At 39.3% G+C, this 143,371-nt stretch overlaps 6 protein-coding genes across 15 annotated transcripts; 5 read left to right on the plus strand and 1 right to left on the minus strand.

The window, feature by feature from the left end:
* Positions 1-9,419: 9,419 nt before the first annotated feature.
* Positions 9,420-16,761, plus strand: DNAAF4 (dynein axonemal assembly factor 4; the record flags this gene model as incomplete). Its single annotated transcript, XM_080626707.1, has 9 exons — positions 9,420-9,542; positions 10,045-10,192; positions 10,594-10,727; positions 11,734-11,974; positions 12,734-12,879; positions 13,526-13,635; positions 14,184-14,337; positions 15,226-15,331; positions 16,652-16,761. The coding sequence occupies 9 exons, from the start codon at positions 9,420-9,422 to the stop codon at positions 16,759-16,761; spliced, it is 1,272 nt and encodes a 423-aa protein (XP_080482833.1).
* A 4,059-nt stretch (positions 16,762-20,820) lies between these two features.
* CCPG1 (cell cycle progression 1) lies at positions 20,821-45,956 on the plus strand. Of its 5 annotated transcripts, none has more exons than XM_080626009.1 (10): positions 20,821-21,054; positions 25,606-25,677; positions 29,518-29,632; positions 30,589-30,668; positions 30,859-31,066; positions 32,080-32,175; positions 36,694-36,948; positions 39,660-39,781; positions 41,476-42,884; positions 44,869-45,956. In XM_080626009.1, exons 2-10 carry the CDS (start codon positions 25,618-25,620, stop codon positions 45,047-45,049), a joined length of 2,526 nt encoding a protein of 841 aa, XP_080482135.1. In that variant the 5' UTR covers positions 20,821-21,054; positions 25,606-25,617; the 3' UTR covers positions 45,050-45,956. The 5 variants fall into 5 exon arrangements, with proteins under 5 accessions (XP_080482135.1, XP_080482133.1, XP_080482132.1 ...); XM_080626007.1 differs by having other exon boundaries at positions 20,824-20,958; XM_080626006.1 differs by having other exon boundaries at positions 20,912-21,278.
* Positions 44,866-91,434, plus strand: RAB27A (RAB27A, member RAS oncogene family). Of its 6 annotated transcripts, none has more exons than XM_080626014.1 (7): positions 54,184-54,218; positions 56,939-57,072; positions 82,503-82,675; positions 84,331-84,416; positions 85,155-85,258; positions 85,999-86,122; positions 88,608-91,434. In XM_080626014.1, the coding sequence occupies exons 3-7, from the start codon at positions 82,523-82,525 to the stop codon at positions 88,804-88,806; spliced, it is 666 nt and encodes a 221-aa protein (XP_080482140.1). In that variant the 5' UTR covers positions 54,184-54,218; positions 56,939-57,072; positions 82,503-82,522; the 3' UTR covers positions 88,807-91,434. The 6 variants fall into 6 exon arrangements, with proteins under 6 accessions (XP_080482141.1, XP_080482140.1, XP_080482139.1 ...); XM_080626013.1 differs by lacking the exon at positions 54,184-54,218 and adding an exon at positions 54,882-56,318; XM_080626015.1 differs by lacking the exons at positions 54,184-54,218; positions 56,939-57,072 and adding an exon at positions 44,866-44,957.
* Positions 45,612-54,135, minus strand: PIGB (phosphatidylinositol glycan anchor biosynthesis class B; the record flags this gene model as incomplete). The annotated part of the gene is made up of 12 exons (XM_080626012.1): positions 45,612-46,106; positions 46,654-46,834; positions 47,566-47,776; positions 49,336-49,400; positions 50,651-50,862; positions 51,290-51,341; positions 51,742-51,882; positions 52,474-52,604; positions 52,788-52,892; positions 53,498-53,615; positions 53,787-53,922; positions 53,988-54,135. 12 exons carry the CDS (start codon positions 54,133-54,135, stop codon positions 45,975-45,977), a joined length of 1,632 nt encoding a protein of 543 aa, XP_080482138.1. The 3' UTR covers positions 45,612-45,974.
* Positions 54,398-54,578, plus strand: LOC308225288 (protein PIGBOS1-like). Its single transcript, XM_080626020.1, has one exon. It carries the CDS (start codon positions 54,410-54,412, stop codon positions 54,572-54,574), a length of 165 nt encoding a protein of 54 aa, XP_080482146.1. The 5' UTR covers positions 54,398-54,409; the 3' UTR covers positions 54,575-54,578.
* A 2,494-nt stretch (positions 91,435-93,928) lies between the features above and the next one.
* Positions 93,929-103,004, plus strand: RSL24D1 (ribosomal L24 domain containing 1). Its single transcript, XM_080626019.1, has 6 exons — positions 93,929-95,047; positions 97,087-97,200; positions 99,674-99,746; positions 100,526-100,589; positions 101,081-101,166; positions 102,619-103,004. Exons 1-6 carry the CDS (start codon positions 94,967-94,969, stop codon positions 102,690-102,692), a joined length of 492 nt encoding a protein of 163 aa, XP_080482145.1. The 5' UTR covers positions 93,929-94,966; the 3' UTR covers positions 102,693-103,004.
* The last annotated feature ends 40,367 nt before the right edge of the window (positions 103,005-143,371 follow it).

A 143,371-nucleotide genomic window follows, 5' to 3' on the forward strand; every position in this document is an offset into this window, starting at 1 on the left:
AATTGGTGGTAGCGGTTGAAATACCTGCTGTGAAGATTTGGTTACAAATTGGGTACTTCACTTTCTGCAGACAATCAGTTGTGTTTAATTGCTGTCATCTTACCTGTTTTCATTTATAAACTTCCATCTCAGCTTTTGTACTCTTAGTTTTGTTCGTGCAAATGTTTTATACAGGAGGGATTTTTTTGTTTTGTTTCTGATTAAACTGCAAAATATAACTGACAACTGATCATAAGTAGGATGTGCATTGACAGTTTTATCGAAGGCAAAAATGCTTGCATGAATAGCCCCTAATTTGCTAGTGTTAATGTGTTAACTAACACTGGCATTTAGTGCTCTGTTTTAACAGTACTATGTTTGCAAGTACTCATTAAATTTTGCTTTTGGTAGGTGAATGTCCATTATGGATGTTCTCGCTATCCTTTCTTTGAGGAGATGCCATGGAGGAATGTGCAGTATTAACAGTTTTTGGTTTGGGGTAAATACAGAGATCTTCACATCTGCTTTTTCCTATTTTTGAAGTAACATAGTATTCAAAAACTGATGACTTCATGCTTAGTAACATAAGGAAACCTGCTAACTCTCTAATACAAAGGCATTTATATTTCCATGAAAAATCAATTGTTTCTCTGACTTCTCAGCAAATGCTTGCTGAAGACTCTTGCTAGGTCTTGCAGTATTTGGAAATAGTTACAAAATATGATGATTACATGGGAAAAAGAACACATCAAGTTTATGAAGTCCAGTGCTTTAAATATAGAGAATACCAAAACTAGGGTTGCATATGTAACCTTAATTAATTTCTCTTAAGCACATACATTAGGATACAGTCTGTGCATCTGTCACAGTTGTGCAGTCATGCATTTCTCTCATCCTTTCTTGTTGATAGTTCTACTCTCTGCCTCAGTGCTGCCTGAGAATTGTGAATGAGCTAGTGCAGGGAAAGCCAAACTCATCTTTAAGGACTTTCAGCTAGTGCCTGCTCAGTCGTCCTGAGCTTACACAGTCCACTTGACATAAAGGAGCATGCAAGGCAATGGAGTGTGCTCAGCACAGGCTCTGCATTAAAAGATAATGTGGCCAGCAAAGTAAAACTGAATTCCTGCCACTGCCTCAGCCAGTCTTGCAGTGAGGTGGTGAGGAAAAATAAAGCTTTTGCATTAGGTGAGTTTACCTTGTGTCAGGAGCAGGTAATCAGAGGTTTAGCTTCTTTGTTAAACTTCATATTCTACTGACAAGTATGAATGGCACTAGAACTTTATGTGTGATACTAACAATTATATTTTAATATGGGTAATTTAATCTTATTCTTGATCTCAACCCCCTTTTTTTTTTCATGTGGGGAAACATCTAGCCTTGAAGATTTCAGCCTTCGCAGTGTGATACAGTTGCGTATGCAACTGAAAATCAATGTTTCTGTAGAGATAAGTGTTGTTTTAACTTAATAAAAGGTGGCACTGTAATAACAGACTCTGCTTGTAATACCCCTGTGCTGGAAACTCTTAAACAGTCAGCAGTTAAATCATATGTCAGGCATTACAGGTATTAGTCATGTTCCTTAATGTGATAAATTGTTCAGGTTTGCGGTGATGAGTGATGTAGGAGCCTCTGTAGAATAGAGTCATCTGTATAAAGAGGGAGGTTTTATGGTAAGCTATGCTAATGAATGAAGAGTGAGGCCTGTTTTCTAGTTCATCCTTGTGTTTGATTTTTAAATGGGCTCTACTGTCATAGTTTCTTAGAAGATACTATGCAGATCCATGTAACTGTCATTGTTTTACTTTAAAAGTGAAAAGTTTTATATACTTTTTTACCAGAGAAATGCAGATTTCCCTCCTTTTTTGTCTTGCCTCTCATTAGGAAAAAGGCAATAATGTCTCAAGTGTAAACGACAGAATTCATACCTTGAGGATTTCCTGTATAGAGATGTAAAGAAAGCGTAAGGCAGACCCAGGGTTCCTGCTTTCATCACCATTTGCTTTATTTAGTACAGAAACTAAATTTTGTTGTTAGAGGTGGGATATTTAAAAACAAACAACAAAAAAACAACAAGCATCTACAAGCAACAATCTAACCTCTGTTAGGTTTATTCTTCAGTAGCTTTCCTAATGACTGACTGACTGTTAGAATTTACTTTTTGTACCTACAGTAGATATTAAACCAAGCCTTGTTTAGATAGATTTGTTCCTCTGGGACTCAATTTAATCTCTGCTAAAAATTGCAGTCTGAAGAGAGTGGAGCTGGTTTAGACCTACAGCAATGTAAATGAAATAAAAACATTGCACTCAGTAAAAATTCAACACAAGCTCCAATGATGCTGTTGTTACCCAGGCGTGCTGTTCGCAATACCTTCCCCTCTCCCACACCCCATTCCCATTGTGGGAAGGTGTTTGGAGCATTTGTTCTCAGAAGTCCAGTTAATGTTTTAACATTTTGGAGCAGACATTGTATTTAAAATAACCATGTATTTCTTAACCTCTTCCTGAACCCTACACAAAGTTAGGCAAGTGTTTTCTGTGGTAGGTAGCAAGGCATTGGAATTTAAATGTGAAGTTCTGACAAAATCAACTGGAATAGCATCTTAAAAGGCCTTAAATTGTGTATTTGTGAAACTTACTTATTCTAACAGTTTATTTCAGGTTTTCTGAACTGGTACTATGTTGGGTTTGTAACCCAGTAAATTTTCTGTGTTTATTAACCTGTAAATACAAGGCATTAGCAAATGCCAGTTATACAAAATAAAAACAAATGAAAAACAAACCCAAACTTGTTACTACACTGATGACAGAGATATGACTGATCGGGATCTCTGAAAGTCATCCAGCCAATACGCTTGCCCTGTTGATGTGTGCTTGGCATACCTGGACTCTGTCTAGAGAGAGGATTATACTTTGTTTCTCTCTGCATGTATTTACTAGTAGTAGTTCAAGTATGCACAGGAAAAACAACAATCATGTTTTGTTAATAAGGTACTAGGAAAATGTCAGCTGGTTAGAATTAGAAAATAGTTATAGAAGGGTGGGTGGGAGGGAGGGTGGATTAGAATAGGTGAGGTTTTTTGTAATACTCTACATGAAACAATTTGTATTGAACTATCATGTGCTTCTTTCATTACTGGTGATTTAGACTGTACTGGTGCTGCACACCAAAAATACTGCAAAGATTTTGTAAATCTTACAAACCTTAAAATTTTTATGGGAAATGCCTGTGTCCTTTTGAACAGCTCCTTATGGTCAGAAATGAGCCCATATTGCCCAAAATGGTCTCCCCTCCCTCAGGCTGAAATGAATAGATACAAACTGTCCTCAAAACATAGTTTGTTGTTTTTTTTTTTTTGCCAGAAACTAATTTTAAATGAGAAAATATGTAATTTGCTCTTTAAAATACTTGTTTTATTGTTGCCAGGGTAAGTGACAGTACTGTGTATAGGCTAGAGGGTAGATGTCAAAAATCCTGTTTCTGGCTGTTTTACCAATCCCTTCTACAACTTGAGCCAAGCAGGTTGGTTGGTTGTGCCTCAACTTCTGCCTTCAGAAGATTGGACTAATGCTTACTTGCCAAGGTTGTTCAGAGGACTAGTTTTGTTTGAGATCTTCAGATGAAAGAGACTAAAGTAATGAAGTTACTATTTAAAACAAAAACATATTTTTTGGGGCTGCTTTTAGAAATACAGATATTGTGACCTTAAAGTTTTTCATCTAAGAACCAGTTTTGTAATCACATTTTTCAGGCTTAACTTCTAGCACGTGAGAACTAACGGTCACTGGAACTGCATGCCCACATCAAGAACGTTTCAAAGTGTTTGCAGTTTGGGGCCTATGATATTTGCAAGTGAAATGCTTTGTATGGTTTGAGATTTTTACAAAATCAATGGTGTTCAAATGTAGCACCTTTTAAACATTTGTCTTTATTCCCACTTAATACAATAACACATCTACATTAAATAGATCCCTTTCATTTTATAAATAAACATTGCCTGGCAGTAAGAGTATTGGTGTAACATTTTCAAATAAGGAAGTCATGCTTTTATCATGTTGTATGTGACTTAAATGACTGTTTCATATTAAAACTAATCTTTCCTTATGTACTGCTTAAATATACCTGTTTTAGGATATCAGTTCAGTACTTTTTATACAATCTTGAATGTGTTCCACATTGGTGACATGTATTTTTGCAACAACTTTTTTGTTTCAATTTTAAATTAGAGCATGTCTGAAGTAATACATGCATTAGTGCTGTGGTGTGTGGCAAAGTTAATGTATGTAATTCAAATTGGAAAAAAGTTTCCAGACTTTGTCCAACATTAACCCTGTGGCTAGGGATTAAATTACTATGTAATACAAATTATTTCATATCATGATGTGTTTTAAGCTACTCTATGAAGTATGTGAAACATTATTGTTTATGGATTGGTAGCTGGTGTGGTATCTTGCATAGAATGAGGTATGATAGATGGTAGCAATTCATGATAATTAAACTGACTGCCTTTCAGAACACGCAGCACTTACGTGCATTGTCATCTTGTTGCCACAACTGTTAGTATGAGTTTCGTATTATTATCCTCTGACAAATGGGTGAACATCTGGTCATACGCTCATGGGTGTGAAAATTCTGTTCTAACACTCTTTACTTGGTTTACAAAACATGCCATTTTTTATCTATTGGATGTGATTAAATGTATGCAGGAGGATGTAGAACTGGATGCATTTTAAAGTTATTCTGCAGTTTTGTCTGAAGCTTTCTATATTAGAATAGACTTCCTTAAAATTGGAAAATTAAGTGTACTTAGCAGAACTCTTGAGGCAATATAACAATCCTACACTACATCTTGAGTTATGCACATTCACTTCTTTGTGTGGAACTCCTGATTTCTTGTGGGCTTAAGTTTTATATGGAAATAAAGGGTCCCATTAGTGCCCTAGTGTTGTGTGTCATCAGTTCTGAGGTGTTGGATTCTAAATGGTGTTCAGCCCCTTAGAGGTGCTGCCTGTGGCTTAAAGTATTCAATATCGCCCTTAGCTTCCAGGTTCAGAAATGGCTTATCCCGGCATCACAGGAAATACCTATTTTTGTATTGTTTGCCATACATGATTCATTTTCCTTCTCGTGTTCAAACAAACTGTCTGAACCCCACCTTTTTACTAAAAGGTCTGTGCACTGTAATTCAGGAATTGCTGTATTTGAGACAGTTTGGGACTGGAGTCATGAGAGATGTTGTGTCTTTTCCTAGGCACTCATCTTCTGAACTTCCATATAGAATCATAAAGTAGTTTAAGGAGGGCAAGCTTTTCATAGATTCTTTTATTTTGTTGTTGTTCGTTTCTTGATAGTTTTTTGTTTTGTTTTTTTTCTGAAATGTGAAATAATACAGAGTTGTTGAGGGATTTTTACTTAAAAGACAGTTTCTCCTCCAGGCTTTTGTATATGGCCTTCAGAGCAGATACTGTGTTCTTTAGGGCCTTTTGACTTGGAATTGTTTGTCCATATTCTCCTTTCAGTGTTAAAGATGAGTTGAAAAAGGCAAGTTACCAATCTACTGCCATCCAAACAATGCGAAGTATAAGCTGATTAAGACTGTTGACATTTAATTATTTTTTTTTTTTTTGGTAATAATGATGTGATACCTTCTAGAAGAACATGTATCAGAATCTGATTCAAGCATTCTTGGATAATGTATATGGTACATTTTGTCCAACACTGTATGTAACTTCGTTGCTTTCTGTTGTCTATTTTCAGTTTCTTTTAAAATAAAAGTAATTTTTGTGGGGAAGTTGCCTGTTGATTTTTATGAAGGTGATGTAGGCCCTTAGTGCCACAGTTTAGTGGTGGACTTGGCAGTCTGAGGGTATGTTGGGACTTGATCTTAAAGGTCTTTTCCAACCTAGTTGATTGTATTAACTCATAATATTTTGCCTGTGAGAATGCATTTGGATTAGGCATAATCCTGCAAGGCACAGTATGAGGTTGTATTGCTCGGAAAAGACAGCTCCTGCCTCTCTTTGTGAGGTTTGCTGTTCTGTAAAGTCATTAATCTGAAGTAACTTCAAAGGAGATTAGAATAGGTCTTGCACTATGAGCCCCATTTCCTTCTTACAGAATGGGAGGGAAGGCTTAGGCACCATTTGGCTGAATATATCATTTTAGAGCTCTCTGCACTTGGGATGAGATTATACAAAGAATTATTTATTTTAATCTAAAAAATTATTATTATGGTATTCCTGCTTGTTGGAATGACAGAACTAACTCATACCAAATCAGCAACTCATACAGGTGGTTCCAAGCTACACATGCAGAACGGCTCATTTGAAAACATAGTATCTGATAAAATAATCCTGTTCCTCTTAAAAAAACATGGGGAGATGAAAGAAATGAGAATTTAGAAAGGATGTGAAGGGGTAAAGATTATTAAATTAAGAAAATTTAAACTATTTAAAGGATTTTTTCCCCCATACATTAAAGCCTCTGAAGTCATTAGAAGTGTAATAACCCCTGGAAGAGATCTATGTCTGTATTGGCAACTGGAAGGTCAGAGTATTAGTAATATTACTAAGATTTGACTGGAGTATACATTTCCATCCTTCATAGAACAGGACATGGGAATTTAATAAAAAAGCTTTCCAGAGAAAAAAAAATGCCTTTTTTTCACAACAGTTTCTTGCACCTTTGACTCATAACTTAGTGCAAACAGAAGAAAGATCCTGCATGGACCTTTCTCTTGATTTACTTGGCAAAAATAGCATAGTGAGAGATGACTTATTTGTCCGAGTAAGCTAGCAATGTGGAATGAGTATGACATAGGTGGTGCTTCTGTGGATACGCATCACCACAAGACTTTTAAGGTAGATCCAAGACCTTGCTCAGTCCCTTTTGTGTCCTTTAGCGGCAAAATCTGCCACTTTGACTTAGAAATGTGTCAGTGACATTTAGTGTCTTCTGTGGGGGAAATGCATGGCTTTGCACTGGTGACCTAGCTTTTAAGTAAACAGACTTTTTTGTTAATGTATTGGACCTATTTTGTGTAACTTGAGAACAGCAAATACAGGTAATCATATCTATGTCTTGGCTTGTGAAGTGTGTATACATAGTATGGTATTTTTGGCAGGAATAAATAATAAGCTGCTACATTTCAATATATTCTCTGTGGCTAAACTAAAAATAACTCCTGGATGACCAAGGCAGAAGACCAGCGCTCAAGAAGTCCAAGACTTACTGCCCATGCATGAACTCTCCAAAACTGAAGAATGCATCCTGGATGACTACAGCTGCATTCTGGAGTGGTAGGAGATTTTGAGTTACTATTGCATTATAACCATTCTAGCCAATGCTGCTATTAGAACACCCTGATCTAAAACAAAACACTTATCCCCTCCAATCCCAACTCTTCCATTACTTCATGTAGGAAGCAGGCAAATAATAGGATGTTGGTGACTGTGTGCAGCTGTGGCCTCTCTGGTTTCAATATAGTAGAACTGGGAAAGCTTTGAAGGTCAGTGAAGAAGATAAAGCTATGTAAAAGAAATGTAAGGCAAGGGGCCTTCTAGGAAAACATCTCTTTGAGTGAAGAAAGGTCTGTAAGAAACCTGAATGGCACTGAAGGGATGTTGAGAACTTGCTTGTTTCATCCCTGTCTGCATTTGCCTGAAATTTGTCTTGCAATACAAAACAACTAAGTGATAATAAATGTAGGTAGCACAAGGCAGGTTTAAAACAAACAGGAGGAGGTTTCTTCTCACAGCAAGACTCTTCCATCAGCTTTTATCTTTTTTTCTCTTACAGTTTCTTAGACTGATAGCAGTCTGCTTATGGAGACGCCCTGGTTTAGGTCTGGGTTCAGAGCTGTAAGTGCCAGAGGTCTCACCTGCATCTGACAGCAAGGCTCCTTTTTCCATGGTGCATGTCCTAACCTAAGTCTGAAAAGATGTAACTTGCAAGGTTTAAAAAGTCACATGTGCCAAAAATACCTTCAGTTAAATCTCTTCCCTCTTACACTTTTGAATGGTCTTTGAATGAGGAATTTAATTCAGTTCTCAGATACCAGTCCATACAAGCATTCACCCACATTATACTGATGTGGGTGAGTGAGGGAGAAGAACAACCCAGAAATTATATCAGTTACGATGGATTTCTTGCTCTGAAAAAAGTTTTAAACCTCTGTGATAAATATTTTTATATATATATATATACACACGACTTCACCACCACCATTTGAACATTGCTTTGGAATATAGATAGTAGAACATAAAAATTAAATCTTCAGTGATACACATCAAAAGTTAATGTGTGCAATGTTAAACTCAGCTTTTCTTGGTCATATTTTGAAAGAATTAAAAGGGGAGAACTTGACTTTTTGATTCTGGATGATTTTTTTTCCCCAAATAGTTGTAAGTAATTTATACTTCTGAGGAGCTTAAGCCATACCTGAATGTTTACCCAAATGCGTTTGGTTTGCCTTTCAACCCATACTCTCCAGACGCAGTTGCTTTCCATGTACTAGACTTTATTTTGGCAGATACAGTGTTACTGATTGTTTGAGAGGGGGTTGAGCAACAACGCGCAAATTATCTCCTGAGTGTTTGGCAAAGAGAGCAAAATAGACAATATTGGGAGGCAATAGCACGGAGCTGCCGAGTACTTTAGAGGACATCTGGGAGTTTCAGTGTATTGATAAATCAGTCCTCAGCTTTTAATAGCTTTTACCAGGAATTCTCAAGCTCGTAACAGTTTGTCTCTTTATGGACGCGCATTTGGATCGTAAGAGCTGCATTCCTTCCTACTCCGCTGAGGTGCGAGTGATGAAAACCAGACCAGTGCCTTCCGTTCGCGGTGTTCGGGTAAGTAGCGGGCCGGTGCCTGCAGTGGGGTTTCTGTCAGCCAATCTCGCCATGTTTCAGAAGTCCCAACGACCGTGCTCTGAGCTTCCTGCTGCCCCGTCCAGTCCCGGGAATGGTGCTTGCTGTTTTGAACCGTGCTCGGGACTCGCAGGGAAGAGCCCTTGCTGCCCATCACGAGCGCCCTGGCTGAGCGCCTGGCTCTGTACAGGCGGGGTGGGAGCCGCGGCTGCCCTGCGCTTCCACCATTAGCAGCTGGGCTGGCAGCGGCGGGCGCTCTTCGGTGGGGCTGCTCGTACACCCGGGCGCCCGCGGCACCGCCGGGCCGGCGTGGTGCGGGTCGCGGTATGGCCGCCGTGTTCCTAGGCAGCAGCGGGGAATGGAACCGTGGGGCCCCGGAGACCCCGCGAGGACCGCGGTGCCCCAGCAAAGACCCGGCCAGGAACTGCTCCGGCCCACGGCAACTCCACCCTTGGCTCGGCCGGCGCCTTCCGGGGCAGCGCTGAGGGACCCGGAAGTGCTCTTGGCGAGCATCGGTAGCTCTGTCTCCCCTAGCAACGGCGGCGGGGCGCCCGTAGCAACAGGGCCGCCATGCCGGTGTGGCTGCGGGAGTACAGCTGGCGGCAGACCGGCTCCGTCGTGTACCTCTCTCTGCCCTTGCGCGGCGTTCGGGTCACCCCCGCCAACATCTTCTGCACTGAGCAGTACCTGAAGGTGGGGCGGCCTCGTTCCTCTCACGGGCCTTCTGTCGTGAAGCATTGCTGCTTGAGATGTGTTGCGCCTGTGGGCCTGTGCCTTGGTGTAACTTCATAGCACTGTTAAAAAGAACACGCATAATACATCACGGCAGAGCTGTCAAATTTATAATCTTTTATAATTGTTAATCTATAATCTCTTTTTTGCTGCAGACTGTTAAATATCTTTCCTACTAGATAGAATGGCTTTACCCCTCACTGATTGTGCTTCTCTGTACTACTGCTACTCAGTAGGCGCCAGCTGCCTTTTCTCTCATAAATGGCCAGAAGAACCAATTTTTTCAGTCTCCCTTACCTGATCTAATAAAATGTGTAACCTCCGTACTGGATACTAAGCAAAATAGTTGTGCCAATAGCATGTGTTTCTTGAGGTTTACTGTATGCTTATACTCAGTATTTTGAATATGTGGGGTTTAATTAAAAATTGTAAATATCAGTACAAATTAATTATACTTTTATAGGTAAGCATCCCTCCCTTTTTATTTGAAGCCATTTTATACGCTCCTATTGATGAAACAAACAGCACAGCAAAGATTGGAGATGGCATCATTTTCTTCACTTTGTATAAAAAAGAAGAGGCCATGTGGGATTCCCTGACTATAGAAAATGGTAAGTTCTCTACTGTGAACAGTAGATTGTGTGTAAGAAACCTAAACTGTGCCAAGACTTTGCGAACCATAATAAGCAATGTGAACTTCAGCTGCTAGATATCTGCTAAGTTAAACCTTGTTGTTCATTGTAAAAAATAGAAAGTATGTGAAAATAGAAAAAGAACATCCTCTGGGTCTAGTGTGCACAAAACAAAACAGTGTTTCTTGTAAAACTTACATTTTACATGTACGTGAATCTTAGTTTTTCATTTTTAGAGATAGAGAGTGCTTTGTGGAATTTGAACCAGGTTGTGTTTTCCCAGACAAGGCAGCAAAAGGAATTCTGGGTTTATGAACATGGTGCATAACATTAGAACTTAAGGCCTAAATTATTGGAATAGTTTTTATTTGTTTTTTAAGATAACAAGGAGAAACTGCAGTATCTAAGAGAGAATGCTGTTCTAAAAGCCCATGAAAAGGCAAAAGAGGAAACAGAAGCAAAAAAAGTTAAAAAACAGGAACACAAAAAGTATGCTTTGGAGGCCACAATGAAGGTAAGCTTAGAAGGGAATCTGCAAGATTCATCCATGTAACCATTTATCAAGTGATCTGGCGGCTGCTTGGTTAGTTAAAAAAGATGAGAAGCACTCATTTTTATTACAGTGGTGGTGAACTTTGTTATTTCTTTGTACTTAAAACATAGGTATTAGCAAATATGAAAATTATACAGAAAAAAAATACTTAGAAGTTGTAATTTTCCCTTAGTAATACTAATGAAAACTTTTGGTGAGGAGCTCAGATTTTTGTCAGTTGAAGGAGACTGCAGTCATGAGGCAAAATTGTAATCTTTTGTGGCCTTTTCATAAGCACAAGTGTTAAGTCATTTAGTACTGTCAAAAATACTGGTTATTTTTCTTAATCTTGGTTATTCATTGTTACGTTTTATACCAGACTTGCTGTTCATTGCCTTTGGTGTTGTGTGTCTTTAACGTTCTGTGTTTATGTGCATTTTAAGGTACAGTCTTCAAAATTTCAATGTACATAAAAAGCCTGATCACTTCAGTTGTGTTTAAAAGGGTCTTTTTAAAGTATACAATGAAATTTTAACATTGCATATGCAATTTGGACCAAAATGAACTGCAGTTAGGGACTTTCTTAGTAGCAGTGTTGTACCTATTCTATCTATGTAGTAATTTCAGATAGGAGAAAAAAGAAATAGTGTATTAAAATCAAACCATATATTTTACGTTTTGCATATTGCAGACAGGTGCCTTGGATTATGGCTAGGATTTTCCCTGTTTACAAGTAAAACTTGTTTCTGAATGTTTTTGGGTCATACCTTAGTAGTGGTAGTAACAGTTAAGAGATACAACTTCTAAAAACTAATCAGAGGTCTTTACTCTCCCAGTCACTATGAGTGGCTTCCATAACTCTGCTTGTACAATCACATCAATGATGACACTGTGCTCAGGATATGGAACTGGGAAAGTAATGGTAACTTTTACTTGGTCATCATATTATTAGCAGATGTTACATATCTCAGGTTTATCATTCAAACAGCTAGAAGAAGCAGAAAGAAAAAGAATTGAAGATCTGAAAGAAAAGGAGAGACAGAAGGTCACAAAGGAGTTGGAGTTATGGAAAAAACAGCAAGAAGATGCTGAGAAACAAAAGAGGGTACAAAAAGGAGGGAAACTACATCAAGAAGTAGAGCAACTAAAGGAGAGGAAAAAGGAAAAAGTGGACGAAACTAGGATTCTTAATGAAGGAACTTATGAAACCAGACTCAAACCTACTAAAGGTTGTCATGCTGAAGTGTATTTTATTGTTCTTTACAGTGTGGGTATAACTATATTCCTAGATGTTTCTAATTCATCATTTATCTTTGTCTCCACCATACTGATCTAATTCTCTTAGTTTGCAGTTATTTTGGTGTCTTCATTTTCAGGTAATTTATTGAGCTAAAGCATGTGAGTTCTTAGCTCTTGTTTAAGCCTTTGGAAATACAAGGGCAGGTTTTCTTCTAAGCTTTAGAAAAGTAAACCAGAAAACCTTTCTTACAGTGTAATGCAGGCTTTTGGAGGGTGGAATTCATGTTACCAAAAGTAACCTAATTGCTGGTTTTCAAAGAAACATGCAATCTCCTTTCACTCTCTCTATCCCACGACTTGGCCCCACAGAGACCCATTTCAGGGAGCTAAACCAACAGAAAGTATTTAATTTTTGGTTGTTTTGTTTGTTTTGGTAAGGTTAGTTTTAGCTCTTGCAGTTGCCCTGTCAGAGACTCATGCAAGTGCCAGAGATAGTGGTGTAAGAGGAATTCAAGTTCGTTTGTGACAAACAGCATAGCCAGTAAATAGACGGCATTACATAGCAAGAACATACTTTTTTTTTTTAACCTTCTTTTCAAAAGAGCAAGTCTAAACCTTTCTCAAGCTAATAGAAGTTTTGTTCTAATGCTCAGAATTTCCGAATTAGGTGTACTTTGGACTTTGGAAGAAAACAAGAGAAACCTCTTTTGCTCCAATTTTCATTTCCAGTACTACAATTCTTTTCACAGGTCATGGTTCCTGTAGTATGTTTTCAGAAAACTTAAAGGAGGAACAGTTACCAGCTCCTCGATCTGCTGCTACAATTAAAATCAATTTTACATCACGAGTTTTCCCTACAGCTCTGCGAGAATCCCGTGTTGCAGAAGAAGAGGAGGTAAGGATTGCTCTCTGGTTTAGTACAATGCTTCTACCGTCCTCCAAGGTGAATTATTTACCATGTGCTCAGCAAGTTGACAAAGATGGTACATGTGCCAATATTCTTATCTTCCAAGGAAGATTGTATTATTTAAATTGAGATTTAAAGAAACACTTTTATATAAGAAGTATTTTCACTAAGCATGTGATTGTGCCGATTAATAAATAGCATGTTCCCTTTTCTGGGAGGGGAAAAAAACCCAACACAGGAGTGTTAATTTAATTCCTTGAAGTACAGCATTTGAAATATCTATATATATATACTTATATTTAAGATTCTTCAAGTTCTATCTTCTTAAAAAAACCTCACTGTTAGCTCTTCTGTGCTCTATTGAGTGAACACGAGTCATCTTGGAGCTCCAAAACAAGCAAGCAACAAAAATGTATCAGTGATGCAGTAATGTTGCTTCTTACATGGTAATAAAATATTTGGGGAAAATTGGAAGTTTTTTTTCACATCTGACATTATAAAATATTTCTCCCTGTCCAAATTATGTGGCCAATAGAATTCTTTTGATAAGAGTGAGTTAAGAGATGAAAGCAAAATTCTTTTTTGGACCTGAATTTTGCTTCAGAAGTACTACTTGCACATTGTATATTTACAGTGGCTACGTAAACAAGCAGAAGCTCGAAGAACAGTAAGTGCTGATTTGTCTGAGCTGGAAGATTTAGAAGAAGAGGAGAAGAATCCAGATTGGTTAAAGGACAAAGGAAAGTAAGTTAGATTTGAAGATATATTTAAATGAGTAACATAGTCTATGTCTGTTACTTAGTTTTGATATTTTCTATTTATTCTAGTCACAGGTGGTGAATGTCTGCATAGTAGAGAATTTATTGACAGCTTATGGGGTTTGAATCTGATAAAGTCATGAGATGCAATTGCTGCAGCTCATGATAGACAAAATCATTGTGAACACACGGTGCATATTTTTGGTTTGATGTGCAAGGTCTGACAATCAGATACATGGCTTTCAGGATTAGTCCTGCCTCTGCCTAGATGTGTCTGCCTCTTACTGGTCTTACTGTTCTTCCATTGCTCCTAAGAAATTACTATTTGTGTATCTATATGCTATATTGTCAGCATCACATGTGACTGAACTGCAGCTATGTTGTTCTCAGAAAAGGCTATAAATGGCCATTTCCAAGGGAAAAGCAACTAAAACGTCAAATTTTTGAAAATGAATTGGAACAATAAGTGGGTATTTCTTTTGTGATTTATCACCTTGTTTAAAGTCTATGTTTCATTTTTTGTTTTATACTTAGCAAAATGTTTGCAATGGGAAACTATCTTGCAGCTGTAAATGCCTATAACCTTGCAGTAAGGCTAAACAATAAGCTTCCCCTGCTATACCTGAATCGTGCTGCCTGCCACCTTAAACTGAGAAATCTCCATAAAGCTATTGAAGATTCCTCTAAGGTAAAAATATGCAGGTTCTCAGACTGCCATCTTATACGTGGTTGTGATTTATTACTGCAATGATTGTGTTTCAAACCCCCAAACCATGCTTCCAAACACTTGGGAAGAATGGCCTATGTTGACTCAATACATGTTTCTTTACAAGTAAAATATTTTAGGAATATATACACTTGGAAAAAAAAAAAAAACAACAAAAAACCAAAACAAAAGAAACTATAGAGAGAGATCTCACTTGTGTTATGTTGTGGTGTTCTTCATTTTGTGGAAAGAAAATAAAAAAGGTGGTGGTGATGAGGAGGATAACTTAAAAGAAAAAAACCCCAAACAAACCAGCCATTTTTAAAGAAGGGCTGCATTATCTTGATATTTTAGCAGCCATTATTTGTGCAATGAGAAAGGAGTGATCTTAAGTGGCACCTGAATAGTTTGGAGACAGTTTTCCTAGAATTATTATTTTTTTAAGTTATTATTTTTTTAACTAAGTTTGAACTTCTTGAGGCTTGAAACTTGAGTTTTTTCCTAGGAACTGCTACTACTACCAAAAAAAAGGCAGCTTTTCTAGGGCTGCCTTTTTTTTTTTTCTGAGTATATAATATCATGTATGACAATAGAATACATTATTTGACTGTAATAAATGTTTAAGACAGTATTCGTCAGTTTTTAGCCATGGCAATGAAACTATATTTAGCAAACTGCGGGGTAACAGATACAAATCTTAATGACTAGATTCACAAGCCATGTAGTTAAATTTGAATAGTTATTTTCTATTTGAATAGTTATTATGTTACTGTATAATCATAGTAATTGAGAGGAGTGTGTGTAAATGAGAAAAAAACAAACTGAGGCAAAATCTCCCTCTAAATATTTTGTGTGTTTTCGTTTGTAAAGGCACTAGAACTGTTGACACCACCTGTTCCTGATAATGAGAATGCTCGAGTAAAAGCATATGTGAGACGTGGAACAGCGTTTTGTCAGCTGGAATTATATACTGAAGGTAAGACCTCGGTTTTGTGTAAACATGCATGTGAATTTATAGTGACACATAAGTAATTCTGTTTAGCTCAGTGAGACTGCTCACACCTTTATTTTTTTCAGGAGAGTCGTTAAAGGCGGCCTGTACAAAGTAGGTCTCTTCATTACGAACCTTTATAACACATTCCTTCTTTTTTTAATTTATTTAAAAATATTTACTGGCTAATTGCAGTTCCACTTCAAACATCTTAACAGTTTTGAGAAAATTGATTGTACTCCTAATTTGAGGTGTACAAACTAGTTTTTGCATTGAGGAGTTTAGTGGGTTATGTATCCTCTGTTTGGTCTCTTGGGTCAGTCTTTCTGTGCATAATGGCCAACTAATGACCATAGCAGCTTGGCGGCTGTAGAAAGTATTAGTGAAGAATGAATGATAGGTTGGTGATGAGATATTTGCACTGGGAGGCAGTGAAATGTAGGATGCAAACTGATACGAAACTAGGTTGCAGCAATTTTGCTATTCATGAAGCCATGGTTTATTGGTTTTGAGATTTTATTTACAGTATTTCTAACTATAGAACAAAGTAACCTAAAATAACCTGACATATTTCTAAAATATTTGCTTGAGAAGTGCTTAGTAACATACCTCGCTAAAAATATGCATGGAACCCGTGCTGGTCAGCAAAATGTTTCATCAAGTATGTGTGATTTGTGTGAAAATACCTGAATTAAGTGTATCTACTGAGCTCTCTAAGAATATCAGTTTAATTTTGTAAGGCAAAAAGTTAGAAAAATTGGAAGTTGATAGAAAGTAGAAGGTGAAGAATATTTCAAATGTCAGGAGTGAAATACTAACCTTTTCCCATTGATTACTTTTTTCACCCTATGAATCACTTTGTCATTCCCTTACAGCTTCATTTGCACTTGGAAACCTGTATTTTACTTCCTGTACTTAAGGTTTGCTTTACCCCCGCCCAAGCTCTAATATTCACAGTTCATGTCTTTTATTTCTTGTTTTCATGCACTTTCCATCTGTCTTTCATTTTTTCACTCTTCTGCAGAAGACTTTTGAACACTCCCCTCATGCCCATGTGTATATGTATATATGTGAATGAAGAGGCACTGTTTTCGTGTTTCTGTACCTGAAAATGTTTACGTAGTAGAGTGTTTCTACTAAAATGTTCTGCAAAATAATATAAATAAAATATAAATTTATTTACTGACAAAAGTTAAACCTAGTGTCATTTCTGCATGTAACTGGGGAGCACTTATTTCTGGTTAACTGCTAAAGAAGATGCTCTTGTGTTATTGATTGACATTCTTATTACTGTGTCTGTATTAGGTCTCCAGGATTATGAAGCAGCTCTCAAGATTGATCCTAAAAATAGAACTATAGAAAAAGATGCTGAGAAGATTCGACACCTGATTCAAGGAACAACACCAGATTCTTAATTTAAAAAACAAAAAAGGTACTTTTTGGCAGAGGTGCCTTTTAAGGGCATCAGAAGGAATCTTAATTCTCTTAATATGTTGTTAACTAGACATTTTTCTGTTTCATCCAGAACACCTACAGAATTGGTAAAAGATTGGATATATGAATTACTGTTTTTTTGAAAGTATAGTATTGTAACAAATACTATTATATATATATTTGATATCATTTTGGTACAAAGTTGACATAATTTGGCTTTCTGTGAAATATTGGTGGGTTGAATATTAAAACATGCTTTTGGTACTTGATTTAAAGTTACTCATAACTAAATGAAATATTTGTCTGTATCCATTGAATCTAGACTGTGAGTTTTGAAACAACTTCAGTAGCTCTGTATAGTCAGCACCTTTTAACTTGTTATCTTTCTATTCTCCACCAAAGCTGAAACGGTTGTGTGTTTTATGGTTGTGGTTATCTGCTTTCCTCTTTTCTTATTGTTCATAGTGTTTGACACATCTGAAACTAAGACAGTGAATTTAGATATTCTGGAATCTAATTTGGCAAACCTCTACCTGTAAGCATAGAGGTAGATTTTATGTAGTGCAGAACGTCCTTTTTAACATTAAGTAATATACATTGAATATTTTCAGACTATTTGGAAAAATTTGTTTGGACTGACCAAACAAGGTAAGTGGAACAATTATAAACCTGTGGCATTCTATTATAGTGTATCAGTAAATTAATCCTGTGATAAATTTTTTTATCAATGACTATGACTGACTTCTTCCATCCTGCTACAGTTAGTAACCTTATGGTGCAGCTGTAAAGAATATTCTGAATAAAACCATTGTTATTTGCATGAGAATATATATTTTTCTTGAGCTATTATTTTAATCTGTATTCTGTTGACACTGGCCCGTATCTCAGGAATACTGGAGTGATTAAAGGTTCTCAAAAATGGGACCATCCTGGTGAGGTTACAAGTGCTGTAAAATGACGCAAAATGTAACACTGTGCTTTAAAGTCCTGCACTTGTTCTGGACAGTGGAACAATGTAATACAGAATTGTATTGTGTGTATATATGTGTACATATTTGTTAGCATTTGTATTACTGTGACAACCTGAAACACTGGGCTTGAGTGGTTCTGTTTTGTTAGGCATTCTATCCTAATTGTGACCATTTCAACTACACTCTTTCAGTAGCTGTTCTAGCAGACTTGTGAATTTTCCACATCATCCTGTTTTGGCTCCAGAGCCTATTAGGACAATCTGTATGCATCTGTATAGGCCAGTTGTATTGTAGTGGTTTGTTACAGCTACTCAAGGCTGTTTTTTTCCTGTAGGTAGGCAACTTTTTCTATTGCTATGAAATAGAAACAGTGCCCTCTTTAAAGGTTAGGGAAGCAAATGTGCTTGGTGGCATGAACAGTATCTGCCTGTTTCATCTGATTGCATTGGGATTGATGGGTGTTAAACTTATGACTTCAGTACTTGAGCTGATGATGTGTACACCATGTCGAAGTCATGCTTTCTTTTGGTATTAGTGTCCTGAGATGTAGAAATGTGGAGACTGACTTTAAGTTTTGAAAACAGAAAATACTGTAATTAAAACAAACCTTCAGGTCAATGACTCTTGTACTTAACTCTTTCTAAAAATTGGAGTTCCACATTTATGATACCAGTTTTGTAAGTTTTATTTTTGTGGGTTTAGGTCAGATGGAAAGATGGGCTACATCCTTTTTGATACATCTTATTCAACCCACATGCTAGTTGTGGCTGAGATTGAGTTAATTTTCTTTACAGTAGCTGGTATGAGACTGTGCTTCAGAGCTGTGCTGAAAACAGTGCTGATAACAGGGGTGTTTTGGTTACTGTTGAGCAGTGCTTACACAGTGTCAAGGCCTTTCCTGCTTCTCACCCCACCAGTGAGTAGGTTGGGGGTGCACAAGAAGCTGGGAGGAGGGGGACTTAGGGGATCCTGACTGACCCAGGGGATATCCCAAACTGTATGGCATCATGCCCAGCATACAAAGCTGGGAGAAAAAGGAAGGGGGGAAGAGATGTTCAGGGTGATGATGTTTGTTGTTCCAAGTAACCATCAGGTATGGTATGCTGAAGCCCTGCTTTCCTGGAGATGACTGAACACTTGCCTGCTTATGGGAAGTGGTGAATGAATTCCTTATTTTGTTTTGCTTGTGTGCACAGCTTTTGCTTTACCTGTTAAATTGTCTTTATCTCAACCCATGAGTTTTCTCACTTTTACTGTTCTGATTCTCACCCCCATCCCATTGGGAGTGAGTGGCTCTGTGGGTCTGAGTTGCCAGCTGGGGTTAACCCATGACAACCTGGCAAAACCTAAATAAATCAGATACTGACAGTTATTCCTAGAATGATTGAAAGAAGATTTGTTTTCTTAAAGCTACGTGTCTAAGTGTATGACAAAAAGGTGGAGATCCATTTTTAGAGTACACTGGAAATGGGGATAATCATAAACCCTACTTCTGTCAATGGCAGTGTTTAAGTATCTTGAAATGACCCGTAAGTAAGGGTTTGGAAAAGGTTTGATCCACCAGATCCACTGCAGGGTACCACCATAGGTGGCACTACATTCACTTGCAGTTGTTTTAAACAGTAAAACCTGAGGTGTTCTAAGAGAACCATTGGTCATGTTTCAGGCTCCAGCACACATCAAAACACCATGAGGAGACTGGTTTTGCTCAGTGCTCGGACTTGATGGAAGTTTTTTGGCAGAAGTCATCTATTTGTCTCCATAAGGAGATGGATCTCAATTCACCCTTTCAAATAACATGGCAAAGCATTTCAAATTTGTTAAGTGTTTGTGGTCAGAGCAAACATTGCTCAAGAAGTATATCGAAATACATTCATGGGGAAGAGTTGAGGAACTGACTTTTGACCTTATTTAGTAAACTGTGGACAGTGATAACTGGACTCATGTTGACAAGGAAATGGATTAAAAATTAGAATTTGCATCCATTTCTGTGCTCGTGGTAACTTTAAGCTTAGGAAATATCTGAATATATGTGGCAGAAATAATTAGTATGGGTAATAAAAGCATTAATAAGAGTAGGAGTATAGTGAGATGTTGTGGGTGCTTTATTTTGGGTTTGACTCCTCTTTTTCTAACATACAGAAATATGTATGCTAAAATACAGCCTTAAGAAAAATCTCAATGACTGTACTTCCTTGCCTTAGTTTCGCTGTGCAAGCCATTCAAACCCTGCTGTTGCACAGAGGTGCCATGAAATCTTTTTTCCTGTGTTCCTCAGTCACAGGAGAGATGGAGAAAACATTTCAGTTGGGGTAAAACACTGGTAAGAAATTGTACTTTTCCTTTACTTTGTTATGAGGCTTGTTTTTGTCTCCTGTTCATTTTTTGCTCCAGCACTGCCTGGGGTTGTCTCTGGCCGTTGGATGTACTCTGTGTGTTGTCCCCCAGGGGCAAGGACAGCTTCTCATGAGCAGCGCAGGGTGCAGGCGTCCTATTCCAAGCCTGAGCTGGTGGGCCACTCTCCAAATCAGTTAATTCACAGGCCTCCTCAGGTGCATGGCTGGAAGGATCAAGTATTCCTAGTCCATATGCTGCACTTGGGTTTTTTTCTGTCTGTGCCGGCGGTGTTGTGCCCTGAGAGGATGTTCTTTCTTGGGGCGGTTTTGTTTGTTTTCTTTCCCTTAGCACCAGCGCTATCCGCACGTAAGGGAGCGTGTTCCTTCATAGCCGGGTGTCGGCCGGGGTTACCCTGTGACCACACCTGACACGCTCCCGCGCTGCAGGCCCCTCTGAGCCCTCTCCCCCGGACAAACAATGGCCCCGCAGGTCCGCCTTGCTGCCCCGCTCCTCGCGGGCTCCCTCCTTCCCTCCGCGGACCCGCCACGCCGGTCCTGTCCCTGGCTCAGCCCAGCTCGGCCGGGCTCAGTGCCACTGTGCGGGGCCGCAGGGGCGGCACGGCGTTGCCATAGCAGCGGGAGCCGCAGTGCCCGGCGGGGCGGGCCGCTCGCCGCGGTGCACACCGGTCGCTGTAGTTGTGACGGCCCGCGAGCCGTTGGGCGGCGGCGGGGCGCGGACTACGCTCGCCAGGGTGCTGAGGCGCCGCCGCGCGCAGGCGCCGTCCCGCGCGGGCCGGGTGCTGTTTTTGACGGCGTCACTGGCGGCCGCGGCCCCTCGTCTGTGCCGGGCCCCGCTCGGCGCCGCGCTCAGGTAGGCGGCGGCGCGGCGGGACCCGACCGGCCCAGCGGTGGGCTGCGGCCGCCCGGCCCGGCCCGGCCTGGCTTGGCGTCGGTGCGCGGCGGACCGGTGTGTGGAGGGGCTGCCTGGAGCGGGGCAAAGCTCGGGAGTGCTGGGATCGGGGCTGGGACAGCCGGTGTTGGTCGCGGGGAACAAGTAACCGGGCGCTGTGGAGCGGCCGAACGAGCTCCGCGAGGGGCGTTCAGCACCGCGCCGGCCCTGGCCCTGAGCGCTGGCATTTGCCAACTTCCTTCGCTTCCGTCATCTGTCTCTGTGCCTCCGGCTGATGCAAGGTGTTGTGTTTCATAAACCTTGTTACTGTTGCTTTAACTACTCCGGCACCGCGCCGCTTTCCGTCTCAGGTGTGACGCAGTAACACCTGTGCGAGGGAAGTAACGGTGAGAAGGGGCTGGCTGCCCGGCTTTGAGGCGGGTTGGCTTTAGAAGTCACATTTGCTGGAGATCACAGCAAGGAAATAGTCTTTATGGGTTGCTAAATATGGTCGTGGAGGAGAAAAATGTTACTTTGGGAAGAAATTATATTGCTCAGTAGAAATAAAAACTTGCATAAAAACCCCAAAGTATAGTACCACTATAACATGTTTATTTCTGCTGTGCAACAAAGAAGCCACTGTAGGAGAGAACTGAGTTTTTACTTGGAATGACAGCACGGCAAGCTCTAGAGAACACTGATTCCTATCACTGCCTTGTTATTCATCTTTGTCAGTGCTCACTGAAATTGTTTTAGTCTAGGAAATCCTCTACTAAGATGGAAGAACTTAGGGATTTGTTTAGACTGGAATGGTTATTCTTTCTGCAACTGGTATTTATTCTGCTTCAGAATAGATAAGCAGGATGTGGTATCTCATATTTATTTTTATATAGATATATGGGATAACATTATCAACAGTCCATATGGCTGTAAGCTTTTACATCTCATGCTTCTGGTTTGCATTTCACTGAGGTTAGGAAAGTAGCTCTGATTCCCTGCTCCCTCCCCCCACTACATAAAGGTCGAACTCTGAATGTAATGGATATTTATTTTGCCTATAGAAATGTAAGAGGCCATGTCACTGACAGTGTGGGACATTCATGGGCCTAGGATCAGCTTTGCAGTTCAAACTGGGGTATAGAAGTTGAACTGTCACTTTCTTTTGAAAAATAGAGGTAATGAAGGTATCCAGTGAGGAGCCAAACCAGTGGAGCTGTGTGTATAGGGGGTGGGAGGTTTTTTTTGTATTTCAATCTTTCCTTCTGGCTTGGCCTGATGCACGGGAGATGTGAAATACCCTATTGTATCCTCCACTTATCCCTGCTGTTGTTGGACTACAACCCATTAGGATCATCTGGATTTGTTAGGAAGTTTGCAGGTTTGTGTCTTATTGATTCCTGCCCAAGGCTTTATTTTTAAAGACAGTGCCAATGTATCCAGCACCTTTGGCTGACGGGAGAAGCACACAGGGTCTTAGTTGGTCTTTGTCATCTGGTGGTGGCGAATACAAGCTGGTGAAGATTTTGTTCTGAGCTCAGTTTAGTCACTGGGTTCAGATTAGTCTTCTGTATTTTGTTTTACTTAAGGGATTGGATGTGACCTCAGCTTTAGTTCTGGCTCTGTGTGTGTTATTAATCTTTTGCAGAAATAAGCTGTTTAGCTGATGATTGAAATTTAGGAACACTGTACCTAGGTGGTTTTTTTTTTTTTTTTATTAAAGCCTTTTAGTCTGTTTAACCCTTTTATAGCAAATTATTTCTAATTAAAAAAATGCTCGGCTTTTGGTAACTGTTTTACACATGTATATTTGCTGAATGTGCTTACAGGAATGTAGTGACCCTGTAGTTGCCCTGGAGTTGGATAGCACAGATGCTGTGCTATCTGTCAATAAATTTGGTAAATTTAGCAGTTCTCAATGTTTTTGTAATTATTCTTTTTTTATTGCATTCTTGATATGAAAAACTTTTCTATTTTGCAGATTGATCATCTGTATAAAGTTAGATATGCAGTATTAGTGTGACATTCTGGTTGAATAAAAGATAAGTGACTTTTGAGGCAATTTATGAAGGCCAGCAAGTAATGGAAAATTATCATTGTTTGTGTGTTCCTCTGGGGTTTTTAAATTTTTTTTCATTATGCTGATGCCTACATAGTGAGGTCCTGAAGCTTTTGTTTGGGAAGGGAAGACGAATGTTTAATGCTTCATGAAGCCTGAGGTCAAGGTTGTGTATTGAGTAGAATTGGTTTTAATGATGCTAGGTTACTTGTCTGTCTGTCAGTCTGTGATCTGGATGGAGAAGGAGAACACGATAGCATTTATGTTGAGTTAGCCAAGGCCTATGATGAAATGCTGAGTTAGCTGGCGGAAGACTGACAGTGCAATCTCCAGCACAGGGTCTGCTGGTAAAACTTGCCCTTCCAAAATTTGTAAATGCAGTTGTATCAACAGATTCATTTATTTATTTTCTGTTAAAGGATTTGCATTATGTGACTTCATTGTTTTTCGTCTAGCACTGAGATGCACCAAAACTGGATTTGCCATGTTATGAAGCCACAGCCTGAATTTCTTCCTCAGTGGAGATCAGACTCACTAGTAAGGGCTAGGGGGCTGCCTGTTCTATGTTTGCCCCAGACTGCATTTTCTGTGGTTATGCAGAAAGCTTGTTTTTCAGTGACAGTAAATTTGCTGCTCTTATGATCGCTGTGTTCACTGAACTGTAGAATAATTCAATGGGCATGTTTTTATACCAAAGAGAATTCTGCAAAGCTGATTTTAGATCAGCAGTGCAGTTTTGGCAATATAGCCAGACATGTTTCTGATAGGTAGCAAATGCTGGTGCTGGCTGTTACCTTCCTCTGAAAGGAATGCTGCTGCTGAACACCTAGTCAAATGCAACATCATTTGATGACAGCAAGCAGATGTTATCGTCTCATGGGAGCTCTGGAATGCAGTCTTTGCCGTTTGGGCACTTGTTATTTTGAAGATTGAAGAAGTATGATTAAAAAAAAAAAAAGATTATTGAACACAATATGTTTTTTAAAAAACCTCAAATAACCCGAAGCAAAGCGCCACCCCTCTCCTGGTGTTCCCTAGCTGAGATTCGAGGAAAAGCACTAATGAAGAAAGAAAAAGATCTAAAGGAAAATGACAACCAAATTCAAAGTAGCCCTTTATAATGAATGGAAATGTAGTTTCTCTGATATTGGTACCTATGTTGATTATTAGTGAATATTTTTGCTTTATAAACTGTTATGATTGTCATTTGCCTTTTTTACAGAGGAGCTCCAAATATATTAGTTGAAGTTGATGGGGAAAAAGTGTCATGTTAGAAAAACATACAGTTAAGTACCATAATGTAAAGACATGAGACAAATATTTACTGTGTTTTGTAGGAAACCTAAATGGAATTGGAAGTTTTATATTTTGTCGTGCAGGTTTCTAGCCACATCAGCATATGTAGATGTTCTTATCCAAGGCTTGTGTATGTTTTCTGTGTTAACAAACAAGATTGATAATGAAGTAGAGCGTACATAAATTTAAACAAATAGGTGCTTTTCTCTGTGCCCTCACTAGAAGTAAGCTGGTGTGGGAAATAAAGCAGATGTCTGAAGGTCCCAGAACAATCTGTTTTGTCAACATAATCATCATTTTATAGAATCTTTAATGAACCATGATTTCTTTTGCTGTTTTGTGACATAGGATGTATAGCATAGCACACAATGGATTGGAAATTGTTCTACTTTTCAGAATTTCTTTTTTCCCAAGATAAATCCATAGTAAATTTTATTTAACAATTCAATATATTTAAATTTTAATTATAGGAAATGCATTAAGTTTCTTTTTAAAGTCTTTCTGTTATTTAAGAACTTTAAAAAATAATCAGAACATGTAACAATAGTGAATACTCTGTATTCCTGGTACAGGAGAAAAGAATAAACAAGCAGCTGCAGCCATACAGCTCTCTTCTGAAAGTAACCAGCCAAGTCATCCAGTAGTATTGTAACAAGTGAAATTGGTTCTTCATTATTTTTTGTTCTGTTTTTGTACTCCCAAGGTACTCTCTGAATTTCCTTGAGAATCAATAACTGTGTTTGAGAATACTTGAAAGGAGTGAAAGAAACATAAAACATTGTTTTGCTGGTAGTTGAAGAGAATTGGTTCCAAAAATCCTATTTTGTGTCTTCTCAAAAAACTCCAGTATGGTTTTCTTGACTAAGCTGTAGTTTTTGTGCACATAACAGTTCAGAATAACTGCACCTGCTGAAACGTGTCTTCAACAATGATGCTACAGACACATTTTAAATTTGATTGTAGATTTTTTTTTTTTTTTGCTAGCCTTGTGTTTGTGTGTGGTTTCAGCTAGTCTAAGAGCTATTTTGGCTGGCCAGAATAGGCATGTACCTAGCAAAGCCATTTGCTTCAAATATAAAAAATGTAATAGGAAACATGTACAAAAGAATATATTTTTCTTTCTAACGTTTTTCTTTTTCAATTCCAGAGTAACAGTTTGTGAATCAGTGTGGTTCTGCTGTAATGTCATGATTTGGGTTCTTCTGTTTTCTCTTTTTTCCTTGAGAGCAGTGAAATTCTATGTGTTGCATGTTGAAAGAATCTACTTTTACTTGCAGTGTGCTTTGAAAATGTCTGAAAATTCGAGTGACAGTGATTCATCTTGTGGCTGGACTGTCATCAACCATGAGGTACTCAATTTCAAATTAATAAGTTCTGTCAGTTTAAGACTAGCCATATGCAGTAAAATATTTCAACTATATAGGTTTTACATATCGAGAGAGTATAGAAGAGAGGTTTATAAATAAGAAAGCTACTGTTCAGAAATGTGCATCCTTTACTATAGCTGCTGTAAATTGTGTTATTGAAAAGAATTTTCTTCTACAAAGGTTTTACTTTAAAGAATTGATAGAATTTTAGTGAGATGATCTCCTCTGTTTCATCTTTCCTGAAAACGTTGTTCTGTGTAGCTTGTCTGTTGCTGCTAATATATTTCTTCTTTTCCATCCACCCTACCCACCCCCCAAAAAAACCAAAAGTATTGGGAATAGTGGGCAGGAAAAATATCTTGTGCAGAAGGGAACTGATTCCATGGCTTCTTCAAGTCTTTTCTACCACTGAGGTATCTAGTCCTAGCTTCAACAGGTGCTGTTTAGGAGCAGGCCTCTGTCCTTACATTCTGTCTGTCCTATTAGTTAAAAATAGGATAAAGACAAGTTTATGCACAAGGGCTAGAATATTAGAAGGCAGCATTTTGAAGGCTCATGTGAGTGCTATAGTTTGCACATAACGAGCTGCTTTTGTTCGTGACTGCAACGGTCTCTGTCGTTTAAGTTGAGCGTCTGAGGTCAGGAGGCTGAGGACTGGCATAAAGACATCTGTGAGATGTGCTGCCTCTAATCTTTTGTATTGCCTCAGTCTGCTTGCAGAATGCATATGCAGTCTGGAGAAAGATGCACACAGACCTACTGGGTCTTACTTGCATGATTTCAAGCACTTTCGTATGTGTGGAATGCTGTTCTGCATTGAGGAGGAAAGATATGGGGAGTTTAGAGGGTCTGGGGTCTCCAGAAATAAATGGCATTGCAAAGACTGGTCGGCAATCCCTTAGAGAAGGTTATGTTACAGAGAGTATGTAATTATGTATTCCATACCCACAATACTGGTTTTCCCAGGCTTTCTTGCCTCAGGTGGAGTCTGGCGGAAGCTACAGTGAGTGAAGGAATGCCAACATTTCATTAGATTTATTGAGAAATTAAGGTGGTGGAAGGGCAGGGCAACTCTCCTCACACCTGTACTGTAAGGTCAGGAATGAGCCCTCTCAGAGCTTCAAACGCTGATTACTGAGGATTTGCCATACTTATGCTTGAAGGGTCTTGAAAACTGTAACAGCCTGAAAGGCTCAGAGGTGCTAAGAGATTTTTTTTTTAAGAAAGACTGAGTTTTGAAGTGACTTTTTGTGTTTTCCAGGGACTCACAGCAGCTTTTCACACAAGTTCTGTGCAATTCATGCAATTCATGTAGTTCTGGGTTTCCTTGACCCTGTTGTGCAGGCAGGAGAGCGCAAGGCATAAAATATGTAGAAATAACCTGGATGTTGGCACCTTGTGGAGGAGGAATTGATATGGCAGTGCAGGACTGAGCTAGTGGCAGCAGCTAAGGGAATGTTTTGGAGTTTTTTTTCCCCATTGGGCAAACTATCACTGGAGAGATATCTTTCATAATGAAATATACAAAAGCAATCTGATTACTGTGTAAAGAAGTTGTGATGGTAGATTGTGTGACAGCAAGTGGAAAGAGCGAGCAGGCTCTGTGAAAGGCAAAAATCTGTTCTTGGTTCAAAATTCTTGTCTTTTTAAGACCTGTTCAGTTCATGTGTGGAGCTCTGTCAAATTTGTATGGCTTCAGTTGTGTTTCTGTCCGTCTTTTGAGCTCTGCCATAGCTTCATTTATTAGGCGTACTTCTATAAAGTCACTGTTGTTTCTGTATAGCCCTAATTTAATTTGAGTGTTTGTGTTTCCTACCTTCTGAAGTTTGACTAGCTGTATAAAGTGACAATGGCTTTATTAAAACAAAAGTAACTTTTAATTCCTAGTAGAATAAAGCTTGAAACAAGAGGAAAAAAGTGAACAATTAAAGGTCTGTTGGGATGGGCTCTGTTGTTGCATAGATGTCTACAGGCGAAGTGTGTGAATCTGATGGTGGTCTCTAAGTTTGCATTGTACAGATTAAATCAATACAGCCCATGGAGTCTAGAGAGCAGTAATTCTTCTGCTAAGATCAACACTTCTATTTGATGAAATGACTTGCTGTCTTGACTTTACTCACTGTATTGATTGTAAAGGTGTCTTCAACAATTTGCTCAGGTGTTGACCCTTGAAGTTAGATAAAATTAATGTTTTATGTTACTTTTCCCTAGCAGTGAGCAAGTCAGGCTGAAGTGGCTCAGGAGCTCTTAGTGTGGACCTCCAATATACTTTTCCCCTGTAGTCCTGAGGATTTTTGCATCTCTACAGATCTGGGCTGAGGTGTGGGTGTAGTAAAAATTTTTTTTTTTCCTTTTTTTTTCCTTTCCTTTTTTTTTCCTTTCCTTTTTTTTCCTTTCCTTTTTTTTCCTTTCCTTTTTTTTCCTTTCCTTTTTTTTCCTTTCCTTTTTTTTCCTTTCCTTTTTTTTCCTTTCCTTTTTTTTCCTTTCCTTTTTTTTTCCTTTCCTTTTTTTTCCTTTCCTTTTTTATTCCTTTCCTTTTTTTTCCCTTTCCTTTTTTTTTCCTTTTTTTTTTTCCTTTTTTTCCCCCTTTTTTTTTTTCTTTTAAGTATTTAGCATTTAGTATTTAACTTCGCGTTTTCTTTCCTGAGATCTCAGTCAGATTTTAATAGGTTACTTATAATTGAGTGGCGAATTTCTGCGGAACATTTGCAATTAAAATTGTAATACATAGTCAAAAGATACAAAGTGTATTTCAGATTGCTAAAGGAGTTAGCTTTTGAAGCCTTTTAAAAAGGCTTTAATGTGGTTGTAGAATATATCTTATGTAGCTTTTTGAGGTATCTGTTCTTCCTCAAGTACAGTCTCCTCTTAAAATCATATGTGTTTGCTTGAGTCCTGAAACTGATCTGGAAGTATTACTACTGCTGTAATTTCACACCTGCTGTGGCAAAAATAACTCCCTCTGTTTACAAAAACAGCTCTAGTTATTTATGGATCAGAGTGACTTTGTATTTTTCAGTTACATTTTGCATGTTTGTACTTTTCTACTAACCTTACTTGTGTTCCATCAGTTCTTCTAAACAAAAATTACAATATGAAAATTAAATATTTAGATTTGCCAACCATACTGGTTACCTTTAGGACCCTGCAGTCTTCAAGCATTGTGTATTTTCAGTGCCTGTTTTGCTCTGGGGTTGTTGCTGGCTGGCAGCTGACTAATAGCTGTGGCTCCTTTCTGGATTAAAGACAGAAATCCAATTTAGAGATTCTATAAATGTTTGTTTTCCTGGTGTCAGAGATGTCCTGTTAAAAAAGCCATTCAAATTTGCCAACAGGAATTGAGACGATTTTCCTGGTGGTTGTACTTAGTAGAGTACATGGTGGCACTCTTGGAAGTTCCATTTTGGGGAGGGTGTATGTGTTTGCATACAATACATGGACATGTGTGCAAGAATTAGATCCCATATTCAAAATATCCCATTTCTCTAAATTCTATTTAATAAGTAGATCTAATAAAGCTACTGGGAAATAGTTATTTAAAATACTCAGCATAGTTGTTAACTGATGGCTAATTTTCCTTATTTCCCCCCCCCCCCCATTGTCCTTCTCTGCCTTTTTTCAGTCATGGTCATAACACACCAACAGTTGTTTCCCTCTAGCTGATTACTTGATATTTCTCTTGTTTTCTTTGCTTAAAGTCTTCAATTTTAAAGGATATTACTCTTCTGGTTTTATTATTAGAGTTCTGTTTTCTTTGTAACCCTTTCCTTCTGCTTTACTGATGGAAATTTGTGATGTTCATTTAAAACTCTTCAACTCCAGGGTTCTGACGTAGAGACAGTGACTTCAGAAAGTGGAAGCACAAATGATAACCATGAGTTTGTTTCAGAAGAATACGTTTCTTTGCAAGAAGAGGAGCAACCAATTGATTTGCAAGGTAAGATATAAAAGAGGAGTAGTTCCAAAATACAGGTAAGTATCTGTTGTAGCATTGGCACAAAATTGGTATTTTTAATAGGGTTTGTAGGCCTCTGTCAAGAGTGCTTGCTTCATCAGAGGTGTGGAAAATAATCAGTCATCAGCTCTATAAAAGTATTTTTTTCTTGAAATAGATGAAATTAGTAGAATTAGTCTTTCATTTTGTCAATACTTTAGATGTGTTATAGAACAGTATGCACTGGTGTTGCTGGAAGATAGTTTATAGAACTGCTGTTGATAGAAGAGATATTCCTTAATAATATCATAGATCAAATAAGAGTAATTTGGAAGGAGCCATCAATGATTCTACACCTAAAAAAATGTGCTATGTTAGCGTTTATCGAGTTGGAAGTCTAAGTCTGGTGCATATTAATAAAGTGAAAATCCTTCCACTTTAATTACTAAATTTGATACTAAATTTTTTAATGTTGGCATGAGAACACAGACGTGACAGGTTCAGTGTGCAGTTGACTAAATTTGAGCTGGGCCGTGTTTCCAGATTCATAATCTTTCTTTGTACAAATAGGACTAGACAATCAAACTCCAGTGACTGTCCGGAAAATATTTTTATTATCCTAGCATATGGATGTACTGTGGTGTCGCTTAGAGTACAGTGTTGGTTTTTACCTAACTCTGCATTTCATTTAGAGGTTACTTGCATTATGATCAGTATGAGCATTTGAATTCAAGTATTCTCCAAACCGCTGTATTGTGTAATGACAAATTGGACTCTAATTTTTGTTAGAGAGTTATTAAAAGTGAGATTTAGTGTATTTGTAGAAAAAACTTCCCTCATATGACCAGATAATAGAAATCTGCCACAATTGTACACATTTTTATATTATATAGGAGTGGGCATAATTTGTGGTCACTGGTTTTAATCCCATGTTTGTTTGTTTTTTCCTCTTCATATAGCTCAGTGCAGCAATGATGAAGAGATACCAGTGGTAGATAATACTCTTTCTGCTTTTGAGGAAACTCAAATAGTTCCAGAGGTAAATTGCATTATGTTGTCAAAAGCTTCTGTAAGCCCCATGTGACAATACCAAGCAATGTTTTGGAGGCATTAAAATAAAGATACAGATTTTCCTTTTTTTTTTTTTAAACCATTGAGAATTCGTGCTATTTTTCAAGATTATTTTGTTGTATGTATCTGAGTATTTTTTACATTGCCCATTTCCCTAGGGAAATAAAGAAAAAATCCCTGATGATGGCTCTGGCATTGGAACTATTAGTGATGATTCTGACATTGTTACACTTGAAGCTCCAAAATCAGAAGAAACTCAAAGTCAGGAGGAAGCTCCAGCTGATGGTGAAGAAGCTCGAAGTTCAGAGGATTTTAACATGGGTTCCTCCTCTAGCAGTCAGTATGCATTTTCCCATCTAGAAACTGGTAAGGACAATAAATTACTAAGCAACTGTGTGCAAAAATGTCACCAGGAAAAAACCAAACCAAACCAAAGCAGTCTTTGCTTAGGGAACCTTCTCTGTGTGGAGAGGCGAAAAGATAATCAGTCTTGTTGAGTACATGTCCAAGTATTTGCAGTGTCTAGAAGAACTTTAGTTACCCTAAATCTGAACCTTTGTCCAAAGGTATGTCTGCAGCCTGTTTATTTGAAAGCATTCTCTCCTGATAAGTGCTTGCTATTTTAAAGTAAATTGCTAGCATATTTTTGAGAATTAAAATTACTTTTAGTTCATAGAGTAATTGTAGGTTTTCTCTTGGCAATTTTAAAGGCTTTTACAGAGCTGACATAAATAACTAGCAGCTGAGAGAGAACTGACTTTTGGGGCCATGAGGACTAATAGCAGCATGACTACAAAAACCTTTTCTTACCTTCATAGCTACGAAGAGTGTATATATATTTTTTAAGATTCTCACAGTACTTGGCAGAAATATACAATGCATTGTGTTCAGGAGGAAGGATAAGAATATTTGGCCAATTAAACCCAAGAAAAAACCCAACAAACCCAAACAAAAATACTTACTCTTGTGTTACCCTTCTCTAGTTCTCTAATCTTCCTTTTTAATTCTGTTTTGCTGCTTATTTTTAATCTTTTCTGTTCTCTTTATTCTCTATAATACTTTTATGTTAGTGATTTTTGGTTTTCAAAGTGAGTTTATTACAAGAGCAGGACTTTTCTTAAAATACTGTTTTATTTTAGAAGTAGAATAGAACATTGTTAAACGTTTATCTGTCTGTATAGTATCCATTTGAATCAGAAAATGACAGCTTAGCATCTAAATACGACGAGTGATGATTCACAGCAAAGCTGTCACCTTCTTAGTCTTCTGGAAGATTTAACTTCATTTTGAATTTAAAATTTATTGACTTTTCTTTTAGGACAGAATTCTAAAAATGTTTTTTTTTTTTACTTTTTCCCCCATGTTCTTGTACACTAAAGTCAGTTGGCTGGAGGAGCTGAGGAAGATTCCTGATTGTGTAAGGGGATGGGGAAATGAGGTGAAAGAGCATGTGTCTCGCAGTCTTCCTTTCCAAGGTGGTGTGATTAAATCAGATCAGCTTGTGTAAAGCTGATTGCTTATGGCTTGCATGAAGTGTTCTTAAAATTAACAGTAGCAATCTGACTTGATCTTGTAGTAGTGATATTCCAAACAAATGCGAAAAGCCGGTCCTCATTGAAGGATTTGGCTAAGCTGCCGGTGTTTTATTTGCTTTTTTGAAAATTGTTAGACTTGCATATAGATTTGGAATGGGCATCAGTAAGCTTTGTAATACATTTTAATATGTGTGCTTGACTGTTTTAAATGAATGGTTCTTGTTGGATTCCAAATCTGTGTGACTGCCAAAAAGAATTTCTTCCTCCTCACTGAAGCTGATTTCAGCCTGGTCTTTAATGCTGTGCATTTGATTGACCATGTATTACAGAAAATGGCTGGAGTACTTTTGCATTTGTTTTAAATGCCAGAGTTTTAGCAGTCAAAGTTTTCATGCGACTTTTTTGGTGATGAAAATCTTTGCCATTCACTGTTTGTTGAGTTTTCTGTTGAGTTGGAAAAGGATGAGCTTCAGAATTTCCTTATATAGATACTAAAACTTTTAATTGCAAACCAGTTCCTCCTTAGGCTGTCTTCACCGTGCAAACAGGAATGTTTTAATATTTCTTCATGAATAAAGTTAACTAGAAGAAGCTCTCATATGCTGAAATAAACTGCATCTAGGCTTGAGTTGTGTCTGTGCAGAAATGTCAGAAAGACAAACTGATCACTGACATTGTTACTTCATGTGGTTTCTAGTGTAGATCTGACACTGCAAAGTCATAGCAGAAGCTAGAAGTTTTGCACTGCTATTGTGGTCACACTTTGTTTCATTTATACCCCTTTTCATCCTGTGAATGTTAGAGGGTGCAGCTTTGTACTGAATTCTCACAGCAGCTGTAAGGCAGTGTCATTCTTGCCTGAAAGTGTAATGGTGTTGACAGCTTGCCAGTAAGTGCTTTTGAATGGCTCTAAGTGTCTTACAGCTTTTTCTCTTTGCTTTCTGATTGTCTGGGGTTTTTTTCCTCCTTTCCTATTCTTTGTTGTCCAGTGTATATCAAAAGATTTTTCCATTTGGCTAGAAGCAGCTTGTTGTTTAACCACTTTTGTATTCCATGTGTGTAAGCTTCTTTGGTTGTTGAAAAATCCCTAAAAAACCCCAGTAAGTGATGGTAACATCTTCACTTACTACGTATGTCCTGAATAATCTTTTATAATGTCTGACATCTGCATTCTAGTAAATTCTAAATACCTCTCTCCTGACTAATTTCAGAATGCTTGTCTTCATTGTGCAGGGTTGAGGAAGTATGCATCTGCTTCAATGACTGATTCTAAAATACTGTCCTTATCTGCCAAGCTATATAAATTTGTTTAAACAACCTGCATGTCAATTAGTGGTTAAAATGATTTATCTTTATTGCAGTGTCTGCTTGGTCAGTGTGGTTTGACTGACTGACTAAAGTGGATTATTTTCATAGGAGGGGAAGTTATCTTTCATTATGTGACATGTTTCTTGTCCCTGGAGTCAGAAATCAGATGTGTATTCCAGATACTAATCGGTAATCTTTTCTGGGGTTGATGCAATCACTTCTATTAAGTTGGAATTTATTTTAAGTGAAGGATCTGAGATGGTAATGGTTTTTATAGATAATGGCCAGCACTGCTTGGCATTCTTGTCTGTTCAGTGGTATGTGCATGGCTTTGCTCAAACAAATGATTTTCAGTTGTGAAATGTTCAAGGACAGTAACTCTGTATTTGTATTTCTACATTTGAGTGATGATCTCTGGGATGAGAATGAACAACCGTATATCTAGAAGGGGCATTAGCATTATGTAATTGTGGGCATCAAATTTAGTGTCTGAGCACTAGCACTTTGTCATGTGCTGGAGGCTTCATTGATCACACTGAATCTATTTTGGGCATGTGAATTAGGTACATGAACACAGATATTTGAAAGCTGCTTTTTCACCCTGCTACTGCTTCCCCTGGATATTTGCCTTACTCTTGAAAGTAATACTTTCAAAAGAGAGAGATTAAGTAATCATTACTTACATACTGGATTATATACATTTATTTACAGTACATGCAGCAGGCATTTGTACCACTAAACAAGAAGCAATTACAGCTCTGTTATTATTTTCCCAGCTAGAATACATGGCTTTTGGGCTATAGGAATGTGATCGTACAAATGGTATTATAAACAACGTTTTACAAAAAGAATAGAAGAGGTTTTTTTTTATGGTTAGAATTGGGTCTTATCTTAAATCTTGGCCAATTCAGCCTTCCAAAATTGGTAGGTAATGAAAGTGTTTCGGATTCAGACTGTTAGAATCGTATCATACCATCAGCTAGGTTGGAAAAGACCTTTAAGATCATGAAGTCCAACCTTCACCCCGAGACTGCCAAGTCACCACTAAACCATGTCACTAAGTGCCTCATCTGTACATGGTTTCTGAATACTTTAAGATCAGTGATTCCACCACTGCCCTGCGCAGCCTGTTCCAATGCCTGACCACCCTTTTGGTTAAGAAATTTTTCCTAATATCCAGTCTAAATCTCCTCTGGTGCAGCTTGAGACCCTTTCCTCTTGTCCCATCACTTGTTACTTGGGAAAAGAGACCAGCCACCTCCTTTCTCCATCCTCCTTTCAGGTAGTTGTAGAGTGATAAGGTCCCTTCTGAGCCTTCTCTTCTCCAGGCTAAACAACCCCGGTTCCCTCAGCCGTTCTGTATCAGACTTTTGCTCCAGATCTTTTCCCAGCTTCTTTGTCCTTCTCTGGACCTGCTACAGCACCTCAATGTCTCTCTTGTAGTGAGGGAGTCAGAACTGAACACAGGATCAGTAAACAGATGCCAAGTAAACAGGGATGATTGCTTCCTTGGCCCTGCTGGGCACACTATTGCTGATACAGGACAGGGTGGCATTGGCCTTCTTGGTTGCTTGGGCACAAGCTGGCTCATGTTCAGCTCTGTAAGTCAGCAGCAGATCCTTTTCCATGAGCAGCTTTCCAGCCACTCTTCCCCAAGCCTGTAGCATTGCAAGGAGTAATTGCAGCCCAGATGCAGGACCCAGCACTTTGCCTGTTGAACCTCATACCATTGGCTGCAGCCCATGGATCCAGCCTGTCTGGCTTTGCAGAGCCTTCCTATGCTCCAGCAGATTAACACTCACAATCAACTTGGTGTCATCTGCAAATTTAATGAGGGTGTGTTTGATCCCCTTGTCCAGATAATCAATAAATACATTAAAAAACACTGGCACTAACACTGAGCCCTGAGGGACACCACTAGCAACGAGTCGCCAACTAGTTGTGACACCATTTATCACTACTCTTTGGGCTCTGCCATCCAGCCAGTTTTTAACCTAGCAAAGAACACACCTATGCCCAGGCCATGAGCAGACAGTTTCTCCAGGAGAATGCTGTAGAAGACAGTGTCAAATGCTTTACTGAAGTTCAAATAGACAATGTCCACAGCCTTTCGCTTATTAACCAAGTGGGACACCTTGTTGTAGAAGAACAAGTTGGTCCAGCCCTTCATGAATCTGTACTGACTGGGCCTGATCTCCTGGTTTTCAAACCTCACATGCTGTGTGACCTCATTTAGGATGATCTTCTCCATGACCTTCCCCAGCGCTGAGGTCAGGCTGACAGGGCTGAAGGTTTTGGGGTCTTCCCTCCTGCCCTTTTTGTAGAGAGACCTCATGCTGGCCAACCTCCAGTCCCCTGGGACCTGCCCACTAGACCAGGACTGCTGATAAATGGAGAGTGGCTTGGTGAGCTCCCTCCTTAGGAAGGGACAGACACAGAAGCACCTGGGTGGTTCCTTTCCTGAGCAGCAGTAGTTGAAAATGGCTTTTTTGAAAGGTGGGTAAAGATGTTTGCAGGTAGTATATGGTAGATATTAAAAGTAAACAAATTTACATGTTTAAATAAATGTGCAATACAAACCTTTGGGTATTTATAATACCTGCATTAATGGAACTTTAATGGAATTTTGTCTGCAGCTGCATGTAGATCACAGAAGGATTTTTTTTGAGAGAATATAAGAAAGCCATGTCTATAGCTTCTTAGGAGGCTTTCTTTTAGCAAGCCTTTATGTTGCTCTTTCATTATTAAATAGTTCAGTCACAAAATCTGTAAGAAAATGAAATCAGAATTCTTAACCTTTTTACTTCACAAGAATTTGCAGAGACAGTGTATGAGGCAGGATTGTCTGAAAGAAACATTTTCTAATGAGTGAATGGTACAGTATGGGGAAATACCACACAGATTTTTGCTCATGATTTCTTGATTCTCTGTCTTTTCCTTTGAAAAAATGAATTTTTAACTGTGGACATCAAGCATTCCTTGCATAATAGCCAGCATAAAATATTACATTGACAATTTTTGTTTTATTAATGTTCTCTAAGATAAATTCCAAATAGATGTTGCATAAATATGATGGATTTTGGTACTCAAATTGATTTTTTTAAAGCAACAATTAATGCATTTTGAAGCATGTTTTGTTCTGGTTTTCAGTTTTTTCGTCTCAGGCTAGCAATGATGAATCAAGTAGTGATGAAACGAGCAATCAGTCCAGTCCCACAGTACGAAAACGTCGGGCTAAGAAGAGGCTGATCCCCAGCTCCGAGGCTGAGGAGGGGTCACCTGCTGAACCAGAGTCTGAACCTCCTGGGGAAGAGCAGCACAAACGCCAGTTCAGTAGTGGCCTTAACAGATGCATCATACTGGCTTTGGTGATTGCAATCAGCATGGGCTTTGGACACTTCTATGGTGAGTTTATAGAAAACAAAATACACAGAATTAACATCTAATGTAAAAAATACCATTTTATTGTGACTCTGGTTTTTCAGTGTTCTCTGCTAACAGTCGAAACCTAAAAAAGAGAAAAAGCAACTGCCAAATGTATGGATAATATAGAGAGGCCCTTCAGCAGTGCAGTTATATTTAATATATGCTAATTTAAAATTAAAGTAAATAAATTAATTTTGGTTGCCCTTCCAGACGGAAATTCCTTACTGTTCTCATGCTGCAGTGTGTACCCTTCATTTTTCCGTCTTTCCTTTTGAAATAAATTTGGGATAGTGCTTTACTATTCGTAACAGCATTCAGAGAGTTATTTCAGGCTTCTGCCCTATATGTACTCATTGGTAAATGTACCATAAAAAGCAAGGCATATTTTTTACGAGAGTCCATAGTATCACTATTTTTCTCTCTCTGTTTGAGAAAAATATGCTGTAGTTGTCTTTGCAATTCCAGAGTGGTTTAGGGAATGCTGGAGAGCAGCAATTTTTCTGTGTTCGGTGCGTTGCCTAAAGTTGAGCATTACACAGGTTGTTACTACATTTAACAAAACAACAGAACTCATTCCAGACCTAAATCTATGTAGTGGAATCCTGATCTTCTAAGATGCCTGTGTAATGATAAAAATTTTAGAGGGCATTTATTTTCAACAGTGATATTTCCTAAGTAGATTTAGTTTTATATGGAAGTGTGCCTTCCTAAGACTTGTGATTCAGTTTGAAACTGGGAATATGATTGTAACTGCATTTGATTATGGCTAATTGTTAGGGGTCTAAATTTTGACATTTGAGATTTATACTAATTTTCACTTGGCACTTTTTTTTCTTAGGTAAACCTGAAGGTAAGTCATGAGTGGATGCTGTGTTTGCATTCAGATTTACTTTATAAATAGTGTGTATGTGTACACATGCATCCATGTATGTATGCATACTTATATTAAAAAAAAAAAAAAAAATCAATTCTTAGGAATTACAAGTATATGCAGGATTGTAGGAATGACTAATCCAGTCATGTAAAATACTATGTAGCAGTTGCAGCTAGTAGCTGATGTAAACACTAATGTCTATTGACATGCTAGAAGCAGAGGTAAATGGAAAAGCTAAAGTTAGGAAGCCCTTGCCAGAAAAATGTCTCCCTATGGAAAAGATACTTCTTTTTTTATTTAACCAAGATCTGAAAAAGGGAACATTGCTGTATTGCTGGGGATTTGGATAGATTACTTACAAAACCTAAAGGGTACTGTGACTTGGAGTACCAGCTGGGAACACAAACCAGTTAGTGAGGGATGGTACCTCATTACATGCATTTTCAGTGTCTTTGATACTCTGTGTTGCCTGATGTCTTTTTTGCTTTAATGTCTTGCTGTATGTACCAGTTAGGATTATTGATAAGGAGAGAAACAGTTTCAAGTGTTTTTCTGTAATTCAGGCTCCTGTTAACATGAACTCTAATGAACTAAATGATTCTTCAGATGCAGTCTTCAGGTTCTTAGGATCTATGGAATTCTTCAGAGGTATCTATAAAACATAAATACGGAAATCAAATTTACTGTCGGCATACTCAAATTCACTTACACAAGGATTTGTGCTCACAGAGTTTATTAGGACTCTGTAAACTTAAAAAAAATCAGTGCTGCAAAAACGTTGCTTTCCCTTAGCTGAACCAGGGTTCAGCTGGTTTAGTAGAGCACTGTCTATTTTTAAGTTCATACTTGACAATACATTAAATAGAAATTTAGAGCACAAAAAATTCCTTGGTGTAATAGTAATTATAGATTTTTTTCTGTTTAATAATACATCCCCCTGCCTTTAAATACAGAGATAGAACTCTGCATATGCTGCACTGGTTTTGAAAGAAATACCTAAACCTTGCTGTTGCCGTCTTTTGTAGGGTCAATTCAAGAGAATCTTTAAAGCAAAGAAATAGAAACTGCATTAGTGTTAGGATTTACAGAATATGTGGATAGGTAAAAAAGTACCAGTAAATAAGTTTTACTTGATGGAAAAAATTGGTGGCTAGTACAAGGAAGAGATCTTTTCCAAAAAACTATGTCTCAGCCTTTATCTGACAATTGAAAAATAAGATATTTACTTACTCTTTAGCCTTCACTCATTACAAGAATGACAAAACAGGGCCTGCAAATACTTCCTGCCTTGTAAGCAGTGTGTAATAACTGTGTTTCTGCATGGAAATTTAAATACTGTGCTAATGTCCTCTCATTCATGTAACTTAACAGTAAATGTTGTAGTTCTGAAGTGGATAATGCATGGACTAATGGTCTCCCTTTTATCCTGGTTGGCTTGCACATTACTAAAAAATGACAGAAAAGTTGCATGTATCCTTTCCTACAATAACTTCTTTTGTGTTGTATCTAACTTATTTCTATGTAGTGTTCCAAAATTCCTTCATTTGCTGTCATCAGAGAAAAGAAAGTGTAATAGCGAATTTTTTGGGTCTGTTTGAGAAATCGTTTATCTCTGGGAGAAACAGAATCAATACGTAACAATCTGGGTTTATAGTCTATTTTGTTGCAACTAAACAGTTGCTAGTAAGTACTGGGCAGAAATTGCAAAGTAAGAATGCGTTTGAATTTGCAGAGAAAATGAAGTTTGGGTTCAGCGGTTCCTTTTAACTGCTTAATGCAAGTCAGACTATCAAGAAAAGGTTTTTTATCTTTGTAGGTACAATACAGGTCCAGAAACGTCAGCAGCTGGTGACAAAGACACGTGAATTAAAAGACATGAAAGAGGACCTTTACCAGTGCCAACAAGAGCAAGGAGATAAAGGGTATCATAAAGTGGGGGTAGGTATGAGTTTAACTGAAAGCTACTGGGTTATTCTCTCATGTCTGTATCTTACACTAAGTGAAATGAATTTGTCACACAAATCCATTGCATATTTTTCTATAGCAAGTTCTTTCTGACAATGTAATTTTTCTTTCCCCTGAATTCTTGACAAAGATTTTTTTATTTTGATCAAATTTGTTGCTGGAATGTGTTTAAACATACTGGGTTTATGTATATAGTCTGGGAGCTATTCAGACACAGAAGTTGTCTCTTTTCCTATGACATAATGCCAGGTTGTCATTAATGAAGACAGCTGAAGTAGAACAGACTGGTAAAAAACTGTTACAAGTTTATAATTTGCTTTTTAATTGTCAAGGGTTATCTTTTTTTTTTTAAATACTTGACCTGTACTGTCTTAGTATTTTACTATTAGATTACCCAGAGAGAAGATTAGAGAGTGCTTTGTGTGTGTGTGTGTGTGTGTGCGGTTTGAGTGTTTTTTCATTTATGTTGTTGATAGCAGCATCCATATATAATTCAATCTGTTTAGTCTGAGAGTTTGTCAAGGATGTCAAAGAGTCTGGGGAGATCCTTTTGAGTTAGGATATTGTTACATGAACGCCTGTCTTCAACAACAAATTTGATTCAAAATTGCTTCCTGAATTTCAGTCCCAACTGCTCAATAGCCTTGCTTCTGCTAATATAATTTGGTTTGTAATCTGTAAACCCAGTTTGCTGAACATAAATCAACAAAAATCAAACAGGCACATTTTAATTTCCTTTTAGGATGTTACAATTCATGTACCTAGTTTACTATCCTTTACCTAGTTAAATCAATGCAAGCAAGGGATGATGACCTCTGGTTAGAAGGGGAAGCCTCTCACATGGTCTTTGTTGCCAAGAAAGTGTTTGTCTGCATATCCAAGATAAACAAGCTAGCTCTGTTTTTGCATCTTGCTGCAACATGTGTCACTGCATCCAAAATGACAAGTAAACTCTGCCTGGACTAGCTTGGTGTCATGGTTTAAACCAAACCAGAGTTCAGCACCATGCAGCCGTTTGCTCACATCCCCACCCCTTCCCCATCCAGGCGGTGTGGGGAGGAGAAAATCAAAGGAATGTAAACACCATGGGTTGAGATAAGAACAGTCCAATAACTAAAGTATAATACAAAACTACTACTACTACTAATGATGATAAGGGAAATAACAAGGGGAGAGAATATAAGACTGTAAGGGGAAAGGAAAACAGCAATAAACATGAGTGATGCACAGTACAATTGCTCACGACCCGCTGACTGATACCCAGCCTGACTGGAGCAGTTATCTGCCGTTCCCCCAGATAACTCCCCCCCCTAGTTTATATACCGGGCATGATGTGCTGTGATATGGAATATCCCTTTGGCTAGTTTGGGTCAGGTGTCCTGTCTGCTTCCTCCCAGCTTCTTGTACCCCTTCTCAATGGCAGAGCATGAGAGATTGAAAAGTCCTTGATCAGAGTAAGCGTTACTGTAAGCAACAACTAAAACATTGGTGTGTTATCAGCATTGTTCTCAGACTAAAGCCAAAACACCGGGCTGCACCAGCTACGAGGAAGGAGAAAAGTAACTGTTACAGCTGAAACCAGGACACTTGGTCTTTCATCTTTCTACCTGAAATTGTAACAATTCTAATTGTAGTATTTGTGCTTGTTTCTTTTTGCTTGTTATTAGTCACTCAAGGGAGATTTTGCCACATGTTTGTCATCTACTGAGGTGGAGAAGAAATCCTTTGAATCTCAAAAAAAAAGTCTTGCTGCAGAAAATCAGCACTTAAGAGAATCTCTAGAGAAGGAAGAAAAAGCTTTAGCCTCACTTCAGGAAGAATTAAGGAAGCTAAGACAACAAATTAGAAACTTAGAAGATAAAGGTACTAGCACGGAGTCTATTGTAATGGAAAATCAAAAACTAAGGGAACATTTAGAAGAGGAAAAGCAAAGAAACCACAACTTTCTTAGGCAAAAGGAAACGCTCTTTGCAGAGGCACAGATGTTAAGGAGAGAACTGGACAAAGAACGTCATGTTACAGAAGCTCTAAAAAAAGAACTGGAACAGTTAAGTTCTCGTCAAACACCTGACAATGCTAATGAAGATGATGATACATTAAGAGAAAATCAAGAAATAGAAGCTCTGCGAGGACGACTAGTAGAACTAGAAAAAAAACTAAACTTTGAGCAGCAACGCTCTGACCTGTGGGAGAAGCTGTATGTTGAAGCCAAAGACCAAACTGAAAAACAAGAAATGTATGAAAAGGGACAAAAGAAAGGTGCTAAGGGGCAAAGTAAGACTAAAAAGAAATCAAAGGAATCATTTTTTGGTTCAGTTAAGGAAACTTTTGATGCTATGAAAAATTCCACTAAAGAGTTTGTAAGACACCATAAAGAAAAGATTAAGCAGGCTAAAGAAGCAGTGAAAGAAAACCTGAAAAAATTCTCTGATTCTGTCAAGTCTACATTCAGGCACTTCAAAGATACCACAAAAAACATCTTTGATGAAAAGGAGAAGAAGTCAAATGATAGAAGACATGAGGCAAACAAGAAAGCTCGAACTTTTTATCGAGAACATACCTCTTATGAGAATCCGAAGCACATGCATTACAGGGGACCTAACGTGGCAAAAGAATTCAGAGATGGAAGAAAACATCATTTTACAACATTTGAAAAAGATACAGATTCACAGAAATGTATCAATGATCCTTTGTGCAATAGAAAACAACAGTTTGGCCTAAAGGGCTGCTCCGGTATTTTTGAATGTGCTCATCAAGAATTCATTAGTCTCTTTAACAGAGTATCAGATCCTATCAGGGTGGATGAATTTAATCGGCTAATGAAAAAGTATTTGCAACAAGTTGTACATAACTTCCATCACTGGAGAGAACTAGAAAATTTCATCGATAAGTTTTTTCATAATGGGGTATTTATACATGACCAGATGCTCTTCACTGATTTTGTTAATGATGTCAAGGATTACCTGGAAGATATGAAGGAATACCAAAATAATAATGAAAAGGTTTTTGAGGATTTGGACAAATACATCTACAGATACTACTTTCATTATGATAATTCACCCCAGTATGGACCCAGGTTTGTTTCCATGTTTCCTGAACTTGTTAACACAATTAAGTAGTCTTTGTAAAGTCAACTAGTGTCTCTTTCCTAATAGGCAGTCTTCTGGTGGGTATGTATCTTGTAGCTTGCATGTGTGTCTGTGCGCATACACATATACACATGCTAGAAGACTTTCTGAAGGGCTCAGTAGAAATACTAGATTGTGTTTATTAAGTGGATCTGTAGTACCTTATAAATCTTGTGTGTGGGATGTTAGTCTGGGAGGCACTACAGATTCACTGTATGCAACACTAGTATTTCTATTGAGGTTTTCAGAAAACCTGGTAACTGCAAGTGGGATTACTTGAGATTGAACAGCTATGATTGCTTGTCTGATGGATTGAATAACTATCTCAGAAGAAGCATTAACTAGGACTTCCTTGTTGTCCTTCACTGAATGACAAGGTTTTGGGATATATTTGAGCAGTCTCAAAGTCCCGTTCTGGCAGGGATGCTCCTTGCTGGCTTTTGAGGAATTTCACTACTCTGTTACAGCTTACTGTAATACTGAGTCTGTGTGCTCAGAGCAGAGGTACTCAAATGGTAGGCTTTAGTTCAGATTCTGACCCTAACTAAATTTTTTTCAGACTTGCTTACAAAGGTCCTTGCCATGAATTGGTTCCTACATTACTTTGCCATATTTAATGGTATTCTCAGGGCTTCTACAGAGCAGCTGTGATGTGCTGCCTGGCTGGCCCAGTGGAGCTAGATGTGGTAGACTCCTACTGCGTCGACTTTGGTGAAAGAAAATTAAGCAAGCAGCCGTAATACATTGTGTGGAACTTGCTCTTTCTGGAACACCTGTGTATGTTTTATGTGGCTTTTAATATCATTGCTATTACAAAATTGGCTATATAGTCTCTTGTGCTACTGTTTATTCTGATCAGGTAAGATCAGGCAACTAATGTATAACACACAAGAAGTTGTCCTTGTAGACATAATAGGACTTTTCCCTGTGCTGGCATTCAGTGCAAAGCGTATTTAGATCAAGGTGCAGCTCCTGAGTCAGGTTTCTCTTCTGGACTTACTACTTCATGCGTTTATTGCAGCATAAAATGAACATTTAACCACTTTGGGGTTACTAAGTGTCAGGTAGTACTTTCTCTTGTTAAAACGTCAACCATGAGGATGATACTCCTATTATCAGCCACCAGGTAGCCTTTCTAATGTGTAGTTTTGGCAAACATATGGTGTAAGTTTTGTTTTTATTTATAGTCTGAATACTTCTATTTTATCACTAAAATGAACTTTGTTTTTAATTAATACTTAAATTTTGAGCATTTTAATTCAGTTTGCAGAAAAACAGAACTTACTCATTTCCTGATAGCATTATACAGATGTTTGTGTGACGCTGAGGATGAAAAGTCTTAATTTAGCTTAGCAGAAGGCTAGGGATGCTGGTCACATGGTAACAGCATGTAGTATAATTGCACTGTTTACATCAAAAACTGCAACAGTAAGCATCAGTATTTTGTCAGTGCCCCCTCTCTCTGTATAAATGTAGTTATTGTACATTAAAACCTCTAAAGTGCCCATGGTACATAAAGCCTGCTTCCCTGAGGGTTTCTGAAGTTTTTCATTATTTTTATAGAGCAGAATATAGTAGAGCAACTGAAAAACAGATTGAGACCTTACTCAAGCATCACAGAAGGGGCAATCAAACAGCTGCTTACCTGGCTTTATTCTAAAAAGAACTTTGGGCAAGCAGCTACAGAGCATTTTTCTTTCAAGAAAGGATTTCTTTTAAATGTACCACCTTATTGATGATTTCAACAAACAAATACCACCCCCCCCCCCCTTTTGCTTACAAGAGAAAGGACTACTTTGATACTAATTTTAGGGGGTTTTCAGTCATACTCAGCATGTTAAAAGCTGGTCTTGACAATGTAACTGTGTTTCAAAATGCTTTTAGAGATGCTTTCTGTAAGAGTGGTAATAAGCTTTTGTTTACTTCTTGCAGTCGACCTAAAAGGCCTTCTTATATACAAACTGAAAATTCCAGATATGAAAAACAAGCTCAGAAGTACCACCACCGTAATAAAAGAGAAGGTAAATGGCAAAAACATGGTCGCACTAATGGAAGACACATGGCAAATCTTGAAATAGAATTGGGGCAATTACCCTTTGATCCCAAATACTGAGTAATTTATGGTAAAAATGAAATTAGAATTTACATCCTCTCCAGAAACTAATTGTTTTCAACAAAGCAGCAAGATGCAAGTTCTTTTCTCTAAATAATTTGATTTTTACAAATTTTTGTTAAAAGGCTGAAGTCAGGCTTTCCACTTTGCATATTCTGTACTGTTGCTTTAACTGTTCTTTGGAAGCGATAGTTGGGTGCCAGCAGCATTGTTCCAGAAGTTAGGCATGCAGTGACTTGTGTGTGAAAAATATGCTTAATTGCATTCCATTAGTGTAGTTCAAGCTTGAGTCATGCATAATGTACCAATAATTAACTCCAGTGTTTGATATACTAACTTCATCTCATCCTTCAAAAAATAGGTCTTCATTATGGCTACATTATGGTAATGTATTTGTTAGTGTTTTGTAATCTTACACTTGCTTCTTGTCTTTGGGGGGGGGTATGTTCAAGAGCCTGTTGAATTGTGAAGAATTTGCTGTGCTGCATCCTAATCAGCTTGCTGATTTAAGCACTTGAAATGTCTTGCCTATCTGCATATTGTAGAACAAAATAAAGAGACATTGTGGGTAGAAGTGTTTATTTATAAAACAACCTAGCATAGCTGTACAGTGCTATAAAAATGGTCCAGTCTTGTCTGATTTTTTTATTGCTTAAATAGTCATACGGTAACTTTGGTCTTACTAATGTTTTCCAGTGTTATGATGTAGGTCAATAGCCCCACCCTGCCACACTACTACTGTAGTTGCCTTCAGGAACACGTTTATGTGTTTCTGGACGGGCAATGACTGCCTGATCAGACTTCCCCATTGGACTTACCCGGTATCAGACTCACTACGCTCTCCCTTCTGACGTACAACATCTTCTAAGCATAGTACTGCTACACAAAACTGATCACATTTGGTCTTAAGTCTAGAAACAGATCTTCAGGTGTGATTCACTTCAGTGTTTTTCCTGTAGATGTAGATGTGGCTTCCAACTCGTCCTTGAGGAATGTGAGTGTGAAAGACTGTGGCTGTTTTCTCATAGCCCCTTAAAGCTAGAAATGATGATATTTCCTGTAAATGAACATACATTGGTTTCCACAGTCAGAAAGCACAGTTGGAAGCATCAGAATAGTGTTCCAGACTCCTCTGAAATTATCAATTCAACTGTCCTGGAAGTTTTATCCTTTATTTTAGGAAACACTGCTAGAAAAAGAGGTACCAATCCTGACTGATCCTATCCAGTGTGGAAATTTAGACACCATTGAACTGAGGGGAAAAGGTAGTCTAACTGCAGGCATTTTTGCTTGACATTGTTGCTTAGTTAAAAGTGCATGGATCTGGGAACAGACTGCAAATTTGGTTTAATATGGCCTGAGAAGAATTATGCAAAACATTACTTTATGGCATCTAGACATAGCACAGAGGAGACTGCATACATGAATGTGAAGTATATGTATTGCTGGAATGATACCTGTACTATGGACTAGAGGGTTTAGTTTTAATTTAAGCTGTTATAAAAAGCTGTGGATAGCAGTTTCCAAAAAACTTAACTGTAACTCCTCCCTAATTTATTTTGTATCTTGACATTAAAACTAGTTTGATTTTGCAGTTATCTTACCTGTTCTAGCACACTGAAGAAGATCAAGTGACTGGGTAATAACGTATCATTGTAAAACTCCTTATTAAGCCAACCAAGTGGATCAGAGTAAAATACATCTGCTTCATCAATATAGCTCGCATTTCCAGTTAGGTCTGGGGGACACTGAAGGAATCTCATTTTTAGAGGACAGTGAACATGACTAGAGAGACAAACAAAACAAACACTTCAGGATAAACTGACCAATATCTAAGATTTGAAGTGACTCATCACTTAAAGATACCTCAGTCAAAGCCAAAATCAAATAATTAGGGTTTTTTTACCCGAGAGTCCCATTTTCTTCCCTCTGTACGTCATATGAAAGCAAAAGTAGAACAAGTGGATTCACCTCTAAACTGTTGTGACTATGTTATTAGAAGTTCAAAGAAAGCAGATTTATCATAATAAAAATACCATCTGCATAACATCAGTTTCTTGTAAAGGTACTTTTCCGTACCAACTTCACTGTTTGTATCTGCTTTAACATTTGTTTACTTGCCAAGATCTATTACAAACTTTTTGGAATAATGACCTTGGTCATTGCATGTTGTAATTACATTACTCTCTAGCAGCAGAAGTAAAGTTAACAGATTGATTGTAACAATTACTCTTTAGCTTTGCTACAGATAAATGAAGCAGTATGAATTACTTTCAGAAGTCATAAGACTAACTGTATATCCTCATACAAAGCTATTTTACAAAAGCCGAATACAGCTTAGATACTAAATTTTATTCTGTGGTATAAGCATTTGGCCTATTTCCCCTATTCATTCTATATTAGCTGTATGAAAAATTAAAACTTCCTGTATAGGTCTATCCTTAGGAAAAAAAACACCTTGATTTCTGCTCAAACGTGTGGATTTTAATATAGTACACTGTTAACTATTTTAATACCTGTAAAACGGAGTAGAGTGGCACGGCATCATGAAGAAGACAAAAGCTTGGGACTGGTAAGAGTTATTACAGAGTTGCTGTATGTGGCTCATAACATCAAGAGGGCCTCGCTGGTGAATCAAGCCTGTGTACAGGGCTGGGACTAAGTTTGATAAAAGCAGGAAACTTGCTGCAGATTTCTTCCATGCTTTCAAGTGTTTCAAGGAATATCCTATAGAAACATTTGAGAAGGTTTTAGAAAGAAATACAGTTCCACACAATATTTTTGAAAGTACCATAACTTATTAGAAAACCATTACTTGGTTGGTAACAAAATACCTTGCTTTGAGGTAATTTAATAGTGTTCTTGGTCTTTGCTTTTTGAATGGGAATTCAAAGGTTAGACTTTGCCTTTATTAACTATTGGATTTAACAGTGTAAATGTTAAGCCCATACCTGTTTTTTGAAGTACAGAAGTATGATTTCAAAGCCAGTGCTTTGTCTCTTTAGAGCTTACATTTCTTGTGGGGAAAAGTAGTCCATTCAGTAGTTTGGATGAATTATATGTGTTGACTTACTGATGTGTTCTGATTCACTCTTGTCCAAGTAGAGCCAGAATAAATGGCAACTACATGTGCTTTGGTATGGCTGTGGTGGTCTTCCTTTCCAACATGCTGAAAGCTACAGCATTTTCTTATTGTTATTTGTTTTTAGGCTACTATCCCTGGAAAAGCTTACCCCTCTATCTTTTCCCATCTCTCATCCCTGCCCTTTCGTCCCCACTTTTCTTGAAGGAGCCAATAACAGGGTGAGACATTTCTTCTGGTGGGAGATAGCTGTATAAACCTGTTTCTCACAACCACAACTTAGATGAATCTGGCACAGAAGGCAGCTTCATGTTGCAGCCAGTGTGGAAACACTCATCAAGTCATGTACTTGTCAGTATTAGGAGATAAAAATATTTTATGCAGCCTAGCCCCATGACCACCTTTACTGAATCACAGAAACAAGTTAGAATAGGCCTGTTTCAGAAGGCAGGAACAAGTAAGTTAAATTAGTCTTTAGCTGGTCTGTTCTGACAAATTGCAGATCTTAATCTCAGATGAAAACAAAGTCCCCTAATTAGTCTGTGGTTTAAGCTCAAGTGGAAATATTACATTATCGGCATTTTTTTTACTACTTCTGTGAAACACTCTTAATTTATCTTTAATTGTGCTTGGAAAAGACTTCAAAATTCATGTGGGTTTTTTTCTGCTTTTATTTATAATGTTTCGAACAGTTTAAAGACCACTTTATAACCACTGAGTTACCAGAAATAACTTCAGTTATTTTTTTCTTTACTACAGGATCCAAGTGTGGTTAATTAGCTCTTGAGAAATTATGCAGATCAGTCCCTTATAGACATGAAAGTTGAGGGATATTAACAAACAATAGTGGTCTGATTGGAATTTTTCTGCATGTGAGGTAGAACTGGTTCATCTTAAATCTGCTCTTGAACTAAGCCAAGACATATTACATATCTGATCTCATCAGCGAGCAGAACTATTGAAATAAGATTTACTTTTGTTTAGACTAGCCAAACAGGTTAAAGAAAACTACAGATTTCATTGGTTCATCTGTTTTGAACTTGTATTTAAACTACAGCAATGCAGCTTCATGTTCCAGAAGTTTTAATCTTTCCTTTGTAACTTTTCAGCATACTAGACTTTGTCTTTACTTTTCCTATAGATACACTACTGTAGTACAGTAGTAGAACAGGGAAGGTTGCAAGATATTTGAAACGATGCTTACCACAAAAAAATATGCAAAATGGCAGCACTGGGTAGATGAACCTGAATTCTTTGTGGCTCAGCATGCTGTAATAAAACATATAACACTACAGCAAGAAAGTTACATGCACCAGTTCTGTTGACAAAATGTGGTTTTTAGAGCATGGAGGGCTTGAGGGAAAAGCACCTGCATGTACTAAAAAGCTTTTGGCATGGCAGCAGTTTAGAGTAAAAATCCAAATTGCCACTGTTTAAGAACATAATGAGTACATTAAATTGTCACTTTAAACCAAGCAGTAATAAAATTACCTGGCTACTACTCTAGCAATTAAGTGGGCTGAATCTATGACTGCCAGATGCAACTTAGCTAGTACTTCACCAATTTGCTTTCTGTAATAAAACACAACAAAAAGTGTGGAGGAGAAGCTAAGATTCAAATTCACATATCTAACAAAGAAACATTCACCTCTGCTAATACAACTTGACACAATTTCCCAAGCCAACTTAGGAGATACTTTTGAGGATTACTGCAAGACTCACGTCAGGTAACCGAACAGGTTCTTGTAAGACTCAGGGAGTAAAAAAGGCCTAAATCCAATAGAGCTACGCCCAGTTCTGAGTCAGGCAGTAAGAAGAGATGGCATTTGTGGCCTTTCTACTGTTTTGCTATATTCTGCTAATATATAATCTATTATCATTTATCACTTTATATTATTTGGTATTTATTAATTTGCTGTATCTTTTCTTGTCTCAATGTTTCTCATTTAATGTACATTTAATTCAGATGCTTAGAAGCAATTTACCTTTTCTCTACTTCTCACCTTAAATGAGACATACAGTCAGTCCTATGACAAATTTTAGCAGCTGTGTGTAGACTTGTGAATAGAGTAAGTTTTACAGGCCTAAGAACACCTCATCTTACTGGGGAAGTATTAAAGAACCAAATACAATGGTATTTTTGTTAACAGGCATCTAGTAAATAGTTTTCTAACTAGTTCTATTATTGCTTAAACACCTGTTAAGTAATTGGTTGGTTGGATTTGTTAGGGTTTGGGTTTTTTCCCCCCCCTTTTCCATTGAATTTGATGCAGAGTTACTTGATTCTGTAAGGGTCTAATCAATTCTAAAAATGCATGCTTGGTAGCAATACAAGAAATAGGATTACATAAAATTCTAGACACTATTGAATAATTGGCTGCATTTCTTGGAGTGTTTGAATAGTTCAAAGTTCTCCGTCTCTTAACCTGAATACCATGCTTTTTTTGTTCTAGAGGTGACATTAGCTTTGAAAAGTAGACAACCAGTGAAAGACGGTAGTTAGACTTAGAAGAAATTACCTGTACACCAACACTGTCCAAATCACTGCCATTAGAAAGATGTGATACCTTTTTGGTGCCAGCACACAGCCATGAATAAAAAAAGGCAGGTGGGTACCCAAGATGACTGGTAGTCCCTGAGTGAAGTACCAGTGCCAAGGATGAGATCCATAAAACGTTCCAAAATTTTGCAGCACGTTGAATTTCAAGAAGTTCAGCTGAACCAGTACCCACTGGGAGATTTGGGGGAAAGGGAGAAGTTAAATACAAATCCAGAATGAAAACCAGCAGCTAAATTGAATTACACAGTCATCACTAGCCTTAAATGATACAGTATTTTCATTCATACTTATTTTTTGTAGGACTCGTCACACAGATTTCCTACATTTAGCAATTAAACACAGGCATGTGTAAGCTTTGTAATTTGTTGATAACTGTTGATTTATTGAGAGCTGAGTATATACAGATTTTAAGTAACAGTCTCTCATTTAAAATAACTGAATAGTCAGCGTTTAAGGAGGTTTATGGCTTAAGATGTATTTAGAGATGATAGGCCAAATATCCACAGAAGTAACAAGTTAGAGAAGTCTGAAACATCTGCCCGTGTTAAAATGTTAAAACCCAACCTTCTCTATGTAAATCAAATTTAAAACAACTTACCTCACCAAAAAACACACGGTCAATTATTAAAGAGGTTCCTATTGTGACCAATCTGCAAAAATGGAAAGTTGGTTGCTCTGATATTGGTTGGATTGCTTTTGCATCAGATTCTACTCTTCTCCAAATAGCTGTCAAAACTCCCTGATTCCTAATCTTTTCTGAGATTATCCATACTTGTGGCCATTGGCCATCACCTGGTATCCTTGGCACAATCACAGATTAAGCTGGAATGGTGTTTGTGGCTTGCCCTCATGAAATCTCTTCTAGTGCTGTTTTGCAACGTATACATTAATTGAAAGGAAGTGTGCTCCTTCGTTCAGCTTTTGCAAAGGATCCTATTTTTGTCCTTGTTTATTAAATCACATTTTTGAGGTTGTCTGCCTTTGCGGTAGTAAAATTAGTCTTAAAATACAGCTGTGCACAGTCAAAGTTTAAATTCAGAAAGAACTCACCCTACTGGAATGCAGCTGTGTATGATAAGGTCTGCTTTCCTCTGTTCTTGCAAAAAATGACTGAAGACCAAAGGTATCCATGGGATAACAGCAGTGGGACGAATAACAATTGCAAGTGCTATCAAAGCTAAATATTTGCAGCTAGAATGAGGGAACAAAAGAAAAACATACCTTTACCAAAAGGCTTGGTCAATTCTTTTGTAGATGGTGACATCTCAACAATTTAAATACCATCATGTCTCTGACCAAAGTTTTTCATGCTGCAGATAACTCTTGATTCTCTCAGTGCAAATACTTTTGTATCTTGCAGAGATAAGAAAAAAAGTGGATTTGCTAACTGGAAGCACATACTTGCTTAATAAAATTAGATAGCTGGTAAGGAAAGTAATTACTATGAATTCACCTGTATCTGAACCCAGACAAGCTCTGGTTATCTTTTCCTGAGTTACCACAAATTCCAATCCTTTAAAGTCCAGTTTAAAGTTTCCCATAAAGTGGTAATTTGCACAAAGGAACTGAACAGTAGTAATTTTAAATACCAGCTCTATCATGGCTTCAATTTAGAAGAAATACAATTGCTCTTCCCCTCATGATCTAGAGCTCTTGCTACAAGAATCAGGTGATTTTGATTGCCTTATTTTAAGATAAAAGGTAGCATTTTAAACAGTGTCAGTAGATTGGTGTTATCCCAAGCCAAAAAATTATCAGTACAGTTAGTAGAAAGCTGCTCACCTGCTCCCCATCTTTGAACCTCTTATTGGATAGTAGAAAAGCGCAAAAATGGTAAGAAGAGTTTCCATAGTGTTTGTTAGAGTTCTGGTACAAGAATACCATGTAAACCAGGAACACAGCTGGCAGAAGTACTGAAAATAATGATGAACAAACTTATGCATAAGGAGAAAAGTTAAATACTGTTGTTTAAATGAACGTGATAATGCTTGTTCTGGAGATAATGATAAATTGCTTACTGTCATTTTGCTGTTGTTCACACTTCAGCAAACAGTGGTTATTAACATGCATAATTGTTTTTAAAAGCCAAGACTCACCACCCACTTTGCTGTTTCTGCATTTTCAAGGTGTCGCACTAGTGAGTAAAGCTTCACATCAGCAAAAGCTGCCAGCACTGCCTGTGCAAGTCTAGGGACCCAGATCTGTGCAGAGAGAAAGTTTCACTTGCAACAAACCTGTTCACTTCCAAGTTTGAAGAGAGGGCTACTGAGTAAGTAAGTGAGTGACTGTTCAGACATGAAAATGGTCAATCAGTGAATATGAACTATAGCTTTTTACCATTTTTTTAATAGTAAGGTCCTTTGGTAAGACTAGCATTTCTGCTAAAACAAAGGTACAGTTCAACTGAAAGTGTTTAGAAATTAGAAATACAAATTTTTGCCATTTATCTCCAATGTAATCAAAACGGGCTGTTGTTAGTGAGCTTAGTACAAATATCTATTATTAAACACTTCAGAAAACTGAACCACTGAGTAATTATGATGCAGTGACAAACAGTATCAGTGTGAAATTTGGGGAGAGTGATGGAGACCAAGAATAATGCTCTGCAGTCACAGGCATGAGTGCTGTGATGGGAGACCTATGAAAGCGTTGTTCACCTATGTGAAATGCTTCTGTGAGGTCTCTGTGCTCAGACATCTCCAACTGCCAGATTCAAGGCTTTGTATTTTACCTGGGCAATGATAAACGCACACTGAATTTTAAATGCAATGCTTTTAAATTTAATTTCAGTAGCAGATGCACTCACCAAGAGCTGAACATCATCCTGAGCCAGCAGCTGCAAAGCTTTGTAGATACCTGCAAAGATCAGTGGGTACGAGTAGCTCCTTAAGCCATATGCCCATTCCCAAGTGAGGTGGCCATAATTATTAATGTTAAGGACAGACACGAACAACTACAGTTAAGCTTCATTCTAGCAGCGCTATTCTCAGACCTGCCTGGGTGGAGGCATCTACCTCTGTGCGTAAGAGCAGCGGGGTCCCGAGCACTCCTGCCGCGCAAAGGCGGTGTGAGGAGTGGGGAGCGGGGAAGGATATTTGAAGACCATGCGATGCGCCACCTCCAGCGCCTGCCAGTACTCGTCCGGAACGAAGCTGGTCTGCACAAGGAAGCAGTTGAGCGCCCGTAGCGCCACCGCCAGAGCCAGCAGCCGCGCCGGCCTGCCCGCAGCGCCTGCGAGGGGAAAGGCTGTCAGTCACGGGTCGCGCTGGGGCCACGGCTCCCCCGCTCGCACTTACCTTCTCCTGCCTGCCCGGCGGTTGCGCCGGGGTCTCTGTACAGCACTGACCGCCGCTTGCGGAGCCGCACCACTTCCTTCCGCCGTGCCCGAGCCAGCAGCCCCCCTACAGCCGCCATCCGCGGGGCGGGGCTGCGGCAGTGGCGCATGCACCTCCTCTGCGCCGCCGCCACTTCCTTCCGGTCACTCTAGCGAAAGGGAGGTCTCCGCTCTGTGGTCGCCTTGCCTCCAGGTGAGGGGCGCCGGGGCTGGCACGGCGCTGTTTGGGGCTTGGACCGAAGCGCTACCGGGCCGGGGCTCGCTGCACTCCCTGCCGCGCTTCCCGCCGCCGTCCCGCCTCGCCTGTCCCCGCCCGGGACCGAAGGGCTCGGAGAGGCCTCGCGCGCGTGTGTGGGTGCGGGTGACGCAGCGCCGCCTGGCGGCATGTGGGGCCGGCTGCCGCTGCCGCAGGTGGCGCTGGCCGTGGCGCTCGGCGTGGTCAGCGGGCTCTACATCTACCGGCCCATCTTCCAGCCGCCCGGGCCGCAGCAGCCCCCTGACGGCACTGCGGGGTCGCCTGCGGTCGCCGCGCCGGAGAAGAGGCCCTGAGGGACTCGTTTGAGCTGTGCCGCTGCCCTGGCGCCTCTCCCCGGTACCGCCTCCAGCGCAGGCCCGCGTCTCCCGCTGAAGAAAATAGCGCCCACGCTCCCCAGCAACTGGGAGTGTTCGTCGGCTGCAGGGTGAGCGGCCCTGCTGCGGCGGGAGGCTTCCTCCCGGCTCGGCCCCGCTCTGAGGCGATCCGCCCTTTGAACGTGTCGCTGCGTACGTGTGTGTTTGGTACCAGCCTATAAGGACGTGAATGTCGAAATACATGTAAAATTCTGAGTGTTCAAAGGTATGTCTTCACGTCTAATTTTAAATAGCCACCGGGGAACTGGAAAAAGAAACTGGTTGTTGTACAGTTACACTTCACAGGGTTCTGGGATTGCCTCTGATCTGGTCTTCCAAATGATTTATCTCCTTGTCACAGTTTCAGTTCTTAATACTTCATCTCTTTTGGGAATGCAGTTGTGACTGAAGAGGGAACTGCACCCAGCTTTGGTGTCTTCAGCTGGTACCTGTACACACACACATACACGCATGTACCACACACGTATCTTTCATTTCTGACAGAATGAGGTTAGGGTGGTTATTTTATAGCTAAGGTTGCTGGTGGAGAGGTGCTTCAGCGTGTAGCTGAGTAGGACAGTGCTCATCTTGCAATAGGTTTGGATCAGTCTGACAACAGAATCTGACTCTCAGACTACTGAGATCAGTAGATATGAAAAGACTTTATAGGCCATCTAAAAAGAAACAAACTGCAGATCTTGGGAGGAACTTCTTTTAGATTATGGGTTTTAACACAGAATCTTGTTTTGGGCAGCATGAGGCAAGAAATCCTTTTCCTGGATGTGCTTTCATTTAAAGCTAGGAACGATGTGACAGCTGTAGGCAGACTTTACAGAAGCTGGGGTGAGAGGACAGCAGTAGAAGGTGGACTGGGAAGTACAGTTGAGTGTGTGATAAATCTTGTCTGGACACAAGGAAATGTCACAAGTCTGTGATGAATGAAAACACAGAACTGCAGTGGTGACTCTAGCAGTTTCCTCTGTTTACCAGACCAGTACATATTGAGAAGGCTGCTTTAAAGAAGGTGTAACTGAAGTCCAGGAGGCACTTTCTTTGAAACCGTAATTGCCGGATGGCAGTTGATTTTGAAAAGTCTCAACAAACAGGATGTCCGAACTGATGCAGACAGAAAGGGTTATTGCTGCAGCCCAGCTGCAGACTGTACTTGCCGGGTTCTTGAGACTGCCGGATGTAAAGTGTGTTAATGGAGTCGAGGAAGCGCTTTCCTCTTCCGAGGGCGCGCAGCCAGCAGGTGGCAGGAAGAACTCGCTGGATCCACGGTGGTGGACGGGAGCCTGGCAGCTCGCGTTTTCCCTTCTAAACCTGGTTTTCCTCTCCTGAGTTTTTATTAGCGGCGCTTGACCCTTCAGAAAAGCGGGAGCAGTGCGGCTGCCGAGCAGGCTGCTTAACGTAAACCGCAGGGCAAGCGGGGTGCAGCGCCTGCGCACCGCGTCCTTGACGCTGAGAGGTGCGCTCGCTCCGCTTCCTCGGGGCGGAGGGGCCGGGCCAGGCCAGGCCGGGGCGGTGCTGCCGGTGCTGCCCGCGGCCGGGAGGGGCCGTGCTCGCCCTGGGCCTCACGGGAAGTGGTGTTGCCTTGACCGAAAAGGCACGCTTGCAGCCCAAAAAAGGGCAGGTGCGGTGGGACGCTGCGCTGCGGAGCCCCGGTGCCCGGGCAGGGGATCAGGTAGGAGGGCGGCGAGCGGAGTGTGGGGTCTCTCCTCCCAGTTCACCCTCGGAGGGGGCCGCTGCAGGAGGCGCGGGTTGGGGTTGGCTTCAGAGAAACATCGCTTGAAACGAGTTAATAACGTCGGGATAAGTGTCTTGGGTAGGAAACCCGAAATACTGGGGGAAAAGGGGGTTTCCCGGGGCTGCAGGGCGTGGGGAGCGGGACAGTGTCGCAGGGTCTGGCGGCCGTGGGAGCCTAGCGGCGTGGGGGTTGGAACAGTGGGCCCTCGTTCGTGGCATTAGAGGGAAAAGCCTTAAGCCTCGCCTTTCGGCTCCCCATGCGAATGCTTAACTTCGCAACTGCTGCCATGAGCACGGGTGCACCAAGAACCCGTCTGACGCCGCCGCAGGTAGCAGCTGTGACACCTGCAAGTTTCCCACGGCTCAAAACGTGCATTTCTGTTGTAAAACAAGTGGATAGCATGTCTGATTTAAAAACCAATAAAGCTTTTTAAAATGCTAAATTGCTGAGGGAGCTGTGCAAGTGTATTTTATGTGTTTAGCCAGAGCATAAAGCTTGTATTTGAGTGTCAACAGATCTGTTGCTTCTTTCTGAACACTGCATGTTTTGTCTGACAGAGTCTGCTTGCTGAGAGGGTTCAGGACGTCCCTTCAACCTGAGTTGCAGTGCTTGGGCTAAAGTAACATTTTGATGATCTTGGATCTAAAGAAAGCTAAATCCATCAGAAATACATCTTGTTTCTTCTAGCCCTGTAAGTAACTAGATTATATTAATACATAAATGGTATTTTTTATGGTGCTAGCAAAGCATGAAGGACCACCCAACTTCAATTTTTATCTCTCCTTAGAGATGCATCAGATGTATTTTGAACTTTCTGATCCTGTGACTCCTCAAACACTTTCCCTAATGATTAGTGCTTATGAGTTTTTCATCAGGATAACACATAACATCGAAACACATGTTTGGATTTAGGAGTTCTGCCAGGTGTTACTGACAAGCTGATTTTTCTCTATACCTAGAGTTTTTACTGAAACTTTACAAAATGTTTATTGATTTCCACGCATAAGATGAGTTACTCAGTCTATTCTGCCTGCCTTTTCCTGGAAGTTTATTCTTACATAGACTTGTCTTTTCAGCCCTTGTTTCTTTTCATAGACTGCTGTTCTCTGTGGCTGTTCCAAGTATTTTCCAGGCAGGGAAAGGCATATAATACAATATGCATTTCAAATGCTGATGCATAATTGTAGGAATAGTATTTGTGATGCTAAATGGATATCTCAAAAGCATGGTTAAAAAGATGGAAAAAAGAACAACATGTTCCTGTGTTTCTAGTTCAGGGTTCTAGTTTTATGTTTGCTTAATCTCTTTAACAAAGGAGCTCTGGGTGGGGAGAATATGCTACAACTTACACTGTTATTTGTGCAGCTAATAAAATTTCTCATCTGCAACCAGATATTGAAAACCAGACTCTAAGTTTGTTTTCATCACTATCGTTAAACATGGGAACACATTGTTTTATCACTTGACTACACATTTCCTTTTCTTTCAAAGAGAAGATTGGTCAGATAAAAGAATCTTCAAGTAGCTTTTGGCATTTACAGAAACAAGTATTATGAGCAGTAATCTTTTTGTGTCTTCTTTGGATTCTTGGTTGTTCTGCCAGGTACCTGCTGTGCTGGTATAATGACCATTGGTGAGTCTGTCAGTTTTCAGCATAACCCTGGGCTTGCAGGTCAACGCCATTACTAAGCGCAGTCTGTCATAGTCAGCAGAGGGCTAGTGAAGATTGGATTTAGAAACAGGCAACATTGGCACTAGAGATGGAATATAAAGAATGACAACTCTCCCCTGTTAATGTCTCAGCAAATAATTATAACAAAGTGCATTTAAAATGTATTAAACTTACGATTTAAATAGTTAATCATCAGATATGTTTTTTTGTAGTAAAGCTGTGTTATTGTACTCCACTGCACATGTGATCAGGTCCTGCAGATAGTTAACTTTGTTTTTCAGTAATTTCAAAAGATTACTTACATATTTATAGCTAAGCAGTTCCTGGGCTGGGCATGTCAAGTGCTCAAGGACTTGCTTTTGCTCCTTTTGTCTTGCAGATACCACTCATGGTGGAAGTACAGTCATGTTTACAGAACTGACTTCAAACATGGCTGAAAAGTTGTTAAAGTACAGCGTGGTTTAACAAGTACTTAACTCAAAGGCAGCTTTTTATAGCAGAAACACTTTTTTCTTTTCTTCCCCTCCTCCCTTCCACCCCCCCCCCCCCCAAGTCTTCCTGTGGGAGCAGCATCATTTCTTTTTTGGTCTTAGTCTGAAAACTGCATCCCTTTTAGGAGGCAGGGCTAACTTGAACCATGCTAAATCAGCTGAGATCATATCCTTTTATCTCCAGTGGAGGTAAAACTGTAGTGAATGAGAAATTCTAGCCACTACTTTCTTTCCTGTAACATCCTTATATTGTTTTGTTTTCATACATAATACAACAGAACTTACTTTTGATTATTGATCCTGCCCCTCTACTCTGCTCTCGTGAGACCTCACTTGGAGTATTGTGTGCAGTTCTGGTGTCCTCAACATAAAAAGGACATGGAACCGTTGGAACAAGTCCAGAGGAGGGCCATGAGGATGATCAGGGGACTGGAGCACCTCCCATATGAAGATAGGCTGAGAAAGTTGGGGCTGTTCAGCCTGGAGAAGAGAAGGCTGCGTGGAGACCTCATAGCAGTCTTCCGGTATCTGAAGGGGGCCTGTAAGGATGCTGGGAAAGGACTCTTCATTAGGGACTGTAGTGAGAGGACAAGGGGTAACGGGTTCAAACTTAAACAGGGGAAGTTTAGATTGGATATAAGGAAGAAATTCTTTACTGTGAGGGTGATGAGCCACTGGAATGGGTTGCCTGGGGAAGCTGTGAATGCTCCATCCTTGGTGATGTTCAAGGCCAGGTTGGATGAGGCCTTGGGTGGCATGGTTTAGTGTGAGGTGTCCCTGCCCATGGCTGAGGGGTTGGAACTTGATGATCTTAAGGTCCTTTCCAACCCTAACTATTCTATGATTCTGTGATTGTAATTAGTAGTCTCAACATCTGTGATTCAGTTTCCAATCTAGTAAGCTTTGAAGATTAATTTATGGCATATAGATTAAAATATGACATATAACCAGCATTTTTTCCTGTGATGATATTGTGGCTTCAATGGGTTGAAAATACTGTGATGTATGTATGATAGTTTTGCATAGTACTGGGTGTTGGAATCCTTTTCACGTACTGCCCAACACTTTGTAGTTGACCTGACAAGTTCTTCAGTATTTGAAACTCCTGCAGGGGAAAAAGAAAAGGCAATGTCCTTGCTTTTATGGCTCTGAAGATAATATGAAAGGGTAGACCAATGCAGTATTATTTTCCTGAGTTAACAAACCCATTTCCCATTGCTCTTCTCTTTCTCTGATACTTTTAGTGATGAGAAATTTGTAAAAAAAAAAAACAAACCCCATATTAGATAAAGGCACTTCTGGAGGATGGTGGCTGGAAGTAAGGTAGAAGAATGGCAGGAAGCAGTGAAGATAGAAGCTTAGGAGGAGGAGTACAGTTTTTGTAGAAATTTGTGGTTTTCAGTTGAAAAAAAGAGATGGTAGATATATGAGCAGTGTTTTTGAATTAAAAGTTAAATTTGTGAGCTCTTGTAAAGTATTTTGAAAATCACTCTATGCTTCTGCAGTGATTTTTGTGTAAAAGAGTTCTGTGAATGAAAAGACTGTAAGGAGTGTACCCAAGTTGAAATATTTTATATGCAAATAAAACACCAGATGGGTATAAGGACAACTGCTGCACAAATCAAGTAGGTGATTCCAGAATAACTTCGGAGTTTGATTGCAGTTTTGCGACTGGCCATCTTATTGCTTGTGTGTGCAACTATCAACTGAAAAGGTGATAAAAGGATAAAGGAATATATAGCAAAATAGATTCAGGTTGGTTGGTTTTTTTGCCTTTCAGTTAAGGTGAGCGCTGTGGGCAGAAGTAATGCTTTTTATTAGACCAGCTTGTGTTTTTGGAAGGGGTAGGTGAGCTTTCTGGTATGTGAGCCCCTTTCAGGTTTGAATTAGGAACAACAGAATATGAAATGAAATTGAAAACAGTTAATGAAGGATTTTTATAGTACTTCCGTTAAGCGTATTAACCCGCCAGGCAGCATACATATGTCGTTAGAAGGCGATGAAGGCTTTCTCACAGAAGTATTACTGTTTTAAAGGCGTCTTCCTATTTCTAATTTAAACATTTCAAAGTGGCAGTGCTGTCATGGTAGCTGCTCTGCAACCCTGAAAGTGAACAGCATGTGCTCTCCAAAGTCAACCAAGTTTCGCTTTGAGGACCTATCTTATTATTTTTGTAAGTGTTGGATATTTAATTTAGTCCTCTTGGCTGCTCAGTCAAAGAGCTATGAGGAAAAAGGTTGCTGTGTGAACTGAAAAGGAAGAAAATTCTTTCAATAACATCCTTGGGGAACAGGATTATTTGGACTAGACTGAAGGTCGCAAGTAATGATAAGGACTAATAAAACATGTATGTTGCGTAGGAGGAAAAGAAAAGTTAATTCTCTTTTATGATAAAAAAATGCAAGTTTTCTGGTTTCGTTATATGTGTCTGCCAGTTTTGTTAATGTAGGGTTTCAGATTAGTAGCTCCTGAAGAAAATTACATTCCTCCTGGAAATACCTGCTGCTAATTGCATGACTAACATGGAGTGTGGTGCATTTTGAAAACTTCAGGTTATCACTCAAAGGTAGCAGCCGTGGGAGTTGCCTGTGCTCTGAAACTGTTTATGCAATGTTTGCATGGAAGGTGAATTGCTGTTATAGTTACTACCAATGGATGGTGTTTTCCAAGTCTACTTTGAAGTCTAACTAACATTCAGAATTAGAACAAAAACTAGGATAGGGTTTTGTTGTTTTTCAAATTGCAAATGTTTATCATAATCCACCCTCCATTTGGTTCCAAACTTTATGCATGACTGAATGGGACCCAAAATACAGGTATTGGGTTAGGTTCTAGCTCTGCTAGTATCATCCATTTGCAACACCGTGTTTCTTATCCAGCTCTTCAAGATCCTGTGCACCTAACAGCACATGCTCCACTGACCTTCTCCTCTTAACAGTGATTCAACTTGACAGATCTTTTCTGCTGGGGCATGAACTGTCTGGCTATACTTAATTTTTCCATATCCTTTCTTGCATTAGAATGGTGTCAGGATAAACGTCTCTGTACAGAGATGGTGCCATCCAAGTTTGAAGACAGTAATGTCTGAATTTTATTGTTTCTACTGAATTTGATAGCAAAGCTCCCATAATTTCAATTTGGATAAATGTAGCTGTAAGTTGGAGTTATTATAGTAGGTTTTTTAATGTTGTTTTGCTATGAAGTAGAAGAGGTGACTGTAAATCTTTATTTGATAGTTTTCTAGAATTGTTAGTTTGGATATAGTACCCAATGCTCAGGATAGAGCCTGAGATCCTGCTGTGTGTTAGTAGAAGCTGAAGGGCAGACTTTGGAAGACCTATGAAAAGAATGTGCTGCAAAATTAGAATCTGGCTTTCTAGTAGGTTTTAAAACAAAACACAAACCCTCCAAATGGGTACTGTTAATAAAGTGAAACTCGACTGATTTTTATTGTTAATTTTTTTATTTTTAATAATAATGTCCTTAAATTTAATTTACTTTTAAATAGAAAATGTCTTTAAATGCAGACTGAGGTAAATGTAAAATTGAATGATTGTCACAGAATGTGCTGTGGCTAGTCTGGAGCAGTGCATGTACAATTGGCCAGCTCCTGGGTGCCCCTTGCAGACCTGAGGAACTGTAAGAGCCAACTTTCAGTGGAGGCAGGCTTCTGACTCTTTCCTTTATCCAACTGCTAATTTTTCACAAAAGTGTATAGGGACTTCTTCCCCATTTGTGAAGGAGTGTTAAAACTGATCAACAGATTCAGATGTTGGGGAGAAGGCAGAAATGACCAAAATTGCATATCTCTGCCCCCCTCTCTCTAATAAGCTTTGTTTCCTTAGGAAACCAGGCTGAGAGGCATGTCCTCATTTCAGCTTTGTTTTGTTTTTGCATTGCAAATTTGGAGCTTTGCTCCAAGAAAACCTCATTGTATTCGTAATCTTCAGTGTGGTGTGTAGAGCCTTAGGGAATTTTTCTTCAGCCTAACATCCTGAGGGATAATGAGGAATCGGAGCAGTAAGATTTTTTTTTTTTTTGTAACTGGGAGTTACACAGGGGGTGGAATAGGGCCAGTGAAACTGGAAGACTTGCTTTGGGAATGTACTCCAGAATCACCACCCATACAAGCCTTTTGCACGCTCTGAAGGAAATAAGATCAGCCAGTTGGGTTAGTTATACTTAATGTGGGGAGTCACTGAATAAATGTGAAAATGAAGGAGTTCTGATGGTAATGATGTTGATGGTTTAAGAAATGGTATAGGGGAAAAATAGGCATCACAGTTGGTTAGTTAGGTTTCGTATGCTTCATTGCAGGGAAGATCAAACAATAATATAAGAGGCATACTTCTGTATCTGTCAAATAGTGCTAATAATTACCCTTACCATTTTCGTCCTGAGAGCAAATGCAAAGTGAAAAAAACGCTGTTGTCAGCTTATGAGCAGAATGAAGGACCAGTTGCTTGGGTAAGTAGGTTTACAGAAGATGTGAACAGGGTCATCTTGTGCTGGAAAGAAAACCCGGCTGTGTCCAAATTGGAACTCTTTTGAGATCACTTTTGAAAAGCAGTCTTTTACTTGGCAGTGAGATACTGGATCGCAGTGCAAAGAACAAATGCATATTGCTTAAGCATGCATAAGCATGAATAAAAATATGAAAACAATTTTCAAAACTGTATTAATATTATGGGATTGTAAAACATTGAAAATCCTTTCTAGGATAGTGCATATGCTCCTTTACATTGGTACAACAGCTTCCTGTAAAGCTACTGTGTTTTTTTAATTAAAAAAATACACTTAGTCATCAACCCTTTTAATGCATAGATAAAGATCACTGATCTGAAATGAGATTTGTAACTCTTCAGTCTGAAGATAGAGACATCACATTATTATCATGCTTCTACAGCTTCTTACCAGAACTCAGGGACACTTCTCTCTGCAGGCCTTGCTGTTCTAGGTGCTCTTTTCATGCAGGCATTCACATTTTACAAAACATGGGACCAGTGTAAGCCTTGCAGAAGAGCTGTAGCGTGTTGCGTAATTCATACAAAAGGATCAAATTTGTTCATTTCAGTCAAAATGAATAATCATGTTTGTTGTTACACTAACATATTGCCATTTTAAATACAGAACTTTTTATTCACCATGTCTATACCTTGTATATGGGTACTGTATTTTTTTCTATTATTTTCTTTCTAATATTTCAGAACTAGAATAAGAGAGAGGGAGAACCTGGTTCAGGAATTAATCCCCCCCACTCCCTTTTTCATTCGGAGCCTGAGCAAGCACCTGCATTCTTAGCTTTCACTTAGGATAAACTGTGCCTATACTGACATGAATAGAAAGTGATGTGGAGGCAGGAAACTTGTAGTTCCACAGAATTGACAAGTCAATTAGATCTGCTTGTTTGGGATAATATTACTGGTACTTTCTGAGATGCTCCTAGGTTCAAATATAAGCACATTTTATTTCAGGAAGCAAGTTTTTGATGTTTTTCTTATGGAAAAGATGGCAGAGTTTGGTCTGAAGTTTTCCAAAGTGCTGATGTTGAGTGCTCAGTTGCTCGGAAGAATTCCTTTAGGTAATATGATGGTTCATGAAAACAAAATTGATGCTTTTACTATATCAATTATTTTAGTGTTAACTTTTTATTCTTGAAGAGACCCTGGTAATTCTTGGAAGTTAGTCATCTAGAGCCTCTCTTGGAGGGGGGCTACTTTTAGGCTCTTTTTTGTGTAAAACACTACTGACCTTAAATGTAGAATCACAGAATGGTTTGGGTTGGAAAGGACCATCCAGTTCCAACCCCCTGCCATGGGCAGGGACATCTCACACTAGACCATATAGCCCAAGGCTCTGTCCAGCCTGGCCTTGAACACTGCCGGAGATGGAGCATTCACCACTTTTTTGGGCAGCATACCAATACTGTATCTCTTGCAATGTTAATAAAAGCTCTGACACCATCACTAGAAACTGCCTAGATTGGCTTATAGTTGAAAAAGAAAAAAAAAAACCCAAAACATGAAAGCTTTCCTTTAATCTATCGTATTACAAAATATTTAGCAGATGTGCCTTCTGGGCAGCAGGAAGGCCTGCCTGACCTACTTTCATATTAATCACTGAAGGGGTATTTCATGATTTGATGTTGGGAAACGTCAGCTGTTACATTTCTGGTGTAAAAGCTGATCTGAGTGTGAGTTGTCTTTTCTTTCGTTTTTTCTTGGAAGGATATTGGTGAGAGGATAGCAGAAAAAATTCAATATAAAGAATTTTGTATCCTCTTTTCAGGTCTTTTTAGTTCTGTCTTGAAGTATTGGTGTGTTACTGCATTTGTGGGCTGCTGTGGCAGTAAGTAGCAAGCTCATTCACATGACAACCAGTCACTTTTCCTTTGCAGTGCAATCAGTCCCTCTAATTTTTTCCAGTGTCTTTTTGTAAGAAGCTGCCTTTTTTCGAAGGAAACAACTAGTATTCTTTTTTACAGTTCTGGAATCTGCCTGTAACAATTAATATGTTAATATTTTTCCTAATTACTTTTTTCATCTCTTTTTGTATTTTGTAGGGTATTTTTCTCACTGAGGAATAATGGCTGTATAGTATGTAGTCTGGCTTCTCTTGAATTTTGCCACCATATATGTGCATCAGTTCATAGGCAGTGTGTCCCAGTGACTGCTTTTCCCCTTCTGGCATTTTCAAGAACTGTTTGACTGCCAGCAGAGGTTTTGTGGCACTGGTAAGATTTGTGGATGCTAACAAATAACATTGACCTTGGCTGCCTGGTGGCTGGTTTTCATTCCATAGACCTGCAGGCCATCTGTTGAATGCATGTGTGAAAACTATGGCTGTTGATAAGAGCATGCTGAGATTTTAGTGTGTGTTGGAAAAAGCCATTAACTGCTGAGTGCTGAAGAGGAGACCTGCAGCAGAATTTGGTAATTGGGGAGTGGGGAGAATGGAGGCACTTGACACTGATGCTAGGCACGTTTTGGCCTTGAAAACAGAGATGAGTTGTGTAGTATTATCTGAAATGGACACTTGCTAGATGCTCTTCTTCCCCTGTTTCTGTCTTCAGTGGCAGATATCTTAATTCCTTCAAGAGTCATGGCCAGACAGGTAACAATGCAGCATTTTCTTAGAGGAAACACTTGCTATAGGACAGTTTGCACACTTGCAGCTTTTCTCAAGAGCATGGAATGTGTGAGGGCAAATATTCTGATGCTTGTGATAAATAAGACTCCACACTACCCACTGTATTTACCTCTTCTCAAATTTCCTCCTACATTCCTAGGCCTCTATAAGTTAGATCATTTTTACAACAAAGCCATAAATTCCATGCATGCAGGTCATCTTGTTCATACAATCTGTTCATAAAGCTTGCTTGTAAAAACATCAGGAAGATTTAATAACTGAATAGGTGCCATTCCTTTGTAGAGCTGTAGCTTCAAAACTACATTTCAGTGTCAGGATTTCACTGGTGTCATTTTGATCCCCTCCATAAACTTAGAAGATGTCCAGGCTCTTCTAAACCCCTAAGATTTGGGTAGCAGCAAGAGGAAGGCTTACCTTGGGGCTGGCTGCAGTGATTTCTGCTTCAGCTGCTGCTGTACCATTTGCGTGTGCTTCCTGCCACTGCAATAGGGTTGCCTCAGCTGTTTGTTTGCTGGGAAGCCGCAAATGTGTTTGTTTAAAGTCAGAAACTTTAAGTAACCAAACATTGATGTCCTCCCAGTTTGTAAACTGAGGCCCTGTGTTTTGGTACTAACTCTGCAGTTTGAAATCAACATAACTTCACCCTCAGAAAATAAACTTTGTTTCAGCTGTACCTTCCTAGCAAATTATTACTCTTTGGGATAAAACCTTTTCTTGGAAGGGGAAAATTAGTTGGTATTTCTTCTACCAGTTGGTAAGAGACAAGCAGCTTTGTTTTGTTCCAAAATAAAAAGCTGAAGTCTGGGAATTACTTACAAATTGTTTTCTCCTTCAAGATATCGGAAATCTTACCATGTGGAAGAATTTGAACTCCATTTACATTGGTGGTTGAGACTTTAAGACAGGCAGTTTGTGCTCAGTGCGTGTAGCCACCCCCCAGGGCTGTTTGCACCAGGGCACAAGAGTTGTTGCTTTGTCTGGCAACACTTCTTAACCCTATTCCTCCTGCACTCTGTAGCAGTTACCAGTGCTACAGACTTGTGGTCTGAATATTTCTTCACAGTAAGCAGATGTGCTGGTATCGATCAGGGGAGCAGTTAAAGTTTAAAAATGCTCACACACTGCTGACAATAGAACACAAACTTTTTAACTGCATGTGAGAGCAAAAAAGGGACCTGTATTCTTCTGAAACTGTGATGAAGTTTATAGAAGATTGGAATTGGTAGAGTTTTAAAAATTATAACTGGTAACAAAATGTCAAAGAAGTTGGTTTTAGTTAAATCTGGATAAATGTTAAGTTAGGGCATGAAAAAGTGTTCCAGCTCTACGTAACAGAACTTGGATGTTCACTGGAGAAAGGGCAATAAAAATTGCCTCGATTTTTAGGAAAGGTGGTGGGAGAGTTGAGCACTGAAACAAGTGAATGAAGGAGCTTGTAGAGTTTAAGGATACGTTAAATGTTGTAACAGGCTGACTGCAGCGCTTCTTAAGTGGTAAGACTGGAGAGTAATCTTAGAAACCTTAATTTCCTTTTTTTACTTGTCTGCTCTTGAAACACTGTCAGGAAATAAACTGAGACAAGTAAGGGTTGTGCAGAGGAACCTTTCTTCTGTAAAAGCTCTCATCTGCTAAATCTTACATGGTGAGTGCAAAATGCTTTGTCCACTCCTTCCAGTCCTCTGCTGTTAGCATCTGCAACATGAAGGGAGTTTGTGAGAGGGACAAGGCCTTGTGGTGACTAAAGGCAGCTCTGTGGTTCTTTGGACTCAGCGCAAGGTCTTTTGTCCAGCAAGTGCCTTGTTGCAGACATCAGTGTTGTAATGTGGCCAGACACATGACTCTTGCCCATTGGGTGCTGGTGTTAAGAATGGACTTCCCTGCTGAGGAGAGTTGGTTTACATGTTAAATCAGTAACTTTTTTTCCTTCAAATTATTTAGATGTGTAGAATATCTGTGTGTATCTCTTAGGACTGGGACACACACACAGGGACACAGCCTTGCAGATTTAGCTGCAGTGGTTCAGAAACTTTCTGGAAACATCTTAGCTCTGGTCTTTTGTTGGAGCTTGTTGCCATCAGAAGTGGTTCAGCAGAAGGGGCTGGATGTGGATGCCCACAAAGCCCTGTAGGGCCACTTCCTTCCCAAATCCTTCCAGCTCCTTCTCGTGTGGTCTCATTCAGGCATCTGTGCCTTTTTCCGCCATCTGTAAAGACATAAAATAGAACCATGCTCAAACCTGAAATTCTCCATTAAGTTTGGTGAGGTTTTGGTGGTTGCTGTGTTTCAGTATATGCTTGCTGTATTTTACTTTATTTTTTTGTAATGGAACATCCTGCAACTTCTCCCTGTGACAAGAAGGAGCAGGGTCAGTAGTTTGCACACAGGCTCAGTGACTGTTACCTGGTTCAGGAAGATCTAGCTAGGTACGTTGCTTAGTGTTAGAAGGAGGAAGAGAGATCACTTGATCAGTCAACGGGACCACATGACAAGCAGCTGAATGTAATTAGGTGGGTAGGGTGGTGGTGTGGGGCTGGGAGCTTTGCATGTGAGTGTGAATGTCGAAGCTGGCTGTCTGTACTACACTGTTCTGGGTTTATTCTTTTCCTCTGCTGATGCTACCTGCAGGTAAGAAATGGCTCTTTTTGCATAACTGTGGCATTCAAGAGATCTGAACTGAACAGGAAATTTGTCACTGAAGTACCCTTGGAAAGCTAGAAATCTGTTTGCAGCTCTTAAGCATAGGTATGAAACACTTTCTCCTTTTTATTTATTTTCATAACATTTCTTACACTGTTTTGGTTGTGCTGACAGTTGTGTCCCAACTGTTCCTCTGCTAAGAGTTTTGAAACAATGTTGCTGTACTTCTGACAAACTGCCTGAAATAACTTTGATTTGGAGAGACAGTTCAGCATTGCTGCATCCTCATGTTCTAGGGGGAAAAGTAAACTTAAAACTGGGAAATATACTATCTTACGTAAAACATAGGTTTTGGGTTTAAATGGCCAAACTGCAGGTTTTGGGTGCATCTTTGGTCATTGGTTTTCACAAAGAAATCAGTCAGACTTAAAGACAAACCTGGGTAAAATAAGATTAAAATAAATGACTGCAGTGACCAGAGTCATGTGACCATGACTGTCAGGGGACAGAGATGCCCTTTCTGGTCCCACGTCATCAGCCTACATTTCCTTCTGTGTTAAGTCAAACTTGGTTTACCATTAGAAGGTGGAATTAGACCTTTGATAATAAAGTGTACTGCACAAATAACATTTCATAATGCAGAACGAAGTAACTCAGTATTTGTAAATGTTGTACTGCTTGAACTTTTTCCCTCTCTATTTAGTCATGTGTTCTCATTAGCATATGAAGATAAGTCATAGCTAATAAACACTCCTTTAGAATGGTAGGGGTTTTTAACTGGTTACACACCAACGTGTTTATTCTCATGTGTACTAAATGTATTGATGATAAAAGGAATAAAAAGGGCGTGTTTCACAGTCTGTTATTTTTAATTAGCAAAAGAAATTGGACTGCAGGGAACCATGAGATTTCATGTAGTTCACATTCCTTATTCAATCATGTAGCAATGCTTCAATCTTACAATTAATGATGGTGAAGGCAATATGAGGTGGGATGTAATTACTGTGTTTTGTATTTCCTTTGGAAGAAACTCAGAATGTATGTACCCATCTGACTGGATCATTCCTTGCCACCCCAAGCATGAGTCTGTAATCAGGCATCCTTTCTAGCCCATGTCTTTGCTGGTGTTTTTCTAATCATAGACCAAATCTCCAGTTTTTGTAGACTGTAAATAATCAAGGGGCGGTTGTTTAGAGAAAAAAGAACAGCATTCTCTTCCACTTCTGTGGAAGGTCACAAGGCTTTCCCAGAGTTTTAACTGATGTCTACCATAGAGTATCATAAGATGATTTTTTCTAGTCCTGGTCAACACTCCTGACATGTGTTTATGAGAAAGTAGTGGCAGATCCATAAATGTAGTTAAGTAAATATGTTTTCTTGCTGTTTCCTTATAGACATTCTAAGTGTATGAAAATACTTATACAAAATAAGTGGGAGGAAGGGTTTTGTAAATACTGATGCTTGACTTTGTAGTTTTCTTTCTGTGCTGTGATGGATGGATTGGTTGTTAAAATTGCTTCATGGTAATTTACTATTATATAATGCTTCTCAGTTACGGCATTACGTGTGCATTTTGACTGTGTGTTACAGAAACAATTTCTAGCACATTTTAGGGTAGTGATTTCTAATAGCCTAGGTTATTTGAGGATTAAATTTTGATAATGTTGGGATTCTGTTGTATACAGCAAACCAGTATTCTAGTGTGTGGTACTGCCCTCCTTTCCCTCACCATACTCACAAGGGGTTTCAGTATATTTGCTTTTTTCTAGCATGTCTTTTGTTCACAGCACTATCTTAAACAAAACATCCTTAGTAATTAAGCATGGTAAAGACAAACTAGGAATCTATTTCAGATGGGATTCTTTAAACATGCTAAGAATGGCATCAAAGAGAAATTGTGATTTTATTTGCCTTTAAAAACATGCAACAAAGAAATAAGGATGATAAAAAAATCTGAAACCTTGCAAAATTTAAAGAATGAACTAAAACCAAACCAAAACAAACCCTGAAAAGCAGTTAATGGAAAAAGACCTGGTACAGATCGTAGTACAATGAGGGAAATAAACTCTAGTCTAAGTGGAAAGAACTTTAAAGAGAAAAAGTTTAGAGTAACTTTTCTTTGGTCTAAATGTTTGACTTTGTAACTAGGAAACAATATAGCTCCTGCTTCTGAATTCTGTTTAAACACTGTGTCATGGGAATAAGGTTTCTTTAAAAAAATTGAGTTTTGATGTATTATAGTACCACTGTTGGTATAAAGAGAACTGGGATCTTGGTGAGGTGGGAATTCTCTGCGAGTGAGTGGGTTGGCATATGTTAGCATAGGCACTAAAGGCACTGTGGCTGTATTGATTAATGCTACCTGAGATTTTCTTTTTTAACATACTGAATTTGTTTTTACTGAAATCTCATTACTGGATTTTTATTTCCTTCTACAGGAAATCATACGCGTTGGTTCAAAATCAAACCAAAGACTGTGAGCCAAAGTTAGTCTTTTACTAGAAGATGAAACACCAGCAGCTACCTTAATGAGTCTTATCAAATATAAACTCTTGTTGGACAGTACCATTGCATACTGTGAGTTTCTTGTGACTTGTGTACAGAAGTGTGTAGCTGAATAGATTCTTTTTTATCTGGTTACCCTTTATATCCCATTTTTCATTTCAGAGGTTTGATGCCTTTCTCAGTCATAATGTAGAACATAAAAAACTGCAGATTGTTCTATGAAGTGGGTTTGTCAGTTTGCATGAGGCTTTCTATAAGTATGCAGAGTTTCAGACTTAGTGTTAAGAAAGCACAGTCTGAATCCGCTGTGGTATGAAAACTACACGTACGTTTCCTTGACACAGTTTTCTACAGGGAACTTGCAGTGCTTGGATCAATTGGAGCAGTCTGACTGGTGATTTATTTTCTTGGAAGAACTTTGTATATTTTTCCCTGGAACTTAGGCTATAGAGGTGGTTGCTCTGTAAGCTCACTGCTGCTAAGCCATTTATTACCTATAGCAGAAATGTTCTGAATGATAATTTAAATTGAAGACTCTTCTGTGGGGACAGGTAGCAGATTACGTCTTACTGTAGGTCAGCTAAAGTGAAACTTAAGGACACTGTGTCTGCATGAAATGTTATGAAAGAATTCTGCAAGAAGGCATCTACAGCATGAAAAGCTGGCAGGTTTCAGCCAGGGGTGTTACTCTAAAGCCATCTTGGGACCCTCCCTCAATTTGGGAATAACTAAAAAGAATAATACTGGCAAACTGGCATTAGGTTTGTGATTATTTTTGCTTTCCTTGCAGGGCTCATGCGTACCCCAATGACAAGAATTAGTGCAAGAAATTCTAGTTTGCTGTGCTGTTTACCTGAGCAGTCATCACTGTATATCAGGATTTAACCATAATTCATAATATAGTATGGGATTCTGATCAGAGCAGTAAGATAAATAGTGCTGGCAAGTCAGGTTGAAAAGCAGCAGGCTTTTTTGAATGGAAGCTTTGTGTTGTGCAGTTCAGCCTGCTTAATTGGTGCTTCTTTTGAACTATTCCTTCCCTGAGGCTCTAAAAAGGAAGCTGTGCAAGGATGTAAATTGAAGCAAACATTTGGCCAAAGCACTGTCTGGATATTTTGGCAGACTGCAGAGCCTCAGCTTGGACAGTGTTAATACATGCTGCAGCTCTGGAGCTGTTCAAGTGGAAGATTCATTGGCTTGTTGAAAGTTACGGCCTTATTTTTCAATTCTGGTAGGAGAAAAAAATAAAAATAACCCCCCAAAAGACCTGTGATTTTAGCTTTGCTTTGTTAGAAGAGTTTGAAAGTGACATTTTTGAACCACAACGTGCTCCAAAATGACCATGTCTTGCTGTCACAGACCAAGATTACTGCTTTGCTGTTGCACATTAGCAGCTTCCTGAAGATAGAATCATAGAATAGTTTGGGTTGGAAGGGACCTTTAGGTCATTGCCTGTTGAATACCATCTGGCTCTATTTCAGGCAGAAGTGGTAATCTATTATGTAATGAAGAAGTTAAATTATGCCTAGAGTATTCTCAGCAAGTTATTTCTAGCTTTTTCAAAGTATTTATGGAACATGGAAGCATCGCATATACTTACCCTGCCCAGTACTGTTTGAAGACCTCTCGGTCTGTAGTTATTACATACTCTGAAATCAAAGGCTCAGTTCCTGTTTGAGACCTCTTAAGAGCACATTTTTCATGACTGACCTATCTCAATTTCTTCGAAGTGTCATGCTGCCAGCCTGCTGTGCTCTGACTGTCTCTACACTGCAGTGGTTGCCAGCACCATCTGACATAGGCCCAGTGAGTTCGGCACCTGCAAAGATGCTTCTGTCAAGGTTCTTTTAAAAGTTTGGGAGAATTGAATGCCAGCTGTGAGGCTGAGTTTTATCAGTCTACATACATCCTTTTATCTCTGTCCATGTGCATTACTTCCCTGCTTAGCATCTCTGACTGTCCCTTGCATTTCACATCCAGTCGCATTGGATTTGAGATTAAGGAGTAAAAGGAATAGAATAACCTTTTCAAGTTACTGGACAGGGTTTTTCTTAGCTGGTGGTTTCCTTTGCTTTCCCACAGGTAACTGTAAATTTGTTTTGCTCTTTTTGCTAGATCCATTTAAGAAACTATTCTGATTAAATATATCCACAAGTAACTTATTATTCCTGATGTCATGACCAGTATTTATAGATAATAGAGATTACCCAGCTCATTAGAAATGGATATTGATTAGTAGTTCAGTCAATAACTTTGATATAACCAGTAAAATTTCTGAGGAGCAGGATGTTTGACTGGTGGCTGGAAGTGTGATCTGAACACATCAGTCCTGTTCCAAAAGGCCAGGATGCCTTGTGGTTACCTGTTATCATTTGGCAGGTGTAGACAAACTAACTTCTGATGGACTTAATCTTTGTATATATGAATGTCATCTAACTAATGAGAAAACCTTTAACTTCCTGAGGAATGAATAGCCAAAACAAAATGTAGGAAATGCTGTATACTGTGTCCCCTATTAGTTATTGTTGAACTTGATCAAGTGACTTGCACCAAAAATAAGGACAGGTCACAATATTCTAGAAAAGCAGTAATGCTAAAGAATGGTAGCAGCTGGAAAAAAAAAAAAAAGGCAGTAACTTGTGTTGCATCTTCCAGTCAAAAACCAGAGTTAACAAGGAACAGAGTTTACCTCCTATACAAAACAGGAGAAGCAGGTATTTCCCAATCCAAAGGATGAAAAGGTGCAGTAAATTCTGCATGGAAATTCTTTCCTGCCTCACTCCTTTGCATGCTTGTCCACATCATGTTAGATAAATGATAGTTTTATAGTCCTGTTTGTATCGTACTTGTGTGGGTTTTGCTTTTATCTAACAGTGACTACGAGGACCTTGTCTGTTGCCTGACCTTCTCCATAGACTTTTAATTGACCTAATCATGATAATTTATTCTTCCAGACTATTTCCCTCTAATGCAGCACGTATGTTCCTAAGCTTGGTGGTGTGACCTTTTGGAGACTCTTATCTGTGTGTGTCCTACAGAACAAGGTGGGAGGCAGCTGAGAACTTTCCTGCCTGGAGGAGATTAAAATAATTAAGAAAGTTTCTAAAGAAGCTGCAGATATTTTCTTCTGGCTGTTTACAGTGAGTGCTTTACCGGGCTTAAACAAAGAACATGGCCTGACTAATGTGTATCACAGCCTACTGAATCACCCATATTGGCAGAGCATAAAGTACAATACTTTCTTTATTATGAGTGCATGCACATGCTTTCCCTGAGGTGTCGCTTCACTTATTCTAACTGCACATATGAAATTGATTCCTTTTTCAATTTTTAGGGTTTTTTACCCTTTCTTATTCCTTTTACTCTGTTCTTTCATGTGTCTGCTTATTCTAGCTGTCTGCTGGAGATTTTCATCTTGAGAAAAACAAACCATTCCTTAAAGAAATGCTCAACTCTGATCCTCTGTGATTCTTATTATCTTCTCCTTTATCTTTCAGTGGCTATTTCTGAGAGCAGAAATAGAAGTGTACTCTTTTTCCTTTACCCTTCTGCAGTAGGAAGTGTTGCTGAATGAGTGGGTGGGCAAACCTCTGTGAGTATGACCAGCTTTGTGGGTGAAATTCTGGTGGCTCCTGTGTTGGCTTGAAAGAGTTGGAAACAGTGTAAATCTATGTGAGACTGTCATTTATAATTCCTAAGCTCTGAGGTGGGTTCCAGAGGGGTCGGAATTGTCACATCAAGGAAGGGTGCTGGGCATTGCTCTGAATTTCCTGTTTATAAGTTAGTGAAAGAGCATGGCATGTTAACTTGTAAGGCGTTGTGGCTTAAAGTATTTATTAGAGGAACAGTTGAATAGTTGAGGAAGGAGTAAGTAGTATGGAGCTGTTTAAAAAAAATTCTTTGCTCTATTTTTCTCAGTCTCCTCTGGAGTTCATTGACATGGCACAGATGTTTGCTTCGGTGCTACAGCTGGAAAGCAACTTCTGATGCAAGTACAAAGAGGTAACTTGGTAGGCAAAAGCTCCCTCAGGACGGGGACGGATCCTCTGAGAGTGTTCAACTGTTTACATCAGAGAACATTATGAATATTTATTTATCTACGGTATTTTCTTGCTATGAAGCATAAAAATTTTGGAAACTGGTGAGGGAGTAGAAATGGCCTGGTGCTTTTGCAGAGAAGCTGAAACTGCACAGAGATCCTTCTGTATGGGTGATGTTGGCGTATCACCTGCAACATTCCTGGTTTTATTTTCCATTTTTTTTCCAGTTCCATGCTGCCTTTCATTCTTTTATGTAACCAGGTCATACTTTGAAATTCAGCCTCCTTTTCATTGGTTTATTTATGCTGAAATGCAGATATAGTTGCAAAACTAACTTGTGTTCTTTCCTGGCTTCTCCATTTCCAGTTTCCCATGGCTTTCTGGAAACAAAATCCAGAATCTGCTGTTTCCTTGCCTGGCCTGTTGTGCAAGACTCTCGCCACATCTGCAGACCTGTTGCTTCACTTACCCTTTTTGTGTCCTGTTCTGGGTAGCATGACGATTTTATGCCTGGCATCTCCCATTATAGCTCATTCTCAGAGTGCTTTGTGTGCTTGTCAGTTCTTGCTCTGCCAAAATTCTGCTGTTCGAGCAGAGTTGACAGCTGGTGAAGTGTTCTACAGCACCTTCAGCTGAGACAGAAGTGACATCAGCATTTGGAAGCTAAAGCCTTGCAGCCTGTTTCGGTTTTGCATTTATTTTTGCAGACTCTTTTCTGTTTCCTGAGCACCTTTAAAATCACTGAGATCCTTCCAAGAAAGAGACAATCCTTAGACATCAATCCTACAATTCCTTAGAATTTGTCTGTAGTTGAAACTAAAAAGGTCATAATGGTAAAATGGCAAGTAAAGCAATTGAGAGTAACCAGCTGAGAGCAAGTGAAGTTCTTCCTCTCACTGTTCAGAGGAAGGGGTATTTTCCTTCTTCTTATTTATGTTCCAGAAAAGTCCCAGAGATTGCAGAAAGTGTCATTTTGACCAAATTTAAAGCAAGCCAGGTCAGGTATTTTCCTAAAAATTAAAAAATGGTGCAGCTCAGAATATTTCATGAAGTATTTCTTTGTTAACACTCTTCTCCCAGTGTAACAGTTACTTGAGTTTATAAAGAATAGTTGTCATAATTTGTTTCTATTACATATGTACATGTTTGGCAGCTCTTAGCCAAAGGCACTTCTAATAAAGAGTTTAACTCAGTCCTTTGTTTTGACAGAGCTGGCAAGTGTCTGATGGTGACCAGTTCTGCAAGCATTGAGGTGCTACTGAAGCCTTAGAGCAGGGTGAGGCTGTTTGCCACGCTTCACCCACGCTAGGCAAGAATGTGCCTATTGCATTGCTGTAGTGTGGAGGGAGTGCTGGTATGACAGGATTAGTGAACTTACACCTTTGAGATCCAGATCACTTTCCTGATGCTTCTGCTGTAACAGAGCAGGGGATGTGTAAAACAGCTGTTGAAGTTGTTTAAGCCTGTGTAGTGCCCTGGTGAGAAGCTTTTTTAGTATGTGTTTACTTGCACTTTCAGAGTGATCAAATCTGTACAAATATGTTATTACCATGTACTTGTATTGACACAGTGGCCATCAAGAAACCTGCAGTACCTTCCTTTCTGCCTGTTTGGGGTTTGGACTCCTCTTTCCCCAATGGCAATATCAACACTTCAGTCATAAGCATTCAGCCTCAACTGCTTTTTAAGTGTAAAGCCCTATTTGGGAAAACCATCTGCAAAGCATTTTTTGAATCCTAAATAGCACTGACTTTTTCGTGGTATATTTACAAATACGGCTCAATTATGTGCGAATACAGTGGAACCTTCTTAAGCTGACTCCCAACTTTTTCACCTACTGCGTGCTGCTCTTGCTATATTAGATGCCAAAGGATGCAGCCCCTTCAGGATGTCCCTCTATCCACTGAGGACTGGATCTCTGTTGCAGGGGGAATATGCAGACTTCACTGCAGTTTGGCTCCTACCTGTAGGATACAGCCTAGTTGACTATCCCACTGTGCCACTGAGGTCTGGTTTTCCTGAGCAAAAAAGGCAAGGGCAAGACGCAATTTGTAAGATCCACCTGAAAGCTGAGTGATACTTGCAGAAAGTGGACACTGTTAAAAGTTAACTATATCCCTTGAGTGTCTGCTGTCCATCCCCAAAAAGACAATGTGATAAAATCCTTTGGTATCTTAAAATATGAATTAGTTATTGGTCTAATATCTGTGTTTCGGCAAATTTGAATTAGGATGTCTCTTCAAAGCTGTGTGGTCGCCTACCATGTTAGTCACTGGCTTTATGGCTGGGTACACAGCAGGTCGGGAGCTGGGGTGATGTGAGTCATTTCACTTGGTATGAGGGGGGGAAAAGTGGGCTGAGTCATACAAATGGTTTTATTTGAGTAGTTTCATACAGAATAGTGGCTTTTTTGCTCTTGGGAGGGCTGGCTGGGTGGTGTAGTATGGGGAGGACCACTCCACCCCCCAGAAGCTTCCTCTGTTAAACATGCATTGCTTCTCTGGGAAGTGGGGTAGTGTTGCAAGTGTGATCTGAAGCCCTGTCAGCCATAATACCTTATGTTCGAGTCTTTGCCAAAGACTAATATTTCTCTTCTTTAGAAGTCTATGGTAAACATGGCTTTTACCATGGTACCCAGGAACAGCACTGTGTCCTTGAGCCTGTACAAGAGAAAGAGAAAGAAAACAGCAGTTTGTGTTAGACACTAGTGTATCCTCCTCACACCTGAGGGAGAAGAATGTAAAGCTATAAACGGAACCGATCCATATATTCCATCATTAATACATTTTTGTATGAAACCACTTGTTTGGAACAATGTAATTTTACTAAGGCGTGTGGATGATTGAGCAGATTTAGATCTGCTTTTAGGTACGTCATGCACAAATCTCTTCTGAAATGCTGTTTGCCTCTAGGAATAAATGGGACATGTGAACTGTGTAATTGCTTCCCAGCCATGCTGTCAGGCAGCGCCCTCCTTAGACATGGAGACATGAAGGCACACCTCTCTATCTCTGAGCACCCATCAACACGAATGCAAACAGGTGACACGTAGGCCTCTTGGCTGTGTGCTAAAGAGGTGGTGCTAGAAAAATACTCCTACTGGAAGTACTCTCTCCACTGTGCCCTAACTACTCCTTTAGCAGAGTTCGGGGTAAGTGGTGTGCTTTGCTTTAAATTGATGTGCTTGAGGACTGTCTGATTAGGAGCATGTTCAGTTTTACAGAATTTTTCCCTGTACGTGTGTATGCATTTTCATTTGCAGCTCAGTGCTTGTTGGGTCTTTTGGTTTGTTTTGATATCTTTTTTTTTTTCTTTTTCATTTACTCAGCTCTTCATGCCTGCTTCCTTTTTCCTTCTCCCCTTCGTCAGCTCTGCAGCAGCACAGGAGTTGCATGTTTTGTGCAAGGCCAGTTCAGAAAGCATATTCCCTGTCCCCATGCTGCACAGGGGAAGTCCTGCATGCCAAATCCATTTCCTTAATTTATACAGCAGCAACACTGCCATAGTCTTGAATGCTTCATAACACAATAGGGTTGTGATAGTAGTGTCCTGGAGGCAAAACCATGAACCTGCTAATGCTGATGCCTGTTAATGTGAAAGTACCTTGGACTAGGAACTCCAATGAACAAGAGGACCACTTGCTTTGCAGAGCATTCCTTCTTGACAAGGCACAATCTGGCTGTGTGTGTATGTGGAGGCTCCAGAGAGTCAGGTGTACAGGTGCAGCTTAAGCGATGGCTGTGGGAGTCCTGTCAGCAATGGAAAAGACTGGAGGAATTTTCCCAGCACTTGCTCGTGGCCCCTGTCCATCTGCATGCTAGGCAAGTGCAAAGCCAGAGCTGAATGTGATTTAAGGAGGAGCCTACAAAAGGCAAAACCCTGTGGAGGGCTTGATGTGGAGCCTAAAACTGTGTCCATCAGTTGCTCCTAGAAGCAAGATTTGAGGATGATCATTCTAAAATTAATTCAGATTTTTTCTTTTGGTGACCTCATGAAGTTTAATTGTATCATAAATGTCCACTGATTCTTTTCTACCTCCCACTTTCCTGATACATGAATTATAGAAATATGGAAGGAAAGACTGGAAGGTGCAAATCTGTGAAGTGATGGGACCATGACTTAAAAACTCTACAACAATTTTTGCTATGTTTTCACTTTGTTGTGAATATATTCTTACTTGTTACGTGGAGCTGGATGTATCTGGGCACTAAGACTGCAGGTCTCGGAAGTAGAGGGTGGAGATCACTTTCTAAATATTTGTACAGGGAGGAGGACAAGGCTTGAAACTGCTCTGAAAACAGCTCTTTGCATGTCTCCAAGGATAGGTTAACTGTTGCAGGGTTTCATAAGAACCACTCCCTGGAGATATTTGAATAATAGATTGGCATTGTGGGGTGCAGTGAAAGGTGTGTGCATTTCAAAAATCAGAGAAGAAAATTTCCTTCTCAAGCAAATCCTTTAGAAGACATTTTATGCCCTTCCTGTGAAGGGCTTCTAGTCCTCCATCAGTCATTTGCAAGTTATATTTGTTACCAGCCATAGGGAGAACTGAGGTTCAGGTGGTCCGAATGATGTGGTGTATTTGTGCAAACTGATACTCTACAAATCAGATATGACAGTAAGAATGCCTTTAGGCTTTACTTCCCCAAGGTGTGACCTTTCTGTTTAAACTGGAGCTTTCGCCCAGCTCTGGCCAGTGGAAGGGTGCAGGTGAACTGTCACAGTTTCTTACAGTTCCAAGTAAGAGCTGTAGCACCCTTTCTTCCTCTGTAAGGTCTTTGTACAGGGTGCATGATAAATTAGTTTTATTACAGCATAGATAAGCAGTGATTAGGCACCACTGTAATTGGTATCTGTTATTAAAAGTATGTTCTATATACCTATAGCTAGCTAACAAACTACCAACAAGGCAAGGCAAATACTTTTGTACAGGTGGGATGGCACAGTAAAGGATGCAAAGGTAGCTTGTCTTTGTATGATATACCCGCCCTAAGATTTCCATTAAAACCTTTTTAAGCAACAGTTAATTAGGGGTATTGAAACTGAAAGAACATGTACTTGAGTAGAGAGGGAGCTTACACAGCCTCTTACTCTTGGAGAACATGAGAGAAAAAAAAACCACCATACATGAGATGGAAGTCTAAATCAAATCCAGTCTTTAGTAAAATCCTCCTTGTTTGCTATTTAAAATACTTTTCCCTTTCTTCTAGTGCATTTCAGTGAAAAGACTGTAGAGCTACAAGGTAGGCAGTCTGATTATACTTGGTTTTTTTTTCCTTCCCGAACAGGGGTGAGGATTTAAAAAACAAAACAAAACCCCCTAAAACCGTTTTGCTGGTATGTGTGAGTGTGTCTAATGGATCAGGGCTTTTAATTTGTTCTAAAAATATTCTTATGTCAGCGTGTGGCTGCCTTTTCAACTTGCTTACTTGAATATTCTGCTCTTTCAGACCTTGTAGTGGATGCAAGCATGCGGTTGTGGTGTATTTATATGAAACACTCACGGATAACTATTACTGCAGGCTTTTTTGTTTCAATTTTTTATTCTATTCATAGAATCATAGAACGGCTTGGGTTGGAAAGGACCTTAAGATCATCTAGTTCCAACCCCCCTGCCATGGGCAGGGACACCCCACACTAAACCATGTCACCCAAGGCTGTGTCCAACCTGGCCTTCAAGACTGCCAGGGATGGAGCATTTACCACTTCTTTGGGCAACCTGTTCCAGTGCTTCACCACCCTCACAGTAAAGAACTTCTTCCTGATATCTAACCTGAACTTCCCCTGTTTCAGTTTGAACCCATTACCCCTTGTCCTGTCACTACAGTCCCTGACGAAGAGTCCCTCTCCATTATCCTTGTAGGCCCCCTTCAGACATTGGAAGGCTGCTGTGAGGTCTCCACGCAGCTTTTCTTCAGGCTGAACAGCCCCAACTTTCTTTGCCTGTCTTCATACGGGAGGTGTTTCAGCCCCCTGATAATCCTTGCAGCCCTCCTCTGGATTTACTCCAGCAGGTCCCTGTCCTTCTGATGTTGAAGACACCATTGAAGACACACTGTTATGTTGAGGACACCATTACTGAAAAGCTTTGTATTAAAGCACACCAGTGGAAAGTAAATTAGTTATCTGTGGTAAGGTAGTGTGGACTCTGTCACCTAAAACGCCTTTCCTGCAAGGTTTTACTGTCATGAAGTCATAATGCAAAATGTGGGAAAGGGAGATTCAAAACTGGAAATTGCAAAAAAGCATCAGATGCTTTCCACTGACTCTTCAGTTGGAGGTATCTGGGCATAAATGTGACCATTGTATGCAGTTGATTGTGGTAAGTCCAGTCATGGCTAAATCAACTAATCACAGTTATGTCGTGTAACCAGGAGCATTACTAACATAAAGGTGAAGCTTTGAAGATAGTTATGGTTTTAGCTTAGTGGTGGTGATTGACACCCACACACTTGAGGTACTGAGTTTGTTCCAAACCTTAAGCTGTGAGTTGATATTTAAGAAATTTATTGGTGTTTTTGCCATTTTGCCAATAAAGTCAAAGCTATTTCAAGCTACAGATAGTTCCAATAATACTTACTAACAGTTAAAACACCATATTTTACTTTTTTAAATTATTTTATTTCATCATCTATCTTATCTTTTGTATCTGTTTCCCTCCCTCATAAGAGAATGCCAGTTTTATGTTGCTTCTAGAATGATTATTTTAGTGGTATCTTTTCATGTTCATGTCTTTGAACACAACCTAAGGCTGCTGTCTACTGTTTATTTTGGGGGAAGAGAGGCTCAGTAGCTACTCAACAGGAAAGTACTAGTGCACTTACATCAGTCTTTCTAGCATAGGGGATATTTGCCAGTGATTTTTGTTACACATTCTAGCTGTTATTGCTCTTCAATCAGACTGTATTTAATATGGTTATTTTTTCAAAGGCACAAAAAGAGAGAAAATGTGTATACGCCACAGGAAAACTTGTGTGTTGTTTTATGGTGATAGATGATGAAGATTTAGTTTAAATGATTAACTAGCATAATGATAAAAACTTTACAGGAACAATTTCCACAGTTTTAAAACAACATAAATACCCCAGAAAACCAACAACAAAACCAAAATCTAGCTGAATTAATTTCCATCTTTGTATGAAAAAATGAAAACCATTTTCAAGACTGAAAAGTAACTATTAATAGAAAATCATTGTCATTTTTATTTAATATTTAATAATGTCACAGTGAAAGTGAGATCAGAATTGCACTGCTGTTATGTTTAAGTAGCTTTTGTCAGCTTCCGCACAGTTTAAAAGCAGTTCTGCAGTTCATGTTCTAGATGGCTTGAGTACTTTGACCTTGATTTTTCAGTCTTTCTGGAGAAGTTAAAATTGTGTCTTGCTTTCTCTTCCTAGTAAGAGGAATATAATAAAATTAACTATGCACTTTTTCAGCCACAGCTGAATTTGATATTGATAATGGGCATAACTGGGAGTTTAAGGTGAAATCAGTGTAAAAGAGTACAGAACTGAATTCACTGCTGGATGCTTTATACCTCAAGTAGTGATTTGTATTTTAAACATTTGTCAAAAGAAGCCTTGGCAGAGTTGTTGACTGACTAATCCTTTTTGTTTTGCTTTTGAAGGTGTGTCCTGAATTCTCACTATGTCTGATGGGGACTATGATTACCTCATAAAATTCCTAGCACTCGGTGATTCTGGAGTAGGAAAGACCAGCCTTCTTTACCAGTATACAGATGGCAAGTTCAATTCCAAGTTTATCACAACGGTGGGCATTGACTTTCGGGAAAAGAGAGTGGTGAGTTTTCACAAATGCTGTGCTACTTTCAAACAGTATCTGGTCTGGTGATGGCTAGAATCTGTTTTTTTTAAATCTAACCTGCCAATCCTTACATGTAGGCATGCAGTCAGTAGTTACTGTGGACTTAATCTTGTGAGAAGGAAATGATTTCATTTTACCTGGTTATTTTTGTTATAGTGTGTTGTCCCTCCCGTTTCCCCCAAAGTTAAAATAAGAAGAGCCGATACTAAGCAATGATTTCTTACTGCTCAGCAAGTGTCAATGAGTGTACCTACTCTATGAGTTGTGCTTATAGTACCTGGAGTAGCACTTTTACTGTTGACCTCCATGAGGAAGGATTGAACTGTAGTAAAAGTGCTTTTGCTGCCTGTGGACTCAAATGGCCAGTGAACAAAGACTGCAATGTTGCTTTTTAAAACAGTTTTAAAATGTGAATGAAATGGGATAGCATGATACATGGAGTGAACTGGCTTTCTAAGCAGCTACCAGAGAAGAATTGTGAAAAAATCAGGTAGTAGGTGGTTTGTTTTTTCTTTTAAAACTTTTGAATTGTTATCAAACTAGGGAAATGCACTTTTGATAATAAATTGAGCACTGCATTAAGATAACTGTCTGTGAGTCCTTACTGCACTGATAAATTGATTCAGCACAAGTGGTTTTCATTTGTATGTAGAAGTATTAAATGCCTTTCAGTGTGGTCTGATGATTTACTAAGTGTCCAGAAACCTGGATGGTGTAAAGAGCATTGTGCAGGCTGGCTTTTGATGGATGACATGCAACACAGTAGTGCAAGGAGTAACCATCTCAGTGAAATGCAAAACTAATCTCTTGAATAAGTTAGTGTTCCTTTTGTGGGATACTAAACATGGTGTGTTTACTTGATCAGCATATTTGATTACTCAGGATAAGCCTTAGGTTTCACAACCTGAATCATATAATCCACAAATTCAGCAAGTATGCGTCTCTAAAGATAAGATAACGAGAGTTACAAATATGGGTACAACAGCAGTTGAAGGTAAAGAAGGGGACCTAACAATGAGGTGTTCTAAACAAGAAATTAATCAGTTCTTATCTGATCCTTCCAAAGCTAACAGATGCCCTTATTTATATTTTCATGCTGAGTAAACACTTCAGCTTTTATTATTATTATCTATTTTCTGCTTTTTAAGCTATGATATGATAAGATCTACCCTCAGCTCTTTTTCAGTAATTTTTTGGCAGCCAAGATAAGATGTCATTTTGAGTATATTCTGTTTGCTAATGAAGTTCTGTAGTGGTACAAGTATATTGCCTGGTTGCAGGATCCCATTGTTGCTTTCTTATATTTTAATTTGAACACAAGATGGAAGTAAAGCAATTTGATACAAGATAACAGTTAAATAGAAAACAAAAATACTAAAATTAAGCTTGTGTAAGGAAACTGTTTGCCAATTTCACTTTTACCCTTATTTTTAAATATTCAGTTGGATGCAAAATTAAAATGCATCCAACATATTACTTTTCTCTTATAAAGCAGATGGATTGAGTTGTACTTGGGAGCTTTGCATTGACACTGCTTGTTTTGCTGCATTTAATGACTTAAAATGTCAGTTATTTTGTGTTCTATAGAGCTGGACTGCTAACATTCAGTCTTGCAAATTTACCTTTTACAGGTATATAAATCCAATGGGCCAGATGGCATTGGTGGCAGAGGACAGAGGATACATCTTCAGCTCTGGGATACTGCAGGGCAGGAAAGGTATGTTCCATCCCACACCTAGTAAGTAAGGCACAGGTCATCAAGCTAGTCGTGAATAGGCCAGAGTACATGAATTCTCTTTATCGATTGTTACATTTTAATTGTATGACTCGGGATGGGAAAGTATGCTTACTTTCATTTTAACAGCAATAGAAAGTTTCCTATGAATACCCATTAAATTACAGTTGTAATTTCCAACTGTAGAACATTAAAACTGTAATTGTTGCTTTTTGGCTTTTGGAAACTTTCAGTTTATTTTTTCATAACCAATACATAGAGATGCTTTTAAAGCTTTTTGCTTTCAGTTTTCCTTAAATTTCTTCAAGTATGTTGAGGTCTTGGGAAAGTCAGGCAGATGAAATCACCTCAAAGGATTCTTTTCTATTTGTCTATCAAAAGACTAGCATCGTAGTGGTTGGTAGTCTTAAAATCAAGAACTGATGTGATTAGGGGCCAGATTCCTGAATCTTGATCAAGTCATGCCTTATAGTAGAAGACTTTGTCTAGAGTCATTCTCATGTGAGAGTGAAATATCTCCTTGACTTCCTTAGGCCTTGATTAGACCATAGTAATGTTAGAAGTTCTTGTTATGCAGTCCCTGCATCAGCAAAACTATTATGATTAATATTTCATTGCAGTTAACTGGGTCTTAAATTACCTCGGTTTTATGCCTCTATGCAATTATATTTTCAAAGTAAGTTGTCAGATGAACCAACTAATTTACTTTTGCTGGTCTAGGTTTCGTAGCCTGACAACGGCTTTCTTCAGAGATGCCATGGGGTTTCTTCTGCTCTTTGATCTGACAAATGAGCAAAGCTTTCTGAATGTCAGGAACTGGATAAGTATGGCATTTCTTTTTTTCTTTCTTTCTTAGCATGGGTGGGAAGAGGGTTGTGTTTTTAAAAATACGGAGTCTCACTGAGAAATAGAACTAGAAATACTGTTTTTTACAGCTTTCTCAGTAGAAGAAAAAAAATGTTGCATTCATAATTATAGTAGCTGCTAGCAGTGGCTTCTAGTGCTTACCTGAAATTCAGCCTTGCCAACAGAACTTGAATCTTAACCTAGATAAAAGCAGGCTGAGAGAAAATCATATCCCTGGCTTTGATGATATTCAGTAATTTTAGCTGTGGAAAGCCTATGCAAAACTCTATTTTGACTCAAGCTTTGTCAGCTAAACTTAATGGAAGGCAAATGTTACTAGGCTGGTGTATCTAGACAGAGGAGTTCCCAGACGCCATCATCCTTCAGGAGAGGGAAGTATATTCTTTCCTGGCAGCTCACTGAAGATGCTTGGTGAGCATAACTCCTAAAGTTACAAATACACAGCTTCATGCTAGCTTTGTCAGGCTTCTGCTCCCCTGGCTTTTTCACTGGGTACGTGATAGTGGATGACCACCTGTTCTCTGACTCCTCAGAGCAATAGCAGAAGTCCTGTGAGGTGCCAGAGAACGTACTGTTTTCTGTCTTTCAAAGAGTCATTTTCCTGAAGGACTGCGTGTCCCCTGAAATGTGGTAGTGTTCTTAGTGAGCTTCATGTGTGACAGCAAATTGTGACCCCTGTTTATGTTGTTGCTGTTAGGTCAGCTACAAATGCATGCATATTGTGAAAACCCTGACATTGTATTATGTGGAAACAAGAGTGATCTGGAAGACCAAAGAGTGGTGAAAGAAGAAGAAGCAAAGGAACTTGCAGGAAAATACGGGTAACTGACTTCCTTCCAGTTATTGCTGTGTTTAAAGCAGAATGAAACTTTTTTTTTTAATGCCTTTTCTGTATACTCAAAGGTTATTGTGAGAGTAGGCATTGTAGAGTGCTTAACGAGCCAGTACGGTAGCTTTTTTCCTGTCAAAAGATTAATGTTTTCTGCACTGCCTAAAAATTCATACTCAGTATTGCAGCAGTCTTGCACTGGAGATGGGTTAATCTCCTTGGCAGTGAACAAAATGAATTTTCACAAACATTCTGGAAAAGAGAGATAATTTAGCTGGACATTCAGTTGAAAGAAGGGGGGAGTCTAATTATTTAATCTTGCCCGTATTGAGGCTTTCTGTGAGGCACAGAAAACCCTTGTCTCTTACAAAGTGAAATCCAAAAGAGTATTTGGTGATGTGATGAGTGTCAGATCAGATTGTAGGGAAAGCAAAAATAATACCAAGCAATGATATCCTAATCTATGAGGTGAGTTGTTTTACAAAAGTTCATTCTAAGGTAGCCATTGTCTCTGGCATGGCCATGGAAACACGAGGCCTGAGTGTCTTTAAGAGCCTTGGGACCCATTCACCAGTGTTTGGATGGTTCCCACAGAAGAGCAGTTCTCGTCTAGACCACTGTTTCCTCTCCCCATTCAATCTTCCCTCAACTATTCAAGCAATTTTGTTAGGTGCATTCCTGGTGACTTACCCTCAGAGGGGTCAGTCATGGTTTCTTACAGGCATCTGCGTTCTCACAGACTCCAAGGGAGTCTGAAAGCCAAGTCAGACAGCAGGAAGACAGGGTAACCTTGCCCTTCGCAATGTCCTTAAAGGAACTACTTGAAATCTTTGTTCCTATCGAATACTAATTAATTCCGTTGTACTTTTATACACACTTGACTCTTCCATGGGATTTCTCTCTGGATTACATTTGCATTTCAGTGTGGATCAGAAGTGCACTTTTGAAGCAAGTCTTCTGATGAAGATTCACACAGTGGAGCAGGTTTCTAGCATGTGAACTGGATTCCTTCTCAAGTGAAAACTAAACTAGACGATGTGCTCCGACTTGTAATCTGCATCCTGTCTGGAGGAGCGGATCAGAGCTGATCCAACGTAAAGCCCACAAAACATGCATTGTGCGAACACTAGTCCTCAGTGCTAACTGACTTGCTCTGCAGGTCTAGTCCTGTTGTGCCATGCTATTTATTACATAGTCACAAATTAGCTTTCCTTGACCTTGAAAACTCATGGGAGGGAGATCAGAAGCAATCTATCTATTAGAGACAAATAGGTTTAGTGCAATACTACATTCTTTCTTTTTCCTTCTCCTGTGAAAATGCTTGTTTGATGTCGATGTCACACGAACAGCAGCAAGTGTATATGGTACTTTAACCAGCTGCTTGTGAAGGAGCAAAAACTTTTAAACAGTAGCAGATTGCATGTGGCCATTTCTTAAAGATTTGAAGGAGATCATTTTGTGTGTGACTTTGAAATAATTTATGAAATGCTTCTCTTTGTGGCTTAAAATGCCAACTTAATTTATAAATAAAATCAGAGGTACAGATCATGTCCAGTCTGTAGACAGTTACAAAGTTCTCTGCCCTCTAAAGGTAAGAAAGGATAGCTGCAAAGAGTCGTTTATTCCTGAGGGGAAGCAAGGTAGATCCTGTTGCAGCAAAAGCAGTTTTCTGGTAACTAAAGTGTGAGATAGTGAATACCCTCTTTCTGTGGAAAAGTCTTGTAGTGGTAAGTGATGTGTTCCGAAAATAGCTGCAGAAGGCCTTCACCCTGCAACAGTAAGATGATATTTTTGCCATTCATCAAATCTTGCAAGTTAAGTGAGAAATACTTAAAACTGAAGTAATTGTATCAGTCCCTTGGGGAGGAACACTAATGCAGCCGCACTAGCACCACCCTGTGGTGCTAGCCTCTGCACTCTCTGAGCGCAGAAGGTCAAAGCCATTGAAACTCCCTGATCCACAGCAATAATGAAAAGTAGCAATGTATTTTCAATTCCAAGGTGCCCAGAGACTTTGATTAACAAAGAAATAGGTGGTCTGAGCACTGAGATTTTTTATTTTTAATGTAAGAGAGTTTATAGCTAAGGTGTCAACAGAAGAAACAGCCACCTCTTGTAGGAAGGATATTGCATTAGGAGTCTTTACTGCCTTGCCTGCAGGGGAATGTGCATTACTCTTGTGGGGAACGGGGCTGAAAAAAGCAGACATCAGGAGCATAACTTTGGGTGCTCATACTGACCAATGCCTCTCTAGATTGTGGACTCCATGATGTAAATTAAAGCTTTTCCTTCTGTCTTACCTACAGAGTTGACCATTTCATTAATTTATTTTGGGTTTCAGGCCACTGACCATTTTATGTGTTTCTGCTATGCAATAACAGTGTTTATGTGATTTCTTAGTATATGACAGTAATCATGTATTTTGTCCTATGAATATAAATTGTATGATGCAAGTTTGTGGGTTTTGTCTTCTGCAGAATACCATATTTTGAAACCAGTGCAGCTAACGGGAATAATGTAAGCAAAGCTATTGAAACTCTGCTTGACCTCATTATGAAGCGCATGGAACGGTGTGTGGATAAATCCTGGATCCCAGAAGGGGTGGTGCGCTCCAATGGGCACAGCTCTACAGAACAACTGAATGAGGAGCAAGAAAAAGGCAAATGTGGCTGTTAACTCAGTTACAATTAAGTTTATTATATATCATAAAGTATAGTACAGTTGCAGCTTAACTGTTTAAGTTATGGACAAATCACACTGTAGTTAATGAGCTATGTTAGTCCTTGATATTAGTATTTGGTTTTTTTCCTCTCAAACAACATTCATCTTTGCTTGCAGTTTATTAGTGATGGGACAGAGGTTTAATTAGGTGTAGCACTGGATATTCCTCTAATTCTGTACTGTGGAAAGGGAGAGGAATTTCATTACCAATTGCAGAAATGTCTTTCTGTATTGGCAGTGAGGAAGGGTAGGCTTCTGAACTGAAGGATTTTCAGTTGCCCTTTGAAAGCTCTATTAACTACACAGAGGAGGCATTTAAATTAGGTATTGTGACAGCTCTTAGTCTCTAACAGAAAGCTTACCAACATGGTTCATGGTTTTGAACAGAAACATTTAATCATTTTATCAATCAGTAACAATCTGAAAGAGCAAATCCTGTGTTTTCCACAAAATCCTGCAAATAGCTTTTCCTTGCTCTCTCAAACCACCAGTTTTCAGTGATGAAAACCAAAAGAAAGCTATTCTATACTGAATAAAAATTAGAGAAGCACAGAGGTGCATGTGTAGAGTACTTTGGGTATGTCATGAAATTGAACATGTAAACTACAACTGTACTATATAAAATATATCCAGCACAGATTATGAGGCCTCCTGACATCATTTGAATTTCTAGGACATGCATATCCATATGTTTATATATAAAAGGTATAATGCTACAGCTGTTGTTACTTTTCTTTTGTTACCACTTGTGTTTTAACAGGAACATAGGGCAACCTAGATGTCAGCAAAGTTTCATCAGAGCTAGTGCGTTGCACTGAATTTGTTTTACCCAACACAGATTTAGAAAGTTTCTTCAAATTTCGACTGAAAAATGATGATTGTCTGCTGGTGAGCGGCAGCTACGACACCAGTTCTGTCTAGATCAGTATTTCTATAAATTTATTATGCTCATTTTATTCTGCCAACCTTTGTTTCCTGTACTTCATGTTTATCATGTATTCATTTATGGCTTGTTCATTTCCTTTAGGTTGTATTTAAAAAAGAATAGACATAATTTTCTACTCCCTTCCCCCCCCTCCCCACCCCCAAATCACATAAATGTCAGTTTTGGTTTCAGTAGATCATGTTACTCTTTGATCGTTTTAATTATTCATACAACTAAGGAACAGTCAGTATTTTTTGGGTCTTTTTTCCAGACAGATTTATAAGATGTGCCTACCAAACTGTTTTCTACCCTGGCAGAGGTTGTATAACTGTAAAGTATTGCCAATTAAAGTCACAATATGCCAAATTGAGTCTTGTTACAGACTTTCCTCAGCAGCCTGTTTACAGAACTCCGAAGCTATTACGTCTTCAGAAATCATGTTTTTATTTATTTAAATCACAGAATCCTGAGGGTTGGAAGGGACCTCAAAAGATCATCTAGTCCAACCCCCCTGCAAGAGCTATTCTAACTATTGCAGTTTCAGGTCGGCATTGATACCAGTTGTGAACATGAATTGCAGCACAAGTTTTTTGAAGGACCAAAAATGTTTCTAGAACAGGAGTTAATAAAATATACTTTTTTTTTTTTTTTTTTTTAATGTAGCCTCTGGTTATATTAATAATACAAGAATAAGTGTTAAATCTTGGTTCTTAAAATATTTTACATTGCATTGTTCTTTGACAAACACAATGTGTAAATACTAGATTTTATCACAGCCTACACAGAATATTTTATAAGTGCAATATAATTTCACTGCTCTGGGGCCAGGACAGAGATTAAACCAATTTATACTGGATAAATACAGATGTGGGGTTGGTTTGGGTTTTTTTATACTGCACAATACCAAGATTCTAAAATGCTTGTAGACTGGAGTTACTGTAGTTTAATTCAGAGTGCCTTGTGAAGTTACCATCATGTTTCTTACCAGTAGAGTATCAAACTCTGTGTAGGACACAATGTATTTCAGTGTACTTCTATGTCTGAATTTCTTCTACTGTAACTCTCTGCTTTTCAGAGGGTTGCAGTGGAACTTTGTCATATATTAACTTTAATGGGAGTTTTTGTGCTTATAGCTTCATCCAGTTCCTGAAAACATTAAGGATTATTACAACCAACTACTGAGCTAAGTGACTACTGAAATGATGTAAAAATATTTTCTTTTGAATACTTATATTTAGATTGGATATTAAATACTGAAACTGTAATATTTTTGTCATGGATATTATATGTAACTATTTACTATATAAAAAGAGTCTACATAAAATTGCTTTGATGTCAGCCTTTGAAATGTGCCATAAGATTCATCTGTTTGAATTATTTTGTGTTAAAACTTTTGTTCCCTTTTTAACTCTCGTGAGAGATCATGGTAGATGTTCCTTAACAGTGAATTACGCTATTGTTACTAGTCTAGTCCTGGTTTTACAAAACAAACAAATAAGAATTCTCATGTGATGAGAAACTGTTACTTCTAGAAAAGTTGTCTCCATCCAGTATCAGACAAAAATGTGGATATGTAATGGAACAAAGTTTTGGAAATGATTTCCATTATGATGCGTTGTCCAGGTTTTCTTATCAATATAAAATAGTTACGCATTCTTGATCTGAATCTTGTCAGCATTTGTTGAATTGAATTGTAACATTTCCTGTTATCTCAGTTCAGTATCAGTCTGTGTCTTTCTGCATTGTCCCTATGCGTTGTGGGTTTTTCAGTTCTCTTCTGTGGCCTAGGTTCTTCTTGATGCACTGACCAAACCAGTCAGATGGGGGCCAGATGCATCCTGGATGGTGCCAGAAGGAGCTCAGACCCATAGAAGAAAATAAAGGCAACACTTCTGTATTCATAAAACATTCAGAAAGCTGCTAATGTGAGCACGTAGCATGTTCAGAGCAAAGGGAATTACACGGTACATCTTGTAAAATCTATAGCTTCCACAAAGGTAAGGAGCCTGAGTTTTCACAATGGGTGTTTCCATCGAGAGCAGCATGTATTACTAATTACTGTATGATATGCTGGAGGACACAGCTGCTATTCAGAGGTTCCCTGACAGGTGAGAGAAATGAGCTGAACTAAACCTCATTAAGTTTAAGAAGGGCAGGTATGACTGGGTATTCCAGTAATTGTAAGACCACATCTGGCGTTCTGTTTTGGACATCCCAGTAGAAGTAAGACTGATACACTGATGTGAGTACAGTGGATGCCAGGGGGGTCAGAGTGTTGGAGCACAAGGGATAAGAGGAGAGAGAACTGGGTTTGCTTAGCTTTAAGAAGTGGAAACTAAGGGAGACCTTTCCTCTGTCTTGAACTATCCAATGAGAGGGTATACAGAAGATGGAGCCAGACCCATCTCAGAGGGCACAGGGATAGGAAAGACGCAACAGAGAAAAGTTCTTGTTAGGAAAAGAATGTCACCATACAAGTAATCAGAAACTGGAGCAGGAGCTAAGGAAAGTTATGGAATCTGCATCCGTGAAGACACCGAAATCTCAACTGGATGTGGCCCTGAGCCACCCGATGTTAATTTGCCCTGCTTTGAGCAGGATTTTGGTCTAGATGACCTGAGAAGTGTCTTCCAACTGACATGATTATATGCTTTGTTCTACAAGTGCACATGCCTGACAGTTGTCTGTTCTTATGTACGACTGTATACAACAGTTTATATGAATGTTTACTTACATAAGGAAACTTGGACAAGTACCTAAATATTTGCAGACCAGACCTTTGCTATGAGTTTAACGTATGAAGCTGAGATGTTTGGTGAAACAAATCTTGCTGTGGTAATCTATGGCAGAAATCAGACAAGTGAGCCACTCAGTTTGCTGCAGAATCTCCTACAGTGAAGCTGTTTTTCAGCTGGATACCTAATTCTATCTCTGTGAGTAACTGTTAATTGAGTAGAAGTACCTGTTCGTTTTTGATAATGAAACTGAATTCTAGCTCCAGCAACCTTCAATCTAAATTGCTTTTAGATCAGGAATAAGCACTTGCAATCCACAGCATAATGACTTGTACTTGAAGAGGAGGTTAGTGGCTTGGTGTGAAGAAAGGTGTTGAGGGGAGTCTAGTTATAAATGCTTGTAGTATCACTGTGCTCTCACATCCCATCTGTCTGCTTGAGGCGTTGGTGCCAGTCTGTAATCCACAGTGCTTAAATTGTAGGAGCCACCAAAGACTTCACAAGACAGTAGTCTGCCAGAAAAAGCTGTTTTCAGTGAAATAAATACAGCCCATAGGGGAAAATAAAGTCACACGAATAGGAAACTCAAAGTAATCAAACTGAAAAAGAGGATTGCAATTACATACGCCAAGGCACAGCAGCCCTAGACCTAAGCAAACTTGTTTACTATTTGGTTTTGCCTCTAGCTGTAAACTCAGTGTCTTCATAGTTTCCCTCCTAAGATTGCTTTGTGTATGTGTGTCTACTATTGCCTCTCATCAGCCAGGTTGCCATCTTCTGTCACAGCCACAGAGCCTTCCTTCCGGCATCCAGCATGAGACTAGCTAAGATACTGTACAGTCCTATCTTGCTCTCTGGCTCTGAGTCAGTTCGAAGCTGTTGTTCCTCAGGGCTAGGGGTGAGTGCTAGTCACAAGTCATATGCTCTAGCCTCTGTCTCCTGCAATAGGACGTGGCTGAGGTCTGGTTTGCAAATAGATTGGAGACAAGTTCTGTGCTGATAAGGTTAATGACTGAGCTAAGGCTATCCTTTTTTATTTCCATCTTTCTTAATACAGCCCCAAGCTGACTGCCTTTTTTTGTTGTTCTAGAAACCAGAAAGCAAAAACTGCCCTTAGGGCACATGCAATTCAGCATGTGGATTTTTTTTACCAAATACTCAGAAAGGTAATTTCTTTTAAAGGAAGAAATAGAAATTATGGTATTAAAGCCTTAGGTGGTGAGGAAGATTTCAGACTCTGAAATTGCAGAGCTCCAATTGCAAACAGTTTAGGAAGGTACAGGGCCTAGGATTTAGATCCTTTCACAATAAACTGGTAACTTTGTAGGAGGGGACCAGAAGGAGTAAGATTCCTTAGGGTAATGCATGCAGAGCCATCACTTTTAGACAGTACTTCAGATTTTGCTTTAAAAGTTAATTCTCCTGTAGGAAGCTTGGATCTTACAAATATGGAAATGGAGCAGAAACTGATTGGTCTCAATTCCAGAGTAAATCAATTACAGATTTAAAAATCTGTGTCTGACTCCCTTTCCGTGGGCTACTGTCTTTATCCTTATATTAACACTGAGCTATTTCAGCTTCATTAATTTGTAACGTATCATTTATAATGAGAAGCCAGAAGCGATCAAACACAAACTGATCACAAAGTCTTTTAATTTGTATTTGTTTTCCATACTAAGATACAAACATACGCTTCAGGGAAGCAGAGGGTCACTTGGGAAAGAGAAAAGTCAGCTTAGATTTGGAGATGCAGTATTGTCTAAGAGTTCACCCCAGCTTCATTCCTGTGTATGGGTTGTTTTGGGGGGGGGTCTGAGATTTTATAATGCTTCCAGGAGCATGAGTATTTCCCAGCTTTCAACAGGATTCTCTCTAGTGCATTCAAAGGCCAGACCACGTTCTCAGTGTCATGGACTGCAGTTGGCTTGTCTGGGGCTGATGGGTCTATCCAGTGAGTCAACATAACACGTCCGTGCTTTTTGGCATTTTTACAGCTTTTCTCACCCCTGTCCCCCAGTACCTCTGTGCAGTGACTTAGCAATTGTGGCTCCAGTCAGCCGACGTGTGGAACTTTCCTATAGCTCCACCCAAAGCACAGCACTGAGGACTTCCGCACAAGCTGGTCCCAGCACTGTGCAGGGGCTGGCCTTGTGGCCCCTTCTGTCGCTTTTGGAGCAGTAATGTCTTCCACATTCCCTGTATGCCTGCTCTGCTTTATTTGCACTAAGAGATCTCGCTGTTGCTAACACACACCGTAGGTCTCTCGCCTGCCAAAGCGGTGCAGACCCGTTCAGCACCCCCCTTTCGAACCCACCCGGGGGCCTAGGCGCAGCTGCGCGTGCGCCGACTCCCTCCGCGCCTTGGCGCCCCGCGGCCGGCAGGGGGTGCTGTGGCCTCTCTGCCGGGCGGTGCCGCAGCGCCTCCGGTCAGCTGAGCGCGCGGTTCCGGCGGCGCGATGCGGATCGAGAAGTGCTACTTCTGCTCGGGGCCCATCTACCCGGGCCACGGCGTCATGTTCGTGCGCAACGACTGCAAGGTACTGCCCGCCCGTCAGCGCCGGCACCAGCTCCCCATCACGGCCTGCCCGGCTGGGCCTGGCCCGGGCCTATGACGGGAGCTGCGGGGAGGCCTCCTCTGTCACACGTGGGGCCCCGAAGGCACCCGCGCTGCCGGAGCGGCCCTATCCCCATCCCCGGTGTGCGCTTCTCACGCGGGTCGGTTACCGGTGTTGCCAGGGTCCCGGGCCGGGGGGGCAGCGCTTCCCTCGTGCTGCCGGAGCCGCGGTGTCTCCGCCCAGCGCAGCCTGCAGGCAAGGCCGCAGCCGTGCCGGAGTCGCGAGGTGTATCGGGGGGCCTCACCCACCGCGCGGCCCCCGTGGGCCGTTACGTGTGCGGTGCTGCGGTGACCGGTACCTCACCGGGCACCTGGTGGGACTCACACAGCTGGGGCTGCCGGCGGGACGTGCACTGCACTGAGGGCTTTGCGTGACGGCGACAGCCGTGCATAAAACTCTGTGAGTGGTCTCCCAGCCGCTGCTGTGCTCCTTACAGGGCACTGCAGGCCCCAGGGTGCAGTGAAGCTTACGGATAGCTTCCTTCGCGTGCTCGGGTGTCAAAACGAAGCCTGGCTCAGCTTCTGAGTTACAGTTTCTGGGAGTTTAGAGGTAGATGTAGGCTGGCACAGTTCCATTTACTAGAAAATGGCCACAAGGTGTGTGTTTGAAAAAGTAGCACAATGTCAGGAGAGTTGTGAACTGATAATCTACGAAAGAGCTGAATGTAATGGCAGGTTTGTCTGGGGTAAGGTGAAAAAACATGGTAGAAGCATTTAATAAAATACAGTTATTCGAAGATGGTTCCCTTCTCTATAGGTTTCATATTTTCTGTTCATTTTGTCTAGAAATGACTTTAGATGGGAAGGAGTGTGTGATGGAAGAAAATAGGGTTTTCAAAAACTCATCAATAACAAATGTAATTTTTAGTATTCTTCAGTAAAGTTTCAGCTCTGCTTTGGATACCAGACTGCCCAGGATAGTTCAAGTGATGCACAGATTTAAGGAGTATTAAGAACTGCGAATAGGGATATGATTATGTGTGTTGCCTGGCCTGTTCCCTCCTCCCCCTCCCTGTGCCCTTACTGCCATCTTGCCGTGTACTCTTTTTGACTGGAAATCCTCTGTTGGATGTGGACAGTTTGCAATAGAGGGTTGTTCTCCAGCTCGGCTGTTAAATTACATCATTGCAGTACCAACGAAAGGGAAATCTAAAGTATGAACAGTGAAGTTTTTAATGCATCTTTAATGAGCCTGAAAACATCACCCAGATGAGCATAAGGCGCTTTGTTGGCAGGCGGTGACAGGTACCTAAAATGAGTCTAGAATGTGTAGAATATGTAGAAAAATGGAAAGGGTGTGTGTGAGAAAAAAGGTCAGTTAGAATGGTTTGGTGTATGCTTTAAAATAGCTTTCACTAAATTCAGTCCAGGACTTAACTGATATGCTTAGGAGTCCTGCTGCAGGGTAATCTTTAAGGCTTAAAGCTACACTCCAGAGGACAGACTTTGTGTGTGTGTGTATTGCATTCAAAAATACTATGTGAGAGGTGTGAGGATTTTTTGTTGTCAGGATGGTGCTGTATCTAAAAAGTGCTGACTTTATAGTTATTTTTGGCTTTATAGTTATTTTTGCCATTGATTCCCAAAAGTCTGCTATATTTTATTTATAATCAGCTTAATTGTAAATATTTGACAACTGTGAAAATGACTCTAAATGAAAAAAATGAGGATATGCTTGAAATTGAAATATTCTTGTTAATAGCAATATTTGAACTAAAAATATTGACATTTGTGGGATGAATGTAATTTTCTATGAGCAGTGTTGTTAGAGAAACTTCAGTGTTTGATATCATGCATGCAATGGGGCAGAAATAACATGATCTAGATGAAGATGTCCCTGCCCATTGCAGGGGGGTTGGACTAGATGACCTGTGAGCATCCCTTCCAACCGAAACTATTCAAAGATTTTGTGATTTGAATGTAAGCATTTGTTTTGTTTTGTTCCTCCCCTTCTTCTTGAAGATATTCAGATTCTGCAAATCAAAATGCCACAGAAACTTTAAAAAGAAGCGAAATCCCAGAAAGATGAGGTGGACCAAAGCATTCCGGAAAGCAGCTGGCAAAGAACTGACAGTGGTAAGAAGTTGTCCTGGTTCACACTTGAGATTAACTCACTAAAATGGCAGAAATCCAGCCTCTTCAGTTGCAAACAGATTAGGTCAGTCAGCTGAGTGTGTTATCATTATGTAGTTGAGTACAAGAGACGGAGTCAGTGGAGAAAAGAGGGATTGTGGAAGAGAATGTGAGAGTTTTCTTGAGAGTGAGCTATTCATTCATCTTGACTGTAACTTGCAACTTCCTGTTTCAGCTTTGGTGTGGAAGCCAGTGTATCAAGTGTCTGTATCAGTAATACATGGTGCTTCCCACATCTGAGGCATTTTTTTCTCTCTATAAATGCTCTACCCTCTGTATATACGCATTTGGTAGTTGTATTCCTGCACAATCAGATAACCTGGGTTACTGGGTACTCCAGAAAGTCTCTCTGTGTAGACACAATAAGATGGTTACCTTCTGAAGTATCTTTAAAGTATACAGTGTATAGAAAAAGTCCTTGCATAGGTAGGTATGTTTCAAAACCAGCATATGAGATCTTAGAAACAATTCCAAGACAAAAATTACTTCAGTGGTAAAAATACTGAACACTCATGTTTGGTGGGACAGTCCTTAAGTAACTCAAGAATTACTGTGACTTAATATTCTGTCAAAAAACAGGTAATCAACAATTTAGTAAGTATTTTGACACTGTGATTTGCTGCCTTCTGTGGATCTTCCAAGGGGAAGTATGTGATTTTATTTTGTAATGTGACTCTGAGAAGCCCTGATTAATTGGCGCCTTCTGTAATTGTATTTCTTGCTTTCAAGCTGTTTCTGGCTGAGTTAAATTGCCTTTTTTGAAAATAACTTAATTAAAAATTCTTTTAAACATGTCTAAATAGGTGACAGTATGCTCAGTTTTGAGATAATATCTATATATGCTAAGAGTTAAACCAATATATGAACACAGTGCTTTGTTGTAGTTCAGGTGGTATCTGTTCTTAAAGAAGCCAGCTTTGGGGAAACTGTCTAAATAGGCTTGTGACAATGGGAAGTACTGTAGTTCACAGGAAGGTGACAGTTCTTGTAGCTTTAAGCAGGTGCATTGGAAGGGGTTAAATATATACTTGTTTTCATGGGTTTCAAGTATTTTATGGCTTTTTGTTGTTTTTATATATATACATTTATTAAAAAAGGAGGATATAATTCTATCAGGTATTTTTGGAAGACTGTCTTATTCTGTCATTCAGAATGAGGGAGAGCTGGTCAGTGTCCCCTCATGTTTGGAATTGAAAAGATTCACTGGCCAGTATGATGTAGCTGTAGTTTATCTCTGTGGGTGTAGGTTAGAAGACCCTGGCACTTGGAACATCTGTACTCTTGTGAGACTTGTTTTTGCTGTTTGTGGTGTGTTCTCGGGATGCAGAACAATACTGTATGTTATAAATATGTAGAAGCTGACTCGCGGTAGACTGCAGTGAATTGATGTGATGCTGTGTCATGCTCGGCTAAAAATGAATTTTAGGTTCTTTTTGACTTTTTTTTGTTATAAGGGGCATGTAGATGTTAGTGTACTGTGTGCTCTGCAGCTCGTATTTGCTTAATGCTATCCCTTAGTGAAAACTAGCATTCATCTGCCAATGGAGCATGGCTTGTGAGTGCGTATGTGCCATTTCTTGCTATTCTGCGTAGTTTCTGTCTTTGGAGCTGTCTTTAGCTCAAGTAAAGATCAGCCACTGGTCTAATAACTCTGCTTCTCCACTAGAAGAAAGAATCTTTGGGCAGGGAAAAGTCCTCAGATAAATTTGGATTAAAACTGAGTATGCCTAACAAAAAAATGTGAGGAAACTGTTTTTCCATCTTAAGCTCTTGGGAGGAAAAAAACCCTAAACAACAAAAAGAAAAACCTCCAGCTGCCCCAAACACCATTGTCCTCAAATTAAATATTTAACAATTTCAAATTGATTTGTATTGTGTCAATATTCTTAAAATGAAATAGTTTTTGGATTTGGATTTTTTGGGGTTTTTTACCCTTTTCAAAATACAGGCTCTTGAGCAGAACTTACTTGACCTGGATTGAATGCTTCTTACTCTACATGTTTCCAATTTTGCCTTCCACTTGTCTGGTCTACTCTGTATTTCCCACTCCACATTGGTCTTCTCTGTTCCTTTTGACTTGCTAAAAGGAAAATAGCTGAAGGAATATTTCTCTTCAGGCAGATCACTGTGGCTTCTGACACTTTGAGGTCAAACACTCCACTCTAACAACCTTTAGGGATTACTGTAAACTAGAAGGAAATAGATTACAGAAACTGAGATTCTGAAAGGGGGGAAAAATACCACGTAAAATACCAAGTTATATGAGTGAGTGCTATAGTAAGAGTGTAAGATCTATATATGTAATATATAGTAATATATGTAATGTGTATGTAAAGTGTATGTAATAAATGTAAGATCTATAGTAAGATCTAAATATGCTTTGTATATAATCTATATTTACTTTTTCTTACTATAGGATAATTCATTTGAGTTTGAAAAACGTAGGAATGAACCAGTGAAATACCAGAGAGAGTTATGGAACAAGACTGGTGAGTCATTGTAGAAAAAGACGGAAGATGAACTTTGGGGAGTGAACACTCACTGTATATAAAAATGTTTTCAGAAGACTTTGTAGAGGCACTTTGTGTTAATTGTATGTGGAATTATTGGGATAATGACCAGATTCTTATATGTGGAGGAGGTTTGAGTTATGAACGGATGTGGAGTTGCACTTGTTCGGGGCTTTTTTGGTGGTGGGGTGTGGGGATTTGGTTTCTTGGGCTTTTTTTTTTTCTTTGTTTGTTTGGGGTTTTTTTGTTTTTCCCAGAAACTGGTTATTTTGAATGATCTTCAAGAAATCTTAGTGGTTCTCCAGCTTTTTAAGAGGCTTCCAGTGTACGCCATTATACTGATGCACTTGTTTCTTTCTTCCCACTCATTCTACTTCAGTTGGTTTAATAAATCAGTTGCTATAAAGTAGAAGAATTACTTATGTCATGAATGAATGCCACATAGGAGATGGTGGTAACTTGCATCTGACCTCAAGTAGAGTAAGAGTCTTTTATGTAGTGATGGTTAATTGTAGAAAATGTATGTAGGCACAAAAGTGGAAGCATAAATAAGTTTGAAAATACAATCTACCATAGTTGCTACATAGAATATTCTCTACACTGCTCTTCAGAAGAAGGAATAACTTCCTCATATACTGTAAGAGTTGCTTCTGCTATAGAGGCATTATGGAGTACTGGGTCTGTTGCTCTGCAAACTGGCATGTATTTTCAACTCGAGGTATGTAAGCGTATTTAAAACAACTTCTGCTTTATTTCAGTTGATGCAATGAAGAGAGTGGAAGAAATAAAGCAAAAACGCCAAGCTAGATTTATTATGAACAGGTGAGGAGAACTATTTATATTATGGGAGCTCTTCGAACCTGTACGAGTCAGTCAGTCTTTCCAGAGACTATTATTGAAAGTTGTAAATGGTTATTTGCTTTGTACAGACACAGTCATCCAAGCAGTGGGGTGAAATAGTTTGAGTGGGCTCTACTATTCTACCAAACCACTATGCTTCATTGGCTGTCAATTGTGTAGTTTTGTACACCTGATAATAGTTACATTTCCTTGTTTGTAAAACAGTCTTAGATTTAAAAAAATTTCTGGTAAGAGTTGGTCTAGTAGTGGCTTTTGTTGTTTTTTTGTTGTTTGGTTTTTTTTTTCGGTTTTGTGTCGAATGTATGCTTGAATTCGTTTTCAGATACTTTATTTCCTCATAATTACAGTTATTTACAGTTTCCATGCCTTTAGCTAAAGATGTGTCTTGCAGTAGAACAAAAATACACATCTTCTCTTTGAAGGTAATGGAATTTAATTTCTCCCCTCCCTAGATTAAAGAAGAGCAAAGAGTTGCAGAAGGCAGAAGACATCAAAGAAGTCAAACAGAATATCCACCTTCTTCGTGCTCCACATGCAGGTAAGAACTTGCTTTACCTAGTTATCTTAGGGCAATTTGTGTATACAATTTTATGATGAATTTTTTTTTATATGACTAATTCTACAGATCCTGTGCATTTTTCTTATAATTAATTTTTCTATTGAATATAAGAATAGCTCTTGCCACTAAACATAAGCAGTGCCTTTGGTCTGAATAGAATAGAATCATAGAATCATAGAATCAGACATAACTTTTTATTTAGCCAGTTCTGCATGCTGGACTTTTCCTTATTTGAGTATTTTAAATTGCACTCAACATCTGGTATTCTATGAGCCGTGTGTTTGTTAACCAATACATCTGTTTAAGTCTTTCCTTTGAATTGATTATTTGGACTGAACAGACTATACCACTGATTGATATAAAATGCAGTGGTTAAACTGCTTTTTGAATTTGTTAGCTAATTTTGAAAGTAGGTTTTATTGTAGTTCACTATGTATAGTGAAACGTGCATGAAAGTACTGTTTTTTTAGTGTAAGCCTAACAGTATTTAAAGTATCATGGAAATTTCACAAACTTTCACCAAAATCTGTGCCTATTTCAGATACAATAATGTGTCTTCTTTGTTAGTGAACTGAGTTTTTCAGATGGAGAAATCTCTTTCTCCTAAATAATTTTCTGGTTTCTAAACTATTACAAGCACTGGCTTGTGTTAGAGGATGTTGAATGTTGATAAAATGGATTGTAAAGATGATTTCTTTTATAAAATACAGTTAATGGAGTAGAGTAGTAGAGGGACGTTTCCATTAGTTACTGTTTTATAAAAAAAACCAGTGGTTTTGTCTCCATGGTTTTATGTGTCAAACAAGCTTTTGTCAGGATGTATTTAAACTTTGGTTTGAGGGAAAAAGGAGAAAATGTAAAAAGATCTGAATTCGGAAGAATAAACCTATTTGTTTGGTTTTGCTTATGTTAACTGAATGATGCGCAATAGTGTGCAGCACATCTGTCAAATTACAGGTACATTTTCAGTGCTTTGCAGTTCCCGCTGAGCCTTCAGGAGAGCAGAATCAAACGTCAGCCCTGGATTTTATTATTTTTGCTAATATTGTGGGGAGCTAACATAATCGTCATCCAAAACAGCATTCAGGAGGGCTTAAATCTTGGTATAAAAACTAATGTGTGAAGGCCACTGATCTTTTAAAAGTAATGCATTTTTATAGTCCTTTGCAAGATTCTGCTAAGAGCTCTATCAAAGTTCACCATAGTACATGAAAATGTATGCTTTTAGATTTTGCATAAAAACAGCATCAGCTTTTCTGTTGAAACAGTTCTTCAGTAATTTTAGGTGGTGATGGAGGTTTGCAATAAATATTTTTAAGCTTGATGGGTTACTCCTAAACTCCTAGAATAGACACATCCATTGTCCAAAGAACAGCAGTTACTTGTGTTTGAAGAGACATGTTGAATTTAACTTTTTTCCTTGCTTTGAAGGCACACCAAAACAGCTGGAGGACAAAATGGTGCAGAAGCTACAAGAGGATGTGGCTATGGAAGAAGACTCTTAAAAGACTTTTATTTTCTATTTATATCTCTACAGCAGTTAACAGTTCCTTATTGCCTCTCACGATGTCATTCAGAACTATCCTTCTGGTTGAAGAAAAATGCATTTTAATGACTAGTTGGAATTTACAGTTTTGTTTCATAAAAAAAAATAGTAAGTTGGATGCTGTTTTGGGCAGTGCTTGCTGTTCTGTAACTTGAGAACGTGTTGTCAGCAGGATGGAGAATAAGGGGTATTGTTTGAGATACTGTGTGCTCCTTGGAAAGTTACACTTTCTGCATAACTGTTTCCTGATAATTCCAGGAATAAAAGATGTTGGCCTTGAACTTTTCGTATTTTGTCTTATTTTATCTGTTCTTTCGGAGTGGTAAAAGTAGGTAAAAATCTGTCTAAACGGTTACAGGGTAGGGCAGGGTGTATTTTCTTCAGTTCAGCGCAGTCCGGACTTCTTTGCATTCTTGTCATTCTGACATTTTTTTGGTTTGTTATGAATGCATATAGTGTTTGTTTTATTTCCTTTTTAAGTCAGTTTCCCCAGGATTACATTGCAGTTGACACCTAAGCCTGGCAAGGCTAACATTGGGATAGGACTTAGAGATGTTTGGAAAACAGTAATGGTGATAACATTCAGTGTGAAGTTGGACCTGCCATCCTCCTGATATACCAAAATTCAAATCTGACATGTAATCAGACTGATTGTGATGATCAGAGAAGCCTTTCAAAGGCATTAAAAATAGTATTTGCTTTCTTGTGAGTGCTAGTTATCCTGAAAAACAGTAATTTGTAGTTCTGTTCCAAACTTGAATATGTGCTATATCAAGCTCTGGAAAACTTCATACTACCACCTACATGTGTATTGTGTTATTCAGAAGAGAGTCATATTTGAACATAGGAAAAAGGGCAATGGGTATGTGTGAAAGAAACAGTCGTTGTACTCAGTTTTTCATCTCTTGATTTATAAATTATGTTTAGATATCTAGAAGACTGATACATTTTAGTGAGAAAAAATAATTGCATTCTAGTAATAAAAATATGTAATTCATAAAATCAAAGTTTTGCTGTTATTTCAACTTTGCTGATAAGGTGATAGCTGAGAAGTATTTTGGATCTGTAATATTAGCATCTCTCTTGTAAACTGTAATATAAGTAACATCTGAAAAGCATATGGTAAGTTGGCCAGAAGACATATGTCAGTGGGGTGAAATCACTAAGATGCGACAGTATAAATACAGTATATATATATATGCATGCTATATGTATGCTCAGATGCTTGCAAATAGTGAAAGGTGACCTTCACAAAATGTTAATTAGTATGTTTATGTGTGACTATACAAGTGAACTCAATATTTCAGCTTGGGAATTTATTTAAAAATATTATTATAGGTTTTTTTAATGAGTTTTTAAGATGTGATGTTCAATGAGTGCCAAGTTTTAATTTTCTCCAAAAATAGTAAAGTAAATCTGCAGAGAAAGGAAATGAATCCCATTGGATGTTGTGTCATATTTATATACAGTCTTCATAGGAAGTTTTTTTAGCAGTAAATAATTTATTGTACATAATATCTATAGTTCTTCTGACCACGTATCTTTAAATGAGCTGCAATACTTAATTTGTTTGTGTGCTCTATAAAAGTGTCTCTGTGGGATTGTTAATGCTTTCCTGGGAAGGTTTGTAACTGAAGCAGTCTTTGTGCAGCAGCTGAGAAGAGCCATTTGGGGAGTACAACCATAAATCCTAAGCATCCTGCCAGTTGTATGAATTGCTTAACCTGTGTACCTCATTGCAGCCTGCATAGTAGTATAATTGTAAGCATGGGCTTTGAAAATTAATACTGAAGAATAGCATGTGTGCTATTCTCCTGAGCAGCAGAGCCTTGCATCCTGCTACGTATACCTTGTGGTGAGTACATAGGTGGTTGAGATTAGAAATTTGTCATGAGCAACATGCTTACAGCACCTGCTCTGAAGGCATCCTTGTGTTTTGGGGGACTGTTTGTGTGTTAATTTAATTGCTGTGGTGTCCTGTTCTCTTGTCTGTGTCAGCTGGAGCAGGATGCTGCTGAGACAGCACATGGTGAGGGGGGAAGAACTGCATCTGAGCAACATGGGGCTAGTTATCCTCCATCCTGCACATCCCTGCACAACCAGCTGCAGAGATCTTCCTCAGGAGCTGCTGAGCTGAAAAAGAGTCAGGATTTTTCTTTTTAGCTGTCCAACCACATTTCTAATGGGAATTGTTCTTCAGAGACGTTTTGGTGAAGAACTGTTGTTTTCTTAGCGTGCTTAGTGTGAAAACTTTCAACTAAGCCAAAGCTGAAAATTCTGTCAGATTTCATATTTTGTTTACAAGACTTGGAAAGAAAATGTCCCAGCTGAGCAGTATTCTGGTGGTCATGGAAAAACACTGCCAAATATCAGGAAGTAAGCACATTTCTCATTCCACTTGAGCAGCTTTAGCTCAGATACTGGCTTGGAAAGGAGTGGGTGATGCGCAGGTGATGTGCAAACAGGGAGCCTCTGTCCATTGCCTGCCTGTGGGGCTGATCAGTGCCCAGTCCTTTGGGGAAGCAGGACCTTCCATCAGTTACCCCCAGGATCACGTCAGAGAGATGGTATTTTATGAGCAGCACATCGTTATTCGTTAGGGATCTCTCTATTAGTGTCATATGTCCCAGTCACTGATCCTGTGTGTATTGAGATCTAGTAGGAATGGAGCACAAGGCACTGTGAGTACAATCTGTTACAAGACTGATGATGTGTCCATTTGAGTCACCATTTAATCAGAGAAATCATGTATGAATAACTGGTAGTGCTTAATCCTAGTATACAGTCTGTCTTGCTTGGCATTTACTATATTCAGCAAATGCTGTTTTGTACTTGGTGCCATTGAGAGCCTTTCTTCAAAACAAAGTATGATGGGCTCAATCAGTACAAATGTGATACCCTGGTTTTAAGAAATGCTTTTTAGTTTCAGTTGCTGTCATCTTTTCTTGCAAAACAAAAACAGATGTGTTTTTCTGACTGTGCAGAAGGTGGAAATGTGGATTTTAATGGTGATTTATTAACTGACTTTTCTCGTATTTCTGCTTTCCCTTTTTAATCCATCACTTTAATGATTTGAAGTTAAATGCTGGCTTTGTTTCCAGGAGAAGCTTAACCTTGTGCTAACACATTTTCCCTGCTGCCTCGCTTCCACTTCCAGGGCTGCAGGGCGCTGAGCAGGCCTGTGGCCCTGAGAGGTTGCAGCACTGCCCTGATTCCTCAGAGGTGCCTTTTGGATCTTTTATCAAGTTTTACTCTTTTTTGGTATGTGATTGTCCTCGTAACTCTCCAAAACCTGGCTGCTCGGGGTGGCGTGTGTGGAACCATTTGTCATGCCTGGAAAGCCTGTGGGCCGTGCCGAGTGACGCCATTTTGGAAAGACCATTTGGTTTATGTTTTGTGGGATGGTGAGTTAGGGAGGGAAAGAAGTGTTTATTTCTGTGTATGGAGCCGTGGATCAAACGTGTGCGTGTGTCACCAAAGGTGGAGCAATAGTAATGTGGTAGGAGCACCCAGGAAGCTGCCGCCAAAGGCTGGTGGCAGGCAGGGCGGGGCAGGGAGTTGTTCCTGAGGGGAAGAGGCCCTGAGGCTGCCCTGGAAGGAGCTGTGCGCACGGAGAGCTCGTGGTCCTCGCAGGCTCGCGCTTGTGCTGAGGCCGTTTCCATGTCCTCAGGCAGAGTAAAAGCTAGAGGTACTTGTTTTTTGCCTTTGTTTATGGGTTGGTTTTGTAATCTTCCACTTGTTGCTTCAGTTCTCTGCGGAGTCTCTTGTTTTCTTGTCAGTTTTTGATCCTGAGAGAATGGCTGAGAAGAATGAAGTGGTGGGTGATGGTAGGGGCTGTTGTTTTGCTTGGTTTTGTTTCAAGAAAAAAAGCAACCTTCCCAGGCTTCCCTTTCAGTCTTCCCTTTGCAAGTGCTGACTAATACTCTGTGGAAAAGGTGAAAATTACTGCTTTCTGTATAATGAAGTTGTGCTGAACTGGTGCACGTTTTCTTCACAGGAAGCTGGGCCTTCCCATAGTTTTGAAAGATTTGACTTTTTAGTCTGAGATATTCTTGAGATATTCTTACTCTTTAAGAAACAGCATGATGGAGCCCAGAACACGTACAAGATCTGTCCTTTTGCAACACAAAGAAACATAAATCAATATGTTGACATGGTCATATGTGTCAATGGCTGGAAAAGCAATATAGACAGCTGCTAACAGGTCCAAAGGCTTATGTCCCAGGAGATGGTATTTCAGTCTCCAGGCTGTTCAATTCCTCAATTACTGTTCCGGCCTCAAAAATTCAATCTCCTTCACCAGCCTAAATAATTTATGGGTTGCACTGAACTGTGACCAGGGAGAGCAGAAAGCCAAAATAAATCAACCGCTGATAAAATTGTTGAAGTCTGCTTGTTGTCTGTCTTATGTATTTTTAGATCTCAATTTGAAAAGGCTGTATGCACAGAAATGCCTAAGTTTGTTTGGTTTTATGATTTTTAACATTGGCATAACTAATAATTAGTCTTTGGTGGTGTTTGCTGAATGGGTTTTTTTCCTAACTGTGAGCTAATTGACCTGATTTTAGCTATAGTGTTTTGAACAAGCAGCATTACTTGAGACCGGGTGGAAACAGAAGGAGAAATAAGGATTTGTGGAGGTAGTTGAGTTGGAAGATGTTCTTTGCTGGTTTTAGTTGGTCGGTGGGGTTTTTTGGTTTGTTTTATTTTGGGTTTGGTTTGTTTGGGTTTTTTTCACTTTTTGTTTTCTCTCACAAATGAAATAATACGAAATCTCTTGTATTTCATATTGTATTTGGCTTGGTAAAGACACTTTTGTTTCTTAAAGTGCTGTTGTTTCACCTTCAGGAAGTACTCAAGAGACCATTTTATCTTACACATATATATGTGGTAGTAAAGATATGTACTGGGTGAAGGGGGACATCAACTCTAGCTCTACAATCATTGTGATTTATTAGTGACGTTGTTTCAGTACAGGGAACTGACTCCTGAGTGGAAATAGATATTTACAAGGCAAGAATATTGTGCACCCGCAACTTACCACCTGGAATCAAGGCAGGGCTCTCTGCGTAACTGACAAGAAATTCTTGTTTACAGTTACATGAGCTGTTTTCTGTAAGGCTCCACTGTGCACCAGGCTTGCTGATTAAGAGAATTGCTTTGGTGTAATCCACTTTGACTGAAGTGGTTGCTGAGTGGAGAATTTGAGAGATTTCTCAGTACTTGAGAGAATAAAAAGCTGTCTGAAATTCTCTCCTGTGTTGAAGCTAGCATTGGTTACAGTATCTCTGTTTATGCAAGATGGTTCCAAAGGTAATGTTTTAATTCTTTTAGCCTCGCTGCAGAAATTGACTCTAGGACTGGGTAAGGTAAGATGTGGAAAGGCCAAATGATTTTCTCTCATACAGGGACTATTGCCTGACATTCCTAGCATTAAGCAAGTTCAGATTAGACTTCAGATCCCCATGTATTCACGCTTTATGTATTTTAGAAACAACACTCAGTGACAGAGTAGTAAAGGGCATACAGATTTAGCTTTATTCATAAAGGTGGCAGATCTGAACGCGGCAGTCTTAAAACTCAGTTGTGTGAAGACAGCTTTTTCTTCTAACAAGCCTAACAAACTGATGGTGGGTTTGGAACCAGAAAGCCAACCAGGCTGCCCCGCTGGGCTGCTTCTGCCTTCTCTGGTTAGTTGTGCCTGGGTACAGATGGGAAGCCGTTCAAGGCTAATTTGATTAGCTCTGCCCAGTTTGTGAATGATCTCTGGGGAAAATCTTTCCTTTGAAACAGAAGAAATATATATCATAATGTGATCCTAATTCCTGTGTGATATTTAGAAAGAAATAGTATTTATCCTTAAGCTAGGAATAAATTTAGAATGATCTATGCATAAAACATCTGTAATCCAGATTTCTTTAGGGCACGTCCTTGCTACTGCTTGGGCTGCCTCACAGAGAGGATCCCCAGGATATCAGGGGAATGTTGCTATGCTGCTTTTGAAGAACTTGTGCTTTTTCTCCATAGATGTCTACCTCCATGTCTGGTGTTGACCTGGGAGGAGATTTTGTGCCACATTTTGTCACTGGTACTGTTAGAAAGTGGTGATACAAAGGTGACAGGAGGCATTCTTCAATTTTCACAGCTGATGTAGATTCATTTGTTTTGAAAGGGAAGGAGATTGCCCTCTGAAAATTGCTTTTGCTGGCTGTCAAAGGCTTTCTACAGCAGATATATAGAATTCAGGTTCTGCTTAAAAACACTACTGTGAACACAGGACACATTCTTAGGTCAAACTAAAGGTGCCTGAGCAGAGTAAAATCCTGTAGGCCTCTTAACAACAAATTTATCCACTTCCTCTGATGAAAGGAAAATAGTATCTGCAGGCAGCAATATTACAAGCTTTTCCAGTGATCGTCAGGGTCTGCACTTCACTCAGTTCAATTTACTTTCTTATCATATCATGTGTAACGATCTACACGAACCTGGTCATATAAGGAACATCTAAAAGTACTCTCTGTTTTCTAAGGATATGCCAACTTCTGCTGAACTACTTCTCCCAGACTGTGTAGTTTTTTTGGCAGTCATTTAAATCTGCCTTAATCGTATGAGTTTCATATGTTTGTCCAAATTTTCTAATGGGTTTTCACTTTTTATGACAATCATGTTGAATCCTTTAAAGTCTTTAAACTGAAAATAAGGGAACTTTTGTGATGATTCGTATCTAAAGTTCATTTAACTTTGTACTACCAGTGGTGGCCAGTATGACGGATCCTTTCAGAGAAGTGCAACAAAGCATGCACCTGAGTGACCTTTTCCATGGTTTTCTTATAAATTCAAACAGTCATTTAGGGTTTTCTTTGGAAATTGCTGGTGAACCAGTTTTCTATGACTGTATCTAACAGTTTTTAACCCCTCTATACTTTAATTTTTAAAATGTAATGTGATGAATACTCCTGCTTAATTGCTTATTGTGAGGAAGAACTTACTTATGATTTGGGTTTGATACCATTAGAGTTTTTGTAGTTCTGGTCTTGCAAGAAGCTGAATAATCATTCTTGACCCCTGCAGTGTTTGCAGCGTTGTGGACCTCCAGTTACATATTTTCGAAGTCAAAGGGTCCTCCTAATCTGTACCTGTTCTGTAAGAAACAGGTGTACCTGTTCTGTAGGAAAACATACTCCTCTAGCATTTTTGTTGCTCTTTCTTACATCCACTCTTCTTGTCTGGTATGTGGGATAGAATGATGAGAAATTCTTGCAATATTCAAGATATGGATGTGCCCTGGGTACCTACACTGTTTCTCCTTCGTTCTTTGTTTCTTTTCAACCAATACCCCTTGCTTTTTCCTGCATGTTTTGCAGGGAGAAAATAACTTTCACTGTTCACATTTCTTTTGATTTATAATTTACCAAGTAATTTGCTATGTTTTCTCTTTCTAAATCTTTAGTGAACATACAAGTCCATGACTAGCTGAATGCATCGATGTCATAGGTAGCAGTTTGCTTTTAAGAGACAACATTATAAAAAAATAAACAGACATGCAAAAAAAAACTGCAAAGGGATTAAATTCTGTCAAAACAGATCTGAACAGATGGGCATCTGCTGCTCTTAACAACCCTAGAATATCACCTTAAAAGCTCCTCATTCATGAGAAATTTGTTGCTGTTGTCTTAAATGCTTAAGCATAGTTGATGATAGATGCAGAGAAGTGTTCAGTGGTATGGAGTTTTATAATTCATCTACCTTTTTAGAAGGAAATTCTGACATCTTACATACAGAATGCAGTTTTTCTTTCTACTCATTCCATCAATAGCTGAGTGATGAGTGAACAGCTACAAGACAGCAGACCTGAATTTTATTCCTGGCTCTGCTTTCCTCAGTGATTTTATTCAAGTTGCTTAGCTTTTCTGAGTCCTGTCTAAAATGTTCCTCCTAATCCCAAGGTTTGCATTCCTTCTCTTCCAATTTTGCCAAGCATCGTAAGGGACTGAAGTGAGACCACAGCAATTAATTTTATCTTGGAAGCCTACAGGACATTGTAAAAGTAATGCCAATCTTACTTTCTCAGCTCTGATAGGTTTGTGTCGCTAACTGGGACCTCTAGGGCCAGGCTCAGTCATGAGACAGTTTTACTGGACTGTTAATGTGTGTGCCTGATAGAAATCATTATAATATGCATCATACTGATATGATGCCATTTGGTAATGACTGTTAGTCTGACCCCAAGCACCTGACTGGGAATAAAGAAGCTTCTATGCAAACAGGAAATTGGCTGTTGTTTTACTAGGTGAATGCTTAAGGCGTGGGACATATTACCTATTTCTGCTTCTGCTGAAGTTAAATGATTGGGAATTCTGGCAGTTCTTATATCTAGCAATGCTTTGTATTCTGTATGATTTTCCCCTTTAGCCATGTTTCAGAAACTCCTGCTTATGTAATTTAGAAATCCTAATAGACCAGTGTAAGCCTAGTAAGCATCCAAATTTAGCACTGAGAACTCTATTTTCACTAGGGAGACAGGAAAAAAGAGCTGAAATATTCCCAAACTAGTCACTGGACGACATAGTCACATGTATTTTCTGATTCCAGCGTTGCAGATTTTATGATTTATAGCATGAAATGTAATCCAGCATTTTAAAATGTAATTAGAAACTTTTCCCTTAGCCCTCAAGCTTATGAAGAATGTATCTCGGCCAGGTATGATGCCTTGAAGAAGTGATGTCTTATTCAGTCTGCAGACAGGCAAAACAGATAGATAAAAGGTGAGATAGATTTCCACTATTCTAAATCCAGTTTTAATTCTGAAACTTGGGTGAATCAGAATCAAAACTGGCAGTTCTCCAGCTTGTTGATCACAGCAGCATTTGATTTCATCTCATTGTCCAGAAGTCACTACCTGATAACTCTGAAGGATTTTAAGCTGAAGGTGTTGAAAGGCAAATTCAGCATTCAAATAGAATGTATGGGTTGCTATACTAACTCTAGCATGTATTTTTGTAGATAATTCTTAAAATTCCTCATTTCCTGTTTAAAACAAAACAAAGAAGGCCTGTTAACTAGTGGCAGAAAACAGTGGAAAATTATGAGGGAGAGTAAAGCCCTTGGCTGAGATCAGATTTGTGTGGCCTGTGTTTTAGAAACTTGATCTGCTTGAGCCATTGCTGCCTGAAGGAAACAAGTATCTTTCTTGAAAACTTGATGATGGGATCCCAGATAATCAGTAACCTAGGGCATACTCCTAAGGATGCAGAAGATGCAGTCAGGAAAGCTTTGCTTTCTTGGGCAATAAAAACTTGAAATGAGTCTCAACATCCAGTCATGAGCATTCAAAGCAATGTCCAGTCACAGAAATGTGGTTTTGCTCTTCTTTCCTCAGTGTTATATTTATTAGATAGTAAGAATTTGATAAAGAAGCCAGAACTGAAGAAGGTGTTCAGGGTGTTCAGCTACCTGGCAAAAAATCTTACTTTGGCAGTCTCCAAACTGATCTTGTGAAATATTCCTGAGAGAAGGCAGTATCGTTTCAACACTGTCCTCCTTTGGTGTGACCATCTGTCTCTATACAGTCATTTGGGCAAAAATACAAATTACAAACAGGAAATTGTCTTGTTGCCAGATTAGCTGCAGAATATGCACTGACACTGTACTCACAAGGATTTAGTGCCAGGGTTCTTTGCTAGGGATAAAACACTGTATCATATTTTCCCTTCCTGTTGGTATTGAATTATAAACTAAATCCTGCTCGTTTTTACTTTCAGAAGTAGTCCCAAAGGATTTTGGTGGGATTAATTACATATGAAAAGTGAGCGGGATATGGCATTCTGTGTACTTTGAAATTGAAAATGCGGTAAACATTATCAAAAACTTGAATTTACTGATGCTATTTCAGCTTGTCTTGTGATGGGAATCTTTTCTGCTGAATACTTAAAGATGCTCATGTAACTTCAGAAAAATCGCATGTATTTCTGAAAGGTAAAAGGAGGAAATCTCTGTGTGTGTGACCTAAATTCAGCAAAGACTTGAGATAACTACTCAAGTTCCTCTTCTTCCTTGAAGTTAGGCACATACTGAGGTGCTTTGCTGAATTTGTGTATTAACAAAGAACTCTACTCCTTGTTTGTTTGGTTTTGTCAGGTGAACATTTATTTTTTTGCTGTAGCTTTCCCACTGTAATATTCTGAAACTTCTGCTGGGCAGAGGACGCACAATACCTGTATGATATATTGGGAATAATGCCTGGAAAAAGCTTTTGTTCTATGGATTTAGAGTTTGCAGAACAATTTTTAGTTCTGGAGACAGTGTGGGTGGATGTAAGGATGAAGAGCTCCAAAAAGTAAGTGTCAATACCTGATGAGCTTGAGACAGTTACAGCATCAACTCTCCCAGTCCTACATTTTATGCAGTGAGGGAGTGGAAGAAGTCCTGTCAAAACAAACTAACTTTATTTTTTCTTTTTTTTTTTCTTTCTTGTTTTTTTTTCTTTTTTTTTTTTTTTACCCTCTAATCTTTTCAGATCATTTTTGATGGCTCTTTGGTGAGGCTGTTTCACCCACCTCAGTCTGACCTTTCTGAGGTTGCCAATTTCTAATTAAGGATTGATTTTTGAATGCTGTGTGGAATCTGTTTCTATTGTTTTCCTGTAGCTTAACTGATTTTACAGTACTCTAAAAGAATCCTTTGGGGAAGGTTGGCTTTCCTGGGGAGGGAATGAAGGGAATCTGGGTGTTTGAGTGCTCTGGGAGCACAAAGCACATGTGGTCACAGACATCAGGGAAGATAAAATGTAATTTACTCAAATCCTTCAGAGCGCGTGGCCCTGAGGTAACAGGCAGAGTGGCCTGGTTAATCCTTAGGGGCACCATCAATTTTCAGAATGCAAGTTCAAGATTCTGAGCATCAGTAGTAGTCTTGGGTGGAACATGTGGAGGCTGAACCATGGAGAGGGGAGGAAGCACTCTGATAGCCTGAGCACTAGAGCTGCAGAGGTTTTGTGCAACAGGAATTCCTTTCTACTGCCATTTTTCTACCTGTAAAATTAAAGATAAATTTTGCAAGGATCACATCCAGCTTGTCTTGGATGTGTCATTCCTGAGGCTAGAAGGAAGCAAACTGGATCTGAGAGCATCCCTTACTCAAGGGAGTCTCCCTTATTCAAGGGAGCTTTAAGGTCTCCCCAGGGCCTTCTCTTCTCCAGGCTGAGCTCAGCCTCTTTCCATAGCAGAGGTGCTCCAGTTCTCTGATCATGTTTGTGGTCTCCTCTGGACTCACTTAAGCATCTCCACATCCTCTTGTGTTGCGGCCCCAGAGCTAATGTAGTTCCCCAGGTGGGTCTCAGCAGAGCACAGTAACAGTATAGTATGATGTGGTTTTCCCTTGGGGCAAGGGCACAGTGCTCTACTTGTCTGTATCTCTACATTTGCCATCTTACTCAGTAACCTCACACATTGACAGCCCAGAAGTCTTCATGGGGGTAATGAATTCTACATGGTAACTTTCTTACTGTTCTTGCATGATTTAGGTTATTTAATGCCACCCTAAGGTGGTGAAAGACAGCAGCAGAAATCACTAGGCCCTAAGAGCTAGATGTGAAATAATTGCTGTGGTGCTCTTTGCCTCTAATTCTAGATGAGGGTAGACCTGGTACATGCTTAAAGTGCTGAAATGTAATGTATTTTTAGTGTTTTTATGGGAATCTTTCACATTGTGTTTAGGTACTCATCCATCATGTGGAATATTGGTTGTTTATCAAAAAGCTCAAGAACCAAAGGCATAATTTCTTGTAGGTTGATATGAAGGAAGCATAGTGTTTGCGAGTTGCTGGTATTTTAAACACTTTTGATTAAAACTTAACAACCTCATAAATAAGAGAAGAAATTCTTGACATTGTTTTTCACATCCATTTTGGAGCATTTCTTTGGAGTTATCCTGATTTGATCTCAGATGTTCCCTAGTCTTCGTTTTAGCCTTTCTTCTCTGAATATTGGTAGTGATAGATGAAAACAGAAGGTCCAATTAATCCTTTTACACATGCTTTCACTTCTAGCAAAGCAGGAAGGTGCAAAATCAAAAATCAGAGCATGTTTAAGACAGTTGCAATCCTCATTTTCCATTGTGGTACCTGATTTCTATAAGAAACAGCTGATGGTATGTATGCTGTAACTGCTTGAATGAAATCTAGGTACTATGTGTTTTAACTCTTAGTGCCTGGGTGTTTAGTATGAAGAGCTATTTTATTGAATAATACTGCTTTGCAGCATTATTAGTAGGGAAATGAGAAACATATAAAGAGGTTCTGCAGGTACTGCAACATACCAGAGAACTAAGCTTATTATTTTTATCCTTTAACAAATTACACCCACTCCCTAATGTATGAGAGATGCATTTATTTTTTTCATCTATGTCTTATTGATCCCACAATTGTCAGGCTTTTCATTTTGTTACCAAATCTGCACCACTCTGATCTTGTGGCATCACATTTGGATTTTGAACTGTGTCATTGTCTTGCCATCTGTTAAAGCCCTGTGTCTGCTGAGCACTGTTGTGAAGAGCTGCCCGTTGCTAGCCAAGGCAGAGCAGGTAACAGATTTTTAATTATGCTGACAGGATGGGAGTGGTGGGGGTCTGAACAGTGAGTGATTATTGCTCGGACAGTGGTTGTGTCTCTCTACAGCCTGCTAACAGCTTGCAGTCTACCAGAAGTGGCTAATGTTGTGCATGCATAACAGCTCTTGGGAGATAAGCTGAGGGAATTGGACTTCCTGGGAGACACACACACTGTGATTGATGGGTGCCCAGCTGTGTGAGAAAAGTGGGCACAATTAATTTAATCACAAGTTTGGTATCTGGGAGAAGCTGAAATCTCCTTGTAGTCTGCCTTCTGATCTAATGTGTTTTGAACCTATAGCTTCTTGCTTTGATAAATGAGAAGACCTGTATGAATAATTGCTTCCTCTATTTTCCATTGATCAGTATTCAGGATAGGCCACTTGAAGCTGAAAATTAAGAGACAAGGTGTACGTAAGCTCTGCCTGCTGGATGGATGCAATCATTTTGCACCAACAGGTTGTTGGATGCTCCCTCAGCCAGTCTCCACATGCAGATCTCCATTTCATCAAAGGATAAAGGAGGGAGGAGGCCCCAGCAGTTCAAAGCAGGTCTGCTATTTGACCTATTGGTTAGGACAAAAAATACCCTAAGCTTTAACAGGAACTTGTTCTGCTTTATTCTCTTTTCCATGCCTTTACAAGTGTACTTGGAAGGAGAAAGGGATTAAGAACATCTATGGCAGCACTAAACTGAAGATCAAAGAGCAGAGCCTGTTTGCAGGGGTTGTGACTGCATAATTAAAGGCAGGTGGACTATGGGAGACTTATTGTTCCCTTAGAATTACTGTGCACAACCTGTGCATAGATTGAATTTAGGATATAAGAAGGAGGAGATGCCATTTCTAGGCAACAAGGCTGACTGCAAGCAGCCATGCTGGGTCTGGGTCCTCTTGAGAGTGCTGCTAATGCTGCTTGTTGTTAGGACTCTAGGTCTGGGGCAGGACAAGGGGCTTTAATTGCAGGAAGGTGATACATCCCCACCACCATGCATTGGGGTTGACAAAGAGGAAATGCTCTGCTTCTGGCTTTTGAATCATGACTGTTACTTGGGTCTGACGTTACAGCTAGAGATTAGATTTGCAGGCTGGAGCCTTTCATGAGTCCTAAATTGTCCTGGTGTTTTTCATTTCAGCCTTGGCTCTCCTAGCTGCAGAGATTTTAAACAGAGGTTTCATTTCCTAAAGAACTTGTGCTTTTACCCTGACATGTAAAAAAAAAATTGGAATAGCAAGAAAATCTGGGTTGGTGTTTCCCTTTCATCTTAGTTCTGCCTTTCTGCCACCCCTGGTACTGAATTAAGCTGTAAATTAACTGTCTCCACTGCCTGGGCTGTGCCATGGCTGCAGGTGCTCTCTGCATGCCTGGTAGGTTCTGCCTGCCTGGGGCCTCCTAGAAATAGTGGGGAGAAGCTTGGTATCTCACATACTGAGGCAGCTGCTGGAGGTGTAGGGATAGGCCCTGGTCCCAGTGCATGATTAATGCCCTGCGTTTGTCAGTGCAACCTGTAAAAGGCTTGTATACTGCCCACACGTTGCCTTCTGTGTTGTGGGGCTTCCTGCTCAATGGCAGTTCCTGTGTCTGCACCCAAGGCAAAATACTTAATCCAGGGGTTTTTACCAAGAATTCTGTTGACTTGCTGGTAAATCAAATGACTGGTTAAAAAAAAGGAAATTGACTTTATTTCTCCTCTGCTGTGCACTTCATTAGACTGCATTAATCTGCATTATGACTGCTGAGATTTTCTCTTCTGGTGATGTACATGTAGTCAATGAAATTAGAACCTTATGGAAATGTAGTTTGCTGAATCATCAGATCTCTAATCTTGCTTGATTCATAGTATCATAGAATGGTTTGGGTTGGAAGGGACCTTAAAGTTCATCTAATTCCAACCCCACTGTTGTCAGAGCCAGGGTTTATGTTCTTCTAATTCCAAGGTCACTGCTGAATGGGTGAGCACATCTTCATAATGTTATTGAGAGGGGAATTTGCTTTCTACTTCCCAGTGAGAGCACTGTTCTTGGCTGATTCAAGAGTAGGAGAAATTTCAATAAAATTGGGAGGGTCGATTTTTTGGAGGACATTTTTTTGTTTGGTTGGTTTTATTGCAGGGCAGGGATATTTTCAGCAAGGAACCAGTTGGAAAGGCATTGCAAATGCAAGCTTCTGAGTCAGCAAGAGCTAGCCAGGTTAGGAATTAGAAGGAACAGTACTAATTGTTTTGACAAAAACAAATGAATCTATAAATGTACCTGTTTAAGCTAATAAATCTTTTCATAAGTATTCATGCTATGTCCTGGTGTGACGCTAGCAAATACCTTTGTGATTGAAATAAAAACAGAGGAGAATTTGTGTAACTGCTAGTGATGTGCAGTATTAACAGCTTAGGTTAAATGAGAGTGGGGTAGGAGAATTTAAGGATGTCCTGAAATAATTTGTAGCTCTGATGAATTGTGACTTGTAGCCAAAATAAATGGTGCACTTCCAGAAGCGGAGACGTATAAATTTCATGGGATAATATGTCAGGTATACATATATGCAATATATGTATTGACAGTCTTGTCTATACTTTCCTCTGTTTTGCCAATGTGGATAAGTTTCAAATGTCTTCAACAGGTTTCACTATCTTGTACAGTGGCCTGTACAAGATGATACTGGGGCTTTGACATTTGCACCTTTGTAATTAGAAGATTAGCATCTTCTCAGTGTGGCTTCTGGTGGACAATAAATTCAATTGTCTCTTAAGTTTCCCAGGCCAATACTGAGGGAAGGCTGTGTTTAAAGCAGAAAATGGTCCTTGTTAGTATTTGCTGCATAAAATCGGTAACAAATGTAACTTGGTTCTTTTCATGTATTAGTGTTATGTTCCCCTGTATATGAAAGGCAGCATATGGTGAATGTTTTTTTGCCAGGAAGATCTGATTTAAAACAAGGAAGAAAAATATTCAGTCCCCTCCCCAGAAGCATCCAGTATTAGTATTTCTGACATAGCAAACACAGTCAAGCTATGAACATAGTCATAATATGCTTTTAATATCACTAAAACTTGCCTATGCTTGTGAGTATGCTCCCTATGAATCTCTCCAATTCTTGCTATGTAATCTTGAGCTTTGTATTCCAAACTATATACAAATATATACAAATAGAATTACAGCTTTCAGCTTCTGTTGGCACATTGTTTAATCACAACTGGTAGTGAGTTGCTGACAAATGCAGATCATCCACTTAGATAAAGTTTTTTTCCCTGGAAGATCAGATGCTTCTGTTCATCAGGTATGTGTGTGTGCAGCTAGTGGCTCACCTCCCAGGACCATCCCAGTGCAGGGGCCAGCTCAGCAGGGTGCCCTTGGGGGTTGCTTCTCCCTGCTCTTCTGCCATGAATTCAGGTGGGTTTGCTCAGTACCAAGCTGTTCAGAGCTGCCTTCAGATGTTCAATTCCGAAATGCAAAGGGATAGGCAAATGAATTTAGAGTGGCAGAAAGGGCACTGATGGATGGTGCTGGTGCATGGGGAGAAATGTTGCATTTCTTTTGGCTGGCACAGCAGGGACAGCTTGGATGGAAATCATGGTCACTGAAAGTAATGAGGTGATATTTCTTTTGGTTTGGGCTCCTCTACATCCCCATGATAGTGACAGAAAGAAGATCAGGAAAACTTTATAATTAAGAGGAGCTTGTAGGAGAAGAAAAATACAGTTTTTATTGAATTTTAATTATAATTAGTCAAGGGGAATAACAACCTTTAAGAAAAGAAGCTTAGAATGTAAGCACATTTCTAGAGCCAAGAGAGGATTCATTTCTTTCTTTTTTTGCAACATCTTTTTAATTTGTTGAACAGCCAAAAGCTATTTTGAAGCAAAATCAAGGAAATAAACCTTGTACAATAAATAAGTTTGAGGTTATAGAACATCAGCATTCTAGTGACTGCAAAAATATCATCAGTATTGTATCATTTGACACTGTAATAAAGGAGGTCTTTAAAAAAATTTCTAAACATGTGCTCTCTCCCTGCTTGCAATCTGAATTTTAAAGTTGAAATATTTAATACACAATTGTAGAGATAATGACTGTGCTTGTCCTCATTAAGGTCCTTACTTGGAAAAATAAGAGTGGATAATAAGTGTAAGTAGGTATTTAGACAGCAGGGTCAGTAATAAGACTAACAATAGCCATCTGGTAATGACTGGGAGCTATACTTGCAGAGGAGAAATTCAAAAGAGAAACAATGGCTTCTAATTACAGAGCTAAGAAAAACCTTGGCTGTTTGTTTACAATACACTGCTGAAAGTATATTGCACCTAGGGCATCACAAGAGATAACTCTGATAAATGAGAACTGGGAATGAGTAATAAAGAAATACTACTCATACTGATATTTTGTCTTTCATGATGCCTGGTTTCATGAACTCTGCAGAATCTTTCACTGACCCTGGGAATTTTGCCCATGTAAGGAGTGATTTCACTGCCAAGGAGGCAAGTAGCTAGAGAAAAAAGCAATTTTTCCTGTGTCTAGAGGGAAAATACTGATGTAACTTGATGGTAAATATGGAAAATGTGAGGAAGTAGTCCTTGAGAGCTTGATTCTGCTGTCCCAAACCGTCCAGTGTTACCTCCTCCTGACTATATTGGAGGGATTTGCCAACCTAAAGGTGAGGCTTAGCAAAGCTCCTTTAGTTTAAATACTGCTGCAGCTGCAAATCAGGCGTAAAAATCTTGACACCATATCTCTGAGTTTTGAGAGGGGAAAAATAATATTTTTAGCTTTTAGCATTACCTTTCTAAGGACTGGGGAGCAGACTGTACGATTACTATTCAGAAAAGGTCCTGACTTTTGTCAAGTTGTCAATTACAAGTGTATCAGCCAAGATCAGCTGTGGGGAAAACCTCGATAAAAATAATAGAAAGAAGTTTATCAAAGGGAAGTGCAATTTCATTAGAAGCACACATTGGTTGAGTGGTGATTGTGATTAAAAAGATAGTGTGATTGCTGGTGGATCTTCTCTAGGACAGAGCAATCCTTCCCATTTATCTTCCCTTAGAAAAAGATGTCAATAATCTTGTTGGAGGAAGAGTAAAATTAAAAGCACAACCAGAAGAATATAAAGGGAGAGGAATGTGTCTTTTCATGGAGGGGGATGTGAAGTGATGAAACCTGCAGTTCTATGGGCAATTTCAACTATAGACTGTCTTGTTCTCATGTATAATTGAAATATAGTTTTAAAGTGAGTTTGATTGCAGAGCAGAACTTGGGGTTGTGATATATTTAGGAAGATGTTTGCATCTTTTGTGCAGCGATGCAGCTTTGTTGAAGCAAATATATACTTCATCACATGCTTTTGTTTTGCCTTTTCCCAGGTTGAAGTTAAGATGCTTTATAGTAGAATTCCTTTACTGGTTTGCAAATCTTGTTAGAGCAAGACGATAAATGCCAGCAATAGGAAAAATGGAAAGGTTTGCCTTGGTGCCAAGAGACAGCCTCTTGTCGGCATTCAACTTGTTTGTGATAGAAAAAGTCAGGCAGGTGAAATCTCTAGTGAGGCACCTACATCTCACTTCACAAATCAATTCCTGGATGTCCCCTCAAGGGTTCACTCTCCAGCCCTGCACAGACACCCCAACAGAAGTGAAAAAAAGCACTAGACTTAATTTCACCTTCTCCAGACTATGCCTATACACTCGTACCATTCCATGTTTCTCATGTAGACTTCTATAAAGATGAATGTTCTCCATTTCCCTGTTTTTCAGGTTCTCAGCAGTTATTAGAACAGGTGGCTCATTGATTAGTATGCCTGCCATCAGCCCTTTGATGAATCATGTGCCTGGTATTACTGTTAGCACTGCATGTTTGGTGGTGTCATTCACAGGAGCTAATTGGTGCAAACTGGTTTTGAAACAAAGGGAACTTTACTAATTGACACCAGCAAGGATATGTGCCATTATTTCTAGACTTGTAATAATTTTATAGTTTCTCAGCTGATGTAAACTGTATTCTACATAACTTTAGTCTGTAGTTGTAGGCTTTAGTTGTGTTAATCTTATATACTGTTAGCAGCCAGTGATTTGGAGAAAAAACTGCTTGTTCTTCTTGTGAGTGAAAATAGCAATTGTTGGAAAGTGACTTTTAGTGTTTCCCCTGTTATCCACCACACTGGCAAACATTTCATTGTTAGACCTTGTTATTTAATCTTACTCCCACTCGCCGTTTCAGCTGTGTGTCTGTTATCTCAGCTGACACTAGAAAATTCTCAGCCACCACTGCAATAAGAGTGCTGGGTATCCTGATTTGGAAAAACTTGCTCCTAAACCCATGCACTGCTTCTTCAGGGTTGAATAATCAGCACTTTTGATGCATTCATTCTTCTTCCTTCTTTTTCCTCCCTTTCCTCATCATATGCTTGGTTTCCTGCTCAAAAAAAAAAAATAAAGAAAAAGAAAAACTTCTGTCTGTGCACTTGGCAGTTGGATTTTTTTCATTCCCAGAATTTTTCCTTCTGTTTGGAAGCTTGGTGTGCTTGTCTTTGGCTGTCATGGTTAGAATGTGAATGCCTAAACAATCCTGAATGTGTTCTTGCAAAGCTTGTAGTGTACGAATGATGAACTGAAGCACAGAGGAGAGTGGCAAGGTCATAGAGTATTCATGGGCAGAACTAGGAACTGAGTTGCGTTTTAGTCATGAGACCATTCTTCCCACTGCATCAAGGATTGAATACTTAATTTTTATAGTAACATTTTTAATTTATTCTTGAATGATTTTGGAGTTTGAACTGAATTCAGAGGTGCATGTCTGCATATTTCTTTTGACAGCAGTGAGGATTTTGAGGGCAGATTTGTTCTCTGGGCCAGTTTCACACGGGTCCCACTGCCTGCTGTCCCAAAAGACCAGGAGAGGGAGCCTGGCATAGGGATGAGCAGCAGCCAGAATGCTGGTAGGAGCTGCTTATGCTGAAGCTACCACTGAAAGGAATGTTGTCATGCTCAGCACCTAGGCAATAATAGGACCTTCCCTTTTGTTCCTTCTGAAATGACAACCAAACTTGTAAAGTCTTGCAAAACAGGCTTCTGTTTTCTGAATTTTGAGACCTCTTAAAATACGACTTTCTTCCTGCAAAAAAGATTGCCTTGTTCTGCAGCCACTGCAAAGGATCTCTTCCCACTGCACACAGGAATGAAGAAAATTAGTGTGCATATAACTGTGGAATGAAGGAGTCTCAGCAATCTTTTTGCAATTCTCCTTCAGCCTGTTTCAATAGCACACAAAGTTTCCTGTTCCCTTTGCACCTAGGAGACCTGCAATCTCAAGCTATGTGGCTGCCAAAACTAGTTCAGATTTGTAAGCAATTATTCTGCAAATGAGACCAGGAATCTTTTCTGACTCATCCTCTTTGTTTATGAAGCCACTTTTCTTTCTTTTCAAATCCCTATCCTCGTCTTACATGTTGTTTTTTTTTTTTTTTTTGGTTACTCTTCTATTGCTTTTCTCCCCCTCATTCCCCCCCCCCATTTTTATTTGAACAAATCCCATTCTTCTGTTTCCTTTTTGCATTCTTCCCCTATTTATTCTCTTATCTCTTCCAGCACTGAATATACCCTTCCTTTATCTAGGATACCTTCTACTGATGTGTCCCTACAGAGTGGTAGACTATTTGTGACTTTTATTAAGGCCAGCAGCTATGTGCGGCATGTAGCTAGCCTCAGTTTCTTCCTTTTGCCTGATGGTTTAGTTCCAGCAGCATAGCTTTTTACTGAACACAGAGTGACTGAGAGGATGGCTTTTCTACTAGACTGAAAGAAGCAGAAGGCAAATGTCACATCAGATGGGTGCTGCCAGAGGGACATATAGGTACACACCACTGTTTCAATACCCTGATGCATTATGGCATTATTGTCGATTGAAACAGCTGCTAAAGGATTTCAAACTCTGGCATGCAGACTGCAGCTTGTAAAGCATATCATCTGTATTTATGAAAGTGCAAATGGCAGTGATGGATACAGCATAAGAACATAAGTGAAAGAACTATATAAGACTTTTGGGGTCTAGCAGAATTGGATTGAATAGAGAAGGTCTCCTTCTAGCTCAGCTGTGTTGCTTTTGCATTTCCAGTGTTGGGATGACATGGAAGATGTACCTGCTGGCACCCACCTCAGACATTTCTGACTACTGTCCTGTAGGGTTGGCTACTGTCCAGAAACAGCCATCTTGAAAAACTGATAGTTGATTAGAAGAGAATTTATTATTATAACCCAGACAAATTTGTTTTTTCTGTTGATAAACCAATGAAAAAATGAATCAGTGGCCAACCCCCATACAAAATTACAGAATGTACTGGTTTTGATTTCTGCACTGTAGCAGCCCAGGATGCATGTGAGACATCAGTGTGATGGTGTCATGAATGTATACACAGATATTTCTGGAGGAGCATACAGCTGACCTTCTGTTATTCGTGGATGAATAACCTCAGCTGCAGATGGGTGGGGTCACACTGTCAGAGGCTTTGCACTGTATGGATCCCACTTGGCTCTGGCAGGATGTGTCAGCTGTGGCCCTGTGTTGCTGAGATCTGGCTGTACAGCTCCTATGACAAGTTTGAGCTACATGAACTGATTCGACGTGAGTGATTTAGTCTTATTCCTGGTGTCAGCCCTGCTGCATGCAGCCCAGCTCAGTGCCCAGCTGGTGCCAGATGGACACATTGGTATGGGGAGGATGCTGTAACAGCACAGAGCGCCAGCAAGGCCCTGCTGATGTCAGTGGTGGGGCTGTGCTGCAGTAGGTCTGCAGCACTAGTGGGGCTTCACCTGCTTCTCTTGTGCTGTCCAAGCCTCCTGCAGGCTGGCATATGCTGCTGCTGCTTTTCCTCTCACCCTGGGTGCAGACAAGTGACTCTGAGAGCCATTGCTTAAGGCTCTGCTAAGCCCTTAATAGTGCAAGTATGTGCAGCCCTTTTGGTGCAGGCTCAGGCAGATGCAGAGGAATTGTGAGGCTCATCAGGAAACAGAGAATATATATTGTAAGGAAGCCTTGGTTGGCTCAGAAAAGCAAAACCTGAGAATGGATGTGTTACTATGTATATATATGCCTAAAGAGCAAACTCCAGGGAAAGTTTTACAAGATAAATGTTGGCACAAGTAATGGGGATAAACAGCAGTGAATAAATTTGGATTGGAAGTAAAGTTCCCGTCAGAATAAAAAAACCCTCTTGGACAATGTATCTACAGCAGAAACAAAAGGGGAGTTCAAGAGCAACACTTTTAGTTTAAGAAATTATCTGAAGTGGGCACAGTGGCAAGTTGTTGGAGTTGATATCAGGAAGCATATTACTCCCGTGAGCTTCATTTGCAAATTTTCAGGGTCATTTTTGTGAGATCAGACTGAATAAACATAATATTAGAGAGAAGGAAATAACAAGTAACCATGAAACACCACTGGTAGTGTAATGACCTTTCTTGATGATGTAGTGAATATAGAAAAAAATCCAGGGAGATAAATGGAACACCTTCTTAAAGATGAACTCCAAAATTAGAATATTATTAAAGAATATAGAAACATTTCCATTTTCTGTTCTGAATTTGTGATGCTTTGTGAGGCTGTGTGAAAGTCAGTTATTCAAATCATCTGAATTACCTGATAAATGTGCAGGCTGTATTGGAAAATAGAGATGATCTGTCTTAACAGCTGAGCAATAACACAAACAGCTGAGAAAAAAGTTCATCTTTAGATGCTGTTTGGTCACACTGCAAACCATGACTGGCTAAAGTCATGAAAGACTCCTTTTCCAGCCAAGGGGTGCCTGTCCTCCTGCAATCTCTGTGCACGGGGATTGGATATAAGAAGAAAGTTCTTTACTGTTAGGGTGGTGAGGCACGGGAATGGGTTGCCCAGGGAAGTTGTGAATGCTCCATCCCTGGTGGTGTTCAAAGCCTGGCTGGATAGAGCCTTGGGTGACATGGTTTAGTGTGATGTGTCCCTGACCATGGCAGGCGGGTTGGAACTAGATAATCTTAAGGTCCTTTCCAACCCTAACTATTCTAGGATTCTATGATTCTATGTGTCACTATTATGACCATTCTTAATAAAGAGGCAACATTAAAATGCTGTTACCACAGCACCTAAAATTGCTCTGGGAAGGAGAGAAGACATTTTGCTGTAACTGCTTTAATAGCAGCCTGCTTGTGACATTCTTGGAATTATTGGTAGAAACATATCCACTCTCTAAGCTGTCTATGCTCAATTCTTTTGTTTTCTTATGACTGGACAATAGAATCAAGCACGTGAGGCTACTGCAGACCATCACCATGGTAATAATACCTAACTCTTCCTGCTTGTGTCACTCCTGGTTTTAGTCATTTAATCAAGTCTCTATCTTCTGTCTTGCAAATTTTAATTTTATGACTTGTTTCCTTGTCAAATCAACATTTTATTTTCCTTGCACAATTTTTTGCTGATGTTTATTAAATGCTCACAGGATACCAGAGGTCAAGCTACCTACCTTGAAGCTGGTATTCAGAATTCAAGCTTCCTTTAATTTCTGATAGCTTTTAATATCATGTGATAATGACCACATATGGAACTGCAAAATGGACAGGAATAACACAGAAACTACATCAGTTTTCTATTGAAAGCTGAGTAAAACTTCAAGAGTCCCATCATTTACTGACAGTTGTCACCACAAGAGATAACATTATGATGCAAGACTTAGGCTTTTCAAGATTAAAGTTCTCCTATTTTGTGAAATGCAAATTTGGAAGTTGTTATATAGAAGCCATTAGCAATTAAGATATATGTATTCCTTCTTGCCAGATAGTACACCAGGAGTCTGCAGAGGGAATTATTTGCCTGATTGTTTGTTTGTTGGTTTGCTTTTAATTTTGTGAAAAGAATACGCAATTTTCATTTGCCCTTTTTCAGATTCAAGTAACCTGACTGGTCCCACTTTTTAATCTGTTGAAAAACCTTGAAGATTAGCTGTGGCATTTAAAATTAAATGGGAAAAGAATTCAAATAAATGTTTTTAGTTAAATGCAAAGGCTTGATGTAGACGCTGGTGTTTTCATCTGAGAAGTATTCAAATCTGGATTTTGTAGCTGTTTTCTCATTCAAAGAGCTAGGAGCCTGCATCCAGACTGAGTTCTGGGTTTATTGCTTTTTTCTCTTTGGTGTTGCAGCAATTTTGTCAATGATAGCACACTAAAGAGTGATTTATTTAAATTCTAAATGTTGCTCTTATTAAGCCAGGAGACTGTGTTAATTGGAGCACATTCCATAAAAAAATGAGACCTTATGAAACAACTTTTTACAAGCAGAGTATAAATTGTGTGCAACTGCCTGGGGAAGACAGGCAAGTAGCTCTTCTATGTCCTGCTGATCCTAGCCTTAAAAATTTGCCTTTCCTTGCAACTTGTGTTTAATTTGTAATTAAAGCGGCAAAAGGAAATCTGAGTTTTTTTAGATTAAATGAAGTTTTGTATGTGATAAAATATGAGTTTCTGAAAAAAAGATCTTTAGATGATTTCATGAATCACTCTACTGACCTTCAGGCCTCAGGATAAAAAACCACTTGAATATAAACAGTGATCCTCTAAAGCATCTCTAAAACTATAGCGAGTTTTAGGTGTGCAATTGCTACATCTGCTAAAATAAGTGGAGTAAATTATTACCCTCAGTATGGCCTTTATACGCCTACCTATGTATAAACTTACTTTGATTTTGTTTGGTTGAAACTCCTTTTTTCAATACTCTGATTTTTCAGGTTAGTATCAACATATTCCTAAATGACTGCTGAAATCAAATTGCATCTTAAATAAACTCAGATTAAACCCTTTCTAACATTCTATACTGAAATAATTAACTTGGTTTAAAAATAATTAGTCTTACTTTAGAACAGTGTGATTCATTTTGTGGACAAGCCATTAGCCTGAATAATCAGTCATATCTAGACTCAGAGATGGTTACTGGTGAACAAAATACTACTTTGTGTCAGGGCAAAACAGATTTTCATCAGTAACTACAAAAATGGTGCTTCACAAGAGGGCACTTGTATTTGCTTTCCTATCAGCTGCAAAGTCAGACTTCAAAACCTTGTGTTTAGTGTACCGAAAGGAAAGCATAAACGTAGACTGAAGAAGAGTCCACTGGTTTTGGCTGGAAACTGCTGCAGTTGCTTTATGCTGGGATTCTTGAATTTCAGGTACTGAGTGCCTGGAGACATTCCACTCTTGGATCCTTGAATAATTGTGGCAAATGAGCCCCCAGAGTGGTAGGACAAGATTCTGGGAGTGAGTTATCTATTTTCTGTCTCCTTAGAGCTGTAGACACAAGGAAGCTGTCTTTTATTTTGTTTCACTTGTCTGAGTTACTGTGATTTGTTTTTTGTATTTGCTTGTCAGCTGCTGTCTGACTGCCTGTTGCATTCTGACATGGGAAAGAAACTGTGAAGAAACTCATTAGAAGTGTCATTTCAGAGATCAGCTTCTTACGGTTGTCCCTATCCAAATCCAGATTCAGAGGCAGGTGTGAGGCAGCAAATTCTCCACATACACAAAAAATTTCAAAAGTTCCAGACTTCAGCCTGGATTTTCCTTTGCTTGGGAGATTGTAGATGTGGGATCCAGCTCTGCCTTAGAGTTGTGTAGATTTTAGGACAGATTTAGCGTAACTAATATTCCATAACGTCCATATTCACTAGTGATTAAGACACATCTGACATCCTTTACTGCTGTGTTGCTTTGTGATCATGAATTTGCTGGATTTTAATAACTGTGGTACGGTTTGTGTGTCCCCACTCTACTCCTTGGAGAGACTGCTTGCCAGAGTTCACTATGCTCAAGCATATTGCAAGAAGCTTCTCCCTCTCCCTACCTACTTTTCTGCGATCTCCAGATCGAAGTAGTCCCCTTTGCTCTGGTACCATAATTTCCTTTACTACTTTTGCTTTCACCTCCTCGTAATAGCTACCCTTGCCCTTCCCATTCTAGGCATGCTGCTCATTCTCTTCTGTCAACCTTGCTATATTTGTTCCCTTCCAGTATGACACCAATTTTGTTTATTAGGTGGCTTACTACCAGAGTCTCCTTCTCTCATCTCTTTTTTAGTGTAAAGTATGCTGGTGTATTTACTTGGATAATTTGGAGGCGGCTGGGGATAACAGAGGAAAGGGAGGGAAGTTAAGTGTGTGGGATGGTCCCAACATGAGTATTAGACAAGAATCATCTCTGAGATCAACCCTGATTTGAAATTATGTCTGCTGCATTTTCTGTATCTCTGTACCACGTATATAAAAAAGAATGTTTGAAATTACGTTTTTTTCCAAAGTAAAAATATCCTGGTGTCTGTGGAGGCTGCAGACTACCCACTAAAGCAGCCTTGCTGTCATGGTTATGTGAGGATTAAAGCCTGGTGGCTTCATTGTTGTAGGGGCCATTTGGGCAAACGTTTGAGCTCTGCTGGAGTCCTGATGACTTCACTGATACCTCAGGTGTGTTCAGAGGACAACTAATAGATCAGGAAATAGTTCTAAATTGTTACAAAGTTCCATGTGGTATTATCTTTTGTTTCCAGGTACTTTGCATGTTTTCTGGTTTTGTGTCTGTTTCATGCTCACAATATTCTTTTTTACTTAAAAAGTTACTTGTTGTGATGTGGGAAAGGATCTCTGAAAATGATTGAATATAAATAAAAGATAAAACAGGCTTTATAGAAAATACTCATGATTGCACAAAACTTCCAGGTGAAAACTAGGAGAAATGTTTTTTCCTTTCCTTTCTATTGTTACAGCAACAATGGAGTAAAACACCTTGGATATGTGAGTTAGATATGTGGGTCTCATTACCATCAAGACTAAATGGTTGGCTTCTCAAGTCCTATATAGAATGTTAACTGAACTCTTCATCTAGGACATGGTAGCAACAAGTTTTGCACGATGCACAGCTGTCTCCTGGCTGGGTTCCTGGCTGATATGTAACTGGGTTTTAAAGCTGTGAGGAGGATACAAGCAGCTGAAACTAAAGACTCTTAAAATCTGACTCCTTTATTTTATTTTTTTGTTAATATTTTTAATAAGACTTGTCTACACACAACAATGGATCAGCTCATTGTATGATCTTCAAAACCTGGTCTTAAATTCATGATCATCACATTCTCAGCATGATTTATCATATACTTACTGCTGGTGGGCACTGCAGGTATCTCAACAGGCCATATAGTTGTTCTCATGAGCACTTTTTTCACCCTAAATTCTGTAGGAAAACTATGTAATCTGTGTGCTTAAATGGGGTGTGAATTTGGCTAACATGGGGGAGGGAAAGTGAGTAGAATGATGAAAACTTAAAAACAAAACAAACCAAAGAAACAAATAGAGCCCTAGGGGAGGTTTTGAACAGAATTGTGGTGTTGTGTGTGATGCCCAGAGTGAATTATTGACAGGACCATTTGTCACCATGCTCATGAGTTTTTCAGCAACTTGTAGAGCAGTCTTGGGATCTCTTCCTGGCATACTGCCCTCCTCTGGGTGCTCAGAGCTGGTGGAAAGTCATCTTCTCTTTCCCTGTTGGTAAAATGAGAATAGTAATACTCATCTTGCTCTCAAGGAGGCAAAGGTGAGGTTTTGTATGTCAGGATGCCTCAGTGAAAACTGGCCTTATTGTGATAAAAGAGTTTGTTAAATGTGTGGCATTAGTGTGTGAATGCTGGCTGTTGTGTTCCTCTGTCAGCCCTACTTCTTTTGAGAATGTCTTCAGCTCTTGTCTATTGTGAGGAGGAAAAAGGAGAAGGGCAATATTGAGAGAGGCCCTTAAAATTGGCAGTGTGGCTAACAGACTGAGGTGCTCCACAGCTCACCCAGCTTCACCCAGGGTCTGTGTACAGTGCGGGCCACAGGAATCAGTAACATCTCTGTTGTATCTGTAGCAGCTGCACTACTGTTGTGCATCTCTGTGATCAAGTAAAAATTCAGAGATCATCATAGATGTGTGTAAGAAATTATCCAAATCTGCAGTTCCACCAGAATGCTGGATATTTCACTGATTATCAGGAATGAAAGTGTTTTGCTTCCATACAGATTTGGGTCTGTTCTCTAACACATGGCTAGCTCCTGATGAACTTCTCTACTTGGAACCCAACTAATTGTAATTTTCTGGCAGTTGCTTGATCACCCATTTTGGAATCCCTCCTGTGACCAGGGACTTGGCTGGGAATATTAATTGGCTACAATGGAGAAATTGACTTTGAGCAGTTCACTTGCTAAATAACAGGCTGTGCTCCTAATTATAGACACATACTTGTGAGAACATAATCACACGATTCCCTGAGGTATATCTGTATCGCTGTGTCCAGATTTTGAAAGCTAGAGGGTAAGATACTGAGTTTTCTTCAACATTAAATTATGAAGTGAAAGCCAGGGACCTGAGGCCATATGGATCAATACCTGCTGTGCTAACAAAATAATGAAAGCCTGCTTTGAAGAAAAGCAGGAAAATCTGCTTTCCCTATAAACATCAACCTGAGCATCAGAGCAGTTGTTTAATTCCTGAACGTTACTCCTTGTCACAGGACAAGAGTCGCTGGAGGATACCACCCCTGCAGTAAACTCTAATCACAGAAGACAGCTACTACCCTGAAATAACCTGGTGAAGGCTTCCATTGCCAGGAAGCAGCAACAGCAACACAGAGGGAAGGTTGAACTGTGTCACTGTTTCATTTATGTGATGGATAACCTCCTGCTTAATGAATATCTGAAATCAAAACATGCCGTTTTATACTGGGTGAAACATCACTCCCTTTTCTACTGTAATGCAGTGTGTAAGCCTGCTCCTCATCAGCAGCACTGCAGATGTCACTCTGTGTAATCTGTATTTATTTTGCTGTTGGAGCTGAATCCTCAGAGCTGCAGTCAAGGAGTCAATCTGTGCTGTCTAAGGGGGACATACCACATGACCAGTGTATCCTTTCACATGAGCTAGCGATTTGCTTCTGATTCCTTTCTTCCTGACATAATTTTATCCAGTGGGACAATGAGTCTGATTCTGCCTTTTCTCAACAATTCCCCACTCAGCTGCTGGCTTTGTGCAGCAGAGTGCTATTGCCCCTGTACCTTCTCTTGTTGACACTGGCTGTTTGAGGACAGCCACCAGAACAATGTTACAGTTCTTATAACCCACTCTTGCATGGTTGTCTGTCCTCTCAAAAGACAATGAATACTCAGGTTGCAGCTTACCTACTAGTGATCAGTGATAACCTGCTGATGTATCTTAGAGACTTGAGGCATTGATATCTTTTAGACTTTCATGCTCAGTTTGCAGCATGCAGCTGGTGATGACATCTGCCGGATAATAACATGTACCCATGTTGTTTAAACCATGGATGTTGCTCCTATTCATGTTGAAACTGTTGAAAGGCTGCATGTTAATAAGGACAGTATTTTTTTAATCTTGTCTGCAAAGCCAGAGTCTGCTGGTATTGCTGGTAGGTTATAAACAGATCTACCAGGTTTGCTTTTGGAGCACTGCCACTTGGGTTATTAACTCCGTTTTGCTCTGCGACTTGTTGGGGTGTCTTTGTTCTGTTTGTGGTTGCATCTGATGAGGCAACAGATGTTTGCTGTGCTCTTCTTGAGTCATGAAGTTCTAGAGAAATGGTTTGAGTATATATCTAGAACTTTCCTTTTCAGTAGCTTAAAAAGAATAGCTACATAAAGCAAACTGACCATCATACATTTGTTCATTACATATGCTTGCACATATGTGTATAAAATCCGTATATTTATGGATATGTCTAAGGAAGAAGTTCTTTACTGTGAGGATGGTGAGGCACTGGCACAGATTGCCCAAAGAAGTCATAAATGCTTCATCCCTGGCAGTGTTCAAGGCCAGGTAGGACAGAGCCTTGGGCAACATGGTCTAAATGTGAGGTGTCCGTGCTCTCAGGGGGGGAATGCCTTACATGTGGCAGAGGGGTTGGAACTTAAGGTCCTTTCCAATCCAACCATTCGTTTAGGCAATGATTCTATGAGCTATTTGCCATACTTTTGTTGCAGGGCACTGCTATCTCAACAAAATATACTTTCTGCTGTCTTGAAACTAACTTTTATTGCGATGATATTTCCCCTTGCCTGGTGATATATTTAAAAGTGGTTTTCGTGCCACTGAATCATACTGTATACAAAAGAAGGAAAATGACAACGTTATTAATCTTTTTCCTTGCTTCCTCAGATAAAAACCTCTGTTTTTTTTCTGTGTGGTTTTTACACACTCAGAAAGAAAGTAGCTCCTGTCACTGTCATCAATCTTTACAAAATTTACTGTGATGTATTACTGAAACATGGCTCAATTCAATGTAAGTACTGAAGTTCAGTAGGTTTTACCTTTGAACTGAATAGAATTTGATGTACTTTTGTAAATGCCTTAAGAACACTCTGAATTAACTACTCACAAATACCTCGTTTTGGTTTTTTGATAATGCAGCCAATGAAAAATAACTCATATCTCTGTCTTCTATATTATGTGAAAAAGTAGCCCAAGGAGCAAGATTTGTCATGCTGTATTTGGACTGCTTCATGCATTACCCCCTCTGAGTTTTTGGCTGTATGTTTAAGTGATATGGCAGAAGTGAATGACTCAAAGTGTTTAGTTTGTATGTGCTCAGATGCTAGAGAAGGAAAAGCTTTGGACAAATTGGTATGATGAGATTTAATCTCATTTCTGACTTTCTAAGTGCTAATTGAATTTTTAATGGTACTTGCTGCCGCCGAAAATAATAACAATTAAACCATGTGGAATTCCTGTAAAAACTATTAGCAGGCTTTCTTGAGAATACATGCTTAGGTAGCAGTTACATATCTTCTATGCTTTCATTAAATTCTATCACCTAAGTAACAAATAATTTGAAACTGCATTTTATCCTCTATTATAATTCCAGGGTTTTAAGATAAATTAACAGTATTATTATTACTTATATAAGAGATTATTTCTAGTTTATATTTTCCTTTCATCTTACAGTACTTATACTGTTATTCCAAAGATTAGCAGGCAGAATTTTGCAATAAAAATTCAGTTTACTTTTCCATTGTGAAGATACTCGAAGACATCTACTCCCTGGAGTTGTAATGTAAGAGGAAAACCTGCAGAGGGCACTGTATTGTCTTAGATGAATTTGACAGACTTCGGAATCGATGCGGATGTAGGATTTTCCAGGTTTCTCATGTGGTAAAATTAAAATCAGAAAAATATTTTTTCATACATGTAGTGATAAGTGGAGTTACAGATAGGATGTAAGGGTGACGATCTCTGTTTCTGATATCTTTGAGATGAAAGGATATAAACCAGAAATATGCCATGTTTTCAATATAATTCTTGCCCTCACCTTCCTTTCTTCACCAGTGATTGATTGGACATTTTAGCTGTGTAAGTGCTTGGGAAATTAATGTGTAAATGAATAGGGTAGATCCTGAAACTGCCATGTGTCATAACAGGAGACCTGAAAAACACAAGGTGTGCAAAATTTGCTTCCATCTATCTAAAGTAGGGCTCGGATTTCAGATATGAGCTCTGCCTCCTCCTCAGGAGGATAGCACAGTACAGCTCTCCTGTGGAAAGAGATTTGTGAATGGAAATTTCCGTTCATGGTGGTTTTCCAGAGATTAACATTTTCTCCACTCCATTTACACAGACAAAACATTTTTCATGCCCAGAGAAAGTGATCAAAATGTTGTGTTCCACTGTGTGGTTTAGGTTAAGTTTTAGTGTTTTTAAAATGCAGACCACAAGTTACTGCGTATCTTTGCAAGTCTTGTTGACATCTTTGTTTAGATTAAGGGCTGTGAGCCAGCTGGTGCCCCAGCATTCCAGCACTCTGCCTTATTTTAATTCTGCAGATAATTATAATAGGATTTGCTTTCTAGTTTCATTTTTACTAGTGTTTAAATTTGTGTCTGACATAGTCGTATGTTCTAGGTTTTATTGCTCAAACTGGTTCTAGTCCCTTCACATGCACTCTTTTTACAAAACGGCTTTTTGCTTTAAAATGATTTCTTCTTTGTTTTGTGAGCTGAACTATAAAACGGACCTCAAGACTCACCCTTGTTACAAAGTGATGCTTTATAAAGAACAGTGAACAATGACAGTCTTTCACAGCTTGTAAAGTGCTCAGCTAAAAAAACACAAATGATGATATGCCTTGATTTTTTTTATCTTGGGTCTTCTAGTTTTTCATATTTTGCATAATCTGTGTTCTAGTTCTGTAATTGAAAGATATTGTGTGATAATGTGAGATAGGTTTTCCAGAGTCTCTGCATTTGACCACTTTGTATTTCCACTGCATTCTGCAGTTTTTTCTACCTGTAAAATCAGGCAAAGGTGGTGCCCTGCAGAGAAGAAAAGACCCCAAGCAGACTGAGAAAAGCTAAATAATCTTGGCTCAGATCTTTCTTTAGAAGGGGTTACAAATGATCTTCATCTTTCAGGCTTGTGGCCAAACTTTCATCCTTTGCTTGTTAGCCCCAATCTGACAACCCCTCCCAGTGTGCAGGAGAAAAGCTGATTTCCATGTGATCAGATCTTCCAGCAACTCAGCATTTAAAAAGCGCTACTGTCCTTATGTGTTTCCATCAAGGGGACTCAGGACAGGTGAACAGATTCCTGTTCCTTGATAAAGTAGAATTCTTCAGCTGTCAAGGAAATTTATTTGGCAGAGGACACCTCCTGTTCAGGTCCTCTAAGGTTCATTGGTCTTGGCACTTCCTGGTGAAGGACACTTTGCTTTTCTGACTGGAGCTGCAAGCTAGCACCTGAAAGCTATATTAGAAAACCTGTTAAAGATTATATGGCAGAGACTGTGGATATGAGAGCGACCTGTATCTGAATGCTTTATCTGAACAATGAGGAGACTGGATACCTGGACTGTAGCTTGGTTCTTTGCTTCCATGCCCACAGGGACCTGTATTGGGACTTACATGGTTTCCTTAGTGTCACATGGACCTCTCAGAAAGGGGGATAACTTTGGCAAAAATTAAAATTGAAACAATGAAAATCAATTCTTGTCTGTGACGCAAAATGATATGATCTATCTGTTTGTCTTGATCTGTAGAATTGTTAGAGCAGGGTGAGCTGTAAAGCCATGGAAAAATCTAGAAGTCCTGGCAGTACCCAAATGTCCTTTTGGCATTATAGAAGTAGCAGGTATGACAGCAAAGAAAATGCAAAAAATCCTGTATTTGTCCTTGCTGTGGAGCCTGTCTCCTTGGTGCTTGCCTTACATTTCCAAGTCCCTGCTAGGTATTGTGAGAGGGAAAGGTATCAGCAGCTCTGCAGAATGGTGAATAAAAACTCTGCACAGCTTTATTTCCACTGCAAAAGAACACATTTAATTCACATCCTGTAGAAGGCAGGGCAATACTAAAGCACTTGGAGAAGATAGACTTGTTCATATCACTGGGAAGATGACCCAGAGTTTTCAATAGTCTTTCCTTGAAAGCCACTACTGCCTATTGCCTGAAAGTAATTATTCTCTGAGACCTGAATGGCAATAATGTGTGTATGATTTTGCCTTGTGCAAAGTCTGGAAAGCATGGTACCTTCATACCAGGCTGAGTGGGGAGCTGAAACCCCCCCCCCAGTAAATCTGTCAGTTGCTGTGGCTTGCTATCCTGGCTGACAAAGACAGCATAGATATTAAAGATTAAATGAACTGGACTCTCTGTACTACTCATTGCCCTCTTAAGTCAAGGTTCAGGTGTGCTCCTAGTTTTGAATATTCTTTCCCCTGAACTGGCAATTTTTGGTACACACTGTGGTTAAAGAGGAAGTACACAGGTAGGTTTTAAGAGCATCAGACTCACTTGAAAAGAAAATACTTGCATTTCTTCTAAAACTGCTCTTACAAACTTTCTAATTAAACTTTCCTACAGCGGATAGACAGGGATATAGGTAACTTTTGCCAGTGCCCCAGATCTAGCAGGACTTGAGGACTCCTGTAAGCCTTGGCCCTCTTTCCTGAGGTCGTACTCCAGGTGAGTGGCAGTCAGCTGCCATGTGGTATAGCCAGCTTCTGTATGCTGCATTTTTATCTGAAGGGAAGAACAGGAAAGGACAGAGCCATTTGCCATAGGTCTTTCTAAAAATAACCACAAAAATAATTGAACTTGCTGCTGAGCAGCTGTCTCTGGAGTGCACCACAGTGGCTTATTAACAAAGTCCACAGTACTAGAGATTGGATTACAGCAAGGATGGGCTCTCTGTCCAGATGAAACCATCCAGAAAGATTGTATGAGGTAGAATTTATTTATTGTATGTAGCGTAAAATTTGTACGTAGGGTAGAATCTCTTCAATCAGAACTAGGGCATGTCACCATCACAAACACATCTTAACCATAATAAAACATGGCACAGAATCTGTAATGATCATAAACACTCTGGATTGCTGATCTTGTCTGAGACACCAAAATGGTAAAGTCAGAACACTCTGAGCTGTTCTCATACTGTTTCTGTTTGGCATCAATGTGGGAATTATGAAGCAAGATTATGTCCCCTTCCTATATTTTTATAATTTTTATTATTTTCTCTACTTCATTTATCAGACAAAGCATTTTTGGTGCTTAGATAGAAGTGATCAAAATGTTGTGTCCCACTGTGTGCTTTAGTGGATCCTAAAGTGGATTTAGGTTAAGTTTTAGTGATTTTTAAATGCTGACCATTATTTTCATTATTATTTATAATCACTATTTAATTATTATTAGTGCATTTGAGAAGAATTCCACATGAAACATAATATCACCATAGAAAGTCAGCATGCCAAACACCTTGATAAGTCTTTTTTTTCATTTCCCAGTAAACTACAGTTTTAACCTGTGTAACAATTTCTAGGGTCAATGTTCAACTCAGCTGAAGTTTTCTTGCAATTTTGTGCCATACTTACAATCTTTGGTTACCTCTAAATAATGTCTTCATTCCACTAGTTCCTGTAATGGGTTGAAGTAATGAGTCATGGCAGGAGTGAGCCCAAACTGGTGCTTGAATGCATTTGGCCTGTGGAAAACAGGGATTTGGCCAGTGATGCAGTAATTATAACATCTCGAGGTTTTGAGTAGCTGCAGACAGGCATGTTTTCCACTGCTGGGAAGGCAATCCGTGAATCAGACTTTTCTGATGGAGCATTGGAACTAAGTGTTGACTAATACTTCATTTTTCTTTGGTGCTTTTTCTCCAGCTGGCCTTTGTATGCATGAAAGTGAGTGAGATCAGTCTGGCTGGATAAACAGTGATGAAGTATTTAGCACTTACTTTATGTTAGTAACAGTGTATTATAGTCTGCTCCTATGTAAATGCCTATGGGAGTCCAGCAGTCCAACTACAGCAGGGAGACAGAGGCACTTAAACCAGTTTATGTGATTTTTGCTTTAGTCTTTCCATAGTTTCAGTGTGTTGTGACATGTTTGTTAACATTTTTGTTAAATGCTGAAGCCTTAAACCTTAAGCTCTTTCTAGATCTCTCCTTCTCCACTCTTTCACCCTTTGCAAAAAAGAGGAAACTTTATGCTACAAAGGCAAGGAAGTTTTATATTTTCCCTCAAAAAATGAGACTTTTTCAGTGAAGTGTCCTTTATCCTTTAGCTGTTCTGAGCTCCAATGAAAATAAGTTTTCTACTCCAAAAAAGGTACTGTATCACAAATGCTCTTTACTTAGGTTGCACTCCAGGGAGTTCCTAATGTTTAGACACAATACAAATCACACCTATTAGTTGGTAATTTTGCCAAACGACTTCAGTTTCAAATAGTCTAACTTTAGCAATCTTGTGGGACTCTATAACCCAAACAAATAAAACCAGTTAGGAATTTAAAATCATTTTTCTGATGAAGCAGAAGACAAGAGTAAATGGAATCAAAGAAGATGATATAAGTTCTGGGTGTGGATTAATTGATTGACAGGCAAGAGAGAGCTTTTTTCCCCACAGTTCAAATTTAAATTCTGAAACAATGCTCTACAGTATTTTTCACGCTTGTGACTGTCTCTAGTAGGGCTAAAATGTAGGTAGTGACGGTTATAAATAACACAGGCTGTATTAATGCTGTGTACTGTGGTATAATTTAGGCTTTAAGGAAGATGGAACTCAGCTTTGGCAGGGGTGTCATTTTGAAGGAAAGGCTCCAGAAAACCACAATTTTAAAAATATTAAATATCTGACATTATTCTTGTCTAAACATAAGATTCAGCACTGACAATTTTAAGTTGATACAAAAACTTGTTCAGGGAGAAGTGAGTGTTTGTGACAGATCCCTGGTCAATATTTTAGAGTCATTTTCTGAATACTCAGAAGAACTGCTGTGGTTGTAATTCACACAGCCCTGGTCTTCTACTCCCAAACAGCAGCAATAGGAGACATGGTGGGTGCTTACAGCAAGTAACAATTAGCAGAGTGTCTCTGGGTCAGGTTAACTTCAACAAATCTAATACTTTTGACCTATTGCAGCACTGTTCTCCTTCAGTAATTTTCATTGATTTCTGGCTTCCATCAGTACCACCTTACAGAAGCAAGCCCAATTCATTTTCATGTACCCTCTTGGTCTGACTGTCATCTTCCGTCTAACTCTTCTGTCATCTTCCGTCTAACTCTTCTGGCTGCAAGATTGAAACTGCCCCACTAAAAGGGCTGTATTTTGGGAGAGTGAGCATCAAGAAGAAAGGACTTTGGGAGGAACAAGTGACAATTAAGCACTGACATATTGACAAAATTGACATTCCTTGCTTATGTCTGTTAACAGATATACATTCAAGGGAAAAAAAAAGATTAAATTTCTTGATTTAATTTTTCATGTGATGGGACTCCAAGACAGACAAAGCTTTGAAGTGACCTGCCTAGACAGTCTGCCAAGTGTGGTGCACAGAACGCTCAAAAGGCTTTAAGCCATGGCCCTTCTAAAACATTTATTTAGAATTAAACTCAAAGACTTAATGTTTAAAATGAAAAATCCAAAAAGCCCAGAGAAGGTGAAGCAGCAGCTAGAGCTTATGCATGGTTTTCCAGCCCACTGTCCTTGCAGGTGAATCTACGTACTGAACCTTTGTATTGTGTAACTCAACAAATTTTGGTGCCAGCAAACTCTGCTCAGTTCATGTTGGTCCCGGAGAAGTTCTACCCTGAGCAGCTTTTTTTTTCCTGTTTCTTTCTGTATTTCTGGTTGAGCCTCTGGTCCCTTCCCATGCCACACACATTGCTGTCCCTGGGATCTGTCTGCCCTTTACTTCAGAATGCTCTACCAGTCCCTGCTTCATGCATCCCACTGAGACCACACGAATACAACAAAGAACGTGCCTCACTATTTTTAAAGCATGCTGTGGCAAAGAGATACATGTTTGTCTAAAAAACCTGTTAAGGAATAGTCTTGTGCAATTTCAGAAGGGGGAAAACACCCCACTTCTGCTTTTTAAGAGGATATGGATAAAATCCAGAGAGGAGTGCATAGCTCTACCTCTTGTGGAACTTACTGGTTTGAGTCTTTCTGGGTTTTTTGGGGTTTTGTCTATATATATACATAACTGCTGAGCTAAGCTCTGTGTTGCACAAATTTTAGTTATCCCTGTTTGTGCAACATACTCTGACTCTTCATCTTCCACTGAAGCTTCTTAGTTGTACTTCTGAAATTATGTAACTGCAAAGAACTGTGCCTGAGCAAAGTTTAAAAAGGGTTGGAACAATTATGGAGATTTCCTCCATTGCTGCTAAGGACTGAATTGAGTATTTGTACCAGAGAGTTTATAGCAGTTTCTATTTAGTATAAAATCTTGGTTGTTTCTTATCTAAGATAAGATGAAAAAATAAAGCTGTGCAAACTGCATAACATGAAGATGGGGAGCTTCAATTCAAATATAAATTATGGAGAAATGTGAAAAATTTTATTTTCCTTATTTGTTATAATTTAATACCTATTAAAAAGCAAAATTAAAATTATTTAATTACTACAAGTGAGAGAAGGTTAATAATAGGAGAAAATCTTCTTTTATGCTGAAGCAATAGTACTTGTAGATGAACTGGTGTTTAATCAAGTGGTCTGTGTTAGACCTCAGTCCTTTCTGTTGCCATGTTTGATGTTTTTGATGAATTTGCAGCGTGTGTTTGGGAGATGATATTGAGACTTAAATTATAGAAGCATTGGGAAAATACTAAGCTTTTAATAATGATTTCTCATCATCAGATGAAAAACTAGCTAAGTGAAAATTTATGCCATAAAGCTTCAAGTAGTTGGATTCAAAGAATGTTTAACATGTTTTTGCAATTAAGCTAGGAGTTATTTTGTGAAACTGCCATTTGGAAATTGATAGCTCTTTCATAAGAGGTAAGATGACTGTATAGGTGTTCTATAAATCACTAAAATTAATGTTTGTCTTGCACTATTGTAGTAGCACTGTTCTTGATTAAATTGTCTGGGCTCTGTTCTTCCTCCTTGAGAAATCTTGGTGCTGATGTGGGTGAGGCTGTCAGCATCTCATTCACAGAATAACCAACCTGGCTACTCTCAAAGGGTCTGCAATTCTTACAATGAAAACAGCCCTTTCAGTATAAATCTGTAACCCAAAGTCATGGAAAGTCTGTAGCAAGGCCATAAATAGTTGCACTAGAATATCCTTAGGTCCTCTTTATACATTTTGTGCAATCACTGAAGTGCTATAAACATTAGTGGCTTTAGAAATAAATGAGATTATAAGTGACTCAATAAAGTTCTCTTATGAGAACTTCAGAGGGGTATAAACCAAGCATATAAAAGTATGCTTTAATCCCCCGAATTACCCACCAATGGGAAGAACAGTTAATAAAATGGTGTGATTTTTTTTCAGGAGAAATAGTAATGCAAGACCCTCTTTTCCTGAAAGAAACCCTTCTTGGGAAAGCAGCTCCTTATAGCTGTGTGGGTGGGGAACAAACAGTATTCAAAGAACAAATTATGCAGACTGGGATAATTTCATTTGTATGAAAGTATGGATGTTCCCACTGCAATAGCGGGTCTTTAAGTATGTTTTGTTTTATATCTTTTTTTTTTCCCTTTTTCTGAAGTTTCCGGGGACTTTATCGTTGCTATATGTGCCAGGAAAAAAAAAAAAATTAATGTTAGCCATGCTTTAAGCAAGAAAGTGAACTAGACCTATAGAGCTTCCTTCCAGAACACATTTTTCTGTAAGAAATCATAGATTCCCCAAAGTTTTTCCTGATGGAATTTAACAGGAACTGAATACTATCAGGGCTTACATTTTGCAGGGGAGTATTCAAATATTCTCCTGTTTTGATTTTTTGCAAGATGTACAGGAAGCCAGAATATCAGCTTCAGTGGATCTCATCAGTGCAGAAAGGCATATACTGAGCCTGAAGAACCAGTGAAAGCAAATGTCTGTGTCTGTGATGAACCAAGTAACAACAACAACTAGTGAAACAGGGCTTGCTATCAAGCCAGCTCCTCATCTAAGAGTAAAATCATTTAGAAGTTTGTTCTGTTACACATTTAAAATGCTCATCTTCTAATCAGCCAATCACACCTGAAAATGATTTGGGAAGTCTATAGGCTGCTGCAGCCATCCTGAGTACTCTCTTCTGGTTGCATTGCATCCTGATTCCCTGCTCTTTTAAGAGGCACAGTGGGATTCTTAATATCCTATAGCTAATCAGATTCTTACTTAAAGTAGACTGAAGTTAACATACACATTATATGTGCAGTAAACCATGCCCTAAGTCTTGTGACAATAAAACCCATGTTTGTTTATGGGGAAAATAGCTCTAATTTCTTTCTCTGAATTAATTCCTCTCTTCTGTGTTCCTCTTCTCTCAGTTGTGTTTCTCCTTCTGATCTTACTGGAAAATAATCTCTTTTCCATGAAAGAAAATATTTTGAAATCATCCAAAACATCAGTGGTTCTGAATTAATCTGGTTGCTTTTTACAGTGGTTAATGGAGTCCTGACAGTAGCTAATTAGGCTGTAAACATGTGTTCCAATTGTAAACATGTGTCTAGTGAGGAAACAAATGATAAACTTCAGAGACTCCTTCCCTTGACTGCTTATCTTGGAGCTCTGAGCTTTAATCTAATGGGAAATAGAAGCATTACTGAAGACACCTGGATATTCAGCATGCTCTTCATTGGCTTTTCCCTATGTATGTTTCTATTAAAATACTAACAACAATAATAATAGATGGGGACCCCTGATGCCTGCCCTCCTTGTAGGGATGTTGCCCTGGGAATCTCAGCTCAGGGTGCACTTCCAGGCCACCAGTTTTATTGCAGAAAACCAGGAAATGCTGTGAAGAACTGAGACAGATGGGATGGTAAGAAGGCAGGCGAGTGGGCAGGGAGCCAGAAAGATTCAGTCATTCGAATTCACTGACTTGTCCTGCAGAATTTTGCTGGATTGGCATTGTTCTGATGGAAAATATTTGTCTATGTCTGTTGAGGAACAGTACCACTTTTGAACAAAGAGCTCCCTGCCAGGCTGGAGTTGTCATCTCACCTTCTGTGCTCCTTTGAGTAGGGTTGCAGGGCCAGGGCAGGGTGCTTTAGTGGGGCAGCATGGTGGTCTCTGACATGGACTCCTCAGCAAAGGGTACCTGGTACCCTCTGCTGAGACCCTGGGAGACCACTCCAGGAAACTGGGGTAGTCACAGCCTAGTTGTAGTCTAGGCTAGTCCTGACTGAAAGCTAGAACTACCCTCACTCAGTTCTTAGCTAGATGAGATTGGAGACAGACTAGTCTATTGGTCCATTTTGTTGAGCACATATTTTCTGATTTCACTCTGAAAAAGTCTGAATTAAGTGAGCAGATTTTAAGGAATTATTTTTTTTATTGCTATCTAACAGTACCCTGTGTTATTTCTGCAGTGTGTACATTGAAAGGTCCCTAAAAATACTCACCTTATTTTTGATTTGCAGGTACCCAAGAGGAGTGGTGTCTACTGTTGCTCTCTGTGACACTATTACCACTGTTAATGAAGCCACCTCTTGCTCTGTGGGGACTTGCATCCTGTTTCTCAGAGAAGTTGCTTCTATTTGTTTATCTCTTTATTTATTTAT

Source organism: Psittacula echo (assembly GCF_963264785.1).
Source record: "Psittacula echo genome assembly, chromosome: 10".
Lineage (NCBI taxonomy): Eukaryota > Metazoa > Chordata > Aves > Psittaciformes > Psittacidae > Psittacula > Psittacula echo.

Coding starts and splice junctions, on each gene's coding strand:
- CCPG1 (XM_080626009.1), top strand. CDS start 25,618: ATGTCTGAAAATTCGAGTGACAGTGATTCATCTTGTGGCTGGACTGTC. Junction 29,633..30,588: donor GCAACCAATTGATTTGCAAG/GTAAGATATAAA, acceptor CTCTTCATATAG/CTCAGTGCAGCAATGATGAA. Junction 30,669..30,858: donor AAACTCAAATAGTTCCAGAG/GTAAATTGCATT, acceptor CCATTTCCCTAG/GGAAATAAAGAAAAAATCCC.
- LOC308225288 (XM_080626020.1), top strand. CDS start 54,410: ATGTGGGGCCGGCTGCCGCTGCCGCAGGTGGCGCTGGCCGTGGCGCTC.
- RAB27A (XM_080626015.1), top strand. CDS start 82,523: ATGTCTGATGGGGACTATGATTACCTCATAAAATTCCTAGCACTCGGT. Junction 82,676..84,330: donor ACTTTCGGGAAAAGAGAGTG/GTGAGTTTTCAC, acceptor TACCTTTTACAG/GTATATAAATCCAATGGGCC. Junction 85,259..85,998: donor GAATGTCAGGAACTGGATAA/GTATGGCATTTC, acceptor TGTTGCTGTTAG/GTCAGCTACAAATGCATGCA.
- RSL24D1 (XM_080626019.1), top strand. CDS start 94,967: ATGCGGATCGAGAAGTGCTACTTCTGCTCGGGGCCCATCTACCCGGGC. Junction 95,048..97,086: donor TCGTGCGCAACGACTGCAAG/GTACTGCCCGCC, acceptor TTCTTCTTGAAG/ATATTCAGATTCTGCAAATC. Junction 97,201..99,673: donor CTGGCAAAGAACTGACAGTG/GTAAGAAGTTGT, acceptor TTCTTACTATAG/GATAATTCATTTGAGTTTGA.